Below are 144,179 nucleotides of genomic sequence, written 5' to 3' on the forward strand. Positions count from 1 at the left end.
GTTCTGGAGACTGTCAAGAATGTCAATAGTTAAACTAATGAAGTCTTGTGAGCTTGAAAGAGAGCTGTTTCCATAATATTGGATGCTAAAGAAAATTGAAATGAACTGGCAAAAATAAACCATCAGCTTCCATCCGTTGCATTTATAGATACATAAAACAGTGAAATGCTGCTTTTCATGACTGTATTATGTGGATGTTCTGAACAAAAACACTTTAAAATGTCTTTGAAAATACTTGTGTTATGGAAGACTCTGAGCTGAAAACAGGTGTTTCATCATTCATTTATCTAGTACCAGAATTAGAGAGCATCTGATTCCTTTGATCTTGTGGCAGAGCTGTTAACTGGTGAATTAGGAAGCACAGGAAAAGGGTGTGCAACTAATTAGAGCAGGATTGCTGTGCTGTCTGCGATGACCTGCTTGTGTTGAGCAACTTGTAGGGGAACACAAAGCTTAATGTGATTAAAGTGTTAGCTGATGGAGTGGAAATGGTGAGTCACAGCCTGAAGAAGTGATGGAGCACCTGGTGGGAAGGCAGGGCCAGCCCAGGGGAACTCAGGTGCATGCACTGAGTGATGGAAGGGCTGGAGCCAGCATCCACCCCTTCCAGACCTCATTTAAGGGCTGGCAGTGGAGGTGAAAGGATTCTGTTGGAGATCCCTGCATACCTGTGGCTTTCTCAGGGTAAGCAGGTTTTTTTTTCCTTTGTTTCTGTGTCCATGGCTGCTGTGTTTGGGCTTCTCCTCCCTTGCTGTAGCCTGGGACTTTGCTACCCTGCTCTTGTTGCAGTGCTTTCCATCATGTACTGATCATTTAAAAAGACAAAACAAAAGTTTGTGGTATTTTTTGCCAAACTCATGATATGTTCAGTTAGTAACTGAAGCAGATTATTGATCTTGGAAGTTAAGCCTACACTGGGTAAGAGCAGTGCCCTTTTTAACCCAGGAGTTGGCCAGGTCAAGTAGCTTAACCTGAACTTAGAAGACTTGCTGATCCCATTTTTGAAGCTAGCTACAATGAATCCATTCACTTGCTATGGCAGTAGGACAGTTGTAAGGCAATCGAAGCAAATACTTCCCCATCTCTCTCCATTTAAGGTTTTTCTTTTCCTTTTTTCCCTCTTTACAAAAACGTTTTCTATTTAAGCTGCTGTTTTGCTTTTTGAATGCCTAGGAACTGTGTAATGGAGCTACGAGTTAATCATGCTGAGTACATCAATTCTGACTGCAGTTAATAAGGTATTTGTGTAACCCCAGTGACTCCAACAAGGCCCATTGGGAGCTCTACCATGCCTGCTACAATTTGCACACACAAAAAAGTACTCAAAGGAAAAACAGGTATTGGCAGGAAGCTAATTAGCATGAAGTTAAGCCTAATAGGCTTTATTCAATGAGATGGTGAACTTTAATGGCCAGGTTCTGACCCACTGCAGAGAATATTTATCTGGAAATCACAGGCTCAGCTCCGAGCTTTGACTGCACTGAGGTCTGAAATTCTTACATGGGGTGCAGGAAGGAGGGGAGGAGTATCAATCTGGTGATTTTAATGTGGGCACTGGGAACTTGTGAAAGTTTAATATGAGATTTCTTCCATTAAATATACGTTCATAAATTATCTTGACATGAAAAGCCTGCTTTTGTTCCTTTGAGATTTTGTTCTGAACAGTATTTCTATGGTTATTAAAAGTTAGCAGCTCAGACAGCTGTCTTCCACCCAGCATGCTTTAAGCCTGCGGATACCTGACTTGATATCATTTCTCTTCTATTTCTGAAAAATTAAAAAGTACCTGAGTGGTTCTGACTGTTACAGAATTCACAATGGTTCAGTTCTGCACTGACTTCTTAACTTAACAACAGCTTAAGAACACCGACAAAACTTTGAATAGAAGAAAATACTCTTTCTCAGGAAAAAACCATTGTGGGGTTATTCTGAAATCCCATGGTAATTATGTTTGTAATCCAGGTTTTGTAAGCCCTGAACAGAAACAAGTTCCAATTACAGAAGGATTGAAAAACATTGTATGGCAAATAAATTAAAAGGAGGATCCTCATGTAGTTCATCTATTTGTTTTTCTGAGGAGTAAAGCAAGAGTCATTAGAATTGTGCAGACACAGCCGATGCAGCTACCTGCAGAATGAAATAAAGATACAGCTAGCAGATAGGCATACAGCTGTCTTACGAATCTGCTTAATACAAGTAACAGTAACAGCAGAAAGGCATGAGATCAGAAGGCTCTTGAGGGAGCCCTTTCTAATCCAAAGTGTTGTGAATCAGAGGGGCAAAGATTCATGTCAAGGGAAGCTTAAAAAGTCATGAAAGTAACCCACTGAGATGAGAAGAGCTACACTCAGAAAAACACAAATAATTAGTTAATTAACGAGCTTTTGAAAAGCTTGTTTGGCCGCCAAAATATCAAGGACCATAATCTATACACTTTCTATTCTTTTTGTTGCTAGAATTAATTCAGCAGACGTGCAAGTCAGCAGTGCTAGACACGTGGTGCATCAGCCAGCTCCCACATAGTTATCATCACATACTGTGCGAGCTGAAAACGCAAGGTTTCTTTTATAAGCAGCCTTATTAATAAATAAATACAGAACAGTCTATCCAGCTCGGGTTTTAATTAAAGTAGTACTGAATTCTAGGACCCCCTCTGCTCAGATCCTGCTCATTTCACGAGGTGCTCCTTGCTGCAAGGCTGACTCCAACCTCAGACAATCAGAAAAGTTTCAGAATGGCTCCATCCCCTCCTCTAAATACCAGCTCAAAGGTCTTCACCTGACGAGTAAATAGGAAAACTTCTCTGACCACCTCCAGATCCCCCTCGTGCCTTTTTGTCAGGGTGCTCCTCTCGAAAACAGATTTCTCTGTACCACACAAAGAAGGTAACTTGAGGATACTGAGTGGGCCTGAGACACTCACAAAATGGATTTGCTCTTTCTGGTAGCGTTTCTGTGCTTAGTTTTGTCCTAATGGTCTTGAGTTCTCTGAGTTGCACCTTGGATTTATCCTTTGCTTTCACCCTCTGAATGCACTCTGCTGCTAGGTCCCTTATGTTCACTGCCATGGTTCCAGTGATTTGTTTGAATGGGTCTTATGGGCAAGTAATTCATCTGGAAGGTAACAGGTGACAGTTGTTTTGAGTGGGGCTGTTTCTCACTTAGTTAAGCATTTCAAACTTACTAATGACCACTGGGATTCATCCTGATAATGCACATACACATACATTAATGCCTTGAAACCTCGACTAAAGCTGTCTAATCCTCCCAATGGAGGCAGCTGCACTTTGAGGGGCATGGGGGATATCTTACTGAGATGTTGGAAGGTGTCTCTTTGTTGATGGATGGCAAAAGACTTAATATTTCTAGTTTGGTTTGTACATCTGGTTTCCTACTGACATGATGCTGGCATCACTTCACAGTTTTCTTGATATTTAGTATTGAATATATGGATTTTGGTTGACTCAACCAATCTAAAAAAGATTCTTCATAATCTGAAGTGAAAATTGGCTGATATCTCAATTTTGCTTGTGATGCTAGCTGTCTCATTGAATTTCTCTGTCATAGCTGCAACTCTTTGCCTATGAGCTGTGTATAGGATAAAAATCTGTTTACTTCTGAACTTAGAGATTTAAAAACAAAACTTGACAGGCAGAGAAGATGTGATAGGGATTGTGGATAAAAAGGTGCTTGTGTCACAGAGCAGGTCGAAGTAGAGCCAGTAAGAGGACTTATGTCCTCTTGGAGATGTTCAGTACCTGGTTGGATGGGACCCTGGGCAGCCTGATCTGGTGGGTGACCCCCTGACCCATTGTAAAGGATCTGGAAGTGGGTGACATTCAGGGTCCCTTCTGCCCCAGGCCATTCTGTGATTCTAAGTCTCCTTAGTTAAGTTACTTACTGAATGTACTGATATTTGGAATTACTTTCTGCTCCATGGAAGAGGCCTAATTACTTTAGCCTCCATCACTAGTGAATTATGAAGCCTTGTGAACATAACTAAGCTGCAGAGAATGGAATTTATACATAGTTCTATAATAAGGGGATGGCACATCCCATACACAGCGGAGGATGGAGAGACATTCCTCTCTTTAAAAAGCAAACAAACAAAACAAACAACAGTTTTCTGGCAACACAAATGATCGCGTGTTCAGAAAGATGTTACTCCTGCTGATGTGCAATATGTCAATTAGAACATCAACAGATTGATGCAGATGACTTTTCACTTTGCCTTATTTTTTAATAATTCCTCTTTGCTGCCTGAAAGAAATGTGGTGTATTTATTTATCCCCTGAGCCAAACTGGTGACCACTGAATGAAATGTTTGCTCCTAGCCTTTGCTCTTTTGTCCCCCAGACTAACAGTGCTATAAGCTCTCACTCTCAGGAGACAGGAAGGAAACATTGCAGAAAAAGGAGATTTTATGTGTTCTATAATGTTACAGCTTCCAGTGTGTCCAATAGCTGGTGTATGTAGGGTATCTGATGCTTCATTCTAGTTTTTGCTGTTGAGAGACCTGCACTATCTTTTGAAAAATATCCTGAAGAAAGGGCTGCTTTTATGCAGGCTTTTATGTGAGGAAGAGGTTAATGACACTAGAAGTTTCCAGGCATTAGAGTAGGAGGCAAGGAGATTGGATTCCTAGCTGAAATGGCCCAATTTGGGGCAAGTGGGGAGCTTGCTTTGGACCTTTGTGTTGTGAGAGGATGCAGATTTATCACTTCATAGAACATGAGAAGAAAAGTCTGTTTCTGCTCCTGTCTGCAGTCCCTTAGAGTGCCTGTGCTACTTGCAAGCCTTTAAATTTGTTTATCACTGACTCACTAAGACCAGTACTGGGCTGACATTTTCCAGGACAGATTTCTGAAGCTGTGCAGTGAGTTGCACTGAAATAATTGCCCTAATTTTTCAGAAGTGACGAAGATCCCACTGACATCTTCATTACATCCTGAGACATTTAAGAAGATAACAGTGGGCTCCAACATCTGAAGAATCCTTTTACCTCACGAGAGATTTTACCTCAGGAGGAGCTTGTGAAGATTACTGTGTTACTAATGCCTTTTAAAATCCTTCTTTAAAAGGTTTTGCAGGTGAGGAGTAAGAACAGCAGCAGTGTTACAATATCATCTTCAATGATTCTATTTACTTCCCAGGCCAGAACCAATGCTGGGCAACCAGTGATACCATAGATGAGAAGTTCTGGGGGATTAGAATATAGAGAATGAACCACCCATAGCATTTATGTACAAAAACCTGTATTTTCTGTGATGTGCTATTTTGTACTAAATGTTGCAGTGATAATGCTAAATGTAAATCTGATTTCAAAGGGATAATTGTGCCCTCTTTCTAGATCTAGAAGCCGAAGGCAAGTGACTTGCTTCAAGTGTGAAGAGTGGATGCTAAACTTCCTTCATACGGAAGATGATGTGAACTGAGAATATCACAATGAAATGAATAATATCATCCATGATTTTCCAGCCAGCTCTATGTGTTATCTATGTAGGGTTTATTTTATTTTGGTGAATGTGGAACAGTTTCTTTCCATTGCTTGGTTTGCACAACCAAGTAGAAGCTTCAGAATTTGCATGATCTAAGCTGGGGAACTCTTGGTTCCTGCTTATAGTTTTTTGAAACCAAGCTATTGTTTCCAATCAATTACTATTTATATTCAAATAACATTAATTAAACTAATGGACATCTATGCCCATCACTTTTCTCAAGTAGTTTGCATTACAAGCAAATCACCCTTCCAGAAACTTGAAAAACCAAGCACACATTTCTTAGCAACTGGCTAGCAATTTTGGTCTGACCATAGTTCACTTTTAAAGGCAATTATAAGGATTCCTGACAGAAGTAATATTGTAGTTGTGATCTCATTACTAGAAGCAGCAATGGTAAGACGAGTTGCAGCCTGGATAAACTTACTGCCAAGGCTAAACTATTTATTTTCAGCAATATCCATCTTTCAAAGAGCAGATGGTTTAATTTGTGAAACAGCTGCTAATAAATAGGAGAAGGAAAATCAGAGTTGGAGAATGAACTGTTATTCACCCTTCAAAATTCAGCAAGATTTAAAGGTATGCAAGTATTTCAACCTCAAGTAATAGATTTTTCTTTCCCTCAGACTAAAGTACTTACAGCCTCAAGTGGTATAACATAATGAAGTCTGTCAAATGGCAGTGTTAGTTGAAAACATTGAGCTTAGATGTGCAGAGTGCCAGAATTTTGGATCTTGATTTTCGTGGTTAAAACTTGAAGCTCAGCAGGTGCATTAGTTAAACAATTGTATGGCATTTTCCTGTGTCACCACATCTCATAAAGACCATTTTCCCCTGTCAACACACATTTTCATAGCTGGTACCGAAGAGTTATGAAAGCTGTTCCCAGCAGTAGTGAAGATGAGACCTCTGCTGCTTTCTGCTTCGTGTCCTGTCACTCATGATTCAGTGGCTGATCAGGAGGTATTTGCTGGTGCCTATTAGGATGGGGACATTTTTCTTATCCTGTATACAGAATTACTTGGTAATTTTTGGTAGTTCTGGCCTTGGTGAATATGCTCCTCCATGGAGCAGAACTGAACAGTACACATCTGTACATCAAAGTCAGCTTGCAGCTGTAAATGATGTTCTCATGATTTAGAACAAATCATGGACTCTGAACTGCCCTTCTGAAGAACTGACAGTACTGAACAGGGCATCTTGGAAAGAGCTGCAGACCATAGCTGTACCAGGGCACTGGAAACTTCAGGCTTTCCAGCAGTTATGACACAGAGTTGTTGGTGCTAATCTCCATGGGAATGGACTCCACTCTTGACATTTTCTGGTAGCTGTGCATTTAATAACCAGTTGCTACTGAAACACCTCTCTAACGTAGGGGGACTGACCTCCTTCATCCCTTTATTAATCAGGTAATGGACTGGAAAGGAAATGGATGTATCTATTAAAACTTTCCTGAAGCAGAAACAATTACAATATTCTGGCTCAGGAACAAAAACTAGCTTGCTGTGAGTCTTTGGCAGTGTTGAAAACCCACTAAAAGTAATGAATAGCACCGCCTGGGTTTTAACACCCATGTGCTATTGTGATTCCTTGAGGACTGGACAGAATGTGGCCTAAACAATTCGTTGACTGTCTCATCAGAGTAACCAAACAAGTTACACAGCTTCAGGTGCTCTCAGAGCAGTATATTACCTCATGCACTTATAGTTCATTTATTTTTTGTGTTCTTATTCTGGTTGGAGATTTGAATGTTCAGGAGCATGGCGTGTTTTGTTTCTACTTCATTTTGTTGCTGTAGAGAAATATGTAGGAAACAAGAAGATAGGTTCCTCCTTCTCACTCTGTTTGATAAAATGTCATTACTCAAGAGAAATCTGTACATGTTGAATCATTGCCTCAATGGAGCTGAAATGTGTTTATGCAGTTATTTGAATCAAGGTTTAGGCTATTTGTACTTCAAATATCAGCTGTAGATGAAGATTCAAGGTTTCCTTCCTTACAAACAATGCGTTTTTGAGACCATACAGATTTTTAGTTATGTTGATCTTTTGTAATTAATACTTACCATGAGTTGCTATCAGTGAGTTGAGTCTGTATCCAGTGCACAGATTTAGATCTAATGTGCTAAGTGTCCTCTTCTTCAGAGCGGAGATGGTGATGCCAAATATAAATTCTCTTTCAGCAAGGAAACAGCAAACACAGACTGCATGATTTCTGCTGCTCCTTTTTGCCAGTAAGCCATATGGGAAATTGAGCAGCAATCCTATCTAGATACTACTTGCCTTCCCTATCATTTAATTTTGTGAATTGCATTTGCTGTGTTTTTAAACAAATTGTATCTAAGACCATAATGCTAGTTATGAAATCTGGATGCCTTTCTTCTGTTTAATTTAATAACAATCTACCAGGGAAGAGTACTTGAACCTAAATAACATCTTTCCCTATCAAATGTTTATCTGTGTTCCTTGACAATAAGCAAGCCTGGTACAAATGAAGATGCTTTATTGTCCATTAATCTGAGTAGGACACAGCATCAACCAATGTTTTAATAATTTAGTCAAGCAGCACATTAAGGCTGCTCAAGATTACTTTTTCATACTTACCTGAATTGATTAGGGCTGTTTAGGAAAGCGAAACTGGGATTTTCAGTTGTGAATAGTTCTGTAAAGGCACTCCTTTCTTCAGAGAGAGTCAATAACTGTGATTTCCACTGGGTTGGTTAATTGCATCTCTGTATCCTGCCCACTTCTGGATGGCTAACCTTGTTATGCGTGGAATAGAGCAGTGACACACCCAGGTTTTAATAGCATCACAGGAAGCAGGGCAGGAGAAGATTTCAACCAAATTACATGACATGGGTTATTTGATTCATTATTCTCAGTTTTAGGGCCTTCATAGTTGGGTGCCTGTTATAAAAAGAAAAGGAAATTGGAAAGGGTAAGATTGGCTCGAAATGAGTATTGCAGTAAATTACATTGGGACTTTCTCTGCTTCGCTATTCTCAAACGCTGTTTTGAAGCTCTGTGGTTAAGTTGACAGCATTTCTTCCTCTTCTTACTGAGAATGAGAAAGAAAAATGGCCTTTAAATTGAGTAAGCCTAATTGCCACAAGGCAGGAGAACACGGACCCAGCAGTAATTTACACTAACTGACCAGTAGTGAGAAGCACAGCTTAGAGTGAGTTCTGTGCAAAGCTGCACAGACAGACTTCATTAGGAGGGAAGTTCCTGCTGGGCGAAGCCATGTGTGTTCATTCCTTCTCTAACTCACTGTCTCTCTGTTAGCACCACATTTCCATTGCTCACACCGTTTGTGCAGTTCTGCACAGAGGTGGCTGATGTGCTGTTAACCCTCCCCCAGCTTCTCTGTCCCTGACTCTTGTTCCTCGTCACAGAAATGGCTGAGAAATGGTCTGTGTAAATGTGAAGACTACACAGTCGAGAAGTAGCCATGCATCAAGCCTTTGGGTGCAAACTCATCGATTCATTCTAGGGCATTTCAGCTTATTCAAGCATTTGGGCCATTTGCCCCACTGGCATATGGATCAGTTTTTTCATCCTTTAAATTAATAGGATGGAAACTGTAACAGGGGCTCTGGTTTTGTTCTTCATAAATCTTCCAAGAGAAAAATGCTTTCTTGTCAGAATGGAACACTTTGTGGTTTGTCAGTTTTGGCAATGTTTTTTAATAAGAATATGTGAAACTGCCATTTAGTCTCATTTTGTTCTGATAATCCTTGATTCTGTGTTGTTTACTTTCAGGTTTTAAATGCAATGATTATTAATCCTTATATATTGAATAAGACATCGTTTTAATTTTGAGTTTGGTTGAAGCACTTCTTACCTGAAACAATACGGAATTTTTAGTCTGTGAAGGATGTTTAAATTCCTTGTTCTGAAACAATGAAAATAGATGTCCAAATATACAAGGCTACATAGAATGCAGGATTCATTTTCTCAAGATGCAGTTTGTCATATTCCAAAGTGACCTGACTTTGAAAAATAAACAGCTTCAGTTTGTCTTAAAGGCATTAAATAGTATCAGTTGGATTTGTTACTCACATGCAGGTTTCAGATTTTGTTCCTGTTTATTCTTCTGTGATTTAAGGATGTTCAAAGGTTAAATCTAGACAACAAAACTAGAGGAACATATAATGTAAAACGATGCATCATGAAGATGTTGGCAGAGTGAAGTAATGATCCTAATGTAATGTTCATTTTAAAAGTAAAAATGTAGGGCTTGCATTTGGCTCTGGGGACCCTACCAGTGCATGTGGAAGTGTCAGGTAACAGCATATGTAGTCAACCAGGATTTGCAAATTCTTGTTCATTATAAGAAGTTCAGCTTCTGTGGCCAATTTTTTTCACAACTGCAGTCATATTCGGATATGTCTAAATCTATTTATAATCATTCTGTCTATCTGCATTCTGAAACACAAGAGTAGTCCTGATAATGCAGATATGCTGAATATTTTACAGTATCTAAATTTCTGTGAGTGCAGGAGACCACTGCTGCTCGAGGGCATATCAGAAGCAAGGTGGGGAAGCTGAGTGGAAGGAGGCAGATGGATGACAGAAGAACTAATATACCAAAGTTTGTTCTCTTTTGGTGCTGTTTGCTTGGCATGCAGTAGTGTTTGATTATTATTCCAATGAGACACAGGCTTTTTCCTCCTGAATGTCATTGCGGGATGTCTTGGTCTATTTTGGAAGCTATTTTCTTTTGGTATTTGTTTTGCAGATTCTTCTCCGTATCTGTGCATATTAATGTTTTTTATATCACTTTGAATATACATCATTTGGTGCCACAGTGAGAAAGTGAATACAATTACAAGCAACGTGTTTCTCTAAGGAAAAGGTAGTAACCATCATGGTAGACAACGATTTGGATGCCAGCAAACGATGAGTGATGCTTGCCAGCTTCACTTCTCACAGTGACTGAAGAGGAGTAAGCTGAACACAGGCATGCTGGAGGTTGCACACCACCATTGCTGCTACAGCTCAGTTGGTAGAAGAGGATTCTTGGTGCCCAATCCGCATTTCAGGCTCATCTCAGCCTAAGCAACCATAAATGAATCCTTTTGTAGAGTACTTGATGTCATGGTTAAATGTGGTTCTGTTTATGTTGTGGCTTGAACAAAGCGCTAGCAAAATGTAGAAGATTATGCAGGTGAATCTCTTAAAGCTGGCCAGCATGCTGCTATGAAGAGATGCAGCATCCAGCCTGAGTGGTACCTTTAGCATGAGGAATTGTTTGCAGCCCTGGAAATGTTGCTGTTTGTCACCAGTGCTTGGCATTCGAGATGGCCTTTTCTACCAGTGCTCAAAAACGAGACAGGTGGAGAGTAAAATGCCTTGGCTCTAACATCAGAGGACAGATCGTATGGCAGCTTGCACAATTAAGAGCTAATATACCCCATTAGAGGAGACTGGGAGGAAAAGAGAAGTCTGTGAAGCTATAGATCTAAAAAGTGAGGAAAGTGTGGAGAGAGAAAGGAACATCCATCTACAACTAGTTAGTATTTCATTTCAATTATTTATTTTTTTTTTTCTTTGGCAATATCTGCAAAACCTGGGATGCAATTCTGAAGCATCCTGGTTTGATCCCTTTGTGCTTCTGGAGTTGCAGCTTTGATAGCATTTACCTAGATTTAGCATTAAGTAAATGAAAACTTTTCAATTTATTATTCTATTTCTCCTTGGCATATTTCAGGCTGTTTACAGAATGCTGTGTGGTTAGAAAAACAGTAACAGCATTCTATAGTAATTTCTCTAACTTGTAGGTCCAATCTGATCAGCTTACAAGTCAAAAACTGCCTTCTGCTGTAACTGAAAACGCAGCTGAAATTGAGAGTCAAGCTGTGGGGGGCAAAGAAGCTCTAGCCTCTTTGTCTGTGCTTCATGCAGCTATACTGCCTGCTAAATTACTCTTTCAGGCTCTTTATAACTGCCTTTTTCCTCCTGGAATAACAACTTCTTAATTTCTGAAGTCCAGATTGTCTGAGCTCCACAATAGGATGTGGCTTCTCTCATACATCATCCTCAAATCATAGCTCCGAGTGCTGAGGGAAAAATGTATTTTTTCTAGTGAAGCCAAAAGATATGAATAAAAAACCTAAAGGAAACAGACTGTATTTTATGAGGTGCTATGTTTTTTGTCACAGTCCATTTTTTTGACAATAATCAAACTTGTCTGCAATACTGCAGATTGTAATACCTCTTAGAGAGTCAGCGGTAAGTTGCCCATTTGTCATCAGTTTATCAAATTCCTCTCTTTGTGCACACAGTCCTTTTGTCTGGAAAACAAGAGAATAGGAAAAAGATGCTGCCCCATCTTACTGAGAAAGTCATTTGGGGTTGGAAATAGTTCCAGGGTTAGGGTGACAGCTCCATGCACTGAGTTGTGAAGGTTTTTAACAGTCCTTCTATGTTAGGCTCCTCCATCTGATGAGGAGCACCTAAGACACGTGTATCATGATATTGGCTGTGTATTGTTTTGCTCCTTCAGAAACTTTGAATGTCAATGAGTAATGTAATCAGCACTTAAAAGAAAGAGGGAAATAAGGCGGTATACAGCAGAAAGGAAACAAGGTTCATTTGCTTAGGGCCCTAGAGAATTTGTGCACTGCTCGTGCATCATATACACCTGAGCTTTCCCACAACAGAAATAAAGGGAAGGAGATCCTTCTGTCAAGGATTGACTAAGAAAATGGAATGATCCCATACAGCAGTGTCATCATTCATAGAGCTTTTTAAAACCTGATAATTTCAACACATATTCTGTGAAATAATCTGTTTTTGTCTTCTAAAAAGGTGATCACATTTTACAGGAGATATTTGATACTGAGGCAGTTTGCTTTTTTCTGAATGTTCCATTATGGTTTTAGACATTTACATTTCTGATAGTGTAATGTAGACTTTTTGCTTCTGAAATGAATGCCTTGATGACTTTCATTAAAATGATTCAATGCAGTTACCATTTATCTTCTATGTAGTTATATACTTTTTTAGTTGCTCTTTCAAGACCAAAACCCAACAACTTTGCTCATTCTCTTTCTTATGATTCCCCAGCCATAAGCAATTTCTGCATCTGTAACCTCTGGCCTGTGCAGCAGAACAGCTCTGGAGGTTCCCAGTTTTGGCACAAGCTGTGTCAGATTCTCTCAGAACTCTGGAAATAGGCAAACCAGAAGAAGAAACAAAAAGATGCATTTGGTTTAAGCATGCTTACATCTCCATATCTTGGCTTCCCAGGAAGCAGGGGATGGCATATGGGAAATGCAGCCCTCTTATTTTTTCTGTCGATAGAAGGCTAGAGAATGTAGAGAAGGTAGTGTATCAGAATGAATGAAAGCTACTTAGAAATGAAATGGCAGTGCCAGAAACTGAAGTAAACAGCCTTGTTAAATTCTTGCCACCTAGCAAAGTGGGATCACTTCCATCTTCAGTTTAAAAAGCTAAATAAATAATAAAATTAGAAATTTGACTCTTTGACACCTGTGCAGAGCCAGCCTGCAAAATAACCACTGCTGCTTTTCCCTATGTATTCTTTTGGCAGGATTGCCTCATCATTAAAAAATGAAGGCTCATTTCATCCTATGGGCTGCCAACAGCCAAAGCAACAAGACAGCCCCTCTGTAGGCTTATCCAAAATGAATCAAACACCACATTATTTAGTTTCAGTATTTCTAAAGCTGTCACAGCATGAATTGACATGAATTGCATCTAAAGGACATTATACCGAGTAAAGAGTAGGAAGAGATTAAAAATCTCCTTAAAAAAGTTAGGCCTTATTTTCCCTCTCTTTTTCAGGCCAAGCAGCAGTGTAGAATTGCAGATGGAGAGGCTTCCTGCTGCTCACACCGCTGCTCACACCTCTGCTCTGCCTGGGAGCAGCAGGAGTGCTCACCCACACTGGCAGCTGCACGCTTGTATTCAGTGCATGGCTTTTGTCAGGTTTGTTGTAGAGCTGCCCAGATTGTGTTCTCCCTTCTTGGTGTGGAGAACTAAAGACCTTTCCCACTAGTGTTTACTCCCTGTGGTGTCCCAGGATGCACGACCACTGCTCCTAAAGCAATTCCTGCTGTGAGCCTGCACTGATGCCTGTCAGTGCTGCAAACCTTCTGCCATCATCTTAGGTGAAGTTCTCTGGATAGCTGCCACCTGAAGGGAGAAAGCAGAGCAGCTGAACAGATGTTCTGTGGTGTGACTGGTCCATGAAAGTCAAGCCAACAAAGGCTCCTCAAAACTCTTCTCAGGCTTCTGGCTTCCCTTGCAGTCGGTTCTTTCTAGGCAGAGGTGAAATGAGGCTGTTAGATTTCTGCAGCTTGGACAATAGTTCAAAGTAACCACTTAGGTGTGGTAGTACCAAATAACTGATTCATTATTGGTAACGCACAAAGCCTGGTTACATCTGCAAACAGCTGCACTGGCGTGTTTCTGAAATGCAGAAGTCAGGCAATGCTGCTAGAGAGCTCATCAATCATCCAGAGGGCGGCAGTGGTGCTGCTGCAGGAGCTGCCCATCCTTTGGCTATCCCTGTCCTCCAGTGCTTTCTGCTGGCTTTGGCATTGTATCATTGAAATCCCACCTCCTCCAAAACCTTAACCTGATTTATTTGGTCAGACACTGAGCAAAGCTGTAGTGCAATGAAATAAAGAAAAAGTGTAGGTTTTAAAAATGCTCAGAAATGGGTTTTTTTTCCATGACAATGCTTCCATAGCTTTGGTAAAACAAAGCAAATGGTTCATATGGTGCTGCAGTACTGGAAGTCACTTCAGTTACTAAATGTTGTAAGCAGCAGAGTGAGTGCAAATCTCATAACTTCACAACTTGTGAATAACTTCACAACAACAACAACAAAAAAGTGAGTTCCATTGTTCTGATATAATTATTGCAAACTTCTGTTACTGGCCTAAATTAATTAAAACAAAGTATACTTTTGATTGTACTATTTTTACAACATTTCTAATAAAAGCTAAATTGTGCAATGCATTCTGAATATTAGCAAGTGCTTTCTCACCTGGTCAGAAGCTAGTAACAAGAAAGTATGACAAGCTAATTTCGATTCTAAATAAACTCATTCCAAAATTAACATTCCTTGCAGTTCTGGCTCATGTCATCCTCTGGCCAGTTTTCCAGACTTCTAATCCATTCAGAGAGCTTTTAAAAAGCATAAAGAACAGACACAAACCCATGAGTATTATTTCTTTTATTGCATATAAAGTGCAACCAGGTTGTAAGAGATTGGGAAAGTGGTATTCTGCTCCTGTGGGTGTGAGAGGTTCATGCTTTCTCTGTTGGGATAAATCAAGAGACCACGAAAGCAACCACTTTGAACATGTGTGGGTTTAGCTGATGTCTGTATCTGAGTCATATCTGCAGTGTTAGGAAGAGGGCAATAGACATAATTAAACTCTGTATAGTGTACCTTCCTCTAGCATTTCATTTTGGGTACTGATGGCTGATCCTTTCTGCACTGCAATCTCTCTGAGCAATCTTTTATGGCTGTGAACCCACCAAAGTGGATTCACCATTTTACAGGTGCTTTTTTTTTAAAGGGCAAACTGCCTGGACCTCCCCTCTAACCCACTTTGAAGCTTCCCATTTCAGATTGCCTAATGATGTGTCCTTAGAGGGGAATAGAATAGTTTGTGATATCCCTCGCTTTCTCCAGGGAAGGTTTTCCTAGTGCAATGCATGTGATTATCTTTCTCAGTCATAACACCTCCATGACCTCAGTGTGACAAATGAGTCCAGCTGCAATCCATTGCTATACCTGCTGCCATAGGGGAAAAATCCACCCAGATGAGACTACTAAACAGCTTTGCTAAAAGCTGCCCTCAAATGTGAACCAGTCCATAAAACTGCCTTCTATAAAGAAAGCCTCATTTCTTCATGAAAAACTCAAAATGCCTCCATGCTTTGTCATTAAATTGTCAAGTTTGGGGAATTTTTTTTTACTATGCTCCCTTCTGTCTCTGTTCCTGAACTGTTTTGGAGGAATTTAGTGCTGCAACGTGACCTGAGTTCTTAAACAATGGATTTCCTTGGTTTTAGCTTCAGAAGTCTTGTGGCAATTATGAAAGAAATGGGTATAATAATCTATGGCATCATAGTCTACTGAAATGTTAGCAAGGTTGCAGAGCATGGGAGAAAAGATAACTAGGGTTGGTAGAGTTGGGCTGCAATTTCAGTCAGTAGCCAAATCATAAAAACACTCGACACGTTTCTAAGCTAGAAAGCCTACACCAGCATTTTCTTCTTTCTTCCATGTGCCCCAGGCAATATTTTCCATTGTCCCTATTTTCTTATCTTTCCACTTCTGACTGCTTTTTGGATGCTAAGTAGTTAATTTTTCTAGAGCATTTGAAATTACAATTCAATATTCCTAACAGCCTCAGATTTTTTCAGGCTGAAGATGGGAGAAAACTGATTATTTTTCGCTAAGCCAGAAATTGGAAAAGTGATTACCTGTTAGCAGCTCCAGTTTACTTTGCTCAAGAAGAGGAAAACATTGACCTTTCTACCTGTCACCACGAAGTGAGTCACGGCTGACAAATGCTCGAAGCTGATGTGAGCTATTTGCAAGATAAATCAGTATTGCAAGTCACCCTGCTTTATTTTTGTCTCAATTCTTCCGACGGGCCCACAGAAGCCTCAGGCTTCTCCTGTCTCTTCCAATTACTCACTGGGTGCAGCCACGCTGCCTCAAAATAACTTGTCAGACCATTTTTTGCTCTTAAGGCAAACTGAGCTCCCACGACCGTGACCTGTGTCTCCCAGCCAGCACTTGGGAGAAGGCACTGACTGGGAACCAGGGAAAACTGCCGAGATGCAGCAGGCAAACCCTCCTCAGGCTGGCTGTGCTGCTAACCTCCAGGTGATGAAGCCACACCGTGTCCTACAAGCAGCTGATCTGAGTGGAATGCCCTGCTTGGTTTGGGGCAGGAACCTGGTTCTGAATGGGGAACTTCCCTGTGTGCTGATCTGCTCAGCTTTTTCTTTTTTTTCTTTTCCCTTCCCCACTTCCAGTCTGTAATAGATAATGCACCAAGGCTCAAGACCTCATTTTCCAGCCAAGGTGAAGGATTCCTTGCTTATTTTCTTAATATAAAACTTAATAGCAAAGTATTGGCTATGACATTAAGTTTGGTTTGGAACTGATGGTTCGGTAATGGTTTTAATTTTAACTCTCTGCTTGAGAAGATTGACTCGTAAACACTGGCTGACGGGCATATCTTTCATCTCACTGACAGTAAACCCATCTGTCAAAAATTCCAATTAATGCTCAGAGAGGGAGAAAAGTAATGCAATTCAAATTAGGTTAAATCATTTGAGTTAGAATTTGGAAGTTTTCCCTTTGAATATCTAAGATCTTTAAGATATTATTCTTTGCAGGTAATGCCCAGTTGCAGTGAAGTGATGTCTGTCTGATTGCTGCCTTTGTGCCTCTTAGGAAAGAGTGACCAGTTCAGGACTTTTGTTTTTAATGTCCTTTTCATGATCCTGTCTTACCAGTCAGCAGCAATGCCACAGGCTGGGAAGCTTCTTGTTTCTATGGGTACATCATTCACTGGCCTTCTTGCATTTTCCTCAGCGAGGATATGTATATTCCTTCTGCATGTTCCATTAGCTATAGATACTTGAGAGCTTCTTAATTACATTTAAAAAGACATGAAGTAGAATGCACAGCAGGCCAGCAACCACTCTGCACATTCTGAAAAGTGTTTTCAACGTTCACAAATGAATCTGTAGAGTCCCCACAGAAGTGCCTGAATAACCACACTGCAATGCTATTTGTACACGTGACTTTGATATGCACAACAAAAGCTAGGCATTTTGCCCATGCAGATATACTAAAACCTGTATTTGTGATGATATTCAGTTGAGAATCTTTCCTATCCGTATTCTCACTTGATGCTTTTCAAAATCAATAGATGAATCTGTTTGGCAGCTTGAGAAATCAATAGGCAAACATCTTTGTCTTCTGTTCACTTTCCTTTTGCACCAGCCATTGCTCACGTGGATGTAGGAAACACCACTGATGACAGCATGAATGTGAATGGGTACATTTGTAGCTGGACGTACCTGGTCTCAAAATGCAGATAACTCCTTTCCTTCCTCTTCTCAATGCTCTGAGAGAAACACAACTGCCTGATTTTTGTCAGCCCTAATTCAAGTGTTTCTGATAAGTCAACTCTTTGTGACAGGGTGTCATACCTTTAACTGTATCCATTTCAATGCCAAACATGAACTACTCTGTTAAAAAAGCTGATATTAATAGCCAGTATTTCTCCAGTATTAGCCAGCTAATGATACAAGCCATGTCTTGTTAGGTGAGAAATGACAAGTGGGTGCCCTTACATTTGGTTGTCTGCTATCTGCACAGCTGGGGCTTGCTTGAACAAAGTCACCATAATGGAAGAAAACAAAATGAAGTGTTTATTCTTAAGTGCATTTTACTGCCATAGGAAAATGCCATAAAGTTTTCAAGTATTCAAAGAAATAGTAATTTGTTTCTTTTCTTGAGATTTGGAGGCGTCAGGCTTAATGTAAGAAAAAAATTGTACAGCATACACAGCACATGTGATTCTTATATTAATACAAAATTCTTATATTAATGATAGGGGAGGATGACGTGCTCAGCACCTCCATTTGACCTGCTTCAGACTTCAAGGAGACCAAAGGAAGGCTTCTTGGTGCTTTGGGAGAGGTTAAGTACTTAACAACAAAGCCAGCCCTTGTGCAAGGTGTCCATATTTATTGCAGGCTTTCTAGGTAAGACTTTTAGAAGCTCAGCTTCATTTTTGCTGCTTTTCCTCTTGTAATTTTGATTACCAGAGTTCGGCACCCCATTGCCTCCAGTCCATACCCTGCATTACATCCTCGAATGTCGCGTTCACTGTGATCAGAAGTTGGCCATCCCAGCCCATGAGCATTCAACCCTACCTGTGCCGTGGTGTGGAGTTGTTCACATCTGGGTGTGACACTGCAGCGCTACTGTTTGTCAGGGATGCAGCCAATGCAGCCACTTTGCCTGCTTCAGTTTTACTTTTTTTTTATTATTATTTTTTCTGGGCATGCTTTCCAGGCTGTCTCTCACGGGTGAATCTCTCTCCTGTGACCTGTGGATACCATTGGGCTGGTGCCAGGCAAGTCAGCCCCAAGGGTTATGCCCCAGTGGCTGCCCCCTCATTCCAAGCATGGGCCCATTCTGGCGCTGTGTAAAAGCCTTTTGCTCTGCAGGCTTTTATAACAATAATTCTCTAGATGGCTTTTTTCTTACCTTCTTATTTCCATTTGATAGTGCAGCCCTGCTTCAATGCTCCCAATCAAGTGAACTCAAATTTGTTACATAATTCTTTTTGCAAAATCAGAAAAAAATATACCTGGCAATGCAAGGGGAGAAGTAACAGAAATACACTGTCCTTAGAAATACACTGGCGTGATTTTCTTCATAACTGTAGCTACTGCTGGTACAAAATGTGAATAATAATTAAAACAACAACAAAACAGAAAATACAAAACCATTCCATTCCAAATTTTAAAACCTGAGTCAGCCATACATGAAAAAGTGAAAATGGGAGCAATAAAAATCTGTCCTGAATAATATAGCTTTGGTAAATTCACAGAATGACTTACAGAGAGCTTTTCTGTGAATGGATCTGAAATTCTGTATCTCAGAATAGATTCAGTACACAGGTAAACTGGAAGATAAGCCAGGCTCCACTCAAAGAGAACTCTAATTTGCATGCAAATTTATTGATGAAAAACAAACACAGAATCCAGTAATTCCAGGTGTGAGATGAAAAGCATTTATACCTACACTGAGCATTAATCATGTCCAAGGTCTCCTGGAGTTAGAGGAAAAAACAGGTGTGCTTCCTCTCTGTAAGGATGAACTGTATTATTAATAATAATGGCTTTATACAAATGAAAATAGTAATTGATCTGATTTACATTATTAGTAAGTAAATTATTCCTTAGTGAACGGCATAGAATGCAATTAGACTAGCCACTTCAAAGCCTTGTTGTTTGTCTGTGTGTTCCTGCCCTTGGTGTGAGATACTTGCTGCACAGCTGGCAAATTCTTCACTGGTATTTAATTTCAGCAAAGAGCAGCGCTCTGCAGATGACGCACATGAAAACAGCTATCCAGAGTGTTGCAGTTTGTTATAGTTTTCATATATTTCACAGCACAAAGTTCTTTGCTTTTAGCTTTCTTGCACTTTATTTCTTGCTATTTTTGATTCTGACATGAAAGCTGGCAATTAACTTGTATTGAATCCTATTGCTCCTCTCATTTAGTAAGCACGTGTCTTTGCTCTTCTGTGCAAAGGCAATAAAACTGGACTGGCATTTAGGCATAAGACATTTGCCCTCTCAGGAAAAGTGCTGTTCAACAGACCACATTTCTCACTTGTTCTCACAGTCAAACATTCATCAAGGTATTCTGAGTGCATGCCTTAATAACTCTCCATTTCTCATTTATACATCAGCTTTGCTGATGACTCAGTTCCATGGGACGATGGTTCAGATCAGTGGGAACTGAATGCCATTAGCAACCCTTCCATAGCAGTCTGCGTCCACGTGGATCAGCCCTTCTGCTCACCAGGGCTGCAGTTTCCTGTAGCTCCTTACTTGAGATATGGAGCACTGAAAACCAGTGGAATGCTTTTGGGTGAGAGCTCCTCAAGGACATTAGCATATGAGGTATATTTTAAAATGGTGTTTTCTCCAGCTCACCAAACTGCCCACAAGAAAAACCACCACAACAGGAGTCAGGAAAACCAAGTGGGCCAAATTCAAACATAAAATCCTTTCCATTGCAATAAATTGTTTTACATTCAGGAGTTGCAACGGGCCAAATGCTGCTCCCAGAATAACTTTTCTGTTCTTGTGGAACAACTGAAGGCAACGTCTGATCCTTGTTGTTAATCACTGAAATGGTAAAGAGAACCCAAAGTTAGGAATGCATTAACAGTAAATGAAAAATGGAAATGAAAAACTGCTTTGCAAAACAAAGTGGCGGGTGGATGCATTTGCTCATTATGCAGTAAATAACCCAAGCAGTTAACGCCTTTGCTGGTTAATTGCTTTGCCTTCTGTTTTAGACCAGAAGTCAGATTTGAATGTAAATTGAGGTGCCGTGTTCATCATGTAGCATTTTTTATGACTTATTAACTTGCTTCTACACTTAAACCACCAAAGCCATCTGAATTTCGGGCTTGCAAACACCATTCTCACCATTCAAAATTTCAGCAAGGGATCACAGATGATCTGAAATTCATTACTGGCCATTAAACCAATACTTCAGATCACTGAAGAACAAAGTGCCACTGCAAAGATTATTTGGTGTGCGAGTGCTTGTGGAGCTCTGCTATTTGCAGAGCAGGCTAATGAGGTATGGACATGTTTATGAAGGACTGTTCGTAAGAGATCGTTTCAGTCACTCAAATCTTTCTGTTTGGAACGTTAATTGCACTTTTACAATAACAGTGGGGGTCTTAAAAGAATAATTTTATTACTGAAGATTCATTTTCAAATCAGAGGGATTTTTTTCTTTCTTTTTTTTTTTTTCCTCCTGTGAGTATCCACAAAGGTAGCTTGAATTACTGCACATGCTTTAGCCTGGAGGAAAGCATGCATTTTTAACAAATTGTAATTGCAGAACACATTTCCACGACAGAGAGAGCTTTAGCACCGCTCATCCCTTGAACCTAGTTTCTTATTTAATATTTTGATGACATTTTTTTCTGCTACAAATCCATAATGCTCAAAATCCTTTCAGATGTGCCAACAGCATGCACCCTGCCACTCATGGTGCCCGATTTTGGTTGGCAGTGAGTTGCAATACCTGCCAACATAGGGGGAACCTAAAGCACCGCAGCACAGTGGTGTTTGGAGGGAGGCAGCAGTCAGCCTGGTCAAGCTTCCTTCTGTTCTCTCATTCTGTACTGTTTGCACTTACAAATCCAGCCCAAAATAGAAGTGGCCTTAACCCAATGTTTTTATTTTTCTGTTTTTCCTGGGGAAGTTGAAGGCATAAGGAGAAGGCAAACCTTTTATTTGATCTGCCAAGCCTGGTGCTAGCTCGATTCCATCACAGTCTGTGCCAGGCATTTCCAGGTGCTTACACAGGACTCACCAACCTGCCCTGGTGTGCAGATGTTCTGGTGACTGGATGCCAACTTTCCAGAATGCTTTCCTTCTTCTAGGGGGTTACTAAGACAACAGTTCCACTCAATTCTTTCATGCAAATTCTTTTTCTGAATGATCTTAACCAGTCCTTCTGCCACTCCTTGCATTTCTCCAGTCATTTTTAGCTGCTGCATTGCCTCAGGGTAGTTGCAGGGTACTGACTTGTTAATTATACAGTCTTTCTATTCTCCGAAATGTCTAAGAATATGCAGGCAGATGCTGCTGTACTCAGTCTCATTTAGAACTGGTATAGGATACTGGTGAAGAATGACTGCTCAACGGCCGTCTCGTGGCTTAAAAGGCAAGTACTGTGCTTCTGGTACATACTTATGTACATATTCATCACAAAATGTAGCATCACATTGTGGTTTCAAAGCATGATGATTCAGTTCACTGATACGCCATTCCTCATAACGTGAAGGGGACTGAAAACCAAAGTGTGGGCTGAGAAGAATTTAATGTGAGGAGAATTTCAGCTTACTAAAAAACCTGTATAATAAAGATCCTTAAAGAATCCGTGAATGTAGCTCTGGTGTAGCATTGCTGAAATTAAGCATTCATGTGGAATATTACCTTCCTGGGGATTAGACTATTGCTATAAATTTTGCATTGAGGGTGTTCCATGATAACGAAGATGGTTGGCAGTACAAAATCTTAAGACAGGAAGAGAGATTAGATCAAGAAAACACCCTAATCGCATAAATCATTACTCCAGGGCAAAATGTAATGAGTACTTTTTTAAACACGAGCTGTCTGCACTGTGGCATCCATTTAACACCATACCATCACGTCACACCAATAATTTGTTAACTTTAATGAAATCCTTCTCCCCGCTCACATCACCCATGCTTTTGATTAGTCTGAAGGCATTCACAACCCCACTCAGTATTGATTTCCCTATAAAGACTGATTCTTGGGCCCTAAGGAAAACATGGGAGCAAGCGACACTTACTGTGACCTAACAGATTTCAGATTGATGGGCTGCTCTGCTATGACTAAAAGAAATGATGGGCACCTGGTGGTATTAATCACTTCATGACAGTCCGTCTTAATTGCACTATTTTAAAATCTGTATAGAAAATTCAGCTTTCAGGGTTAAGCCATCCTATTGCATATCAATCATCCATCCTAACAATGACATCTATGTTTTCAGGACAGAATGTTGAATAAAAATGGTGCAAAAGAGCAGATGTTCTACTGAGGCATTTTCCAACTGTTGTGGCACCTTTGACTTTTGAGCTGACACAAACAAACTCCCACACAGATCACGACAGAAATGTCTCTGCAGACACAGGTGAAAATCTGGAGCAAATGAAATAGCCTCATCTGAAAGAATAATTGTGAGAGGGATCTGTCTGAGATGCCATATTTATCCACCTGATGCATATGTGTTTACATGTATCTACACAGGACTTCCTGTAATCAAACATGTTCTGAAGCATAAGTTAGGCATGTAGTGTCTCCTCTGGCCCCTCACAGTGTGCTGGAGAATAGAAATGCACATTCTTCCCTTGAGCAAACTCTCAGACACCAAGAAGTTTGTTTGCAGTGTGTCTTTGAGGTAGAAAATCCCAAATGTTGACTCTGCTTCTGGCTCTCACTTTCAAACAAAGTACTGCACTGAGGCATCAAAAGGCTGTAAACTTTATAAGACCACAAAAGCAAAAACCCTCTTGCTAGTATTTGCACCAGTTTTAAGTTGGGAAGTTCAGGGCAAGAACCAGGATTCCTCAGTATCATAATGATAAAAATAATGATACAAGGGTGGCTGTGTCTTAAGGAAAGGCAGTGGGGTCGATCAATCTGGATGCACACCATGGGGAGAGCAATCACATCTGGGTGGCACTGGGCAGCCTGGTATAGCATTAAGTGGGGAGTTTGGTGGCCCTGCCTGTGGCTGGGGGCTGGAGATTCGTGATCCTTGAGGTCCCTTCCCACCCTGTGATTCTGTGAGATGCAGGGTGAATTTCAGAGCTGCTGAAAAAGAAAGCCACGATAGCTGCTGATTTGCTGTTGCCACAGACTGTTAGTCTCATTAGCACACCACTTCATTAAGTTTTTCTCTTAATTGCTTCTTTGGGTTAAGCTTCAGCAAGCAACTATTTTTCTCCATGCAGCAATAGAGAAAATGGGAAATGTATAATATGCAATATTTATGTGTTGTCAACAGAATAGAGCTGGGAACACAGCAGATTTTGGTTTTTTTCTTGCTTTTTATTATTAAAGTGCAACATCAAGGGCTGTGGCCACAGTGAATGAGAATTACAGGGAATTAATGTGAGGCAGAAATATGATTTCTGAGCGTTTCTTTTTCTCTTTAATTTCACCACGGGCCGTGAAGGTTGATCACATCTGCGATACCAGGGGGAATCAAACTGAAGTTCGATTGAAGTTACAGTGGCTACATCTTAATACTCCTTTTGTCTAACTGATTCTAAAATTCCTCCTATGGAAACCATTAAGACTAAGCAGTAGAGTAATATTTGCTCTTACCTGACTCTAATATACATTCTCACTTGCTTTGAGTTCATTTGTCACATATATAGTAATTGCTGTTAACTGTCAGAAGTTTTCTGCAAGTGAAAGGCACCGTCATTGTGGTTGTTTGCAGTTATTCAGTTTCACTGAAGCAATGAGCCTAAAACTCTCCTTAAATCTCATTATTTGTTTCAGGAGCCTTCTTCAGCTTCATCGTACTGCATTGTAGTTCCTTAGCTTTGAGCAATTTTTTTTGGCCAAATACCCTTAGGAATAAATAATAATAATAGAAATAGGTTTTTCCCTCTCCTGTATTTATTGGTAAAAATATTCCCCATCTCAATCCATTCCTGACAACACTTACAAGGTGCATACACTCACAAGTTACCATTTGATGTTTATATGGAAAATGGCTTTGTTGGTCAAAAAGCTTTTTGTGCATGGTATGGCTGCTTAGCTTTGGAAAATGAAAGACAGCAAGTTTTCTTGGCTTGATGGATTTCTGTGATCTGGATGTCTGTACCTGAGGACATTCCAATGGCTTTTCACCATCCTAAGCAGGTTAAAATTGCTGTCCTTGTAGCTGAGGTCTCGGACAGTATTGCTCCCTGCTCTGCCCTTCTGTCCATTATGTTTTATATATGACGGTATTTTATAGTTGCTAATGGTGCTTCTGCTGAAGTCTGGCATTGCTAAGTACACATCAGCTCAGTTTTTCATTCTGCTTAGCTGGTAGCATTAGCCGAATGTCCTTAAACACTGTCAGAAGTGAAGTCAACATAAATACATATAATAATTTTTCCGCCTGTTAAATTATTACTTTTTTCTTCTGGAACGCAAGGTTAAAGTAAAACACATTCAGAAATTACAGAAAGATAGTTGGGAAATGTGGTCCGGAATTATTAAACTTGTCTGGGGCTGAGTTATCCATTAAGAGATGTGCAGACCTGGATGAAAACCAAAATCAAAGCTCCGGTCGTAAATCGTCTGACTCTAATCAGTAAGAGGTGGTGCAGGACGAGCCCTGCTCTGGGTCACGTTATTCCTCTGAAACCAAAAGGCCTAGAAAGGTAATTTACAAAACAAAAAAATATTCAGTGGTGATACTAAGAGGGAGCTGGGGCATTAAGAACCTGCAGGTTCTCCCAGCTGTTGCAGTCCAGGCTTGAGAGGTGGCACCAATACCTGGACGTATTTAAATGGACTTACAGATTCCACCTGGTGTGTTTTAGTGTGTTTTATTCCACCAGTGTTTTCAAGCAGCTGTTAGCACTGCCATACTGTCAACTTGCTTAATTTAAGACCGATACATACAGAAAAAAGCTCATGGGGGAAAAATGCTGAAAAATTGTAGTCAACAAATTAGCAACTGACAACACTTTTAAAGCTAGAAATCTCACAACTGGACCTTTAAAAACAAGTAATTGGACATATGTGTTTTTCTCATGAAAATAACCAGTTGGCAAGCATATTTATGAAAACAATATGAGCAATTAGATTTACAATTATACGTTTTATTTTATTGGCAAACATTCCTTCTGCAGTTTGAAACGAAGAAAATGTGATGAGTAGCTTTAAGATGACACTAAATATTACACACAAATGCTCCTTAGCAAATCCAGCTCAAGCAAACCTAATGGAAATCACTGATTTTCATAAAAGGAAATAACATTCGGTTAAAGTTTAATGTTAAGGAAATGAACTGTCACAAAGTATAAGGCTTGAACAGACTGAGAAGGGATGACAGCAACGCCTGTTTCAGGCCCAAATGCTGCTAAAATGCCATGGTAACACTCATGCATTATTTATTTCCATGACTAAATATAAACACTTTTGTTATCCTGAACTGAACCACAATTGGGAATTAGAGGTTTTGGGGTTTTTTTTCCCCATAAAGCTCTTCAGTTTTACCAATCTATCAGTGGTACCAGGCAGGCTTAAAGTTCACCAAGAGCTCTGACCCTCTCATTCCACATCACCAGCACTGTGCCAGGCCAGGCGATGGGGACAGAAATCAGTGCCTGTGTTTCCACCAGGTGACAGATGCACTGCTGGTCCTATGAGCAGTGGCAAGAGCTCCCAAAAAGAGGCAGTAAACTGCCACAGAGAATTATTCACCTATCCAGATCTTTCTGAGGAACCTCCTTACAGTGAAGCTGGCAGAAAATAAGTTGTTGGCCATGTGGTCTGCCCTGGCAGCTTGCAAGTTGTTGCTTGGGAACCTTCTGAATTAAAGTTTTAGATCTCATGTGAATTCCTGCAGTAAAAGGTTAGTTGTGGACAATCTCTTGATGTCCTTAGTTTGCAGCAAGAGTCAGGCTTCACAAAGGATGGCGTTCAAGGCAAAAGCTAAAGGCTAACTTGTCCACTGGTGCAATATCATTCAGTGGAAGGGAATGGAAATCTGCTGGTTTAGATTCACTGAGACTCTAAAGAAAAGCCTGTAATAAAATTACAGTAAGCTGACACTGTTTTCTCCATGAAAAACTCAGAACAAATGCTATTGATCAGGAATGAAATAGGCCTCAGAATTATTCAACTGTCATCCACAGAATTTAGGACCTGAAACAGCCACGGCCCCAGCACAGCAAGCACCACGATGTGAGTCAGGCCATTAATTCATACATTAATTCATACATTAATTCAGTGCAAAGCAACTGCTTTACATTGGGTTCACAGATACGGCTCTTGGTGAGTCAGGGCTGCAGCATCTTAATGGTCAGGGTCAAAGGTCACCAAGAGGAGATTTGGAGATGTGCAGGAGGAACATGACTCCTTCCCATGAGTAACCTGCAAGGAGGGATAGAGTGCAGTGCCTCCTTCCAGGGAAAGTATGCTGCCTGGTCAGGCAGGTGCTTCCTTACTGCCATGCCTCAGAGCCAGGCACATTTCTGGAGCAAGGTTGTCCCTCGTTCTGCTGATGGCACCTTGCAGCCTTGCCTGAAACCTTCCGTGTCTGCAGCAGAATGGAGAAATTCTGAATTCTCACCCTGAATGTCGCAAAAGCCTCCTTCAAACACTTTTAAAGCTAGAAATCTCACAACTGGACCTTTAAAAACAAGTAATTGGACAAAATGTAATAAATGGGCTCTCGGAGGAACCTGACAGTTAGGTACACAGATCTCACTGGAAATTCATTAAGAGCTGGCTTACTTAAGTTATTCTGGAAAGCCCAATACATACCAACTCTTTCTGAAGCATGAAAGTGATGCCCAGAAGTCCTGCAACAGTGTCCAGAGCAGACCATGCTGCCAGGATTTCACTCCTGCTTCAAGCTTTGGCAATCCAAAAGGGACAGGTACTGTTGTTACAGCAAGATCAGACACCATTTAAAAATGACTTTTTCTCCCCCATTCTTTTGACCCTAGCTTTTTTTGAATGAAAAAAGATTGAGGTTGAGTGCAAAGATTCCTAAGGACTCGCTCTGAAAGACAACAATTTGCATTTCAATACAGTAAGACAGATGGCATGTTTAGTTTGATCATAAATTGTACATGAAATCCTTCCATCCAATTTCCTGTTGTTTACTGAAATGTATGGAAAAAGATCAATTAGGAACTGAGTAGGTAATTATCAGGATGGTTGGTTATTGGCTAAAGCATAAAGTAGAGGAAGAGAGCTATACCTGCCCAAAGCACCCACATTGTACAGGAACTGAGTTAATTCAGTAGTTAAGCTTTCAAAGGAGAAGTGAATATAATCTATTTAAAGGGAAATTGAATTTGGTCAAAGAATGTACAATGCTGAAGCATAGCAAAAGTGCACAGAGGATGTACTTTTCTTTAGCTTTCAGATACTTTGCAAAGCATTGGTTGGACGCAGCCTGGCCTGCTCTGCTCGCTCTGATCCTCTGTATATATGTAATTGTATATTTTGTATATTGTTTTTTAATAACTTACAACCTCCTACCCTAGTCCTTTTCTCTACTCAAATTCACGTATTATTAATATCCACTGAACATTTTAAATGTTTTGTGAACTACTTATTGGAAGAGTGTTGAAATAAAGTGATAGATGAGTCCAGCCACAGATGCCAGAGTTAAATTTGAATTAATCTAACATTTAAATGTCAGTAAGGAAATAAATACACTGCTGACAAGACATGTTAATGTTGTGCAGTGCGTGTCTCTCAAGTTGTCTCTGTTTTTGTTTATGAATGAGTGCTCTTTGTATGCTTCTGCCTGGGCTTTTCTCCCCCTTCCTGCTCCTGTTAGTCACTGTGTATATCCCCATTTAGGACAACGGATGAGTCCCCAGAGCCAGCTGAGGCTTGGCAAGAAAAGTCACCTGTGTTAATGAATACTCATTTGAAATAATTTACATGAGAGATGCAATTTACAATGTTTTCTGTGTAAATTGCATGAAAATCAGGGATAATTGGGCACTGAGTCATTCCTCTCTGTTCCTCAGGGAAGTAACTGCATGAGGAAGGTCTGTGTAGCCCACCCAGTTCAGTCAGATGTTCAGTTTATGGCAGCTGTGTTAGAAAACCTCATAAACTTTGGGCAGTGGTAAACAAATATTTGTACTGACAGTCGAAAGACCTGACTTATTCACATTGGTTTGGAGGGAGCTGACACATAATTGAAATTGAACTCTTTGGCAACCTTTTATTTTAGGTTAAAATCTAGAAAATCTAAATCTAAAATAAAATAAATTAGTTAAAATCTATACCAGTGCTGGAATCTCCTCCTCAAAATCTCAAACTACGGCCCCTGGGCAGCGTAAGGAGTGTGATGAGTTCCTGCTATTGCTGACCCAGAGCATGGAAACCTGCCAAGCCCTGTAGCTTTGGGAAGCCTTTCTCTTTTCTATACCAGGCTGTGGGTGCACTTTAGAAAGAGAGACTAGGAAGCCCTGTGGCTGATACTGCCACCGTATTAGGAACTGAACCCAACCAAGTTGCTTTAAATCTTCAGTAAGACTTCAGCTTCTCTGTCAGTGCAAATGCAATTAATACATTGTGGCTCACAGAGAAAGGTCAGTAGCAATTCAGTTTGAAGCACTTGCAGTTGCTGGATAGTTAGCAGAAATTTGCAAAACCTGTGTTCCAAAGAGAACCTCTCACCATGCGGTTGTGGAGCTATGAATAGTCTGATCACCACTGCTGTAGTGAAATAGAAATTCTAGATTAGTTCCTGTGTAATAAAAAGAACAACGTGCTGCCCTGGTGTCTGCCTCATTTGAGCTGGTCTTTGCTCTGTAATGGCCGTTTTGAATTTCCATCTTCAAAGTTCACAAGGAGACGCATCAATGTGGCTGCCCTTTCAAAGAAGTGGGGAGCAGGTTCTCTCATGTGAACTGAGGTTTCCCAATTGTATGTGCAAGAGGAGGTGATGCAGCCTTTTGTCTCAGCTCTCTGCAGCTAGCTGTCTTCTCCAGTACTGCAGCATAGAGCTCCTGTGATACAGACATCAATCTTTCTTAGTAGTTTGTCTTTCTCATAAAGGGGATGAGCTTGCTTTGGCTTTTCAGCACATCACAAAGCACAACTTTTCTTTCACCTTCCATGCAAAGAGATTGACATACTGGGAGGATGCCGTGGCGAATAGAATCCATCCTCCATATCTTCCCCTTTCAATAGCTCCAACATGCATGGCTCAGCAAGAGCCCTGGCTTCTCCTACCTGCAAGTCATGCTGCAGTGCTGAATGATACTTCCTTTTGTGTTCATTCATTTTATTCAGGTGCCCAGTTCTGGGAAATGCTCACACAAATTTCACTGCATAACTACACGAAGAAACATTACAATCCAGCCCCAAATCTACTGATTATAGGAGGCAGCACACAAAATATCAAACTCTGCTTTGCAAACTGGCACTATTTGATATCTTTTCCAAATGCCATCTGCAAATGCTATAATTAGAATATATAGTTATTTCTACTTCATTTAACAGCAACAAAAAGATCAAAAAAACTTTCAGGCATAAATTTTCAGTAGATGTGCAGCAATAAATACGCACTGAGACAAGATAAGAGTTTGCCTTGTAGACATGTTGTTAACATAGACATCAAATTATCTTGACATTAGCTCAGTAATTAGTATTTAGGGCAAAACAATGGGAAATAAATTTCACTGGAATCAATCACTATTGGAATATCCACAAATATGTGCACTGAAGTCAAATTCAGAAACGTTTAAAAATGTGATATGATGTAAAGAAGCTTCCATCTGAATTTTGAAGTATAAGTCTTAATATCTGGGTTTAATCTGAAACGTGGGGGATTGCTTTCTGGCAGCAGTTTGAGTCTTGAGGAAGCCTTTCACTGTCTTGGAAGAGGTTGCCTTGTTCCAGGGGTGTCAGTTGATTATCAGTGCCAGTTGGGCCATTCAGGGCTTTTAGAGCAGCATTTCACCCCTTGACTGCAGAATTGACCAAGAAATGGACCTAAGAGATCCGAGCAGCCCAAGTCCAAGCTTATAGATGTGAATAAGTCCTCCCCATTGCACTGCTATGCCCAGTTGTGTTTTTTGGGACCTATGATGGAAGCAGCATTTCTGTGCTGCCTGGTACAGGAAATATCAAACATGCAGCCAGGAAGGCTGCAATTACACAGGCTCCATCACTCCAGCTCCTCCACAGCCAAAGATCAGAGCGAGCTGTCAATCCCAGAGCTGTGCTTTGATACACTGCAGGCTCTGATAAATTACGTATAGGAACAGGAAGGATGGATGGTGACCTCATGACCTGCCACTGCGTCCTGCTTAATCCCCACAGCCGTGTTCTGCAGAAGCAGGAAGGCCCTTGATGTATGTCTGCAGGAAAATGAGAATGAAAAAGTTGCTTAAACGTATCAGTCACTGAAACACAAAGCAAGCAAAATGAATGTTGGTTGTTCAGTATCTAACGTTGCCCTGCATTCACTTGGCCTGCAGATTCACTCACTATATATTTATTTCTATCTTAACATGCATTGCGTTGACAGTAATTTTGTTAGGGACAAAATATTACAGTCAGAACCAGGGTTTCATTAAACAGATGCATTTCATTTGCTGTTTCCCTCCTCCCTCTCCCTTTTCTGCCTCTCCCTGCCTTGCTCTGCACGAAGCAAAATCACTGGAGTGAGTAGCACAGAGGTAAGGTACTGCCAGATACTGCACTGCTGCTATGCAAAATTACACACTGGCCTGCTTAATGGCTTATTTATTGTCATTAAATATTGATTATTGGCTGCTCACACTGATGGGCATTTATGGTGTGAGTAACTCTGTGCCCATGCTATGTAATGGGGGTGGGATGCTCAGTCTCATGAATCTCAGCAAGGGGACGAGCCACAGAGAGGTGACAAAACCAATCCCTGCACTGCAAAGTAGGGTAAATTCCAAGTAGACTCATTTCCATTTTTCAGAATTAAACAGGCCGAGGTTTGCTTAATCATCCAAGGCAACCCTACAGATTTTGCTTTGCACAAAGAGGATTTCAGGGTTTGCAACAGATTAGTAAAGCAAACAACAAAACCAAGGCAGCACTTTTTTATAAGCAATGATCCCTTTTTATTTTTGCTCATTATCAGCTGCATTTCCTTGCAGGTAGAATTAGTCCAAATTCACAATTTCCACAAAAATAAAAATGAAATGTCAAAAATTTGTCTCACACCAAAGCAGAAATAGGAAAAGGAATGTCAAAGGCTCTTCAGGGAGGTACTGCATGTGAGATATTGCATTCTGCTAACCTCCGAGCACTTGATAAGGTCAGAGCACTTCACTGTGATGTTATCATTTCTGAAAATACTCTGAAAAATCAAAAGAATAGTGGGAAAATGTTGGCATCCTGACCTTATGGAAACAAAATGCTATGGGTCCTTTTAATAAAAAAACCCAACAAACTATTGATGCATGTTATACATTTCCAGAAAATAATTTCAGGGTGATCACATCAGGACCTTTCTTAGTCAGGTTTGTAGCAGCTCCATCTGTGTGCACGAGTACCAGAAAATGCTGCTTCCTTCCAGTGGGCTCTGCAGCTCCTCTACCTGCAGTACAACCCAGCCATCTTTGCCACACGTCACCTTTAGGCTGATGAAACCACACTGCAAACACAGAGGATGACATGCTTCAAATACAGAGAGGTGAACATGGCTTCTTTTGCAAATGTCAGTATGGCATTTGGAAAAAAAATGGATCCCTTCATTTTCAGTGAAAATGCATACCAGCCATTTCTAGTTTTGGAGCCTCCAAAGTGAGGCAGCTCATTGCAGGGCAGTATGGTGACATGGCACTGTGAGATGAGAAAGCAATAACAATCCACTTAAGCTATTAGCAGCAGTCTGGTACTTCAAAGTGACCCCTGAAATAAGAAGTGTAAGTAAATAACATTGCCATTAAAAAGAGAAGAATTTACATATCAAGGAAAGCTTATTGAAAAGGTTTTGTACAGTTTGGGATAAAGATAATGGGGCAGCATTTCCTTACAGGGAGTGCTGATGGTCCATAGGCCCCAGGGAACGGGAAGCACTGCTGTCAAAACAACAAGAGAACTCATTTGTATCAGTATTGAAAACCTGGTCAGCAGTTCTGTTTCACAGTGATGGCAGCGGGCTGAAAACCCAAGCAATGAGATTTTCTGGCACGTTCTTGAAGTGTTGCATGCATGGAAATTAAAATGCATTTTCTCTTTGAACTATGGCACGCTGAGGGATTTGGGTTGTTCAAAGGCGAATCATAAATGGACACTAATATCCTAATTCATCAAAGAATGAGCACAGGATTAATTCTGCCTTTAATTAGCAGAGCTCTTAGGGATGTGCGTACCTGCAGGAGCGCACTGCTGCTGACCAACTCGGTGGGATGTGTCTATGGGCACTGGGGGGGATTAGAAGCAGAGCCCAAAATTGCTGAAAAGACACCTGAAGTGGTTCTGTAATTTGTTTCCTGTCACAGATATCTGTGAAATCAAAGTAAATGCTCTCTCATTTCAGACTACACTTGATTCTTCCAGCATTGCTGTTTTCATAGTGCTTGAGATTGTGAAATACGTTTACACACTGAATGCACACTGCTCTGCAAGGAGCAGCAGGGTGGGAATCTCAACTCCTCGAGCTTTCAGCCAGGACTGACATCCAACCTGTCAGGGGACTGATGTTATCCATGTTCTTGGATACAACATGCTTTAGAAGATTACACTGTTTGGCAGGTCTGAACTGAGGTGCATATGCTTTGTAATATGCAACTTCTGAGGACATTTTTTCTTGAGTGCAAGGACTCGTCTTAGAATAATCTGATTTCTGGAGTGTTTTGGTTCATGAGTGTTGCTGCTTTTGTTGCTTCTAACTGTGTTATTTTATGTGTTCTGTGAATTAGTGAAAAGGAGAGGGAAATGTAAAATGGTAATGTAGAATCTGAAACAAGACTGCAGAGTTGTCTCATTCATCCTAAGTGAATTAGCCCTTCAGCTAGAAAGCCTTATGCTCTATCTCCATAACCACTTGTCAATTAATATCTTTGTAAATCCTTGCAAAGCACAGTCACCTCAAGCAAGAGCAGAAAGCACCAAGCTGCTCCCACAACAGAGCAACCAGCACTGTTGTGACTGTTTCCAATCTGAAGGAGCTATGGATTTAGAAAAGGGCCAGTCTTATTACAAGTGAGTTTCGTAGTAACTGAATGACCAAATCAACATAGGCATCATTCCCACCTTGCCTGGTGCTCGGCTCAACTGCGAGATGCCCTCCTTGCTGAGCTCTGCTCTGCTCTGCCTGCCTTCTCTCTACTCACTTTGTCATTTGCAGGACATGATAATTGTCAAAGTCATCTGGCTGACCTCCTCCTCAGACTGCCTATAATTGGGATGCTATTAAAAGATGTGATAAGGAGATGAACGGTTCCTCTTTCCAGGACACAGTATTTATAGCGTACCACTAACAGGTAACCTACAGAGAGCAAGCAGGGTCCTTGGAGCCCCAGTGCTTGACAGTGTCTGCACGTTCCTGGAAAAGGAGATGTGAGGCTGCAGGAGGGAAACCCCGGGCCCAGCGCCAGGCGCTCATCCCTTACTGCAAGCAGCACACAGTGCTGGAAAATGCAGCGCGTGCTCGTGTGACATTTCCAAGACTGGAAGTGTGCCATGGGACCCCGTCCTGAGCGCAGGGCGCAGCTCCGGTTACCGGCCGTCAGGAGATGCTGGGGCTGAGCCACCTGGCAGGCTTTCAGGCATCTGAAAGACTTTCTGGGAAACACACTTTCCTGAGAAAAACCGCAGGTGGGAGCGGTTTCCTCGGCACAGAAGGGCAGGGCTGACCGCTGCCAGCCCACCTTCCTGCAGCCGGGCTAACAGGGGCACGGCGGAGCAGCGCGCACCGAGCGGGCAGTTCAACGCAACTCCCCAGAAACGGACAACCCTCAGTATTCTGCTCCTTAGAAACGAATTGGACAGCTGGGCTCAGAAGAGGAGCGATGGAGGACGCGGGGCGGGCATTAGCGCAGCCCTGCCCACAGCCCTGCCCGTCGCGGGGCCGGGGCGCTCGGTGGGGCGGAGCGGAGGGGAGCGGGCGCGGTTCTCCCGGAGGCTGCTGCTGTGCCGGTAGGGGTGCCTGAGCCGCCCCGACGGCTGCCTCTAACTTTCCCGGAGAAGGATGGCCTCCAATTTCAACGACATCGTGAAGCAGGGCTACGTGCGCATCCGGAGCAGGCGGCTGGGGGTGAGTGTTGGTCCCCTCCCGGCGGCACCTGCCCTGGGGATTTGTTTTCTTCTTATTTTTTTTCCTTTTCGTGTAATTGCCTTTGTCTTGTTTTTTGCAAACTGTGCTCTCCGAGCGTCTCCGCAGGCGAGGTGAAAATCTAGGGGGAGATGAATCAAAGCATCTTAAATGCATGAATCTGCGCGTCTCATACGTGCTCGTATACGTATCTGTATGCATATATGTGTATTTTTTACTATTCCTCTCCCGGTGGGTGTGCTGATGCCGAGGTGCCGCTACCCGGAGCCGGGCATCCGTCCGCCGCCAACTTTGGGCCGGGGCCGCCGGTGGTGGAGCGCTGAGAGCCGGGGAGAAGGAGGAGAAGGAGGAGGTGGAGGAGGATGGCCGGAGGAGCGGGGCTGCAGGTGCCCTCTGGAACGGGGCGTGCTGGGGAACTTTGGGCAGGGAGGGCCGGGGCTTTGCCTTGCGGTGCGGTTTGCAGCTGCCTCGGTGTTCCTGGGATGGGGTTGTAACGCATCGGGGTTTTGAGCTCCGTGTGGGACAGGTGTAGATCTTGTCGGTACCTTTTAGGGCTTTAAAGACTATCGCGTGAGAGTTTGACAAAACAAAAAATCCCCAGATCCCCATTCCTCCTTTAGTTCCTTATTTCATTTTAAACTTAAGTCTGTTCTTGTGCTTTCACGACAAGCTCCTGGTTTCGGCAGTAGCAGCAGGTGCCCCTCGGGCATCCGCTCTGACCCTCCAGAGCCGCTGCTCCTCCTGCTCCTTCCTGCGGTGCGGGAGCTCAGCCCGGAGGGAGGTTTTGTGTCTGTCGAGTGCCTTCATAAACGAACCTGCACCTCAGGACAGGCAGGCAACTTATTTCTTGTGTTTACTGACAGCTGATGGGTTATTAATTGGGCAGTTCTGAATTGTTTGTAGCATGAGTTTTACATCCAGATTTATTGTGGGGTGTGTTTGGTCATCGGGAAGTGTTTGCTGATGACATGCATGCCCATGTTCAATAGAACCTATAGTGTTCATCTCCCTGACTTGTTTGGGTTTTTAATATGTTCCTGCACCAAAGGGAAGATGCTGTTTTTCTTGTACCTGTACTTCTGAGTATTGTTCACTCTTTAAGAACCATCTGATTCAGTGACAGATGGAGATAACATCATTTGGAGAGAGCCTGTAGTAAGTCTGGCAGGATCAGTGTACCATGGCCATCGTTCCAGCACTGAGTATGTATTGGTATTCAGTTTGTTCCTGTGTGAATAAAAAGTAAGATTAAACTTTGACACATCTTTCCATTTTGTGGCAGTGAAACCTAGCAGGAATGTGAACAAAGCGCATCTGCTCTGAGATGAGTGGAAGCCCTATTAATGGAGAAAGTGCTTTAGTGAAGATGTCCCAGAGTGACTGTGCTTTAGAGAGTTGTTAAAGTGAAGAGCCCAGAACTGGTCATTCCAGGCTTCCCTTTGCTCTGGGAATGCTGTCCCATTGACTGGCCAAAGGGAGGAAGCCAGTAGCTGCTACCTGGTGACAGAGGCTGGAGCTGTGGGCATGAGGTGCCCTGTTCATGCCCTGGTGCCCCCTCTTACCTGGGAGTAAGTAGTTTTGTTAACAGTAGAGCTTTTTCTCCTTAAAGTTTTCAGTTTAAAATATTGCTCAGACGTTTGAAATACAATTGCAGGCTTCCTCCTGTAACCTGTGTTCCCTATAAGCTGCTTAAGAGCCCAGTGTCCTGATTTATGAAATCCAAGTGAAAGTGGGTACTTGGGTTAATTACGATTAACCTGAGATCTTCAGATACAGGACAAGCATGTTTGCCCGAAGCAGCACTGCAGCTGCCAGCACCCACTTCACAGCACAGCCCCAGTAACTCTCCTCACCCCTGCTGGCTTTTCCTCCTCAATCAGCTGTGGATGTGCCCAGCCAGTGCAGAAGAGGCCTGAGCTGCAGCTTGATATTAGACAGAGCTTGAGTTCAATATTATTCGATGGCAAATGGGAAGTTGGCTCCTTGAGAGGAGCTGTGGGACAGCTTGGTTTTTTGGGTAGCTGCATTGGGAAGGGCTCTCCTACACTCAGGAGCTGGAGATGGGAAGTGAAAAATAGTCTAAACCTTAATCCACAGAGTGGGAAACTTTGCAACTTTGGTGTGCTCTGACAGCATCAGGAAGGACAAGGCTGCTCCAGCCCTGTGTGCAGCTCCTGCTGGTTGGGAAGGGCTTGGATGCTGTGTGTGGTGAGGTGTGAAGGGAGCTACTCAAATATGCTCACTGCTATGGTGGCACAGCTGCAATCAGTGCGTTGTCCTTTCAAATGGAACTCAGCTCCTGGGTTTTTCCTCTGTAATGCCATGGTAATTTCATCACCAAGGGAACCAGAGCAGCGCTTGTGTCTACAAATTACTTCAAAAAATGACTTTTTGGAATAACAGGGGTGCAAATGCTACATGTGTGAAGAAAGGGGTGCAGAGAAGCAGCTTGCTCAAAACCGAGCTTCTTTTGAAGGAAAACTGACGATTCTGAGAGGCTCTACTTTGTAATTTCAAGTCCAGTGTAGGCTAATTAGGTTTCTACCTGGACCATTTGTGTGCACTTTAAATATGTAAATTTAATATTATTTAATAGAATAGTTTCCATAGTAACATTTGCATCACGTGTGTCTTCCATAGAGCCAAATATATTCAAGAGAAAGAGCACTCTTCCCAATTCTTTCCATCCTTATAGGGAAAAAATAATTCCCTCAGCCAATGATCTCTCTCAGTTCCGTTATTAGCGCTGACATGGAGGAGATTGTGTTCTAAGGAACTGCTGACAGTGCAAATGCACGACCTCACGGAGTTCTGTGCAACATAACAGATCAGCTTTGTTCTGTGGGCAGCGCTTCCACCAGTGACCAGCAGACCTGTGTTTGGGGAGAGGAGATAAGAGGAGACGCCGTGCCGCACTGAGTGCTTTTGCCAGCGATTACCTTTCACCTGATAAAGCACTTTGTGTCTATTTACATGAAACACAAGTTGTTTCGTGGCTTCTAAACCTAAAAAGACTTTTTTTTTTGTTTTTTTTTTTTCCATTGTGACCATCAATTAAGGTTTCCTTCTGTGACACAGGTCTGATTTTTTGGGAGTGGAGGATTCATTATGGGGATGTCTGCTCTCTACACCGAAAAAGCAGTCCCTGTGCATTCACTGTAAGGACAGGTGTGTGTGGTGCTGGTGAATACACCTGGGCTTTCATTTTGGTTGAACTGTGTCAACTGAGTGTTCAGTTGACAAATAGGACTCAGAATAAGAACAAATCTTAGAAATAAAGGACCTTTGTTACACTGATAAGCCTGGCTTGTAGCTGCTGCTGTTCTCACATCTAACTGCTAGCCTGGCTTCAACCTATGTGCTTTCTGGCAAAGTTTTCCTCACCCTGAGGAAGCAGGTTGCAAGGAAGTAGTGGTGTTAGGAAGCACAGAATATGGCAGGTATTGTACTGAGACGGTATGTTGCTGAGATGAAAGCTTGCCCAAAGAGCTTTAAAAGCAAAAGGGCACTTGTTGCTCATGGGAGTTGCTCGCCTCTCTCGCTGAGCTGGGAGACTCCTGGCAGTGCTTTTGTTTCAGTCTGACACTTTTATTGAGCCCTCTGTTGTTGCAGCTTGGCTTGCCCTTGCCGTACCCCCAATTACATTTGGGGTTCTGGAAGCAACATTTCAATTTGTGTGAAGGCTGCAGAGTGAAGCTGCCCTAGGGTTATCCCCCGCTGCTGCTGTCAGGGTGCAGGCAGATGGGAGTGCTGGGGCTCCCAGGGAAGCAGTGATGTCCCTGAAGCAGCATTGGGCATGCTGATGGCATGGTACCCGAAAATGCCCTCCTCCTGCATGGAGTGTTGGAGATGATGCTGTTCCCCCTGGGAGACCCTGCAGAACCCTCAGGGCTGTCCCAGCCTCGTGATGTATGGCAGACTGCTGGAGTGAGATGCCGTGGGGTCAGCTGTCAGCCCCTGGATCTCGGTGTGCCAGGAGTGCACGTGGCGTGTCCTATTGCATGAAGTGTCTGAGCTGTCTGCAGCTAAAAGTGCAATAGTGCTGATTAAACAAAAGCACCCCAAAGAACCAGCTGAGATGTTCTGGTCAGGCACAGAGATGCTGCTGATAATGACTTGTCCATGGCCAAACTGCACAGCATCCAGCTTGGCTCCAGTCCCTTGGCTGGAAGGCACTGGCTTTTGGAAGCCTTCCATCCTCTGGCTTTCTTGGAAAATGCACAGCTTCCTAATGAGGGTTTTGCTGCTCTGTGTGGCTGCTCCCCAGGAGGGCAGCATACCTTTCTAAGCAGTGTGTGCACCTGAAGCTGATACATACAGGTCTATACCTTTTTCTCCCAAGTTTTGTCTCCTAGGAATGCATGTGACTTGTGGTTTTTTATTTTATTACAGCTTTGACTCCCAGGTTCCAGAGAACACTGAAGATCGTGTGTATCTAAAATCACAATGGAAAATACTGAAATGATTTCGATATAAACATTAAGATGATCCATATTCTGAAAAGTGGATGACATTTTCTCCCTCACGAAATAGGGTTAATAAAATTAGGGCAGGCTAGGACAGCACGTGCTGCTGAATGCTGCACATACATTACTGCTGCATGACAGAAGTATTTAAAACAGTCCTCACAATTTGTGGCTTGTTGGAAAAGCCTTACGAAGTGTTTCTCTTTCTAGAACATATACAGCTGCTAACCAGCTACGTTGGAGGTTTACCACGCGGAACAATCTGCACACTAACTTTCTGAATTGCCATTACTGGAGGTATTCTGATATATTTTATGGCTGCCATGATGTTGTGATGGTATTTCCTGTGTATGGAGATCGGGGAGCCAGCTCTGCAGTTTGTATTACTATCACATTATTACAGACTGCTAAAAATGCTCATTTGGGAGGATCCATTGCCTTTAATGGAGCTGTGCATACAGCTGAGTATCTGTTCCTAAAAGATGCATGTCTCCAGAGAGGCATCCTGTATTTTTATCAGTGAATAAAGCTCCCGGAGAGGAGTAAAGGGGATTTTTTTTTAACCTAGCAATGTGTTTCTTGTACCTCAGCCTGGCAGAGGAGCGCTGTGCAGTGTCCTCTCTCAGAGGTATCCTCACTTTGCATCATCCAGGCATGGCTCAGAACTCTCCTTGCAGCCATATCTGCTGAACAACACTTGTAATTCAATCCTCAGCCTGCTCTCGGGGTGTGTGTAATCCCATCTGCTGGAGGCACCTCTTGGTCATGCATGGCATGGTCAGCTTCCAGCGTCCTGCTGTGGGACCCCCATGGAAACCTGGGCCAGAGCCAGGACAGAGATCTGAGCAGGTTCGCCAAGTTTCAGCAGCTCAAGTCCAAAAGTGCAGTTCTGACAAACTACTCTATCTGTAGAGGTTTCCCAAGGATGCTGAGAACAGCTCGCATCTCGCAGGGTTTCAGTCGTGACAAGTGTGGGTTGTCCACATCTGGTGTGCTCCTGCTGCCCTGTCCAGGGCTGTTCTCTTGCTGTCCTGCCATGGGAACAGATGTGTGGCCTTTCCTCCCCAGTGTCCTTAACCTTGCTGATGGGAATGCATGACTGGATTTGCACCTTTCCAATCCATTTTGGTGTGGGTAAATGATTTCTCGTTATGAGGGTGACCTTGGGCAACTGGTGAACCTTACCAGTGGTTGCTGGGTAGGACCTGCCTTCTAGGAATGGAGGGGAGGAGGAAAATCAGAAGTTGTCCTTCTGAAGGCAGCGGTGTTGAAGGCACTGCTCTCAGTGGTACGAGGACCTCGTTAACGCAGGAGAAAGCATTTCTGTGGGTGCTCCTCTTTAATGCTGATCTAAAACAGTTTAATAAATTTAATGAAGTCCTAATGGTAGAGAATTTGAGGAAGTAAAACACAGTGAAACTGTAATGGGCTTTAATGAAATATTTGGCTACTGGAACTAGTGTTAGGCTTGTCCAGAGAGAAACAAGACCTGTGTGCCACTGCTTTGCTTGATGGGTCTGACTTGTCCAAAAACTCTCAACCACATCAGTGCAAAGGAATGTGATTCAAGCGAGTTTGCCAATGCAGAACTAGGGCTCTCCTGGCCAGCCCTATAATAGGAACTAGTAATAATGTAGTCTTTAGAAGGGCAAAGAAGGGAGATGGCTTCTTCACAGCTTTGTGGTTAGTTTCCTGCTTCTAGAACATAGTTGCTTAATAGCAAGTAATCTGTACTGTGGTGTTCCTGGACTGGTTTGAAAACTCAGTGTAAAATGGTTCTTAGGTTTCTGGACTGCTTCTCACCTTGATTAATGCTTTACTTTAACATTTAACATTTGACATTAACAGAAGTATTCAATATTTTAAAAAAAGAAATCAGCAAAAATTCACCTAAAATCAGGAGGGCTTTTCTTTCTCATACAGTTGAGGAATTAGATGGTCTATACAGGCTGTATGTTAGAGGGGAAATGCAACAATTTTGTGCTGCAGCACAAAAAACCCACACACCAAACAGCCTGCAGACTGCAGTCTTCATCTGGTACGGCATTCGTGCTTACAGCACACACTTTAGGACTGCAATGGGAAAACTTCTGATTGGTAGTCAGAAGTTTGGAAAAACTTTATACAGAAGTTTAGTGCTTTGTGTTTTTTAAAGAATTTTATACACAGTTGAAACTTTTGACTTTCAAAAGCTGGGAAGAATTAAGCTTTCGGTGTTCTCACATCTTGATTTTAATTATGCTCATTTCTGTAGGAAATTCAGTGAGAAGAGAATGGTGTTGAGCATGGAAAATGACATGTTGTTTTTGCAAGTTCTGCATAGCGGTGTTTCTGTGAAACACTGGGAGGAGAGGTGGGACAGGGAGAGACAACCTGCAGGACTAGAACCATATGGTTCACAGATTGGTGCTTGGGTGAGTGTGCTGGAGAGTCAGCATGGGGGTTCAGAACAAGAGCTGTGAAAACTGGAAACCACAGTGATAGGGGATGTAATAAGGGGCAGGAGAAGGAAAAGTTGTCTGCCTATATCTATGTTTGAAGCAGCTTCAGTGATCAAACTCCAGCTTTCACCTTTATAGCTCCTTCCAGTCTGGAAGTATTTGAGACAGAATAAAATGAGCAGATTTTGTATGCACCAACTTCAGCGTGCAAGATATTAAGCTTGTTGGATTTGTATTTTTAGAAAACTCTTAAATAAGGTGTTGGAACATTTTCACAGATACGATTTCTTGCTGCTTGGATCTTGGTGGTGGTGGCAGGGATAGGATCCAGGACGCTGCTTGGAAAGCATGAGCTTGGACAGGTGTCAAGTGGATGGAGCCAGGCTCCTCCTGAGGTGTGCAGTGACAGGGCAAGGGGCAGTGGGCACACACTGAAACACAGCAACATGAGGAAAAGCTTTTTCACTATGAGAATGACAGAGCACCAAAACAGCTGCCCAGAGATTGTAGAGTTTCCTTCTCTAGAGGTACTCAAAACACACCTGGATGCTTTCTTGTTCAATCTACTGTAAGGAACTGCTTTAGCAGGGGGTTGGACTCGATGTCCAGAGGTTCCTTCCAGTACATCTGATAATATGAAGAAGCTTTCTTGTGCTTTTCAGCATTCATTTTCCACTTGGTAACCTTCCCTGTCATTCTTTGGAAGACAACCTTAGGTATTTAGCAAAACAAAGAGACTTCAAATTTGTCATTTCCCAAAACTGAGATAACTGGTGAGCAATGGGCTCTCACCTGTTTGCTGTCTTGTTCTGAAGATGAAGTCTTCGCTTTACCAAGTCTAATTCAGACTTGAGTGCAGTGCTCTTGTTCTTCTGCTTTTATCTCAGATAATTCCCCCAGTTTTTGCCAGCTGTTTCCCCAGCTCTGTATCCTCACCGTTTGCTCTTTTGTTGCTAGACTGTATGTTTTCTGGAGGCTTTTGCATTAATTGTTACTGCACACAAAGGATATGCCAACAACAATTGTGAACACAGTGACAGGAAAGTAAAACCCCGTTACAAACAGGGGAAGCTCAGTCTGTCCTCATTTCATTGCCTTTTCATCATCAGTCCATTACAGCACGAGAGCTCCTCTGCTGTGGGTGTTACTCTGAAGTTGCACCCGCCATAAATTAATGTTTTGCAGTGTTTATGGAGACACTTGAAAGAAAGCAACAGATGTAAGGTCTGCACCTGGGTTGACATCTTAATGTGATGTTTCAGGTATGCTGTGGAAGTTGATGGAGTATTTCTATTATCTTCTTGTCTGACTTCATCAAGTGCTGTCACAAAATACCAATGGAAGTTCAAGCGAGTAGAACAGGGTGGGGTTTTATCTCCCTTTCTTCTGCTGAGAATAATGTAACTCTTTTCAGTTCAGAATGCCACTGCAGTGAAATCCGTGGTATTTCTTCCCAGCAGTATTAATGTAGAAGATAAAGCGGTTCCTTTCCTTTCCAAGGAACTTGTGATGTCCTATGGTCAGCAAAGGAGAACTACTCTTAATGCCCTCCCTAGTGGCTGTGCCCCAGTGAGGACAAATGTTAGCTGATGGTGCCAGACATATAGATACAGCTAGATGGCACAGGGCTTATGGGAATGAATTTTTAGAGCTGATCTGACCTCTGGAAAGGTTGGGGGAATGAACCCCCACTGCACAGTGTTGATGTTAGGAGAAAAAGAGAACTGTGGAACTCTATCTCATCTTGGGGCTGTGTGAGGGAGGAACCTTGAGGCTGAGTTGAGGTATGAGGCAGATGGAGGTGATGCACATGGTTTGTTGAAGCAAACCTGTGATGCTTCCTGGAGCTTGCAGAGAAATTAATTGGCTAATGGCAAAGAATGACAGCAGGCCAAAAATGGCCAGTTGTTGCTAGTTAGGAGCTTGCAGGGCATTTGTCATCCTTGGGTGTCCAAGCAGCACACAGCAAGCCTCATTAACTCCATTTCCAGGTGGGCAGATGGCAACAGGTACAGCTGAATTGCTCAAAGTCACTCACTGGTGTCTGGAAAATTAAAATACTTCTCTTGTGTCTGGCTTTGGGTGATGGCAGCTCACTGTTGAAGAACGTATTCTTCTGAGATAAAGGCTGGATTTGTGTGCACCTTCTGCATTTCTTCTCTCATTTTGTGCAGTCTTCAGATTGCAAGTCCAGCCGTGAAATGCAGCTCCCACAAATGGCTGAGTGATATGGGAGGCTACAGCAAAGCCTGGGAGTTTGTGAGCAAATACAGTTCATCTCCAAACATGGAACGAGTCCCCTGTGCCTTCTGGATAGTGCAGTCCAGGAGAGCATCCCCTTAGTACTGCTTTTTAGCATGTGTACTGATTACAGCTCTGGGTACTTTGTAGCCTCCTTGCATCTGATGTACTAATTAGTGAGCTTCATGATCTGTTAATGAGCTATATCAATGCTATTTCCCTCTCTATTCCATGTAATTAAAGTATCCAAGCTGGATAGCAGAGGTGGGGAGGTATTCCAAACCAGAATTCACTGCAGCAATTTCAAGTTATTAAGCAGTTGTCTAATCCTGAGGCCATACTAAATGGTGTTAATTCACTGGGCTGCACTGATGACCTGACCCTCTAGGGTGGCTCCTTCAGCTTTTTCTCCCTTCAGCAGTTACAGTCCTAGGCTGATTTTTCACCTGTCCAGTTTCATGCCTAGAATTAACTGTGCTTATATATAACGCTTAGCAGATGTTAAAGGAATGAAATCAGATACTTAGCTCCAATCTGACATTTTTAAGCTGTCACTGGCAAGAAGCTTTCTGCTGTAAACGCTTCTTGGCACATGGAGGCACTCTCCTCAAATGGCCCAGTGGCACAAAGCTGACCCTTTTTTGTGAGCTGGTGGATGAGTGGGGAAAGTGGTTTCAAAACCCAGACCACTCCATGGCAGAATTTCTAAGTCCATGAAGGAGGGCCTGGAAGGGGGAGGATGCTTTGGGTAATGCTCTCATTCTAAAGATACTGCCTCTAACTCTTGACTTCTGCAGAGAGGGCAAACTGGAAGTTGAAGTCTTGCTGTTAATATTTTTAGGCCGTGAAATTCTCAACAGTCCTTAGAGAAACTCTTAAAAAAAAAAAAAAAAAAAAAAGGAATTGATTTCTCTATGAAACAGCCTCATTTCTAATTTCTTCTGCAAATTCAAGCCATCGTGCTGTGAGTAGAAATGAGAAAGAAGTGAATGCTTTGCAGAACTCTTAGGATACCTGTGTGGGATGGGCGCATCCTGAATCGCAGTCCTGACATCTTAAAATGGACATTTTAAATAAGGACAGATATCACTCTTCTGTGTTGTTTTGTGAACAGATCTTACAGGCAGTTCTGGCCAGTGCCAGAGTTGGATTTTGTAACTTTAAGGGAAAAATGTAGCAATATTGAGCGATTTTGTGCAGGGGGATAATATTACTATTTCAATCCCTATTAGCAACTGTGAATTTCTACTGTAAAATATTGTTTTGAAGATGTATACTCAGTGTGAAGGAGGGAAATTTATCTCTAGAAATGTGTTTCTCGAGGGAAGGAGAAATCTAGATTGTTTTCTTTCATCTCCCAGAGAAGATTGCTTGATGTAAGCCAACTTTGATTTATGCAGTCATTATAACCTGATCACAATGAATAATGCAATATAGCTTACTCATAACGCACTAACATTAAATAGGTATTCTGGGAATGGGAAGTTGTCCCATTGCCAAGTACAGCTATATCTTTACAGACAATGTAATCAATTTTGCTGCTTATTTCACAAAGCCAGTGAACCAGTCTGCGTCTCCCTGCAGTATTTAGGTCATGCTAAGCACGCGTCAGCACAAGTTAGGTGTGTTTACAGCTCTGTGGTTCTTTCTAGTAATCCATCTGTTTAAATACAGGAATTAGGATTCAGATTCTTCATGCTACCTGGCTAATTTTGTGTGATCAACTCCCCTCTGGAAGGATCTTTTATCCAGAACTCAGTCTTCTGGACACTGCTTGATAGAATTGATCCAAGATGCTCAGATGGTTTTTCCATTTGCGGATGGAGGTGCTTCAGTGGGTGAGCTATCTACTGCTCTTGGGTAACATGGCAGCATTTTTTGTCCTATGAGAACATTCAGGAAATGCGGTGATAAACTTGCTTGGTTTTGTGCTGTGCCTTTGTCAGATTCTCTGTTTCTGCAGGCTGTTGGTCATAAAAGATAAGTTCCTAGCAATTGCTCATGCTTTCTGGTAGTCATCTCAAGCTGTATGATAGTACTTTCATCTACTGCTTGTAAAAAAGCTGTTTGTGTTTATCTGACAGCAAGTTCAATGTTCCTATAAACGCAGCTCGTTGGAATTCTTTGGTTTGGGGAAGAGCAGAAAAACAGCACAGGAATAAAACAGGGTAGCTTTCCCCAGAGGCTCGTTTCTTGTTTGCAAAAGAGAAATTTGCCAGATGCGACTTTGTACTACTGACTCCCTCTTAAATAACAAAAAAGAGGTGGGATCGTCTGCTCCAAAGGAAAATACTCATGCTTTGCCAGAGTGTATTGGATGACAAAAGTGTAGGAATCTTAAATTTTTTTAGTTTTAAACTCCCCAGCCCCAAGGTAAGAGAAATATCCAAATATTTAGAAATTCAGGGGAAGGCTTTTTCCAGAGACTTTTTAAAATCTGTTGCTGAGCAAAGCACTGAGGAGTGGCATAAAGTTACTACAGACCCAAATGTAAATTTTAGTTGCTAAATTCAGAGGCTTGTTTCCTGTAGTAGTGTTTTCTCCACGATGAAAAAGTGACATTTTAGGAACTCAAAACCTGGCTCCATTCCTGGCTTTTCTGCTCGCTTTGGAGGCAGTGAGGTGATGCTCCTGCCTTCTCACAGCCATTCCCAGGGCAGAGCAAGCTTCGGGCTGTCACGTAGCACAGAGAGCCTCTGGTTTCAGTTTCCATCTCTGCATGATCATTCTCAAACCACATCTGAACCCTGAAATTAAGTAAGTCAAGAAATTTTTCCACCCTGCTTGGCCAGATGCTGACCCCTCCCAGCTGAGATTACTGGTGCCTGTGCTTCACGGTGCACTTCCCCACTGGGAGGTGGGGATGGCTGGGCAGTCCTGCCTGGGTCATAGGGAACGGCTCTGAGAGGCAGGAATGCAGATACTCAGATTGCATCGTTCCTTTGAAGTCACTCCTTGACTTCGGTTGTGGCTGTGATTTATGTCAGCTGATCCTTGGAGCCAGGAATAGCAGTGATTTGCCTTGACCTTGGACGTGCATGTTAGATCACCTGCCTGGGGTTCAGATGATCCACTTCGTGGACAGCCATGTTATTTCCCTCCAGTTTCATGTTCTTGACTTTTGGAAGCTGTAATTTTTAGAGACTGTAAGAAGTAGATGCTAGTTTTTCTACTTGAATTAAACTTCAGGTCAGGCATCTTGTAGGATCCTGCAGGGAGAGCTTTGGGAGTTTTAGGTGTTACACAAATGACACCTCTCACTGTTCTCTCTTATCTCATCAGTTCCTGATTTGCTGCTTGGATTATCTAATCACTGTCAGTGCAAGTGTTTGGGGTGAAAGTAATTAGAGCAGTGCTTCCAACTAATTCCTATTCATGTAGTAGTAGTGTAAATGTTGATTTGAGGGATAAGTGAGCTAAGTGTTCGTGCTGAATAGGCACCTGGGAGCGTCTGGGGCTGCTGCTGGTAGCTGCTGTCAGAACAGCTTCAACAGTGTAAACAGTTCAGGTACTGTTGTCAGTGTGAGGAAGTGCTGACAAGCCTCAGACACATACTCCATCATGATGGATCAAAAGCCTAATTATTTGCTCTGTATGCGCTCCTAATGGGGTCTGTGATTAGCTCTCTGTCTTGGGCTCATCACCAGCTCTTCTGTGCATTGACTGCATTGAAGGGCTTTCCGTGTTCTTGCATAGAAGTTGGGTTTGTGCAGCTTCTGCTCAGTCAAGGTGGTGCTGGGTGTTCTTCTGCAATGTTGTGGGATCACTGAAATGATACTGTGATAATGGATACCCACTGCTGATGGCAGCTATCTCAGGATTTCGTTTTTGAAAGTGCTAAGCAGGTTTTAAGAGAGAGCTTGAGTCTTCTTTATGAGTTTGTTCCCATAAGCTGTCAGGCAAGAGTTAACAACCACAGCACTGATGTTAATGGGATTCTAACAAAAACAAAATACTTGATAATACTTCAACTATTGCAGCCCAGTATGTAAATCTTATTTTCGTGCTGTGTCTAAACACTTGTCCTCCTGTTTCCCACACCACCCAGTAACGGTGGCTGTTTTGTTGCTGGCAGCGCTGAACAAAGCTGCAGTGAGGGATGAATTGCATCAAAGTCACTGGCGCAGAGAAGGCCTAACTGGCTGTTGATGTTTCTAGAGTTTGTGTAGCTGTATGGGTTTAGAGAACTCAAAACTCTTCTTTTAAGACTTTAAACATCTTTCTATTAATTTAACATCCAGGAACTCTGATGGTGCAACCAGATTGCACAGTCAGGTGGTATGCAAACATACAAATAAATTGTGCAGTCTGGAAGGAGGCAGTTGTACAACAGATGAGTAATGGCATTTCATTAGACCAAGTGACTGCCTAGATAACATGCAGGACAACTGAGGATTCCTGGTTACAGTCAATACCTTGAGAAATGCAGGCAACCTTCCAGCTGCTGTTGAGCTCACTATGTAAGCAATACTTCATTGTTCACAAGCATTTGTATTACAAGTGGATTACAAGTGTATCTTGGGATAAGACCCAGTAGTAACGGTATTAACGGGGTGATGGAGCCTGTGCAATTACACAGGTGGTTTGTTAATCTACTGGTGCAACTAAGTAATTGGAGTTCAGTACTTATGAGATTAAATCTTGTCTGTGAGCTAAAAACTGCTTCCCTGTTCTTTGGAGAATAACTATTCTGATGAGAATGCTACCATTAGATGCAAAAAGAGTTGTGTGGGTTTTTTTTGTTTGTTTGTTTGTTTTTTCCCTGTGGGCTACCATATGAATAGTAGAGCATAAATTGGAGGGAGGTGGGTCTCAGCCATGTTTATGTACTCAAGCACAGCTTAAGTGCTTTTCCTAATTCAGGACAAAAACAAGCAGCGTGGTGCCTTAACCTGGCGGGTCAGAACACAAATACCTTGGTCTTGCTTCAGCTCAGAGATGCCAAAGGAAGGAGAGAGCTGATGCAGGAAGAGGAGGAAGTTCAGAGGGGGGACCCTTGTGTCCTGATTTTCCTCCATTTCACTCAAATTAGCATCATGAATGCCATTTGTTCTTCATAGGCGTAGTTACTTGGGTTGGCATGACTTTGTCCTGAAGACAGTGATGTATTGTATTGTGTTAGAGAATTGCTGTACTGTGGGAGCAGAACCAAACCACAAAAGCTGAGTATTTATATTTGATGCTGATTTGGCTCCTTTGCTTGCATTTAACATGTGGTTGTGTTTTTTTTTTTTTTTTCCCCAGCTTTTTTTTACCTTGATTCTGTTCTAAATCCAAAAATTAGTCTGGATTAGTTGTTGTTGTGCTACAGAACCCATTCCAGTAACATCAACTTATAACCACCTCCCATGCTTGTATGGAGTTGATTGCTAGTGGTACTTATGGTCCCAACAGCATTTGGAAGGTTGTGCTCCCCGCCAGAGGTGGAAAGAAGCTTTCTTTCCTTGGACGAGGAATGGGTGTCCACAAGCTGGGAGGAATAATATGACTCCCTGAACAGCTAAAAGACAGTGGAAGAACAGACAGCTGGTCAACTCAATCATTTTCATGCACAGAAAGAGTTACAGCTACTTAGTTGTAGCTACTTTTCATGGGCATTATTTTGTGCTGGATAAGTTGGTTTAGAAAACTATCAATGGATCCGAGGTTGGAGCTCTCTTGTCTGGTTGCTTTTTGGGCACTGGCTTGGTGGGAGGCAATGAGAAGTTCTGAGGGGTCCCATCACTGATCAGTCCATTTGTGCTACCCTGGAGCCCTGCCAGAGCTGTTCAGTACTTGATAACGGCTGATAGGGACTTTTCTTTGAAATCACACTATTTTTAGTGGCAGTCTTGTTTTATTTCTATCTTACCAGGTGTCACTTTCGAATTACTGATTAAATGTAGGCTGTGAACAGTTGGTAAGGCTTAAATTTTTTTTATCCTCTATGCAGACAGTATGTTATCTAAGTTTTGAATGTAATAAGATGATAGGAAGTGCTGTACAGTTGAGGACTAGGTGGGAAGATTGCAAGAAAGGGGACAGAAGTTTGATAAATGAATTGGCAGGATGCTACAAGTGTGGAAAGGTGTTTCTTCAGTCACTCTGTGCAGAAAGAATCTCATTCAAGTGACTCAAATTTAAGTATTTGGACTTTGAAAGCAAAAGGACACTTGTTGGAATCCTGTATTCTACTGTGAAATGGTCTGTCCAGTCATTCAGTTACCCAGTAATTGAGCTCCTTTTCACTGTGTATTCACACTTATTCTTTTACGTATTATACACATATTCTGCTTTGCCAATTCACACACCTGATGGAATTTCATTCCTTGTCTGCTCAAGCTTTGTGTCTGTCTTAAGCATACGAGACTGGAACAAATAATGAATTAACATTGAAAAGTGTATCCCTTTATTTTGAAAAAGCTGTTTCCTAGAAAGTCCTGCATGTACAAGCAGGGTGGCTGCAGCTTCTTTCATTAGCACCCTTCATGCAAGCATCCTCTGTCTTTATTTATGACTTAATTTATGACTGCAATGTAATTCAAAAGAAATACGATGTAAGTGTCCATTAGCTTGATCTTCATTTTGTCTGAGCTACTGAGAGCCATTAATTGTAACTCCAGAGCAGAATCTGATTTATAAGTCTAACTTCTATGCAAATGTTAGTGATACTGAAGTCATTGGAGATGCCAAGTTTATTCTCTTGTGTTTCTAGATTTACCAGAGATGCTGGTTAGTATTCAAAAAAGCTTCAAGCAAAGGGCCAAAGAGGCTGGAGAAATTCTCAGATGAACGAGCTGCTTACTTCAGATGCTATCACAAGGTAAGGCCTGATTATATTCTTGTTTATCAAACTTGTTTTACATGCAGTTGGGAATAAAATCTGAAGTTGTCACGTATTAATTGGCCTGAAAACTGGAACTTTCATTTTCTACAGTCGGGGTCCAAAACCCATTTGTATGTTCCTTCAGTAAAGGAAGGAGAGATCAGAAAGTTGGGTACCTAACAGCTTGGGTCTTGTATGTGTGGGAGGCACTAGACAGCTACAGAAATGATGGGCAATGTGCAGATCTTTCTTGCAGCAGTGATGTGAAAACCTTTTCTGAATTCACTGATATTAAAAGAACGTTGCTTTCCCTCTAATCGCTTCTCTGCAGTTCTGTGTGCATTTCATACTCATCTGAGAATTTACATGTGTAATTCTCCTGGGCATGGAGATGAAAATGAGAAACCCTTTAATTTATGATCATTGTTGGCAAAAGCTTAATATATTAGAAGATTAGGATTTATGTGCATAAATTGCTGGGAGTCAGCGAGCACAGCTCAGCTCGAGGCTGATCTGCATTTATTCTCTTTGACGTACGTTTAGGAGGAAATCTGGAGGGAATACTGAGTCTGAATTCAGACTTGTCGGTCTGCATGCTGTATAATTTGTAACTGATTGATCATAAAACCTGTGGCAATTTGTAGTAAGTCGTGCCCATAAATACTCCATCTACATTTTGATTAAGAAACTTTCAGAAGTAATGAACGGTGTGTTTGAGGGTAGCACGGTGTGTGTAAGACAACATCTAGCTTTCAGTGAGACGCTGCATTTGTATCAGCGTGGCTCTGTCAGTCTCATGCAAGTGTTTATTTCTTCCACTTTACAAATGTAACGCATCATCGGGTTCAGATTAGTTAACAGATGTGAAATCTAAAAGGAATCTGAATGAAGCTGGATTTCTTTTTCAAGAGAAACTGAGGCTGCCCTCTAGTTCTAAAGCCATCAGCTATACAAGCTGATTGGCTCTGCTTGCTTATAACCAACCTTACTTGAAAGGAAGCTAATGAATGTTAAGTAGTGTTCTTGTGTTCTTTGGCTAAAATGTGTTGACTTACGAAGAGCACATGTGGCTTAAAATGGCTTTATCCTTTTTAAAAAAGCTTTGTAAATGTGTGAAATTCAAAGGTGGGCAATGATGCAACTTCCAGCATGATTATCTGGGAGGTGTTCGAAGGGAACATGCCACTGCTGCTCTGTGTTGCACTGCAGTTGAATTGATTCTTGTAAAAACAAAAAAAACAAAAAAAACAAAAAAAAAACCACCAAAAACATAATAATTAAATGAAAATAAAAAAGAAAAAAAATCTTAATATGGCAGTCATCAACCACACTACTTCTCAACTGTTTTTATCTATCTTATTAATGGGCTTTGATGGTCATCATATGATCCAGTGCCTGCAATAGTCATTGCTATTGTTATACACATCTGGTCAGCACAAGCTGTTGAAGGCAGCATCAAATCTAGACACTGGAGGGGCCCTTGCTCACCCCATCAGTCTTTGTGGAGATTTAATCTATCATAAGACTGTGAAAATGAAAAATGATGAATGCAGCAAATGTTTTAATAGCACCTGCCTCCTTCACTGGAGTGTTAAATTGTTTCTTTATTGTGCGTGTGTGATGAATTAAAGCACAAACATTACTTCAGTTTATTAGTGGAGGGAGCCTGGGAGCCTTCTTGTGCTGGTCCTGCAGTGGTGCCTCTCAGTCTGAGCTGGAATGGACTGAGGCGTAAGTCATCCTCACCCAGGCACGATTCCTTCTCCCTTTGGAGTCTGGGTTGGAAGTTCAGTATTTCTGTCACACTGGGGGATCCAGTTTGTTTGAGTTTGGGAACACGAGGGCTGTGTCCTACTCTGCAGCCCTGTGCCAAAGGTGGAATCTTGACATCTGTGCTGCTCCCATCTTGCTGATGCGACACCACCTCTTCTCCCTGCCCCATGCCTGGGGCTTTCCCACATCATTTTGATGGAGGAAGATTTTCTTGTGTTGCTGCCATCATCCATTGTGATACCAGTAGTCTGTGGGCTCCTGCAGGAGATGATAACTGCTAGCTTGGCTTGGTGGCTGTGTTTTAGAATGAAGAACATTCATTTGTTGGTTCAGGTGGTTTGGATGTTCAGCTCTTAGACTGCTTTACTTTGTGCTTGCCTGGATCTCCTATGTGTACTTCTGAAATAAATGACGCAAGATGGAATGAGTATTTTTATGTAAAACATTCAAATACTTATAATTTAAGTGCATCTCTGCCTGAATTTCTTATTAAACATGATCTAAAGGATCCAGACTTGCAGTTAGTTGGCAAAGTCAGTGACTGGGGAAGTTTAAAACAACAGAAGAAATAATACTTCTGTGTAATATTGACTTTAAATACTTTTTAATCTCCTTTTTTTTTTTTTTTTAACACAAAAAGGTTGAAGTGCACTAAAATACAGGTCATCTGAAAATGGTCATGTATAACTTAAGTGAACTGAAATTCTGCATACTCCAAATTACTTAATTTGGGTCTACAAGGATGAGAAAATAATCTGGATCTGGGATGCAAAATCTGGGCAGAGAATTGCCTTTCAGGTAACTGTATGGATTTCATTTGGTAAATAAAAATAATCATCCACAAATGACCATATGCTTTAGCATGGTGATGTTGGAAGAATGAAGGAATTTGTGTTTCTCCAGGTGATTTTGAACTCTGCAGGGTACCAGAATAATCCTTAATATTCCAACACAAAGCCAACTAATTCCATACTGCTGACAGGACTATGCTGATTCCTTGAGGGGATCTAAGTTTTCATCCCATTGTATTAATCTTGCTTTGAAACAGCAGAAGCAATTTAAACAGTCTGTCTAGTTATGGAATAATCCAGTTGGAAAATTGAATTGTCATTTGTAATTGTTTTCCAGCCTTGTTCATGCAAAACTGTACCAGTGGCAAATTAAATGTTGAAAGTATGACCACTCTGCTTATAACTGACTGTTAAACATTTATTTTAATGAGTGCTATCACTTAACTCCAAATAAAATGTCTGCTTTGAGGTTTTAAAAGAATTAAAGCAACTCATTGGGGACGTTTTGGTGCTTTTGCCATGCAAGTATATGTGTTTACCAGCAGATCTTGTGCCATGAATGGAGCTGGGCTGGGATGACTGTGCTGTATTTACCAATGAATTTCCCCTGGTGGGACTGGGAAGTTTTGCCTACAGCTCTCTGCTGGGTGAGTTTCCAAGCAGCTGAGAAGCATAAAGTCCTTAATTAAGATTGAAACCAAAGATGCATCCAAACCAAGGAGCGTGGCAGTTGTGTAGGCAATAAATATGATCCCTTGTGTTCTGTTCTGAAAGGCTCCCCGTATTTGAGAATTATGTCCTAATTCAAAGGGTTGTTTGAGTTCACGAGGCTGCTAGGGCTGTTTTCAGTCAACTGTGTTTTTGGCATGTTAGAGGAGGGGATGGAAGAGGGAAAATATTTTCCAGAGTGTTTCTGGCCATGATGAAGCTCTGTCTGCTTGTGCTGTCGGTCGGGCAGTGAACGCTTAATCCCTTATCCTGGTCCAGGATTCCTACCACACACCTCTGCAAGTTATTTTGGTCTTTAATCAGGTGTACTTCAGTTGTATGGGTTGTCACCTTTGATGTAAAGGAGCCCTGAAAGCAAAAGGGAGGAAAGGAGTGTGCCGGGGCTGCAACCCTTCTCAATAGAATAACAGTCCTCCTATTCTTTCACTGTTAAATATTGTTGTGGGCCTGAGATTCGTAGCTCATCCAACTTCTTAGAATTAAGCTTATAGATGTACACTAATTTTGGCAAAAAAAAAAAAAAAAAAAAAAAAAAACCAAAAAAAACCCCAGAACTTACTAAACTATGACAACACTTTTACATGTCTAGCAGGAAGAGAATAGCAGCCTGGAATACTGGCAGGTGTCTGCTCCTGACTCCTTTCCAAAGCCCGGGGAGGGGAAATTAGCTGTCTGCCACTTCTTAGTGTGAATTTGGTGCCAGACAATTTGAACCATCTGTTGCATTCGTGAGAGCAATGGTGAGGCTCTTCAGGCTGCCTGGGTAATGAGGGTGCTCTGTAGCACCTTGCAGGGCGATGCAGCAGGTTGGGTGCTGGGTGGTTTTTGACGAGCTCTCCCTTGGGAGCACAGGTGTGCTGTGGATGTGGAGGCTCTGCAGTAGGATCTGCTCCTTGGCCAAAGCTGGGCTTTGCAGGAAGGGGCTGTGTTGTGCCACAGTTCTTCTGAAAGGTAAGGACAGCTCTAGCAGTGCAGCCCCAAAAGGAAGAGAGGGCAGTTGCTGCGTTTTTGCCAGCTGTAAAAATCAGGTGCTATGAAGTTGTATTTGGGACCTAAAGCATGTGTGAGCTGAAAGACTGAATTTCTGAAGGGGAACATGGTTGTGCGTTATGCTGCCTTCAGGTCAGGACACCCAGCCATGCACTTCTGTTCCCTTTGGGTTTTGCTTAACTCCCTTATGGCCCAATGAAGTCACTGTAGCATAGAGTGACTGTCCTCACTGAGGAGAAATTACTACTGTCATGGGCTGCAGGGTGAGGGAAGAGATGCTGTGTAATTTCTAGTAACCTTTTATTGACCGGGAGAACAAAAAAGAAAGGAAAAATGTTGGTTTACAAGTATGGCTGTAGCTTCTGTCCTACTCTATGTAATGACCAAATTGGGGTAACCAGCTGGTTCTGGTGTAAAGCCTTAGACCAGAAAGGGTCACGGGTGTGTTATATTTGGCAGGAGGAGATCTGAATTCCAGTGTCTGGGCTCAGAGATGATGCAGCCTAGAGCTGCAATGTGGATGTGGCACTGAGACACAAAGCAAGAGTGCAGGAGGCTTTGGGTTGGTTGAGGTGAGCTGGGGTTGGAGTCTAGGTAAAGGAAGGTGTGATCACAATTTGCTTCTTTTATGTACAAACACAGCAGATGCTTTAATCTCATCCTTCTCATCTTCCCAGCAGTGCTTTGAACATTCTCACCTGTCTGGCCCAGAGGTACATGACTCAGTTTGAACACAAGTCATTAGTGGTACTGCTGGTTGGTTTGTTTGCTCCCTTTCGAGAGCCAGCAGCCTCCTGTGCTGCCCAGTGCTCCGTTCCCTGGTGGGGCTGCCCTGCAGAGCTGCATGCCCTGTGTGCTCTGGGAGCTGGCAGGGGGCTGGGGCAGTGGCTGAGCCCCCAGCTGCCACTGGATCCCACAGTAGCAAGGGGAAGCAGTTTTCTGTATAAACCTTCTCTGATCATGCTGCTGAGCATCTTGGGATTCATTACACTAGACACCAATTAGTGTGCTACCCAGCAGCAGGAGTGTTAGACGCCAGATTTTTGGAAATGAGCTTTCAATTAGAATAAATCCTGGATAACTAAATGATTCAGTACCAAAATATACGGCCCAATTCTACTTCTGCTGGCTTCTGAACTCACAGGTACTTGCTCACTCACTGGTGCCAATTTCATTAGCACATCCACTTGCAGAAAATGTGCTCTCTGTAAATGTCAGAATAGTTACTGCCCTGAACAAAAAGTCTAACTTTAGTTTTTTTCCTTATTGCATTTGAATATTTACAGGCAAATGAGAGCTGAACCTGGCAGCTGGCAACTCAAGCTTGACCTGTCATGTACTGAGTACGATGGGAATGAGCCACGACAGATTTGTCATATTTAACAATGAGTTTGTCAGTGTCTTGTTAGCACTGGGGGATGTACTTCCATCACAGGATTTCCTAGAAGAGAGAAAAATCCTCATGCAAAATTAAGCACAATCAGGAAGTCTCGGTTTTGACACTTCTCAAAATCTTGAGCCCAGAGGCTATAAAAACCTGACTCCTAGATTTGGCAGCTCAGCAGAAGACTTGATGTGTTCCCTATGGATGTTTCTTTCATTTTGTTATTCCTGTTGCTAGCAGCTGCAGAGTGAATTTCCAGATCTTAGGTGTGTGGATTATCTGGGGGATAGGCTGCCCACTGGCTGCTGTCCCTTCCAGTCATTGATCTCCAGGCTCTTGCCTGAAAGTTTGACTTTAACTGTCCATATTCCCTTGCTAAAAGAGAAGAGGCAATAAATTGACTCTAAGGAGAAGGTGATTTAGGGTTTAAGGCCGGAGGGATGCAGTAGGTGTGTTGGGGAATCCAAGGAGCTGTGGGGGATCAGCTCCTTTCTGGACCCTACAGTGAGAAGTTGTGGCAGTTCCCAAATCCTCCAGGTAAGATGGAGTGCTGCGTTTCTTCCTTTACAACTGCAACCATAAAAGAGCGTTCCGCAGCCCTAATGAGACTGAAGTAATTAAGCACTTTGGTTGCAAAGTACAGCTTTGGGGATGTTTTTCTTAAACTCCTTTCTGTCTCTGCAGTCCTTGGCATGTAAAACAATCAGTGAAGCTATTTCTGATATTTCAGTAGAGCTTCCTGATGCCTTATCTGGGTATTAATCTTTACACTAAAAAGAATTTAAAAAGTGAAAAATTTCTCTTCAGTCAAATTTATGAACATTATTGATGAGGGTGAGCGTGAAAAGTGGATGCTAGAGCCACATGAGGGAACCATAGCATGCATTTCCTAAAACTCTGTGAGGTAACAGATACATGTTCATTTTTGTTGGATTGAAAGAGATTCCAGTCGGTTTTTGGCAACCAAGCAACAGAAATCTGCATCTACAAATCTGAGAATTCATTCTGTGAATCTTTAAAGGGAACAAGCTTTCCAACTACTAAAACTGTGATCTTTTAAAAAAAAATTATTTCAATTTTTCATAGTTATTTTCTCTATGGGCCGTTATAACAAACCACCAACTTTCCTTAAATGCAGTTTCAGACACTGACTTTACACCATTCTCAGTTTTGTCCTTACAATGGAAGCCATGCTGGAACCGGATTTGCTCCACCAAATGGGAGACTCTTTCAGCTTTCTCTCTTCACCTCCTTTTATTTCTACTGCAACAGGTTGGTCTTCTAAATGTCCTGCCTGTAAGTATTTCTCGAAGTGAGCTTCGATTCTACCTGCATCTTGGCTTAAATCCTGCTTAGGTCAGTTTGCGCTGAAGTTATGTGGATGAGAGGGAAGTGGAGAATGTCTCCTTCACCATCCAGGCTCTCCAAGTAGATTGCACAAGGTGATTCATGTCAAGGCTGCGTTTCCTTGAGGGCAATCAAATATTCTCTCTTTGTCTGTCCTTTGCAGCTCAACATCAACAATTCTTTTTTCAGCTTCTCTGGTCAATAGTGGATATATATCTTTTTAGGTCTTTATTACATCCCCAAATTGTTGGTTTTTTTGGTGTGTTTTTCTTTTTTTCTTCCAGGTCACAGAGCTCAATAATGTGAAGAATATATCACGGATGCCAAAAAGCACAAAGAAGCATGCTGTTGGGATCTACTTTAACGATGACACCTCTAAAACTTTTGCTTGTGAGTCAGGTGGGTAAAATGGCAATGCCCATGAGAGCATCAATTGTGAAATCATAAATGTATTATACCTACACACAGACTTTCTGGGCATTTATACAGAACTTGAGGCAGATGAGTGGTGCAAGGTATTGCAGATGGAGTGTCTTGGGACAAGGATTAATGACATTAGCCTTGGAGAGCCTGACTTGTTGGCATCAGGAGTGGAGAGGGAGCAGAATGGTATGTACATAATGTATTGACTTCTTAAGTCTTTTGTTACTTTATTTTAAAATCATTTGGACTGCACATAAGAACACAAAAAATAAATTGGTACCAAAAATTGGAACCAAGGAACCAAGTCCCCCATCCTGTTTTGTTTTGTTTTAATTGCCATCAGAAATAACAAGCATGGTAATAAGGTGCTGTAATTCAAGGCTTTAAAATTATTTTGGAATAGCACTTTTCCTCTCATACAATTTAGCTGACCTTGGAGAGGGAAACTGTATTTTCGTTGTGTGTTTTCTTATACTGTGTCTGTACAACAGTTTCAGCCTCTGACTGAAACTATTTATCAACATTGTTAAAGCAAATAATAAATAACAATAATTGCACTCAAAACCTGAGCTCTCAGCTACTTCATTTTCCTATGCAAATTAATTAATTATATGCACAAAAGCACTTGCAGTGTATTTATTCATGCACACAGTTGTATTAATATCAGGATTATGATGGTGCAGTTCTTCTGCATCTCAACACGTTCCCAAGTGTTTGCCCTTTCAGCTCAGTGTTTTGATTGCTCCAAACATTGAGTTAGTTGAGTTGTTGGAAGGAATTGAGTCTTTATTTTTGCAGTAATTGTTTGAAGTTAAATAAGATCTTTTAATAGAGGTGGAAAATAGGAAATTCCTTTAATGACTTCGACAGTTAACGGGCAGGGATTTTAGACTAACCTTTTGTTTTTCTCCCAGAGAGATTCAATGTGTATTTGATGCCATCCCCTAACTTAGATGTGCATGGGGAATGTACCTTGCAGATAACATTTGAGAATATCTGTCTTTGGGACATCCAGAATCCCAGAGTTAAACTCGTCTCTTGGCCATTAAGTGCCCTCCGACGCTACGGACGGGACCCTTCTTGGTTCACCTTTGAAGCAGGGAGGTAGGTGTGTGTTTGTTGCAGTGCATCACCTTCCTCCATCATTCTGAAGTAGTGGAGAAGGGGGTCCTTGTTTTTGTTAATCACACTCCTGCTTTCCATCTGTTATGACAAATGCGTTTATAAGAAACATAAATGCAGTTCCTCCTTCTAGAGTTGTTGTTCCTTATCGCTTCCTGCAGCTTGAACTTAATGAACTGAAGTCTTGGTGTGGCTGAGGCTGGAGCACCTGTTGATTGAACTAAACTCCCAAATCCTTTTTAAAGGCTGTGGTTGCTTTATTTTAGATAAGCACATTAAAGAATTACAATCGTAAAAGAGAAACACATCGTACAATTAACATATCTGGAAAGAGAAGAGGCATTTAAACGTCCATCCTCTGTACTGCTGAAGAATTTAGTTCTCTCAGGAAAAGGGATGTGTTTTTAGTTCTCTGATTGTGCATTAGCTGTGGTAAGACATTACCGTTGGGATGCTGAGGATAACGTGTTTAGGGTTTCAAGTGAAAGACAAAGCTCATTACAGGCAATATTAAAGCCCTGAAAGGGGAAGAAGGAAAATTAATCCCCTCTTTTAAGTCTAAATTTCAAAAATCTGGGTTTTGTGCATCAACTCTCTAGAGCTCATGCACTTTCAAGGGTTGTACTCACCTGAGTCTGTGTTTGGCCAAGGTGTGGGTTAAAACAGTAAGATTGTGCTAGGGCTGTTAAAGCCCGTGCAAATAACTTTCTTCAGTTCTTCAACAACCTTTGTTTCATTCTGCTTGTGCAGCGATGGCTCTAAAGCTGCACGGCGCAGTGCTACAGATCCTTGCGAGCAAGTGAAAAATCTCACATCTGGCTCCTGTCTGCTCTCACTTTGGCAGGATGTGCGACACAGGAGAAGGACTGTTCATCTTTCAGACACGAGATGGGGAAGCAATCTATCAGAAGGTTCACTCAGCTGCTCTGGCCATAGCAGAACAACACGAGCGCCTGCTGCAGAGCGTGAAAAATTCAATGGTATGGCTGTGCGCTCCGCTTGCTATTTCACATAAGTGAGCGATGCCTCAGTGTGACTTCCTTTAGATTCACAGGCAGAAAGCAGTCTGAGTATTGCTCTTAGTAAATTAGTCTCAATTATTATATTTAGGGTAGTGTTTGGATCCTTGAAAAGCAGTCCCAGTTACAAACAACAAGGAAATGTATAGTCTTTGGTATCTGTGGTTGGAAAGCCACAAGTGTGATTTAATACAGAGATGATGAGCTCCCATCAATCCGTAGTTTCCTTTCTCATTAACTTATTCTAATTACTTATTCTAATACTATTAGAATTAGTATTCTAATTAACTTATTCTAATAACTCACCATCATGAGTTTGTTTAGAAACATTTCTCATCCATCTATTTGCAGAATGTGGCTCGTGCTCAGTTTTTTGTTTAATTGATGCCTACGCTTCAAGCATGACTTGGAATGAGCTGTATGGCTCAGGTTAACCTGTGGGAGGGAGGACTACATGTTTGTCTGATCTCTTGGTGGATGCCTGTTTTTCACAAGTGCTTTTTGTGTCTGAAACTCATTTTATGATGCTCATTACCCCTAGAAAGTATAGGAGTATAAGGTGCAAAGTTAACCTACAAACTGAGAACAGATAGTGTGGGATCTCCATATGTGATGTCAAAAGAAGGTAGTTTGATGATACTTGTACGTAGCATGTTTCCAGGTCTTATTTTGTATGTTTTCTCATGAATTCTGTGGGGTCAGAAGGAATCTTCTGTTCATCCTGTGTCCACAGTCAGTCTCTACACTGTAGGACTCTCAGACTTTCTAGAATGCATAAAATGTGCAGAATGGACAACTGTGGAAGAGCCTGGCCATATGCAACTTCTCTACTTCAGGCAGTACTAATTGGTTCATGCAATCTGCAGTGAAAACTGTCTTTTCCTTTCTATGAAAAGTGCTGCTGTTATCCACATCCATGTCTAATCCTTTCAGTAGTTCTACTCATTTCCTGAACTTGAGACAGAAAGGAAGTCAAATCTGTGATAGGAAGCTATTTCTCTTAACAGTATAATGAGGAGGAACAACAGAAAATTATTTTCAAGTGTTCTGACAGACTTTGTGTACTACATAGCTGCTTCAGCCCAACATGCAGCTGGATGGTCATTCTGTCATCGATTGTAGAGCAGGTGAGCAAATGAGTGAGAAAGCACAGAAGACTCGAATCTGTTTAGGGGTAATGCAGGCCACGTATGCCCATTTCCTGCAAGGAACAGACCAGTTAGCATGGCAGTTTCCAGTTGGTGCTACCCAGTTAACTTCTGGCTGGTGTCACCTCAGTGAAGCCGTGTCCATGAGGACAAGTACTGACCCAAAGCCTGTCTTGTTCAAGAATGCCCAAAATTCCTTGATTTGAGACAGATGGGAGATGATGTAAGCATGCATCGGTAACTAACTGAAACAGATTGGAAGTAGCCTAGTCTACGTCAGCGTACATAGCAAACATTTGTAGCAAACCAGCATCAGATGGGACTGAGCAAGCTGTTGAGAGCGTGAATTTTGTTTGTTTGTTTGTTTGTTTGTTTTAAAAAAAGGCAATTCATTAGCTTTTACCTCCTGAAGTGAATAGGTCTTCAGGCTATTTCATATTAGTGGTTTTGCATTCATGTAGTAGCATCTTTAATACACGGTGTCTGACAGCATGCTGTAAAATTTGTTTTACAAGTGCCCATACATTCAACAGATGCACAATTGCTATAGATTTCAGCAGAGAGCAGCTGTACAACCTCAGAAGCTTTTTCATGAACACTGTGTCCAACCACAACCCCTAAATCTAGTTTTATAGACCCAAGAGCACTAAACAGGAAATAAGAACATATTCCCGTCGAACTGAAAGCCGTGTAATTTAAGATCTGAATATAATTGCTTCAGACAGGTCCATATGCCCATGAATATAAGTCTCCCAAGTCTGTCATAGAAATGTCTGGTCCCAATATAGTCAGGCTTAGTTCCTTCTTAAGGTTTCAAGGTTGCTCAGATTTAGGAGTTCAGACAGAAGATCGTTACATTAATGCAGAGATCAGATAGCTGCTTTTGCTGATCACAGGATACCTTGTGAGGGTCATCTTCATTGTTCAGGTTGATTGATTTTCTTGGTACTTTAATTCTGCTTGAACACTTCCAAGGGGAGTCTATATGGAGGCTTGCACTTCACGCCCAGCGGTCTGAGCTGCATTAGGTTGTTTTTGTCTCTAAGAATTAATAACCCCTTGTGATTTATTTTTTTTAATTGTGTTAGTGAAGCTAGAGCTACTATTTACAGAAAAGATAAATAAGAGATGGGAGATACTGGTAGTGAGACATGAAGTCTCCTCTGAGTGGCTTCTGAATCACAGAATCACAAGGTTGGAAACCTCCTGCAAGATCATCCAGTCCAACCACCCTCCCATTCCTATTAGTACCACAAGCTACTAAACCAGATCTCATAGCTCCTCATCCAGGTGCCTCTTGAACACTGCCAGGGATGGTGACTCCACCACCTCCTTGGGCAGGCCATTTTAGTGCCTGACCACCCTTCTCCTTTCCCCTGGCTGCTGCTACATCAGTGAGGTGAGCATGGGAGACAGGGCTGTGGTGCTGAGCACCTGAGAGCGCTTGGGGGCTGAGCAGTAAGGGGGTGTTGGATGTCCCACGTTGGTAAAGCAAATGGAGCTGCCAAGTTCTGCTGAGCGTAGGCTGTGATGTCTGACACCTCCCCAGCAGCCTCGTGCTCCATAGCTGAGTGTGTTGGTGCAGTGTGGCTGTATCTGCCTGTGGATGCTGCAAGGATTGTAGGAATGAGCAAGGTGGGCTTCCTCAGCCAGAGCCTCCTCCTGACAGCCTGCTGTGTGTGATGGCATTGTGGTGAGGTCTGATGTGCTGATCAGGGTCTGACACACATTCACAAGTGGGCTTCGGTTGTTTTGCTTTCCAGTGAATTCAAAGATTTCTTTTTTTAAAGAAGGAAAGAGCAAATTCTGCTTAGCGATGCATGAAGCTGTTCTGGTCAGTGGCAACTCACCTTGTCCAGCTGCTCCTTTTCTGCATTGCCAGACAAAGAAATGAAAATACCTATTCAAATTGCAGGCATATTTTCTTTCCTTTTCGAGCAACCTTCAAAGCTAACTCGGAAGAAAGCTAACTCTTAAGCAGGCAGTAGTTTTGCCTCCTGTGCTAGTTTCACTAATTGCTAAGAAGAGAGTGAGAGGCTGTGGATTAGGTGCACTCCAATTAACAAGTTATTCGTTATATTAATGGTATGTGGAGTTTTATGTCTTGCTTGATCCTCTGCTTGCAGCCACTGCCCATGCATGCTCCAGCACGGAGTTCTGGCTGGCTTTGACCTGCTTATGGTACTCGGTGCCTCTGTGGAATAAAGCCAGGCCATTAGCAAGCAATTCCTGCTTCCTCGGTTGCCACAGAGATACAGTGGGCTAATTGTGAGAATGAAATCCATCATCATTATAGCTGCTTTTGCTCACAGTCTGAGGTGTTTTGATGAAGTGCTATGTATTCAGGACATAACATATTCGTTCTTTTCCCCAGCTGTGGGTTTTCTAATTCTTTCCCATGCTGATTGAGATCAGGTCAGGCATCTCTTCTGCCCCTTCTGTGTCTTTATCTTCTTTCTCAGGCAGTGTCTTTTTCTCCACTGATACCCTCCTGGCTGTTGCTGTCCTCCTGGCAGCTGGGCTGTGGCTCAAACCACCTGAGTTTGCTGCCCGACTCACTTGTGAGTGCACCAGCCTGGAAGTGCCATCAGTGAGGAAGCACATTCTGCTCTGGCCGTGGGTCTCTCGTTTGTTTCCATGGAGCTGTTGTGTGTGGTGACACCACAAGTGATGTTGGGGCTTCAGTGATGGAACTGTGATAAATACTGTGTGGTGGAGGTGGCAGCTCGTGCTGTGCAGTGACTCACCCTTCCAACATGGGGGTGTGTGTTCTAAGAGCAAAGGTTGATCTGGGTTTGCTTTTGTTTTTGTTTTGATTTCCCTTGACGTTGCAGGCACAGCATCCACCATACAGAGGGAGTTTGAGGGTTTTCACCCCTCTAAAGAACCTCAAAATGGCTCTTCAGTAACAGGCAGCTCTCTTGTAAAAGGTTCTGTCACCTCAGGTTTTGTGAAACTATAATGTAAGAGCTTGCTCTTTTCCTGAAAAGCATTTTTATAAATAGAAAAGATCAAGTACAGGTTTGGTATCTTCAAACTAATGTTTTTCTGAGCTTTGGAAAAAAGAGAATTTTAGTTCTACTATGAAGTTTATGATAAAACCCAGATATTATTATCAGCCAGCATATGCATACTACTGAATTCATGTGAAACATGTCTAATCAGGTTCTTGGTGTGCTGAGGTTGTACGTAGCTTTGGGAAGCTGCTTACGTAGTTGCTGCGTAGCTGTCAGAGGAGGAGCATTTTTCTGCCTCCCACTGAACCTCAGTTTCTGTTTCAGCTACTTGAGTTAGACCTCCCTGCAGAGGCAGCAGTGCTGGCGCAGGAGCAGGGCAGCACGAAGGTGAGCTCTGGTGTGCAAAGCAGTGTGACTTCCTAACGTGTGGTGTGTGCCCCCAGCCTAACCCCAAGTCAGTCCCTGCTGGCTGCAGGATGGGCAGATGGACAGAGGGTGACGCCGTGCTGAAATGCCATTAGAAATCTTTTCAGGCAGTGGTTGCGCTCTTCCCTGAGGACCTTCAGTGTGCACAACTGCTTCCTTCATATCTGTTTACTGCTTTACAGCTTCAGATGAAGATGAGCGAGCGAGCCGTGTCCCTCAGCACCATGGTGCCCCTGCCCCGCAGTGCCTACTGGCAGCACATCACACGGCAGCACAGTACCGGCCAGCTCTACGGCCTGCAAGGTAAGGAGGAGTTGGGGAGGGCTGCTGAGGCAGGGCAGTGTCTCTTTATCTCTCTGAACACTGATGCTCAGTCTCAGCCAGTTGCCACTGCTGTCGAATTAATGGAGGGAAGTGCTTGTCCAACCTGAGTTGGAGAGGTTGGCATCAGAAGGATGCTCGTCTTGCTTTTCAGTGGAGGGGTGACTTCATGGCATGGTTTTCTCTCTAGATCTGTGTGACAGGGACAGCAGGTCCCTGGGCCAGAAAAGGGGAAAGGGAATGAAAAGGAAAAAAAGAGAAATGGCAATGATCTGAGGAGGAAAACAAACTTTGTTTACTAATTAGGATTGAAACTAATAAATAGATGACAGTTTCTGAAAAATTGAAGTTCTTACTCTGAGCCATCAGGGAGCAAAGAGAGTCTCTTGGCTTCCACTCAGTTTCATTTTTCCCTCTCCCTGGAAGATGGAAATGAAAAGTGAGGTCTTCTGGGATCTGTAGTTAAACCACGGAAGGCAAGAAGCTGTGGTGAAGCTGGGTCCACTCCTGGTCCTGGACTTGGTCAACAGTTTATGCCTAATATGTCCACAATCAATGTAAGGCAGGACCTTACTGAAGCTAACAAGGCCTAAAACAATGACTTACCGAGGGTCCGTACCGGCAAGGCGTCTTGGTGTGGAGACGGGAGGGATCTCCGTGCAGGCACAACTCCAGGAGGGCTGCGGGGTTTTTCCGGGGGGCTTCTGTCCCGGCTGCGCTCCGCGGTCCCCGGGGGCCATCTAGTGGCACCGCGCTCCCCGGGCTGTGGGATGGGCTGCAACTGGTGCTGATGGGCTAGGAAGGAAGGAAGGATCGGGGTATGCAGAAGAGACCGCGGAGAACAGACGGGACGCGTGGTGCAGGTGGGGCAGCCGGATGCTGAGGGGCAGAGCTGTGGCTGGCTGCGGTTTCTTCTCGCAGCGTGTAGACGGATGGAATAAAGCTGTGCTTGGGAAATCTTACAGCGGTGGTGATTTGATTTATTTATTTATAGCTTTTTTTTTTTTTTTTTTTTTTTTTTTTTTTTTTTTTTTTAGTCCTTCAGGTAGGAGGAGAAGTAATGATTCTTAGATACTCATTTTACACGTTTAAATTAAGCAGGAGGCTCTGACTTCTGCAGAGCACGGAGTGTCAGCGGTTGTAGTTAAAAATCCAGGGCTGACACCCGACACAGGCGGCTGCGCTTCATTCTCATCCCTCTGGCAGTAACAGCTCGTCGTTTTGTCCCGTTCCTTTTTTCGAACGCTAGAGGGGGCATGCAGCGCGTGGAAAGCCCCAGCGAAGCCTCTGCCGTGTTTCGGACGGAGGGAAGAATAACGCAATAGAAGCAGCACGCGAACGCCTGTTGGCGCTGGTTCGTACCGGGATGCGGGCAGGCGATGCTGTGATACACGGGAGCGGCTTGAGCCCTTCAGGCACTGCTATGGCTGTGCATTGGTGTATTTTTAGTTATTAGTGCAGTCATTCAGCACTGTGTTGACTCAGCGTAAATAGGCCGTATGGGGACAGACCACTCGTTTTGAATTTAGAACAGCTTGTTAAACTGGAAAGGGGATCCTTGGAGGTTGTGGTCATGAGAAAGCAGTAGAAGTCTTTGAAAAGTCCTGGTCTTTGAGAAGGAAAAAATAAAGCCGTGCAGGCAGTGTTGTAATCAGGATAGATAGTGAAGTCGTCTCTTTCGGCTGTTGGGGACTGTCCCAGTGCCACCCTGAGCATCTCCAGTTAAAGCACATTGCCCAAAGCTTCAAATGCTTCAATTCATATTGAAAATCTGAGTGGAGCTGTTTCTGAGATGAAGCAGCAGGTTAATTATACCTATCCCTACTTTAAGGACGTAAGCTGTAGTTTACATAGTGATCTACAGGGCGCTGAGTACAGTTGCTGTGCCTCACTGAGCGCTGTTCTGTTTTTCATCCCGGCACACACCAGATGTCTCAAGCCCTGTGAAGCTCCATCGGACAGACACGTTTCCAGTCTACAGATCAGATCATCGATAAAGGGCTGCCAGGAACTTTACAAACTCTTTGTCTTCTGATGTGCTGCCCTGGTACCGGGATGACACGGATGATGCAAAGCGAGGATAGAAACACTGAGAAGTGTGAGCTGGATGGGAAGTTACTGCAATACGAAGGTGGCGTGTCGTCTTTTGTTCTGTTTTTCTTTCCAACTTTGCCAAAAGTTAAAATGATTCTGTAGAGACTGGGGGTGTGAACAAAACCATCTCACTCTGCAGTGGTTCTTTTCTATCCTACAGCTGGACAGACAAGTTGCTCCCTAAATATTTCCAAATGTTTTTGTATGATACCTATGTTGTAAATAGAAGACTTTCCTGTTGTAGTGTGGTTTTATCCTGTCCGTTACAGCTGTCATCCTTGTTTGTAATGCTTATTTCAGTTTTTAACGTGACTGTTCAGCATAACCCCCGACCTTTGAAATAGTGGCCAGTTTTAAGCAGCTGTTGGATTTCAATCTTTTCCTGTTTGAAACCCCAATGGAGACTTGGTTTGTTTCTATTAAAAGCTCACTCTCTGTCGTCTGTTTCCTGTATTTATTTCCATCCCTGTAAATGTTTGAAATAAAAGCAATTCCCAGTTAATTGGTGGCGCAGTGCTTCGTGTTGTCACCACCAGCACAGTGAGCAGAGCTGCTGCAAAGCCGAAGGGACAGCGGGGGGGGGGGGGTCAGCTCCTCTCATTGAAGTGTGAGGGAGCAGACAGAGCAGGACTCTCACAATGCAGAAGATTTTCCTGTTTTGTGACCATAACCACAGCATCTACCACTGCCATACAGGCACCTTAATTCAAGAGAAGAAAAAGACTTCCAAATTAGCTTGGTTGGTTTTTGCACAGTGGCCAGAAGAAAAGAGGATAGAAGGCTGTGATTATCCTGATTACAAGTGAAGCCCTGCATTTAACTGAATGTGTTTAAGTCATTAAGTTTTGCTTGCTTGATGGGGGGGGCATAAGTAAATTGTTTCATTATTTCAGTGGAACAGCTGTATTTCTGTGGGTTGTTTTTTTTTTTTAAATGTTTGGACTGTTGTTGATATTCAGAATTAAAATAGTTAGCATTTAATTCCGCTTTCCTTCTCACACCTTACAGCAGAAAAGCACAATTAATATTTAAACAGGTGAACAACTCTTGAAGCTTGTGACTCGCAGCCAGAATGTCGTTAATTTAAATAATCACTCAGATAAATGAATGCAGTAAGAGTTGTATCCCAGTCCTGCTGCTGAGCAGATCTGGAAAATGCATGATAATAACAGCGCTGCCTCAGGCGCTGGGGTCGGGGTCACGGTGTGGTGTTTCTGTGTATTCATTAACTTTCACAAGGGCAGATTGATCTTCTGTTTTTCAGGAGCAGTAATGAACCATTTTCTTATTTTTAGGGAATATTCTATCACTGCTTCTAGCCACGTAGCACTTAAAGACAAGCTGTTTGCAAACAGGAGGTTCTAATTAGAACTTGGGTCTCAGCTGCATTGATTGCACTGTGCTTCTTGGGTATTTGGGATTTACAAGTGCCAGGAAATCAACTTGCCAGGGAGAAGGTTTGCGTTGTGGTGGTTTTCTCTCCAGCATGTAGCCCACACACCCTTCTGTTTTCTGACAAGCCTGTAGAAGGGCCTTAGCTGCAGACATGCAGGCTGGGTGGTTCTGTGCTCGGGTATCTCCCCAGCTCTCTGCCTTCTAAATGCTCTGGAAACATTAGAAATAGAAGATGTGAGGGGTTTGGTTTGTCCTAGGCTGACTAAAATAAATGCACAGCCTCTCTGTGAGGTGAATGCCTGCCATTTCTCTCATTTCTCTGGTTGCCATTCCTTACTATCGTGTCCTCTGCTTTTACATTCTGCTGAGAGCTTAAAGCTAGCATATAGTCTGCAGAACTGGACAGGCTGCTTCAGTGTAGTGTGTGAAATCGTGCTTACATGAGATTACAGCTTTCAAGAAGATATAGTCCACATTTTGAGATCACTGGATAAAAGTCAGTACGAAATAGAAGAGCACTGGCAATGAGAAATTCACTTGTTAATTTAATTTATCCTATCTCACTTACTGACTGAGCAGAGGGCTTAGTTTTACAGAGTGAGATGAAATATCTGCAGACCAAATATAGAAAACCTTTTGTGCTGAAGGCATTGCATGCTCTCAGAATATATGGTCCATAAAACTGAAGTACATAGTTGCATAAATATTTATTTCTCCATAAACGTATAATGATGCACCTGAAAGCCACACAGTATTAATGGTGCATGATCTCTATTTTTGGCACATTTAGTCAAATTAAAGCATACCTACATTTAGCATGAATGAAGCACATGACTATAGCTCTTCAATGCAGGAGGGGAAAAGATAGCAATGTCAGATTGATAGCTGCTCTGCCAGCTGTGAAGGATGCGGAGCTGCAGCTGCTGGAGGGCTCTGCTGTCCCTTTGGTGCCATTGAAATCTGACCTACTGAAAACCACACTTGAGTTTGGGAACTATGTCACTTGGGTAGAGTTCTGTGGTGGGTTTAGCTGGAGTTAATTCCCAGCTCATCTTCTTTCTGGGGCTGCTGGCACAGGCCATCCAAAAGCAGAAGCACCAAGCAAGGGCAGCGATCTCTTTCAGTGTTGGTGCTGAGCTGTGGTGGCTTATGAAGATCACTGAGTCGTGGTGTGAAGCTCTGCCTGAGTCAGAAGTGAAACAAAGGGAAGGTAGGTGATAACGTTCAGGGGTGAATTCTGAAATTAAACCTTTGCATGAATCATTATCAAGAGCACTTTTGGTTTTGTGTGTTGTTCAAGTTTATTTTGTTTCACTTTATTGTTGCCAAACAAGGGTAGGACTGCCCATTAACTTCAAACCAATTAGGCTTGTGTTGTTTTATCACTGACAAAGGCTTTTTCATGCCAGGTGGGGAGAATTGGGCTGGAAAACACTTGTCTGTAAGATAACTGGAATTAAGAACCCTTGGGTAGAGGCACTTGTGGAAGATTGTTTTGTGCTTTTGTTTGTATTCTTTCCCTGGGGATTCTCGTCCTGCTGCAGTGTGTTGTTTTACTGAGGAGCAGGCGTTTAAATCAGAGCACCAAGCAGATGACATCAGGAAGGATTGGTTGTTTCTGGTGTCAGAGCTCCTCCAGGCTCTCTCCTGGAGCTGCGCAGCCCCAAATAAAAGCTGACATTTGAGCAAACCCAGGTGATGTTTGTGTTATTTGCAATAGTCATCTCCTGATTCAGCTTTACACTGGGAAATTGAACAACTGAGCTGCTGAAGGCAGCAGGAATCCTTTCCTCTGGAATAGCTGGGCTGTGGTCAGGCAAGCTTCTGTTAACACCCTTGGGGCTCATCACCAAACAGCAATGGCATTATTACCAGCTGTCACTGCTGATGTCCATGTGAACATTAGGTCTGAAACACACAACACAAATCAAGAAATCCAAGTCCAGTGAAACAAGAAAAGAAAATCCTGGGAATGGAAGGTTCACATTGCAATTTTGAATCTATTTGAATCTACTGATAGGTCGGTGGTACTTCTTTATGTATTATTTGGTGATATCACTGCTACTTAATTTGTTTGGTCAAGATTAGGGGATTCTGAAGAATAATGCTATCTTTTTATTAACAGTATTTATGTAATGCAGGTTGGGATGCCAGAGAATGAGCCATGCTACATTTGCATGCAGTCTGGAAGCCCCAGAAACAAGAATGTTGAGTTACTCATGTTATTTTACTAGCATCAAACCCAGCAACATGCTGATAACTTAAATATCCATTTCCTCCCTTCGCAGCGTAGATCGAAGATAGAATTCATTCCATCAGGGAAGCACCCTCAGGAAATCCAGAGCTGTTGGCTGCAGCAGAGCTGAGCATAGAACACCTTTGGATCTATCAGTATGTGTATCATTCCTGATGAGTCTTTAATCACCTCCACCCGATCTGGGGAGACAGGAATCTCCTGTTTTTTCTTTGCAGAATGAGTGGTGCAGATTTTTATTATTTTATTCAATTTTTTTACTTTATTATTTTTAATAAATAGAATCAGCACTCAGTATATCCTGTATACTGTATACCAATATGACCAGTAACTAACTGCCCTTGCAGTAGACATAGAATGCAGTTTGGTTTTGTGCGTGGTCAGATGTGGCAATTGAGTCAGGGGGAATGATGAGCCACGAAAGCCGTTGCTACCTTGTGGAAACCTGCAGATTGCCAATAATTTAATAAAACATGTGCTGCCTTAGATCAAATACTCCTCCTTTTGCTCTGCAATGAAACTGTGAGATCTGAGCAGGAGGAGTGCTGAGACATTGTGCTTTCTGAATCAGGAAATTGCTGAGTACCTACAATCATCAGCTGCTTCGCTTATTCTTGGTAGCGGGGCGTATCTGTGTTTAAATAGATGTTATGGTTCTGGCTGTAAGCAGGAAATGAAAAATAAAGTAGAAAGAAAAAAAAAACCCAACAACTCCATTGGAACAGAAAAATAAAAGCAGATGATTTCCAACCAACTGTTAAAAAGTGAGGCACTGAATTTTAGAATATAAAACGCAAAGCCAATACCAAGAGCTGCTCTTGCTGGTGGCACTGCTGGGGCTGGCAGGGGAGCTGGGCAGTGGGCTGATGGCTGCAGCATGGCACACACGCAGCTGTCCTGTGTATTATGAGCACCTGCAGGGTGAGTTCACATAGGGAGCGAATGATGCAGTGCATCACTATGTGGTACTGACAACTTTCAAATTATACATGCCCAATATTTATATCGATTGGTTGCGGAACGAATGCTTCAAAACTAAATTCCCATTTTGGTTGCTTTGTAAGGCGCACAATTGATGGCCCAGTGATTCTTCCTGTTCCCTTTCCTCCCGGCTCCAACCAAGCACAGCAGATGGTTACATTTACTGCTTCACCTCAGAGCACAGAGGAAGGCGCTGACTCTGCCATTATGCACTGAAATCCACATCTGACCCAAAGGACTGCAGCAGGAGCAGAGCCAAAAAAGAGCCCCATTCATTAACATGATCTCATTCCCACAGGTGTGATTTTGCTGTTTCTTCCCTGGAATCTGCAGAATTTGGGTTGGTGGTAACCAGTCAGTTTCCTTGTGGGAATGGGCTGAGTGGAGAGACTTGTGGGCTGTGAATTCATGAAGATTTTTCTTGGATTTATTACAGATAACATTCATGCTTATTTGCTATTAAGTATGAGGGAGGTTGTTTTGTGTTGTGGTGTGCTTTCCATTCCTTGAAGGATGCACATTACATAATTCTTTTCATGCTGCACTCAAAGTTAATAGGCTAATTAATTTGGTGCCAACGCCTAGCAAGAATACTTAAATCTCATAGCATAATCATGCTGGGGTCAGGTAAGGTGGTGGTTGTGGCTTTGCTTCTGTATCTCCTATAGGACTTAATGGTATGAATTACACAGAGTGATGCCATCAGAGGGGCTGCTCAGTGCAGAGCCCAGCAGTAGAAAGGCACAGCCCTGGGTCACACAGTGTGCACATGGCAGGAGCGTGGTGCTGTGTGTGCAGGCAGTGGCTCCAGGTGACTCTCCATGCACTGAAATGTCTGCCTTTGGACAGCAGAGATTGAATCCCTGGAGTAACGAAAGTGCCAAATGCAAAATAATATCAAATGCCTCCTTTATTTTGATAACAAATGTGCTCAAGAAGGTCATAATGCAGCTGAACAACTGGCACACCTTCACAATGACAGTGGTAGGAGCAAAGGACCAGCATGGCTCTTGCAGTGACTCTCTAGCAGCAAGTGGGGACTTGTTGCACTGTACAGACTCAGCTCCAATGACCTGGTGGGGTAAAGTGGCTGAAATCCACTCCCCAGGAAACTTCACATCTATGGGTGGAAAGCTGCCGTTGCTGCTTATCTGCCAGCTGGAGTCTCTGTGAGCTGTATTTCTTTCTTGAGCTTGTTATCTGATTTCAGTTCTGTCAGTGAGATGATTCCCAAATACCCTGAGGGATGTTCTTCATTCGGGGTGTTCATTGTCTGTAAATGCCCCCAGCCCCATATATTTGTTTTCTGCAGACTCGAGTCTGAAAATGAAGCAATAAACTCTGCAGTTTGTTGTAGCTGTGCAAAATCTGCAATCTGATTTATTAATTCACCTATTCTGAGGGTTTTGTTTTCAGTGCTGTCTGCTGCAGTTCAAAGGGTCCTCTGTGTTTCCTTTTCAGTATTTTCCCCCTAAAGCTACAACTGTTTTTTCCCAAATGCACTGTTCATGCCATTCACCTGTCATCAGCTCTTCCACAACCCTAAATAACCCAGCAACAAACAACTCCCAAACAAAAGCAAAGATCTTGATAGGTGTAAATTATTACCACTTTTCAAAAGTCATCTTGGTCTGCTCGTGATTTCTAACCTCATTAACAATAGTACTGAATAGTATGAAAGGACTTCTTTGCACATTTGACATAAAGGACTTCTATAATAGAAGCAGTAGTAAAGGAAATGTCATTTTAACTGTTTGGGGTTGTCCTTAGGATTTATCTTTGCTGTGGGCTTAAAGTAGTCTTGCCCTCATTTCCCTCAAACTCCTCTACCCTCTCTGCCTGTGCTCCAGGGTCCTTTTACAGGACTGGAGCACAGGCAGAGGAAGAACAAACATCAGAGGCAAATCATGCAACCAATTGCATCCTACTTGGCCTTCATACAGATCGTGGTACTGTTACCTGTGAAAGGTACTGACTTCAGATAAGGAGCATTTCCATCACAGAAGTCACAGAATCACAGAATCACAGAATTGTAGGGGTTGGAAGGGACCTCCAGAGATCATCGAGTCCAACCCCCAACCAGTGTGGAAGAGAATAATTTTTGGTCCCAGAACCCTCCTTTGATGACACTTAAGTGCACCATGCTCGTCTCCTAACTACCAAATGTCTCTCCAGGAAACTCATGTTGAGTTCTCCCATTAGAACTCAGTGTTACTCAGAAATAAGTGTTCTGCTACTGGGTTCTCAGGGATCACTGTGGATAGCTACCATACAGAGATGCTATCAGCTTCAGATAAATGCATTACAGTCCAAGAAGCACGCTGTATACTTTGGCTTTTTGGTAAATATTGATGTTCCTTATTCAGTAGAACACAAAAAATCAGGTTTCTTAACTGAGCTCTATCAGTCTCCCATAAATATTTCTCGTTCCTTTGGACTGTTTAAGTATACACAGTAAAAGAACATTTTTTAAGTGCCTGAAATGCCTGTGTTATACACTGGATAATAAAGAACAACAGAATTTTGTCTCTTTTGAAACAGAACAGTGAATTTTGCCTGGAATACTGCTGACCCTTTTGAGGCATCTGATTGCCAACATAATGGGTCTCGATGGGGATTCATAGCTATTATTTTTCAAGCTACAGTTTAAAATTTGGAAGTCATACAACAAAATGTTTTCCCAGGCTCAGACACCTCAATAGTCTTAAAAGTGATCAGGTGGAAGCCACACAAAGACCAAAATTAACTGCAAATCCCACCAACTCACAACCTTCAAGTAAAGTAATCCTGAAGCAGTTTTTGCTTTATTTCCTGAAAGTGAAGACTTTAACTCTTCTCTCCTTCTGTGCTGCAAGGTCCCAGGTAGGTTTGGGAGTAAGAAAAATCAGGCTGAGGGTTTCAGGCAAATCTGAGGGAAATGAGAGGTGGAATGTAGCGTGTGGCACACTGCCATCCTCTGGGATTATATTGGACAGTACTGTTTGGGTGCATAAACAAAACTGTCTGCAAGCAGTGGCTGCTTGTTGGCTAGTCTGTCTGTCCCTGCTGAGACATCTGAGAGGGAGGGAAAAGGATTTCTTTGGGATCCTATGGCTCCTCACTGGAATTTCTTATGTGTTCCCTATAGCACTGCATTTTACTGTGTATCTCTTAAGGTGTCTTTTACCAAGAGCTTCTGTCTTGTTGAGTTCAACATGGATGGGAGGAGGTGTCACAGTCATGTTGGACATCAGTGTGGTCTGAAAGAACAAATCTGATGTTCAGATAAAGCTATGTAAATTATTAATGGAAAGCTTGTCAGATCTGTTCAAGATAGTACAGATTGACATAAAAATAAGGTATTTGGAGCTGGCAAGTAAGGAAGTAACTGAAGGGTTTTGTTTCATTTATTGCTATCTTTGCCTCAGAAATATTAAAAAGATGAATAATGGTGAATTTCACTGGTTTCGGAGAAATCAGAGCTAGAAGGTTGCAGAGTGCAGAAGGGGAGACCTGGACTCACCCAACTTTCAATAATTTCTATTGCTATCTGTACTCAACTGCATGAACTGTTCAGTGCATCAGCCCAATGCAGTGAAAACAATGCTCCTTAATTTCATGGCAGCTCAGATACAGGAAATTTGGGCAGCAATGTGCCTGGGTGTTCAAGCCTGATGTAATGCAGTGATTCTCAACAAGTTCTAAGGTGAAGTCATCACTACTGCTGAAACACAGCCTCCGTTCCTTCTAAACACGGTGTGTGGCACAGAAAGGGCAGGTGATTACTGTTTCACCACAAAGTCAAATATATTTGCCCTTTTTATTAAGTACTCTGGCAGCAACCAAGAGAAAATGACTCAATTTGCGATTCAATTAGGTCCTTAAAGACGGTGATACCACACAGCCATTTCATTAAGCTTTTGGTTTTTAACTTAATTAAATGTTAATGTTCCAAGCTAATTCCTCATACACAAGAGAGAACCGATCAGAGAAAGACTCGTATCTCATCATCAGCCAGTGCTGGAAATCAGCAGGGGACAGTTGGATCCATGACATAACTTAGTGCAGCAATAAGGCTGTTTTACTTCGGCCAGAGCGCTTCGCTCAAAGCCAATTTGTCAGCTTCAGACCTCAAAGTTCAGCTTACCAACTCAATGCCCTCTCACTTTGATCCTGCCTTGATGTAGAATTGCTTGTTCTAGCTAACAGGAGGAGACTTCGTGCACAACTAGGCGTGTGGAATCGCCAAGTCACGGCCTGATCCAGCAATTGAGCACCTGGTGAAAGAACGCAGCCAGCCCTGGGAGCACAGGTGAAAGCAATTCAAATACTGGAAGGGGTGGAATGTGGTCCCACCCCTCCCTAAGCCTCATTTAAGGGCTGGCTGCCACAGGGGTTGGCTCTCTACCTGGAGATCCTTCCTTTTGGAGTATTCTGTGAGCCCTACCTTGGGGCAGGTAAGTCAGTCTTTTTTTTCTTTAATTTGGTTGTGCCTATCACTGTTTTTTTGGGTAGTTTAGAACTGGTTATCAGCTGTCACCTTTCCCTGTGTTGGGAAAGGAGATTTTTTTCAATATATGAGTGTGAAGTACTGTGATACCTACTGACTTCTACTTTTTTTTGTTTTTAGTTAACCAGATTTAATTTGAAAGCGTATAGAACTTGCTCTCCCACGTTGCAATCCTTGCCTATTATGAGATTCCTCCTTCCCTGAGAGTGTAACCCCTGCCTAAGCCTAATGGCTCAGCGTCTGATTACCCATTATGAATAGAGGCTATCTGGAAGGGAGTAGTCCTCCCATAGGAGCTCAGTGGAGAGCTGCTTTTCAGCTCATCTGCCACATGCTGTTTGCTTCTTGCTGCAGCTGTGCCGACAGTATTAACCACGCTGCTACCACAGGTGGAAATCACCTCTGATGGATTGGATTTTTTTTACTGCTGTGGTCAAAGAACGAGACATTAGTGAGTTCGGGGGGTGAAGCAGAGCCTGCTGCTAGGACCGGTGAATACTAGAAACAAAGCTCTCAGAGATTGGTGGCTGTTGTTGTGTGATTGGAGACTGTCTCCAGTGGTGTTACTGATAAAATGTATCTCCCTGCGTTTTTTTTTTAACTTAAAAAAGAAGCTATTTTGGATCTTTAGGAGTGAATTCACATAAAGGTAGTTGGTGCTATAGCAACCGTTCATCTGAATGAATGTTCTGCTGGGAATATTCAGGCTCTGACTTTTGTCGTTGATTTTACCTGTAGCCCTTCAGCTCTATCTCCTGCAGCTTTTGCTTTCAGAAGAAATCGGTGTTTGTCTTCAGGGAACTGCTTTATTTGCTGTTTCAGCCCTCCTGGTTTTCGGTTTTCCCAGAAAACCCTCTGTTTTTAGGGATGATGTAACATCATCAGAATCTCGTTAGCCTGATTGGTTCACACGTGGTCCTCCAGAGGAGGATGTGGGGAAAGCAATAATCAAAGTATCCTGCACCTAAACCACTCTGGTTGGTGGTTGCTGAAGTACAGGTTTCATTTCAATCCCCATCAGCTCCTTCCAGTAATTCATCGGCAGTTTAGTGGTGATTTGACCCCAGATAATCATATCAGCTGTGTTAAAGTGGCTGGGGACATTTGTATACATGAAATAGCAAGCCAAGAGGATGGCTGCTCTCTTCATTACTTAGATCAGATGCTCGTGGCTCTCTCAGAGCTTTTGGAACAAATATTCTAATTTTCTAATACCCTTTGTGAATGTTGGGAGTGTAAAATACCCCCATAAAACAAGGCTAAGGTAAAAATGCTGGTGGTAGGCTGTCTTTAACAGCACAAACAGGCTTCATGCTGCTCTCTTGAAGCAGAGTTAGCTGAGCTATCAGTGTAGTGACAACCAGGAAACTTGATTGGTTGTAAATTTAAAGATTAATCATTCTTGATTGATCAAAAAAGTGTTAGTTGAAAAGATGACCAAAATGCATTGCTTTGACAGAAGTGAGTCTTCTAATGAAACTGAAGCACTTTATTTGCTGCACCTGTGGCTGTCTTGGCCTCTCAGGCTGAAAGTTGCTTAATGAGGTGGCCTATTGTACAGGCTTTGATATGCAGGCACAGTATTTCCTTTTAATCATTTTTCTTCAGTTTTCTAGTGGAGAGTTGGGCCGACCAAAGGCAGAATGACGCCTCTAATTGAAAAATAGTACAATGCTTTCCTGAACACAGCTACCTTCGTTAGAAGCACATACATGTGCACTTCTATGTGCTTAGCGTGCCCTTTCAGCTTTGGCTGCTTGTGTTAATTACTGCACAGGCTGGTGGTTACACACCTGGCATATGTGAACTGTGAGGGGTTGAAGAGGGATAGGCAGTGAAGCCCTGAAAGGAGTGAAGTACAACCTTTTATCTCCTCTGATCTCACATCAGGAGTTGCTCATGCTTTGAAAAGGGCCATCATTCTTTCATGACAACTTGTGAACTCTTAGATTATCATTGTGTTTCAGCGTGCTGCCATGCCTTGCTGTTGCAAAGACAATGGAGAATTGATGGTGCAGCCCAACTGCCCTGTTCTGAACTGGCTTTCATTTAAAAACTTTAAGGGTAAAAAAAAAATAATATTCCCTCTTCCAGTATTTGTTAATAGTTGGCTCTGAGGTGCAAAAGTAATGAAGAAATAAGCTTTCATATGCAGCTGCATCTCAGAGGTCAAGGCTGAAGCTGAGTGCTCAGCAGTAGGCTCAAGGGGTTCACTGGGAGTGAAACAGCCGTGGTCTGTGCCTGGAGGGATGAGCACTGCATGCTTATCATTGGTGAATGATACAGGTTCCTAGAATGCAAAATATTTGCTAAATCTTCATAGGGAAACTGAGTGTCATGCTGCACCTCTTTGGGTTCAGTGGCTAAAGTGATCAGAATTAATTTTAGAACACTATGAAACAGCCTATGCAAGAAAGGATAAAAGAAAAGATCAGCTGGCTTCCCTGTAGATGAGAAGCACTGCATAGCAAGTCCCTAGCTATTGTTCTTGTTGCTTCTGTGACCTCAATAGTTATTTATTGTTCCTCACAGTTGAAATGCTGCTTTCTCCATTAACTTCTGTCACTTCAGCTGTCACGTTTGAATTCATTCATTCAGTGAAAAAAATGTTTATTCTCCTTTCTTTTGAAGTGGGAATGCAGTGATTAGTCAGGAGATGTTGATCTTACTAGAAACCCTATACTTTGACATGAATGGAGTTATGCACCCTCAAACTGTGTTAGTTACCCTCCTTGTACAGGTACAGAGTCAGTATTTAGCTGCCTAATCTGAAGTCAGAGGAAAGGCTTGTACTAATTTCAGTTGCTCTGAATCAGGCTAGAAGTCTGAAGTAATTATATCTGCAGGATTACAGCAGTGAAAGAGTAAAGGAAGACTCTTTAGAACTCTCTTCAGTTTCATCCACTCTGATGATGCTCTGGGGTGGCACTCCTCAAAGCACACCAACTAACAGCTGGTTCTACCTTTTGGAAAACAGATTAAAATGAAGGATCTGCTTCATTCCTCATCTCATCACTGAATACCATCATTACTGAAGATGGGACTGTTCCTTGAGCTCTCAAAGGATGCTGTGTTACTTCATCTATATTTCTTACTATCAGTGTGCTTCACTTTGTGGTTGTTGCTATTCCTGTGCTGAAGAAAAGCCATTTGGACTAAGAAATCATCTTAACAAAATGTAAATTATTCCAAAGGGTCCATCTACATAAGTACACATTAATCTACTTCTTAAATATGTAGCAGAATCTTTCCCCTGAGGAGATCATGGAGCTGTGAAAATATGTAATGGTAATTAATTACTGCCCAAGAATAGATTAATATTACATGGTAGGAATAATAGTAAAATGTATATAACTAAGTTGTGTCTGTAGGGTAATGCAAACTGAGAAGAGGTATCAGACTGTGGCAGTGTTATAGTTAATATCCCATCAAAAGGAAAGTGTGATTTTCTATTTGAATGGCATTTGTTGCGTAGCACAGCCATTTATTGTCACTGTTTGTATTTGGAGCAATGAAAATATTTTATTTCTGATTGCCCAAGAGAGCTGGCTTTGCTGTTGCTGCAGAAAAAGCCATTTCTTCTTTGAGGAGTTGCTATTGGGTGTATTGTCTGTACTGTTGGTCTGTGCTGTGGCTCTAAATAGCATTGCCCTGACTGTGTTTGTGTGTAAGCTGGGGATGAGAACATGTTCCTGAAACCCCTGCCATGCACTGTACTTTGCCTTTTATCATCTAAAGCTTTTGTCGCAGTCTTACAACATCTCAGCCATCCTCTGATATTGTCTGTCTTAAAGTTGATGCAGTGCAGATCTTTAAGTGGTGTACAGCTGGAAAAGCTGTAGGTTTAACTCAATTATGAAACCCCATTAACAATTTTTAACTGTCTTGTTGTGTAGTAAGTTGAATTCAGGAGGTTTGGCTGAAATTTGATCCTTCAGTAACAGATTTTGTAGTTGTATTTTAAATGAAGATGGTAACACAGGACTTGAGCTGAAGGTACTTAACATGAGAATACAAAGTGGAAATCCTCTCTGGGTGACTGGATCTGATTTTTGCAGTTGCAGATGTACATGTTACATGCCCAGAGTATCCCTCTGAATGAGGATGCTTCCTTGCTTTTCTGTCTCTGCAGGACTCTATACTGAAGCAGTGTTTCATGCCTTGCAGCAAATGCAGCAGTGTAACTACTAACATGAAAGTGAACCTGTAGCGTGCCTCCAGAAGAGAGCAATGTTGCTATGGATGTCAAGGAGCCCAAAGATATCCCAGCTCTGTAGTGTGTGTCCCAATGGATCTCTTCCTGCATGGAGCAGTGGAAGCAGCCAGGGAAATTGGGGCAGCATTGCTCACTTCTCCTGCTCAGGGTGGGAGGGAGGAAGCAGAGTTTGGGTTGTGTTGAGACGCACTGTTATCATCACTTCTGTGGGACTGAGAGGTTCGTGCTGCCCAAGGAGATGAGGAGCTTGCCTACAACTGTAATTCCTGTTCCTGTAGTGGCTGTGTGGCCAAATATTATTCTATAATAGATGCAAATCCCAGCTCATTAAATACCTGATTGAAGTTCTGTTATGTTCTATGGTAGCTCATAATGATGGGTATAAGAAAAGAGTGCACAGCTTAGCATGTGCTTCAGGAGGGGTTTGTCAGCTCTTATTGTAGGGTGTGTGGATTTGCAGTGTAGATGAAAAGCAGGCTTCATTTCCCATCAGGGTAAATTTGACATCTGTTCATTCTGTTCATTTCTTAAAAACAAATTATGTCTTGTAAAATGATATCTCTCTCAAAATCAGTGATGAAGTTATGTAGGTTCCCCACTGTAGCAGGGGAATATATTGTGAGGTTTAAAGCATCCTGCATGTTTTTCTTTGAGAGCATCTGTGGTACTTTGCCAGAGGAGATGCTCCTAAAAATCTTCTCCTTTAAGAAGAAATTGAAACCTGCTGCTTCCCCCAACACTTCTCTAGAAGTGATGCATCAGAAAACAGCAAATGCAGCACTAGGCTGGGGCTGCTGGGAAGTACAAGCATTTTGCTGTGTCCTATGCAGTATCTCATGAAGGTCATTCAGAGAAGGAAAATCCTTTGACACAGTTTCCCTCCTGCTGTATGAGCTGTCAGCACTTAGTTAGCAGATGGCTGTGCTCATCTGCCTCTGTAAGGCAGAGGGGGCATGGGGTAGGGAAAGAGTAGCTGGTGCATCACCTGTGGAGTTTTTAACAAATATTCTCTAAAGTAGAATATTTTTTCAATATTTTGTTTTTCCTTTAGCCATTAGCAGCTCAAGATGCTGACTTCTGTTTTGTTATGCGTCTATGAGCTCTTGGGAGAATGGAATGAATATCTTTACTTGATTATGCAGCATCCTATTTGTGCTACGAAGTCGCCCATTTATAATAAGGACTGGTCCTAGCATGCACTAAATACACATTTGTGTGATTGAGTATATTACTGTGCTTCCAAATGCCTCTCCATGCCTGCAGTTATTCACAATCATATGATGTAGTGGCTGCAGAAGGAGGCTGTAGGTCTGCAGACAGTAATTCTTGTCCCAGCTCCACTCTTCTTCATCATGTTAGGAAATCGTTGAGGGGGGCAGAGTTGACAGTATTTTGGCAGAGAGAACATAGTTCTGGCTATTAGGAATAACCTGAATGCTTGCACAAACATGAGTACTTACCAGCACTTTGCTTTGGGGCCTGTACCAGTGTTTTAGTCACTTTTTCTGGGAGTGAAATTTTGAAACAAGCTGTTCTGTGGCTGAAGTACTTGAAAGGAGTCATGGTAATGGCCACTTGGAATCAAAAGGGATGGCATCTTTTAACTCCTCTTCAGAAAACAGTGCTGCATCCTGCAGAGCTCCGTTCGTGGCCAATGAGGCTGCACTCACCTACAAGCTCACACACTGAGGCATTTGCTGCCTTGCCAATTTTCCTTTGAAAAATAGATGGGAATTAATGCAAAATAGTCACTTTGGCCTTTTTTTCTAAAGAAAGAATAAGAGTATGCAGAGAATAGTCTGAAAGTGTGGGGCTTTGTTTGTCTGTTAGCTTGTTTTGTTTTACCACTGGTCAGTATTGGCTGTTGCCAGATGAAGCACTAGATAAGTGGATTTGAGCTATGACAGTCTTTTTCATTATGGCCTTATTCTCCTCTACTGGAAAAGTTTCATGCACAACAAAGTGGAAAAAGATCTTTTTTCTTTCATCTTAACTTTGTGATTTCCTGTTCCTTCTTCAGCTTTTGTAATAACATGTCACTGTGTCACGGCTTGATTAATTCAATAAGTTAAAGCGAAACTGGAGCTGCCGAGAGGCTGCCGGTATGTTTAGATTGATATTCAATTACTTTTCATGTAAACACCAATGATTCTGCTGTCATTACTTTCTAAGGTTATTTATGAAAGAAATTTCCTGGCGCCCATCAATGAAAGTGACCGAGCCACCCCTGGTGGGTTGCTCACATGCGTGGTGCTGTGCTGATCAGAATGAAATGTGAAACACTTCAAAACTTGTTCACTAAAAGAACACAAAACTTCCTACTGTAAAGAATGCCTTAGACTTCAGAACATCAGAAACTTGTGTTAAGTAATCTATAGGATGAATGAAAAGCAACTGCAGTGTCTCCATTGTAGTCTAGCAGTAAATTTCCTAGATGTCCATCTGATCCTATGGGTTGATTTCTGTGTTGGTCTCTAGGTTACAAAGCAATGCAGATCTGACCCCATTCACATCACTGAGCAATTCTCTGAACTGTTCCAATATCAGTAATGATTCCACAGTGACCCTTCAGGGATTGAATTCTTCATGTACCAGTAGTGACCAATATGGTCCAACCAACCCTTTCTCCTCTTGTAAATCCAATCTAAGGCAGATCTTTACAAATGTCAATTTAGCACTTGAGAATAAAGCTGAAAATGATCGAATCTGGTAATGTTTTTTAGGATGCCATCAAAATGTAAATTGTAATAAAAATAAAGTGTTTGACAGATTTATTCTGCTTATGCAGAGGAAGCAAAAATGATCAAAAATGCACACTGTATTCTGCAGTTTGGAAGGGTAACTGCTGTATGTTTTGCACTTGTTTTTCTCAAAATGAGAACAGTGTACAGTGCTAATGAAACTGAGTGTTGCCAGCTCTCCCACAAGTCAGTGACAGAGGTTTATTTGCTGTGAAATAACAAACCATCTGCAACAGGGCTAAAAGTTCAAGAAATCTTGGTTACTCTGCAGGCAGAATCTTCAGTCTTTGGCAATTCCAGCATTAGGTGTGAATGTCTGTAAACCTTTTGCTAAGTCTTTGGCGAAGTTGATTCCACCATCTCCTTGGCTACTCTTAAATCTTCCTAAAGCGGACTTGAAAACTTTTTCTGCACTTTATTTCCTAAGCTCACCGCAGTCTTCATATTTCTTACGCAAAAGATTGAGTGCTTCAGTCTGGAAATAGAGCTTAAACACCTTTGCAACTTCAGAATTAACCCTCTAGTGCATTATGTGTATGTGCTGAATGTTCTGAAATTCTTTGACACGACTCACAGAGGTTTGCTCTTGGAATTGTTTTGGGGGCAAAACAATGAAACACAGTTTCATTTTCAGGTAGATTATAGTTTTCATTAAAACCTGTTTTCCCAAAACTATGAGCATGTGATGCTTAGGAGATGTAGAGTTCCTCCTGAGCGAGGCAGATAGCCAGAAGTATCTCATATCCAGAAATATCTTTTCATCAGAAGTTATCATCTGCCCAATCAAATGGTTTCATTTAATTACCATATTTTATGAATTAAAAATCTCTGTATAATGTGGAGTTTAATGGAAGCTGAAAAGCATACACAATGAAATGCAAATGATTTCTCAAGCACAGCATTGCACTTCTGATTTTCCACTCAAGTAATTTAGAAACCATTAGTTTAAGTGAGATTCTAAGGTAAAGCACATCCATGTGGTTACAATGGTTCCTCTGAAGACTGCACTTGTAATTTTCTGAGAGACATAAATCCCTAATTGTGTTTCTCTGCACTTTGTTCCCGCTGGTGTAAGTGCATTTTGTAGGTACCTGCCTGCCAGATGGGTTTCAGTGGTGCAGGGCTGCGTTTCCACCCTGGAGCTGTCTTCTCTGTGACTTGACTTGCTGCTGAGTTCTAACAATGCTGAAGCAGAAGCGAGCACATTGAGCACATTGGGCAGATTATGGCTTGCGATGAAGCAATTCATTTTTAAAGTCTGTAGAAAGCAGCAAAACTTTCAGACTGTTGAAAACAAATGCCAGGAGGGCTTCCACAATGCTGCATTGGGCTGTAGGAAAACAGGAAGGGGGGAGAGGATGGCTTGGACTGTTTGAAGATAGCAGCAGGAAGTATTCTGGTCATTGTTTAAACTGCTTTCTCTCCCTGGATTTATTCTCCAGTGCTTTGCTGCTAACAAACTCAGGTGCTTCTCCAGCACTCACGTTCAAAGAATGCTCCCTGGAGGATCTGATTGCTCTCTCTGGGCATGCTGTACCTGTTTTGAAAAGTAGGTTTGGATCTGGATGGACTTCCCTGAAGCTGGTTATAATTTTAGATGCACGTTTTATAGAGGAATATAATTATTTTCTTCCTAAATTCTGTTTAAATGGATCCCAGCTATGTTTCCTAGGGCTATTATCAACAGTCCTGCTGCAGAAGCTGTGTTCTTGTGCTTCTCACTGTCCCTTTCAGGGGCAGCCTTCTCTGCAAATAAACCTATAGCAGAGTGTGAATTAAGACCTGCATTTGAAGGAGTTTTTTCATCTGTCTCGAGCAATAGCAATCATTTGAACAGTGATGTGAATCATATTATGCTGGAGACCCGAGGGTGTTCAGTGTGTTGCAGCACTATAGGCTGTAATTAATCTAACTTTCACAAACTTGTGAATGCTCTGTAAGATGGCTTCTATTGGTGTTTGCAAACTGGGAATAGTTTCAGGATTTTGAGAATTTAACCTTGCAAGACTTTGCCAAGGGTTGATGTTATTTCACTGGTGGTAGTTCCTCCTGCATGTAGTTACACATCTGGGCCCCAGTACAGGTGGAAAAAAAGGCAAAGCAATTTACCATATGAAATTTTAAGGACGATTCCTCCTAAATGAGAGAGAGAACAGGAAAGAAATGTGAGATTTTTTTTTTTATTAGACAGTAGCAGCTGATGGGATCATGAAATACATAATTTCCTGGGTAATAGGATTCACGTGAAATGATTATCAGCGACTGAATGAGCACATTTGTAGGCAAGAAGGTGGGCTTAAGTCTGATTCTTATTTGCTACAGCAGAGGAACAGTGCAAGTAATGTCACCTTTGTATATCAATTCTACTTATGTTTTGTTGGCAACTTATAGCACAGGTTTCAAGGAAAATTGCTCCCCAAGGGAGCAAGAGAGGAGAGGACAACACAGTGCATAATAAGGTGGTGAGACATTTATGAAAGGAAATGTTACTGCTGTAGAGAAACGTCCTTCCTGATGAGCTTTATATGGTGCATGGCATCTATTTGTGGAGACAGAACTGATGGTGAGTAAATATGAGGGATGATGAGGAGCTTTGTAAGTTAGAACAATAGGAATGTGCTGGGGAGTAAACTTGTTGCAGCTTCACCTCTTGGGTAGAGGTCCATTTAGCTTCAAGGCTGAATTGACAACTGCAGTGTCTTTAAGACTGCTTTCTTGGAGTATGACCTCCATTTGGAAAGAGCTGTTACCTTAAAGTACACGTTATGTTGATAAGGTGTAAGCAGTGGTATGTGTATCTTGTTTTTCAAATGGTTGTATTTCTTTCACAAATCTAGTTAAGCCATGATAACTGAGCAAAAGAAAAGTCTTCTGCAGTTTCTGTATGGCACAGGTAAATAGACTGCAAAGCAGCATGTTTAAAAAAAAAAAAAAGCTAAGGAGAGCAAGTTGTTCTAGCAACTTGAAAGTCTTTTCCAACTAAAGATGTGATACATAGTGCCAAAATGGATTAAAGGTTTCTGTACAAACCATTAAACTACTGTGGAAAACTGTCAATTTCATAATATCTTAAAATTTTCTCCTCTGTGCCTTGCAGTTCACTCTGAGAAACAATATAATTGCTGCTTGTAAACCACAGAGTAATTTACTCATTGTCAGTTAAGGTCATAACAGAAATCTAAGTTGTTCAACAGCTCAAATCTACTTTTTTTTTCTTCCTGTTGTTGTGTTTTCAAGGTAAGTGTTATGTGCTGAGCCTAGAGGAGAAGAAACTAGCAACTAACCCCGTGCTGCTCCATGTAGTTATTTTAAATTAATGCACAGTCTACAATATATATTCCAAGTGCTAAAAGAAACTTGCAGGAGTCTGGCCACCAATTTTTAAATGTCAGTTATATATGTTCTGTATATACACACAAACACCCAAATACTACATTTATACTAAAATCTGGTCAGTTTTCAGCTGTGAATGTAACATTAGGCATTGTCAGTGGAAAACTGGAATGCACTGATTTTAATATTTATTCTACCAGACTATCTGCCCTGGTAATGTTTATTTTCTATTGATTTTATTTAAGATTAAATTATTGTGCATAGTTAACTGGTAAAACTTGAGCATCTGAGTGGATTAAAAAAAGTTACGATTTCAAATCTAATTTTTCATTAATTTCAGTTTCCAAACCTATCAATTCCATGTGTGTAGTTTATTATATTCCCAGAGACAAATGCACTTAACGTGCTGACAAGTTCAATTTCCTCACAGCTTTGTAAAAACAAATTACTTATTACAAGGAAAAAATGTCAAATGCCATCCCCTCTATGGGCAAAGCCAGAAGCTATTAGTAGGAAAATCTTGCAGTTTGGTTTTGATGCTGGCACTAATAATGCTATTGCTACTCTTTTTCCTCCCCAGTTTGTGTTGCTCCTCCAGTCACTCGGTGCAATCGCCCTTTCCTCTTTGCCTGTTCAGAATTTATTGTGACAGTTCTCTTCTATTCTGGATTTTTCTTTGCCCATCAATATCCTTCAGAAATTTGCCTTAATAGCCATCTGTCAAATATAACAAGCAAAATTCACTAAGGCATGCCAGAGTTGGAAGAAATATGTATTGTCACAGACAGTTGACATGACTTGCAAACTTCTCTGGTCACCCAACCTAAGACAAGAAAACATCAAATATTTTTTTCAAGGGTAAATGTCTCAGGGTGGTTTATACAGGTGCATTGCTTTGGAATGATGATTTGCTGGAGTTGTTTGGGTTTGTTTTGTTGCTGTAAATTGATTTTTCACTTTATTGAGTGGAAGTAGTGTGAATCAGGTATTTGGATGCTTCTGGCCTGGGCTTATCCTGTCTGAACTGTACCTGAAAGTGCATCAGCAGGTACTTTCCATCAGTAGATTTCACACTTAATCATCTCCTTGTTCTTTTTGGTTAGCTACTCTAATATGACAGGAAAAAAGCCACACCTACATGGAACGATAGAATGGCTTGGGTTGGAAAGGACCCCAGGGATCATCAAGTGTCAGCCTCCTTGCTGCAGGCAGGACTGCCAGCCTTCAGATCTGGTAGAAGTCCAAGGTTGCCCAGGGCCCCTTCCAAAAAAAAAAAAGACAGAATCAAAAACAGTACTTGTGCAAGTTCATTGAGAAGGAGCTCTGAATTCATTAAAAGGTCCAATTTGGATTTCTTCTCTTGTTTTGCCTTATTTACGTATGCATAGCCTAGCATTTTGGTACATTGGTTCTACCATCTAAAGAGGGCAAGTCTATTTAATGATGTTCTTGTTAAAATAAACAAGATCCCAGGTATCAGATCTGGGAGCAGGTTTTCATGAGGGCTTCTTAATGACACCACAGTTACTCAAAATGGAAGCTCCTTGATTTGTAACATTTCTGCCTGATGTTTCTAAAGAAATCATCTGTCTTCAGAAAAGGTGATTTAACTTTCTGATGCTACAGTGGGAATTCAGTCCCAACAACTCATTCATAATCACTTTGGAAAGAAAACAGCAGAAACAAGAGTAGAACTTGATTAGAACTAGCAAAGGGTGATTAATGTTTCAGATAATGACTCTAGTATAAAACTAGAATACTGCTGATGGGAAAATCATTAATAACTAAAGGAATATTTTATTTTTTTGATCTGTTTCAATCAAGGCTTGTAGCTGGACAAGGTTCAGACATTCATTGAGTTGAAACATAACCTTTGTGCTGCAATCAGCTGGCCTTTCATTAGCAGTAACAGATTTGTTCTGTGGGCTTTCAAAGTAGGAGAGTCTGTTTCATTTTAGATCTGCTCTGTTTAGTCATACCACTGTTGTGTTTAACTGGATGGTTACAGCAATATCCAAACATACTTATTTTATTTCTATTTAATTGCATTTGGATTTTTTACTTTTTTTAGACCTTAGTTCCTAGTTTATAATATGGATGAATATATGGTAAGCAACTGAAATGTTGCACTTCTGGTATGCATGATTTAGAAGGTATTAGAAGTTCAAATTAGAGGATTATTTGCCCTGTGATTCTAACGCTGATTCCCTCAAGTAAGTCGCCTTCAGAAATGTGCTTTTGTTGTTCAGATTGCCAGCAGCAAGAGCAGCCAGCACATAAGCTTAAATACGTTGTAATTGTCATAATTATTCTCTCCTGATTTAGGAAACTCTCATTCCCAGTTCTGTTCTGTTTAATGTGGCAGGGAAACATCTTATGAGGGCTTTAAGGCATGAAAGCAATGCTACTGCTGGACTACATATCTGTAGGTTGGGCCTTTCATGACTGCTTGACAGTGGAGGCTACTCAAGGCACTATGTTAAAATGTACACTTGCTGCTACAAGTGTGTACAGAACTTGCTTGTCTTTGAGCAGATATGAGACAGAAGATGGCAGCCTTGCTTGAGATGCTGGCTGCCTGCATGTGATCAAGGGAGTTTCAGCATAGAGTGTAACTGCTCTGAACCTCCAGCCTCCCCTTTGAACACCTATCATTGTGCAGAAATGGCTGAAAATGTTAGCATCGTGGGTCCCTTAAAATGTCACTGTTTAAACCTCCAGAGAGGTGCCTTTGCTCTCATGGAGCTTTTGAGACCTATTCTAGATGCAAAGATTTTACTGATGGTGATTTTCAGACAAACTCCTGGTTCTTGTCTCACTTTCTGTTTCTTTAAATTCAACTTGCAGAAGAAAGTATGTTCAAACTCTGCTGTTAGGTCTTTTGGTGTTGCAGGCTCAGAGCTGGTGGCATTCAATGAAGATGAATGGAACCAATTCCATGCTCTTCAAACAGGTGCATTCAGGGGGTGACTGATGAATACGGGAAGGTCAGAAGTGGCTGAGATTGAAGTGAACTGGCACTTACTCCTAGTGCTTGCATAGATTTCCTAGGTCAGAATTGTCCTTTCCATGTTCTCTATTTGTTTTGTGTTTATGAAGCAGTTCTCACTTTTTTACCTTTTTCTTTCTGTTGCTTTTCTTATACTGGTTTCACTTCTCTACTTCACAGTTCATACCAAAGGCATTCAATCACCATACACTGAAGTTTATATGAAGTTTGAAATTTGGGCAATACGACTTAAGAACTGTTAAGGCTCATCATTGCTTGGTATACAAAAAGTAAAAATTACACAATCATGAAGCTCTATTTATAATCCATCATTGTTATGTTTGTCATTCGTGTTTCCTGGGGAATCTGGTTTTCTTCTGTTTCTATCTAATGCCACCCTTTAAAAATGTGGTTGCTTTGATATTTGACTTCTTCTTTGGAAAAAATTATGATGTGATGCTGTCAAACATTTCTTCTTTCTATTTTTTTTTCCTATTTGTATTGAATGTTTCCTTATCATGTATTTCAGAAAGGATCTTGAAACATTTCCCTGTAAGTCTGACCTTTCTGAGCAGTGGCTGGCAAATAGTGTTCTTTGATATCCTCTAACCTAATAATCCAGCTGCCCAAGGTGGGTTTAAAATGAAATCCTGGTTCCAATAATAGAACTATTACTTTAAAATATACATGAGCAGGCCATAGAATCGGCCTGGAATACCACAGAAACGTAAAGCACAGTTTCTTCCTGTCCCCTGCATTACAGTACTCCTCCCACCTTTTCCTTTCATGTTTGACTGTGCTCTAATAGAACCTGAACACTGGTAGTAATACAGTGCCATGGTGAATAAGTTTCTATAAAAATTCATGTGCCATCTGTGGACACCTTGGTTTGTTGCTGGTAGGAGTTTGAGGTTTTATTTGAGGGGCTTGATGGTATTGTTTCCTTACAGAAACTGATGAACAAGGTCTTTTAGGGAGTGGTAACTGGAATTGGATGATGTGGCAGGATATAGGCGAAAAAAGGACTCTTGCTTCCCTTATTCCATGGATAAAGGGAGTGAAAACTTTTAAATTTCAGATGGCTTTTCCAGGGATGATATCTGTTCCCAACCTTTTCTAGCAAAATACATGGGCACTGGGGAATTCTATAAATACAGATCCACTGCAATATGCTTATTCTACAGTCACTGACACAAGTAAGGGTTTGCGTCTGTTTCAAGGAAGAGGGGCCAGACACCTACTCAGCTAATTGGCAACTTGCTTAATGTTCTGCCTGCTTAACTTCATTATTAGGAAAAGGATCCCTTGCAGTGAATATTGATGTGTCTAAAAAGTCAATAAATGAAACGTTTAATTTTTTAAAAATCCATTTGTACAGCACACAGTAATTTAATTAATTGTACTTAGGAACTGATTGGGATTGATTAGTGCTCATTGTACTTAATGCAATTTTCTCTTATTATTACTCAGTAACATAGATGGAAAAAGGGTAAAACTTCTGTTCTAGAAGTCGTTCCAATAAGTAACAACACATGTCAGAACTTTGAAGAGGTTAACAATTCCCTGTACAGATTTCTATAAAATGTTCAAAAGTGCTGTTTGTGAGAGTTCAGCATACAAAATATGGTTCAGCATACAAAGAGTATGCATACAAAGAGTTCAGCATACAAAAACACATGCTATTTCCCCTGCATGTGTTGGGCTGCGGTCCTTCTGCTCCCTGTTCCTGGCTGGGAGCTGATCTTTAATTCCTTTCTGTTCTTCCCCTGTTTCTGTGGCAGTTAGTTTTTATTATAATCTGGATCCTACTGACACTGAATTCATCAGCAAATCTGACTTCAGAGGCTTCAGGATACAGCCTTGTGCTCTTCCGTTAGGAAAGTGCTTGCTCACTTATTGCCTTCAAAACGCTGTGGTGGAAGGAGGCTGCTCAGCATTTCCCTACCTCCCAAAATGATGTTTTTACTTTCCATTAGCCTGCTGCTTTCCCCCCAGCCTGGGAGACATGCTTAAATGATGATTTTTCAGTTTGAAATATCAGTTTGATATTTGCCAGAAGAGGGTTTTTCCCTACGTCACTTACTGAGCAGGAGCTGGTTCTGTGCCAGCTGCTCAGCAACGCTGTACAGCAAGTAATAGTAAAAAGTATAGAATGGATAAATACACTTCCAAGTGTAAAATTATCAGTTCTGGAGTATAAACATTCAATAGGGCCTGAAAACTGGTAAGAAAATGCTTCCACAAGTGTTGCATCCATTAGGAGTTTTGGAGGCTTTTTTATATACCTTCCACTTTTTCCACTCAGCTGCTGACTTTTTTTTTTTTTTTTTTTTTTTTTACAAGCTAGCTTTCAGTGTCTTTAACAGGTATTAAAAGACATCGTGAGCTGTGCTTTCTGGGGGAAGCAAAGTTCAGTGGAGTTGCAGCTCTTGTTACAAAGAGGACAGCATTACAATGTATCAGAAGTCTAGACTAGACAAAAGTGAGGAAAAGTGTAGGCTTGAAGCACAGCTTGCTCTAATTTTCTCATTCGTCCTGGGGCAGGGCTCAGTCAACAGCTTTTCATTTTATATCTCATTTCTGCTCTGTGTACCAGATAGAAACAACTCAAAGCGAGTGTGTTCTGTTGTGCACTAAAATCCACCCACTTTGGGAGTGAAAATACAGCGGATGTTCCTCCCTGCTATTGCTATGGGATTGTTTTGGAGCATAGGCAGGCTTGGGGCTTCTACTGTAGCGTTCATGTAGCTCTTCACACTCTATCCCCGCATAAAAAGGGGTTAATTCTTGTTTAGAATTAGTAGTGTTTCAGTGAATGCATTTTTATTGCCACATTTCAGATTATGCAAGTGTAACATCACATTTTACAAAGCACTTATTTTCTTTATGGAAATCTTGACATCACATTTCAAACAGACATCTTTTTATTGAAGCACAGCAGATGTATCACGTGTATATCTCAGGTCATCCATTTTACTTGATATTCTGAGTATGCCCGATTCTTCCTTTAGCAACTTGCTTCACTGCAGCCCTGACCCTTCTAGAAGAGCAACTGGTTTGGCAATATAGCACTGCCATCTTTGTTTCTTAAACCATCTATGAGTACTTTCCCCTTTCCCTTCACACAAATGGCTTGTGTACAGCATGGGAGCAATATCTTTGAGCTGAGTAAGTAGAAGAATGATTGTATTTAAGAGAGAATGTTTTATTGAAGATGAGATGAGGAAAAAGGTTGATAACCTCAAGTAAGGAAGACTGTAGAGAACACTTGCTTGGAGAGAAAGCAGGATAGGCAGTGTTAAACTTGGCAGGAAGCCTTGGCCTCAAATGACAGACCAAATGTGATTGTGGAAGTGTTTGAGAAACCCAACTATCAGCTGTCAGGTCTGGATATCCTACTGAGCTTCTTTCAAGCCCAAATGATTGCCATGGATGTTGGGCTCATTTTACACAGTAAAAGATGAGGCAGTTAATGCTACCATTTGTCGAGAGTTCCCAGTTCCTCTTAGGCTTTCCTGAATTGTTTGTTTTTCAGAGTGTTGTATTCTGCTTCTGTTGAATACAATAGAAGTTTTACTTCGTTTCTTTAAAGCTTCAGGACTGCAGACCACACATTTTCTGATTCTGTCCTTTGCAGGCAGAAGTTTATTTTGCTATTGAGAGGAAAGTAGGTTTTTTTTCCATGTCCAGATTAGTGGTAGGTGGGGCAGAGCACACTACTGTCATGCAGTCTGACATATATTAATAATTTTAAACAATTTTAATTCCATTATTTTGCCTTGTCAAATAAGATGCCATGACCATTAGGACTTACTGCCTGTGGAAGAAGCACCTAAACCCCACCAATATCCTCCATCTTACCATTGCTTGAAGAGCTTATCCACTGAATATTTTGCGGAGCTCCTATGCATGTGCATCACATTACTTTAAGGAAATACCTGTGCAAGAAGTTTGTTATGGCTGTCAAATATTACACTGCTAATTCAGTTCTCACAATGACACTGTGTTGGGAAACCTGCCAAAGAAATGACTGAACGTAGTGCAGATAAAGCTATGGGAAGAACAGTTTGTGCTCTGAGCGGAGAGATAATGACTTTTTTGAGATGTAATTACAAATGCAATTTTTAAATCATAGGATATTGTTTTGTATGGTACACAAAGCTAGGAGGAAGGCTTCTGAATGTCGAGTTTGTTTCTTAAATGTTTAATTAAATATTAACAGTCTAATGATCAGCTCGCTCCCACAGAAGTTTCCCTGGATGGCTGTTTTACAGAAGGCAAACAGTATTTAAGAGAGAAATCAAAGTGTAGCTGTTACTGTGGTTCCCTGATGGATCGGTATGTAGATGAACCCTAAGTACACATATGATAACTGAGTCGCCAGGGGCACATGCTTGGAAGGCAATGAGGGGTGCTGTGTGCACAATCAGAATTGCAGATGAGTTAACTGAGTGCTGCTGGCTACAGGCAGAGAATAGATGAGAACTTAAATAGAGTAATGCAGTCTGCAACCCTGAGAGCATAAAGGTAGGGAAGTAAATCACTGAGGAGCACACAGCTCTTGCTCATCCCTCTGCATGCAGGAAGTAAAGATGTAACCCAAAGCTGAGTGATGGCATGTAGTTGATTTTTCAAAGCGTGATTCCAAATTGTACGAATGGTTTCTTACCCCTTTTGTTTTACCTATTTTCTTATTGCTTGTGACGACTCTGAGCTTAGTTTATCTTGCACTGAAGACAAATTGCAACAGATGTGGAATTTTTTTTAATAAAGATTCATAAGTTGGAATACTGCTTTAGGCCATTGTTCATTCACAGGTTTTTCCTCTGCCTCACAAGTTAAAGTTCCTGCTGTTTAGTCAGTGTTGCAGATGCATTCCTGCCTATAGGAAAGTCAGATCTGGTCCTCTGCAGTCGCTTTTTGGCAGCTTTGTATGGAATCCCTTCCACTGGTAGCTGTAGGACAGAGCCTGAGCCTACACTGCTTCCAACTCTTTGAGCACTATTTCAGTGTTCAAAGGCAACTGCAGTTGCATTGAATTAACTTCACATTCAAACCTAATAATAAGAATATATATTAAAAAAAAAAGTTAAGATACATATACAATCAAATTATTCATCATTTAAAAGTAATGGTGGGTACAGTTATGCTCTGGCAAAGTGGTCTGAAAGGCAATGTGCATGTGTGCAGTTATCAATAGGGGTTTTGTAAAGATCCAGTGCTTCAGATGAGTGTGAAATTGAGATAATCCAGCTGTACTTCGGGTAGCTGCTGTTCCAAACAGCTGTGCATTAGCAGTAGGGTGAAACCAGGTTTATAGATCTCTACCTGTGGCTTTTCCTCAGCAGCACTGAGTAGAAGGAAGTTTATGGCAGCAGTGGTGAAGCTGACAGCTGTTCAGGGTTTTCATGCTCTGCTTAGCAGTGGGACACAATATTTAGTACTGCTAACTTGTTTAAATATTAGGGATTGTGTTCACTTAGTAGCAAGTCTCTCCTGGGACTGATAAAGAGATGATAATATGAGCAAATGTCCCAGTTAGAGGTCCCTTGCCACCTGTGTCATAAGAATCATGCTGAATAGATGCTCTGAGAGTGGATGTTTTTGTAATGAGCCAATAGTTACGTAAAAAAATGTTGTATGTTTAATAACGCATCTGATTATGAGGTGAAATTGTCAGGACAAATGGCACCCAGGCAGCATCTGCGTAACTGTGAGGTTCTCTCCAGTGTCCCAGAAGACTCAGAAGCCTTTTGAAGGTTTGAATGCAATCAAGTTTGTGGAGAAACAGCTCTGTGACAGCTCTGAGGTCACAGAGTCATGTTTTTGCACACTCATAACAAAACAGAAGTTTGAAATGCAGCAAGTTGTAAATGGCCAAGCAGGCATGTAAAATAGTTTATTATCAGAACTAAGAAAGATTTTTCTTTCTGGAGTCAACTTTTTCTGATGCCGTTTACACGTCATGGGTTTGTGTATGTGCACTTCCATTGGCAACTGCTGCTCTTATGAAAACTTCACCCTTGGGAATATTGATCACAGCATTTTCTTTTTTCATATACAGAAGTAATTTGATTTGAGCCTTGCTGTCAAGGCAGCTTTGGCACTTCTTGTCCCTGTCTTGTGTGTACCCACACAAACTCAGAGTGCTTCTGATCACAGTCTGTCCCGAGGACCCTGGTTTAGATGGGCACTGTGGGGTGTTTCAAGCTCTGGTTTTCAGTAGCCTATATCTGCTGTAACAATACATGCTGCAGGCCCTGAATGAAAGAGAAACCAGGAGCAGGAATCTGTTGTATTTATGTGCTCCATTGCAATGGTCATTTTTCTTCTTTTAACATGCAGGAGTGCTGTAGCCAGAAGCCACTGTGTGCAAGATATTTCCTTATTGGAAGGAGGCCTTTTCTTACAATACTATCCCCAGTGTCTTCAGAATCAATATAGACTCTAATTTTTTCTTTTGCCCAAGTGAAAAAGAAAAGAAAGTGAAAAGTGAAAGTGAAAAATGAAAAGAGCTGTAGCTCATACCTCATAGCCTGAACTCTCCTATGATCAGCAATTGCTCCAACAAGATGTTAGAAATGTGATGTGCAAATCCCAGTATTTGCTCATCTTCACTTGAGTGAACTGTAGTGTTGCAGAGGTAAAGTGATTCCTAGAGAAAATGGATTGGATTTCCATCTCAAATTTCAACCATTTAATAGCATATAATATAAACTCCCTTTTAAGATTCTCGACTGGTTGCTAACCTGCTTCTGGATATTTGCTAGCACTGGCACCTGCATTACTTCCCTGCTAATATATCAGTGTCAGCTCAAGTGGCCTGAGAACTGCCTGTGGAAGTGGTGTAGCCACTGAGATGTGCAAGTCCAACTGTGACAATAAAACACAGGGATGGACTGGGTGAGGGAGAGAAAAGATAACAGCTGGGATTTACGCTTCCAGGTTTTAAAACAAAGCTTCTTCATAAGTTTGAAGATAGAGTGGTAGTTGGTACCACCAAAAAGAGGAGTTGATCTGAAGGGAATGAAAACATAGGAGTGCATCTGCGCAGTAGGGCTGCACACTGGGCTTCTGCAGGAGCCTTGGAGAGGTTACCTTCCCTTAGCTGTATCCTGGCAAAATATCTATCTTCCTTTTCTCAGGATCCAAGGGCAAGTAAAGATGTTTTTACCCTCAAATCTGCACTGTTTTCTTTAAGAATTGCAGACTCTTATTCTAGATATTCAGCATCAAAACGATGGATCAGAGTGCTGCAGGAACTAGCTTTATGTTGATCCCTCAAAGAAGAGCATGAAATGAAATCTGGTGAGATGCAGAAGTGGAAAAGCAAGGTTACACCTCCAAAGAACAAACAGACCATAAATTGAGAGGAAAATGCATATTCTCTTATCAGTGATAAGCCTGTTAGCTCTCCTATTGGCTGTTCGTATTAACTGGACTTCTATTTAATGATACAATACATGGCTGTTTGTTTCTCCAGAGCATTTGTACTCTTGTAAATTCAAATAGTGAGATGCACTGGTGTACTTTCTTGAGCATGCTTTTTTAAGCATGTCTGGCAACTCGGCTGTGTGACAGATCAGCAAGTTTAAAGCAATCAGTTGTAGAACATGGGTTAGGAGTGAGGCTTCCTCTGTCGCTTTGATTTCTCAATGAAATCCCACTGAAGAAAACTGCTCATCAGCTCATTTAAAATCTCACTGCTGTGTATCTGCACAGGAAAAATTTATAGTGTTTTAAGTTGGTTTTTAAAAAAAAATTCCATAGCCTCATTTATCCTTTGTGTAAGGACTGAAAAATATGGGATGCTGGGCAGAGGTGGCTGTGAATACCCTTTCTGCAGCCTCAATCAGCTTTCCAAGCTCCCAGAAGGATGAGGGACACCAGCAACTTTCCCCCCTCTGTGTGTCCCATTGCAGACAGCATGGTGTGAAAGCAGCCGTGTTCTGTCTTGCAATTTGCTTTGCTGACTGATGCTCCTGAAGCAGCTTTTGCTGTTTTCCCTCCTTATGATGTGCAGGGCTGTTTTACTCGAGAAGCAGAAGTAATCTGCACTATTTGCCTGGGTTTAGATTGCTGCCAGGAATACAACACAACATTTAATATTTCTGATGCGAGGAGCTCATAAAAACTTACTTTATGAAAGAGAGCTTTCTGTGATTATTAATAATTGTAAGTCATTGTTTATGGGCAGAGGTTTTTCAGCAGAGGATCTGTCAGATATCAGCATCTGCCTAGCAAAGCCACAAAGCAGGTGATGAATTAAGTATGAGAAAACTATCGTAAAACAGAGCATCTCTAAGTAAATCTTGGACAATCTGTGTAGTATCTTTATCTTTAAAAACTTGAAATACACCAAACTTTACCATGTAGGCAAATGAAATTGAGTCTAATTTACATCAGTCATTTGGTTACAGGTGTTTAGGAGATTGAATGCATCTTAAAACTGTCCGAGTGCCTTTAGAAGTGATTCACCAGCTGCAGCTTTATTTGTTTCTAACATCAGACCACGTCCTAAATCATTGTAGCAGCAAAGATGAACTTAATTTTAGGCATATGAGTAGTTTATTTTTTTTCTCAGAATGTCTAAGGCTTGAAGACAAATTTTTCTTTGTCCCCCCACCCAGAGAAATGAATATCTGTGCTATTGATGGCATGTTGTTAACAGAATGAGAAGATGGCATTGCAAAGCATCTGGAAATACTTAATGTTTCTATTAAACAGTATGTTGCTTTCCAAGGGTCACAATTCATCTGTATCTCTTTTTTTTTTTTCCTGTGTTATATCCTCTAAGAAAATAAATAGCTCTCCCAGATGCTTTGCCAAAGGGAGGATAGATGGGCCATATATACCTTGAATCCTTAAATATGAATTACATAAATCAGTGGTTTTCTTACTTTCTATTTTCACTGTGTACAGGAGATAAGGAAATTTTAAGAATGAAACAGAAGTTCTGGGAGCTTTTTTCTGTTTCATAGATGAGCACATAATTATATCTGCGGAGCTCATGGTGATGGCAGGCAATGGGTTGAAGGAGATTTCTCTATTTAAAAATAGACTCTACAGACTCTTGCTAAACTGTTGGTAGTGATTAAAAAACCAAGGTTGAGGTCCATGATCCAGCTAGGTGCTCCTTAAAGGGAGGGTGAAAATAAAGTATATTAAAGTATCCATATTTGTTCTCCATCTGATGTGCATATATCAGAGAAATGTGTGAACACAGTTAACTCTGAACTCTTTCAAGCTCATTCCATTACACAGCACAAAGTTTCTCAGGTTATGATATTTACTAGGTCATTCATTCATTACTACAATTCACTCATTACTACAATTAGAGAAGTGTGGATTTCTTATCAGCTGGGTTTGAAATGCTCTGCTTCTGCATAGGATGTTTTCTCCTGACCTTGTTCAGTTCTGGAAAATAAGGAAAACAAAAGTCAATGGCAACAAAAAGTTTTGCATCTTCAAGTGAATTATTCATCCACTTAGTTTAATAATCATAAAAATAAATCGCATATGATCTTTCTTGCCTTGTCAGCCTCTTTATGACAGTGTGCCCTTTATTATGACAGATATTATGATATTAAGTGATAACCAATCATGAAGGGGGGAAAAACACTTAATGCATTGGCATCAAATTTTATTATCTGATACTTATTCATTTTCTCAAAGCATTTCTTTGACTTGGTGCCAGTCAAGGCTATTGTATTTTGAAAGCTGAGCTGTGACACGACCAAGAATGAATCTAGTAAATTAATAAGGGACTCAAAAGACCAGTCAGGAAGACAACTGCATAATTCTGTGCTGACAGTAGCAACATGCAGAGCCTAGCCAGACTATTTGTATCTCTTAATTTTATTTCTTTAAATAAAATGATTCTCCAGATTCCCCAAACGTGTATGTTCCAACTGATCCTGAAAACCACCCTTGCCTTCTTTACCTCCTCACCTTTTTTTTTTTTTTTTCTGACATTCCCTGCTCATTTGAGTGCAGTCAAGTGGCCGTGTTTGCCTATTCTTGTCCTGTGCTTGATACTACATGATACATGAAGAGCTTATTTAAGTGAAGAGTATTTATTAAGCATGGTGGGTCCTGTTTTGAGAGTGAATGAAACTGTATTTCAACTTCTGTCACAAAACCAAGTGCAGCACATTTCAGTAGCTGCCCCTGTTCTAAAGAAATACGTAGCACAGAGACGGAGATGTTTCCTATCAGCACCTCAAGGTTAAGGAAAGGAGCCCTGTGCTGTGAAAATTGCCATTCACAGTTACGTTGCTGCCTTATCACGGATATTATCTGTAGGAGTTCAGAGAGAAAGAAGTTGAATAGATGAGTTTTGTGTGCAGAAAAACCCATTCTTCAGCCTCTCCAGATTTTGTCTCCAGTCAGTGGGCTTTCTTCTTTTTTCTTTGTGTTGATATCCTTTACAAATTCTGCCGATTCTTGACTTTCATCGAAGTATAACCATGAATGAAAAAGATTTCCTTTTTTTATACTTTTTCATCAAGAACTTTACTCTGGCCAGAAGTTTGAGCTAAGGTGTATATATATGTAGGTATAAAACTCATAAAATGGGGATTTACTAAATAAATGCCACTCAGTTCCTCTAATAAATTTATGCACTGCGTATGTGCAGCCAAATTAATTAGAGAACAAAGCATTTATTTACAAACAAACACTTCAGTAGCCAGGGGAGAAAGCTGAGGATTAAGGTGGCCAGTTCTCTTAATTATCTTCCCAGGAATAAATCTGTTCCTTCTCAGCAGCTTAATTTTCTGAGCTACAGGTGTGTTTTCAAGCCGATGAGAAGAACTTTGGCAGTTTGTTAATTTTCCCTGATCTGTTCGAGTTGAGAGCAACCCAAATTCTTTCAGTGCTCTATTTCCCACGGCTGAGCATCCTTCACTCCATGTTAACCTGTGGTTTTATTCTACCTCGATACTTCAGTGTATTTTCAAGAACCAAGGAGGCAGGTTTATTTCGTAAGCCTTTTCAGGGCAACCTTAAAATGGGAAGTTGTAAACATTCCTTTTCTCTCTTGAAAACAGCTCCTTGCTGAGCGTTGCCATCAAAATGGACTAGCACAGTAGATGCTAGCAACTATGACGGTGTATTCTCTTCAGATGCTGTGGTATTAATTATTTTGGTATTTTCTTTCAGACTGGCCTCATCAAGATGCAAAGCATTGAAATACTGTGCTGGATAACTTAACAAAAATTTCTCTTCTGCTATGTTAGCACAGTGGGAGTCTTCTTTAAGTCTAACAACACCATTCTTGATGAGGTGTTGCTCTTAATTTAAACTTTACCCATATATGTAAATACGATTGGTTGTGGTTCTGCTATGAGACTGTGCCAAAAGCATAGTTACAAGTGAGTGGTGCTAAGGGTCTGGAGGTGATTCTGTGATGCTCCTGAGGCTAAAACAACTTTTGCTGTAGATAAGAGCAGCCCCAGCAGCTTTCTGATATAAAGCATCCAGATTTACAGCAGCTTCCTGGAGGCTGCCCTGTTGTCTCTGTTGTCTGGAATATACCTGCATTTCCATCATATTTTAACAAAAAAGACAAAGGCATCTGGTGGAGGCCAGCAAGATGCTGTTCACTGTGCCGTTGTGCTGTCTGTGATGGAATACCAGACCTGTTCTCTTCTGCACACAGATCACCAGCACTTTCCCAGTCCTGCACCACCACAGGTATAATAAAGGTGAAGTTAAAGAATGTTTATTTTAAAAGCACATCATTCTGCCCTGTATCTTTCACCAAAAAAAAAAAATCATAACTTGTTAACATCGAAGTGCTGTCTTGGACCTCTTAAAAGCCAAGCAGAAGAGACCTTAGCTAAATAATGAGTGACATTTTGTGATGGGTTGGAATACTCAGTGGCAGGCTGATTGGAACTTAAAAAAAAAAAAATAAAAAAAAAAAAGCCAGGTGTACGTATTATTTTTCTCATTGGTAGCCAATGCTTTTGTATTTTGAAAGATGCTTAGAAATTTTCCTTTTTCAACCCAAATGGGAATCAAGACTGCATGAGGCTGAAGAAAGATTGATGCTTATTTGTGTGGAAGAATGGCTAAAGGCAGAAGTTAAAGGTTTCTCTCATTACTGTTCCCCAGCAGCAAGGATCCAGGAGTGCATATGCTAACAAGGAACCTGCCAGGTCTAGGAATTCCCTTATGCAATATTTTGCAGGCTTATTATAGATTGAATAGTTAGTACTAGATGACTGAGGTTCATGGAGTTGTGCTTTGCCAGGATCACTGACGGAAGGGCTCCTGGCTGCTTTTGCAGTCACTGTTTTGTAACCCTTCACGCTGATTCACAGCTTCCTTACTAAACAACCATATGCTCCAAAAAGGCTTAATGTAATAGATAATATCTCTCTTTCAGTCTTCATCATTTCTCTTGACTTCATGTATGTGCGTAACACTCCAAGTCTGCTGGAATCCACATCCTACTGTAATTAACCCAGTGCCAAACAAATTAAGGTCAGTTGTTACAGTACTCAAGCACGAATTTTCCCTCAGCCTTTTATTTCTGAGAGGTGCCTTCATGGTGGACAAGTCTTGTTTTGAGGAAGGGCATTTATGTCAGTGGGAGTTGTTCTTATGAATCGTTTTGCATTCATGTGGCATCTTTTATTGACTGATAATTGAGAATTATAATTGAGAATTAATTATACCTGGGAATCCTGAATGTTGTACTAAAGTATGGCTTCTGGTGAGTGCAGAGCTGAAAGCAGTCTCTAGCTGCAGGCCTCAGAGTGCATCGCTTCCCAGTGTGAAGTGTGAAGTGTGGGATGCCAGTCTGAGAGCTGGTGACTTTCAGCCACTATGGTTAAATTTAAATCTTTGTGCCTAAGGACAACCATTTTAAAACTGCATTTCAGAATCAAGCCCCTCAATAATATGCCGTAAGATATACAGAAAATCACCAGGGGATTGTAAACAGATAAAATCATGAGTCAGTGACTGAGATTTTTCATGATGGCTCTGCAGCTGTTCAGGATATACTTTGAATTAAATGAAGCTTGGCATTTACATCATAGAAATATCTGTTTTGTGCACAGAACAAGGAAAGCTGAAACATTCCAATCTTCTGTGAACCAACAATTTGGAATTATTTATGAGAAGAAAAAAAAAATGCAATATTTCACTTTCATCCTTTCAATTAAAGCAGATTGAAAACAAAGTTGTCCAGATCAATTCAGTAAAAAGAAATATTTGGACTTGAATTAGAATAGCCTTGAAATAAAATCTTCCATTTATTCTATTTCTTTTTGTATGCCATTGATATTTGTTTCTTTAGTAGAATATATAAACTAGGCATAAAAATCAGTGTTTTCAGTGCTTTTTTTTCCCCTCAGAAGTCAAATTCTTAGTAAAACTGCTACACTGAAGGTATTTACCATCTCTAGCTCCATCCCTCGCTCAGTCCATTTAAAGATAATGATTCTCTGTGGGATTTGGGGTGTAAAAGAGAGTGTTCTGCAGTTATCTGCTGCCTGCCTGATGCTGCCCATGTGGAAGAGAAGCAGCTCAGAAGACCTGTGTCCAACCACAGCTATCTTTGACTTATCAGTAGGCTTTTCTTCCTGCTTTGGTTACACTTTTTAATGAAAAAATATATGTGGTATTTGAACAACACATTATTTGCTTGACTTGAGAAATTCTGGACATGCTCTCAAATGTCAGGGAGCTAATATCAGTGTTTGAGTTTCATATTCCTTTGCATATGCCAAGTCCCCTTATGGCTCCCTTGCTTCAGATATATTCTTCACGTACCACTTTCACAAAGAAACTATTTTCCCTTGTTCCCACCGATAAAAACTCCTGGCGTAGTTTCATCTCCTCTAACAGGAGCTGCTAATGCTGGATTTAAATTCTTTCTTGCTGTGAGTTGCCAGGCAACTGCCACACGAATTCACCTGCAGACAGCTGGCTGTGTCCATTGTCCCATTCCAGGGCAAATAAGTGAAAATTCCATCCACACGTCTTGGATTGTTATGAGCTGAGGGGATTGAGGCTGGGAAGTGTCAGTCTGGCCACCCCACAGGTGGGCGATGCTCACTACTACTCATCTGGCCTAGCTCAGTTGGGTGGTTTGTGTTCAGGTTTTCTTGCTTTTGGTGTAGTATGTCTCTTGGTGTGCTCCAGCAGGTATACAAGTCCTTGAGAAAGTGTAGGACGCCTGTCTACTGTCACTGTAAATCAGCCTAGGGATGTATGCTAGTATGTTTTCTGAAGGTTATAGCTTGCTTTAACCAGAGCTGTTCCTATTCACTTCTAGTGGAACTCAGATACTTTACTACAAGTCATGAAAATCTGCCCTTCATTGTAGGGAGTTAAAATCTTCAAGAAGACAGTCACCTGACTGAATAATCAGTAGCTTGCTTCACTGCATTGTTATTAGCTGATGAATCCTTTTCATAATTATTGTTTCTTAGGAGTATTCGTTGTCTTTCAAAGGTGTGCCTATGGTTGTACATGCACTTATCAAGCAAGTTCCTGCTGAATTGCACTTAGCATTTTATTATCATCAGTTCCATATAGTTCATGGTTGCCTATAAATTCTTGCTGCTAAAGCATAAAATATTACGAATATATATATTTCATAGATTATGAAATGCTTATTCTTCCACGAAGTGAGCAGGAAAACTCACAAAAAAAAAAAAAAAAACCAACCCAAAAACAACACAAACACAAAAGGGCAAAGCTTACAGAAACTTTCTAGGAGATGAATGTCTTATCTTGTGTCTGCTCCAAGTTGCTTTTCCTGAGCTCTATTACTTGTCATCAGTTGCAAAGGGCAGCCCAGTGTGAGCAGAACACTGTGCCTTTAGGGGTGAAAGCACCAATGAACTGCTATGTATTCTAGACAGAAAAAATGAGGCAGATGTAGGTGATAGAACTTGTGTGTGTGTTTGGAGAATATTAGCTTTATCAGCATAAACTATTAACGGCCAAATATTTTAAAGTGCTTGAAGTTAATTGTATGGAAAAATATAGGAGCCATTCCATGAAGATGTCTGGGCTGGAACTTGTAATTAAGCCGAAAAGAGGTCACAGGCAATGATAATGTGCTTCGTTCTAATTAGGCTTTGATTCTGCTTCTGCTTAGCCAATAATTAGCACTGTGAGCTTGTACGTCCATTTAGCATCAAGTCCAGGACAGAAGGACTGAAAATGCATGCTAAGAAAATGGTTATTACACCCTTGACTTGTAATATAAATAAAAACTGCAATCTCAGTGGAATTAATGGCTTAATCTCAGTTAATTTCAGGCTTCTCTTTTTTTTTTTTTCTTCTTTTTTTTCCTACATAACCTCAGGATCTCTTCCTATTGCAGTTCCCCCACTTTCACCTGAATGCTGCAATAAAACTAAATGGCAGCTGCACTGCCTGAACAGCTTAAACTTAGGCCTGATCCTCACCTGTTCTTTCAGCTCTGTTATAGGGTTATCTCCCTATCACCAAATGTACTAATTTGTTGGTTTGGGCAAAAATTCACAATATTGTTTTTGCTAATTAACTATAGCAAGTTATACAATTTAAAGAAATCTCTGTGGGATTTTGGAGATTTTATTTCAGTTGCAGTAATTAGTTACATTAATTATATTAGTTACAGTTCCAGCCAGTATCACTTTAGGTTTATCCACCTTCAAAACACTGATCTTAAAAAGGAAAAGAAAAAAAAAATGATTGGTTAATTTTTCTCATCAAGGATACAGAAAATATACAGGTTAATGCCTAAGAATCTTCATAAACACCTTTGTCTGAGAACTGCCAAAGTGTAGAAATGTTCTGGCAGAGAAAAATTCAGTTTGTGGAAGACTGCAACTTGCAAAAAGAAAACGCTTTATACCCACCTCCCTTTTTTTCTAAAGTAGACTCAGACATGAGGAATTTTTGAGTTATGAACTCAAGTATTTCACTAGTAGGTGGTGTGAGTCCAATGATGTAATAATTATTGAGGCTAAAGGTGCTTATATGTAAGTGAGCAGCTCTGATGGCAGCTGAAGTTCTTTGCCAGGGAGTGAAAAAAGATGAAAGAAGTCCATTTAATCCCTTTGCCATCTTCTCACCAGGCTATTCTGCAGTGCAGCAGGTGCAATAGCAGTTACTTTGCTTTCCCAGATGGCCACCCAGCTCCAAGAATATTGGCCATGAACTTTGCTTCTAGGCTGTTGAAAAAAAACAACGTTCTTTGTCATCAGCAGATATTTCTTCTGTGCTTTGAAGGAGGAAAAAAGATTTGCTCCTGATGTTCTCACATCCCTTAGAAAATGGTGTGTGCATGAGGAAGGGGTGAGATGGGAAAGCAGTGGGTAAACTCTGCAAAGACAGAAAGGAGGGGGTGAGGGGCAGGACTGCCATAGGCAAACTTGTTTAAATGCACAATTCATCTTCCAGAAGTCTCCACCTTTATTGAGTTTGTTTTGTCCTTCATTAAGGTGCAGCAGAGAGGCACATGGGTCAGACACTTTCTCTACCAAAGGGGTATTTATGAGCTTTTAAGTAAAAAGAGAGAAAAAAATATTTTATTAGAGGAGGCTGTCAGAAGAAAAATTGATTCTCTGGCTCTGTGTGAGAAAGCAAATATGTCCCTTTCACCTTAAATTGCTGCATCGGGCTCTGAAAAGTCCAATTATTTGACAGAAATGATTTAACAAATAACTGAACAATAGCAATGAAAGGGAGAAGGTGAGAGGCTCTGGAGGTGGACAAAGTTACTGCAGGGACGGGGCCTGAGGCAGCAAGTGATGAAAAACACGGAGGTGGAGTAGGAGATGGTCCTGGAGGACTTTGTACTTCTGGAGATTTATTTGACAGTAGAATTCCTGCTTTTCACATTTAATAATAAGATGTATTATTACAGTCTCTGGCTTCGAAACGAATTCTAAGGCAGCTCTGAAGCATAGCTGAAGGCTTTATCTATACATTTTTAAAAAGAAAGTGTTATTTTTCTTAAGCTTTATTGAAGTTATAGCCTTGCCAAATTGTCCTTAAACTCTCCAACCTGAAATGGTGGGTAATGGGTGGAGAGCAACTGAGTTTCTAAGTGTTGCCAATGCTAACTGCTGCTCTGCTTTTATTTACCATTCTCTGGCTTGAAAGCTAGGCATGCAGTTGTCCTAATCAGACTGGTGATCTAATGATGTCTGCTTAATGAAGTCACACAGAAGAACAGTGGATGGGCTGAGAACTGTAAGAGCGAGGGCAAGCTTGTGGTGCTTGTCAAGATGAACTGTGCTGCATCAAGGTGGCTGGGGACACAGGGTGGCTTGGCCAGAGCCCAGGTGGGACCAGGTGCTGCTGCCTGGCTGCATTGCCTGCTGGAGGAAAACGTGAGTTTGAGAAAGGAGGAGGAGGCACGTAGTGTTATCCTGGATTTTTGGTGGAGCTGCTCAAATTCAGGTTGTTTGCAGGGGGTTTCAGTACTTCTGACAACAAAGCTGCTGTTTCAGAAGTATGGGGAGCTTCTGGGCTGAAGTGCCTGCAGGTGGAGGCACCCAGAGCTGCCATGTTCCTTTTTGTGTTCTGTAATGTGATGTGCTAGGATAAATTAATAAAATGGGCATGATAAGCTTTTGCAGAGCTTAGCATAGAGGTGAAAAATACCTCGGCACATTTTACCAAAAGAAACCTTCTAGATGATGAATTCTTTCCCTGCTGCCAGTGGTAGCTGCATAAAATAATCTTGTTCATAAAAATACTGTGATCACTCTTAAAAGCTCAGTTAGGTTTCCCATCCCCACTCCTCCTACCAGTGAGCTGCTCCACAACTCTGCTACTCTGATGAGAAATCAATTTGTTCACTGGCTATTTGTAAGTAATGTAATAAAAGAGAAATGCTGAAATGGCCAATACTAATGATGTTTTTCTAAGGCTGTGCAATTGTAAAAGCCATCCTGAGGTTCAATTCTCTTACTTTATTTCTAATGTCTCTTTTTTCCATGACTACAAAGGAGTAAACTCTTTCCTTATCAAAACCTGTTCTTTCCTACTTTCTGTTGAAGCTCCTTGGAAAAAAATTAGCTCTTATGCAAAATAACGTATATTCTAAAATCTGAAAGTTATTGCTAGAATGAAGGTCTTCCCTTCCTAATTAATTTTTTATGTTAATACAGTTTTCTGAACTTTTACCCAGCCTCTGTGGACTTTGTTACAAATCTAGCTGCAAGCCCATTTTATTGCTCCCTATCCTCCTATGCAATTCAAATAGCTCAGCCATATTTTACCATATTTTAGAATAGCAGAGAACTCCTACTGTGCTTTTTCATAATTCTGTAACTGTCAACATGCAAGTGCCTGAAAATTAGTACTTTGCTTTTAGTAACATAGCCAACTTGTCCATAGAATAACTGCATGTTACACACTACGTGTTGATCCCTTAATACCAGCAGGGCATAAATATTGATGTTTCTCCCCTTAGATCTGTTTCATGACAGTTTGCTTTTCACTTGCATTTTAAATAAAATTTTTAATGCTTTTGCCTTACATTTTCATTGTAGTAAACTACCAGCCTCTGCCAAAATTGCCCAAGCATTTAGGCAGTGTTTGTGTCAGGGCAGTCTGACTGAGGAGCTGATGAAATTCACCAGTGAATCTAGTGTGCCCAGCTCTCAGGAAGGTTGAAAAAGCATAAATTTGGAGTATAGTCAATCATGCCTAGTCATATGGCAAAACAGCAAACCCAGGCTTGGACTTGAAGTAGAGATACAAAGTCCCTGAGAGTAATATCGCTTATCTAATAGTCAAATAAGTCATTAATTGGGAGCTTTTTTGACATTAATTTCTTTTTCTTGATTTACATGTGCTTTATCTTGCTTGTTTCTGCTAGGTGCAGTCTGTGCGTATGTTCTGAGATGGGGAAACCAAACTATCAGTTTTGTTTTATTCTTCAGAATTCTTCTATGTTTACAAAGCTCCATAAACTGTAAATAGAAACTAGAGGTTTTGATATTCATCATAATTGGATGGGAAAACTCTCTGAAACACGGGCTGTAAATACTGCAAGTTAATTTTGTTGTTCTCATGGTGGCAGTTGCAGAATCAAATATTCTTAAGTGCTTTCTTGCTGTTTTGTGTTGCTTGTCTGACGTGAAACTGGTTTACAAGGGTGAAAATATTTGGACAGTGAATTTCCATTGGTGAAGGCAGAACTACATGCACTCAGTTCTAGTCTCTGTGGTTTTTGAAAGCCTGACTGAAGATGTAATTTTTTTGTGTTTCAAAGTATGGCCTGTATGCCTTGCAGCATTTCTGTGCCTTCCTCTGGTCTTACACTAATATTTAATTGTGATGTTCCACACTCTTTCCAAATAGGTCACTGTATCTCCCACCACATTCACTGGGTTGTTTCTTCTAAGCAAAGCAGTACTGTGCTGCTATATCAGAGTGGCTTTGTCAAGTAAAACTAAATATGAATGTGCCACTGAGCAAGTGCTAGTAAAACAAATGGCTCTTCCCTTATATTTTTAGATGTGAGCTTGTGTGCTCATGGAGAATGGGGAATAAAATTTATTAGAATGGAAGATACCTTGGTCCTGATTTCCAGTAGCTGCTTTGCCAAAATGAGCAGCCGTTGAGTGAGGAGATTCCCTTGTCCCACGTGTGCCCACAGTCAGCCTGCAACATGGCAGAGAGAGTGGAAAGAGAGCAAAGAGATTAAAAACAGCCAGGAAAAAGCGTGAGAACAGGGAAAGTAATTTGCTTTGACCTAAGCTATAAATCTGCAAGGCAGTAATGACCATCTCTTGACACTCACTGCGGCATTGATCAAGTGCTCTGTCCCAAGGTTTTTTCCCCTCTGAACCCTGAAGTGTTCCTTGGGTGTCTGTGCCAGGACTCAGCCACGTTGTCAAATACCAGCTGTGAATAGGTAACCAGAAGAAATCTTCTATCTTAATGTGATTGCTTGTCATGCTAAATAGGAGCGCCATCCTTATTTCTGTAGCAAATTATGCAGTCCTTTGATCACAAACAACGTGAGGCTCAGCTAACCTCAGCGATTTGATCTGAGCAGATAAGCAAGGAGGGACACAGGGATTCAGTGAATGAAACTCTGACCTCAGCTCACGTGTTCAGGGCTGAGTTTGGCAGCAAATATTGATCACCATAAGGAGAACTTAAAGCAAAGGAAAAGCCCTGGAGAATTGGCACCTGGCCTACGGGAGTGCTGGGAACTTTTCTTCTCTCTGCATAATGCAATGAAACGTTTTGCTTTCGTGAAGAAACAGAGTGGGTTTCTTTTTACGGCCACAATGATATTCTAAGCTAAGAGACTATTTGGGAGGGAAAAAAATTATTCAACAAGCTGAAACATCAGACTGTTAGTTCCAACTCCCGCAGTCTTGAACAAGGAAGATTTCAAGATTTGTTAACAGCTGAAGTATTTGGGAACACAACTAACTGAAGCTTTTGAATGTTTGTAAAAGTAAATAAAAATTAGCTTTATTATTTCAATTTTGACATATACCACCTGGAGCCCAGATGCAAACCTTTCCAGAAATGGCTGGCCATGGCAGAGGGAGCTGCCTGGTGCGTTTTGGCTGCACTGACGGCTCAGTGCCCACCTCTGTCTACTCTCTACATAGGAGGTGGGTTTTCCTGAGCTTCCCCCAGGTCTAGAAGGTATTTTCTCCTCTTTATAAGGCCCTAGAAATAAATCAGAGTTCAGACTTTCAGGTCAGCCTGGTTGGCAAGTCCACAGCCTGTGTGTACACAGTGAGTCCTGGACTTCTTGCTCTTCTTTTATACTTATTTTTTATTTCCACTTGAATGAGATTCTGGCTGGACATCCAGCTTAAACATATAGCATGGAACTGTAGAGCTAGAGGAATTGTTTCTCAAGTCAAGCTGCAGACCAAATGTTGAGCAATGCTTTTGGTATTCCTGTCTCTCTTTGAAAGATATTCAGATAAACAGGCTTGTTTTTTTTAATATCTATTGAATGATTCTCTCCCAGCTCTGCCCTGTCCCTCTTCCTATCGCAGCGCTTTCAGAGCATGCTGTAGCCCTGTGCAGATAATGTTTTATCACAAAATGCTGACAGATCCTTCATGCTGGCTGTGCTCATCTCTGCTGCTGCACTCCGAACTGCTGCCATTATTAAAGCTGCAGCAGGAATGCATAATTAGCCTCTAAACCAACCCTACCCTGCAATGATATTTCCTTCCTGGAAAACATGAAGTAGAAAGAACTTGTCCCTCTGTAGATGGTGTTTCAGAAACACCCAAAAGCAGCCCTTTATTGGCATTCTGGTGAAAAACAAGATGAGTCTGAATCAAAGAACTCAAACCTAATGCAAGTTTTCCTTTCAAGCATGTTAGACTGAGGCACTGGGAAGCAAAATTAAAGCTTGTCTGCTGGTCCCCAGTGTGCATGGGGACATGCAGGCAGGGTCCCTCCTCAGATGTGGAAACAGAAACTTGTTTGCTGAAGAGCTAGCAAGGGAAAATCCTTGCTGTGGGGATCAGAAGTCTGACCACTTGGGCTGCAGAGCTCAGAACCTCTTTTGTGATGGGCTGCAAGCTCAGATTTGTCTGTCCCAGCTTGTTTTCAGTGCAAGTGTGGTGCATTTTCCTGTTAGAGCCTGGACTGTTGGAGGGAGACTCAGAGAGCACAGGGTGGCTGTACTTTCTAGCAATAATAAAGAGGTCACATACACACATTATTTAATCATGCTATTTAATGCTGGTTTGCTGTGTTGCCTTGGCACGACGAGAAAGTGTTGTGAAAAGCTGTGCAGTTTGATTCATAACCAGCGTGGCCGTGATGTAGGAGTGTATGCAGGGGGATGGCATTGCTGTGTGTCTTTATTTTGTACTGAAATTAAAATAATGCTGCTGTGAAATGCTGAGCAACTTCCCTAAAACTGCTGAAGCGGGTTTCAAAGAGCTGTAATGGGCATATCCTGATAGCCTTCGTTGTCATCAACACAGGACAAACCTGTCCTGAAGTAAGGCTTTGAAATAAAAGACTTGTCCTTTAGAAGCATGTTAATAGCCAGACATTGCTCTGCAAGCTTGATTACAAGACTTTTTAAGATGCTCATACAGTTCAAGCAATAACTTGTCAAAGTGAATTTCTCTCTGTGGGTATTACAGGTAAAAGCTTATTGTTTCTGTATGGAAATGTTATTTTCTTCATCTCCACTATTGTTTCTGTTTTGGAGGGATGAAACTTGGGAAGTGGAGCTGCGTTCTGTGGACTAGGCAGAGTGATAATGAAGAATTCAGAATGATGGATGAATAAAATGATGGATGGAGAGAGCTGAAATCATTCTGATGTTTTCCCTGCCTTTGCCACATATTAAGAACAGATGTTTCTGATCCTAAGTGGGATAGAAAATGCTGGCTAACGCTGCAGTTTCATTGATTAGAACTCAAAGCTACACTGGGCTTTGCTTTTCAATTTTCCTCTCTGTGGTGTTCAGTCTTTTCCCATTCCTTTGCATTTGACGCAAAGGGGGGACATTTGGTTACAGGACACCAGCCTGTGTCCCTGAATTCTGACACTTTTTTGGCTCCGTGGCAACAAGCAAAAATAGATGCACACCCATCACAAAACCTGCAGAGATATTTCTCAAGTTTTTTAAGGGGGAAGGGAGTTGCATCCAGTGAAGGCATCCAATGGCTCAGGCCTTGCTAGCAATGTGCTTGTGGTAGCTGAGGTGCAGTTTTAGGGGGACTTCATTGCCACAGAATCTCTAAACTTCCATAAATGAAGAGAGTGTTTATTACAGTTAAGAACTTCCCACACATCAGAACTAAGAGTGTGGCACGGCAGGCTTCGCTCCAGCTCTGTTTTGCTGTCAGTGGTACCTCGCCATTGTGATGTTGAAAGCTTCCTCGCTGACTAAAAAGGATTAGGGGAATTTATTTAATCTTACATACAGGTCCCATTCTCCACCTGTAAGAACTGATATCGAAAAGGAGCAGTGGGAAGATAGATTTCCTCATTTGATATCTCTGAGTCAGCCAGCATATGAGTTTCCTTGTTTATTTCAGTTATCACTCGGTTGACTGATCGCTGTTTGCTACTTGGTTTTCATCAATAGGAACGACAGATTTTTCTTCAGATAATCTCTAAGCCATTTTATTTTTCTGCTATGTGCAATCTCATGGCTTTTTTCACACATAACTCTTTTCACCGTATAAATTTCAAGCATGTAATTTATAAAACAATTTTTAGCTGTCTGAGGTCAAACCCCCCCCCCTTTCAAACATTTCCAACCTGATGCTCGTTCAGATGGAGAATAGCAGATGGAGAAAAGCAGAATATGACCAGAAAATAAAAGAAAAATCTGAATATTTGCAGCCTGTTCTTCAAAAAAGAAGCATCAACATCACTTTCAGGCATTGCTCCACAATAAATCATTTTGAAAGGAGCATTATTGAGGAAACTGTGATCAGTCACAACAGGAAGAAGCAGAGATTCTCCATGTAAATATTTGTCTTGTGTTATTTATTTCCCTACACCCTTATTTCTGTGATTCATGGATGCTCTTAATAGGATTTCTGAACATTTAGTAGAAGATACTTTTATAGTTCTGCACTGAGTAGTGCCTAATCTGTGCTCATCCCCAGTGAGATTATAGAATAAAACTGTATTCACGGTGCCACAGCAAAACAAATTTTTTCCCAATAAACCTACCAGTACCTCACCAAGGGAAATCATTTTATTATGGCTTTTACTTCAGAAGAATAAAGTACATCTTTTTAATTAAGCTTATCCTCAGTTTAACAGCAGAAAGTAATCTCGACAGCAGCATTATTGCCACTGAACCAATGAAATAAATATTTTGCGTGCCGCAGGCAGCAAGGCTGGCTGGCTTTGCCTTTCCAGGAGTGCTGGCTCTCTCCCCAGGTGCAGCTGCAATGCTGAAGATCGAACGACCTGAAGCATTCCAGCAAAGCAGCATTCCCAGAAAGCATTCCTGGAGCTCCTTGGTATGGCTCTGGAGAGAAGCTTAGCAAGTTGTGAACTCAAGGTGAGAATCATTTAGGGGTTCAACTTATAGTTGGAACCTAAAAGGCTTCTCAGACTTCTGAGCACAACTTCAGGTTATATTTGAAACCTGGAACTCGCATGTAACGTCACTGTCTTTGAGTTATGATATGAAGCTTCCTGGAAACAGTCAGGTGATGCCCCTGTTGCATTAGGATCATCAAAGATCAGCATTAATAGCATTATTCTGAAGCCATAAAAAACACAACTAAAAGCAAAGAAATGATAGATTTTATGGCATTCATGAAGTTCTGAAGAAATAAAGCAAGCTGGCTAGCATTACTTCTGCAGTAGCAGTTGAACAAATATCATCTGAGGCGCATGCAGAACAGAAAGCATGTCTCCCTCAGATGCATTGTGAAATTAATGGTCAAGCATACTTAGTTATTTTTAACTCATTTAAAATGGCAAAGTCTGATACTTCTTCCTGGTTGGAATAGCTGCCTATGTTTGCATATGCTCAGGTATCCTGAGCAACAAATAAATAAGAATAAAGCCTGCTAAAAAATCAAATTCAGCTCAGCAAACGCATCACTAAATGATGACCTGTCATAACGCTGTTGTTGTTGTCTCAGCCCAAGATAAGATGCTCACTTCTTCCTTTGATCATCAGATGTTTTCTGCAAAACCTGCACAGGGAAATATTGAGGGAAAACAAGCTATGTTTGTATTCTCTAATGAAACATGAAAGGAAGAAACAAGCTCCTAACCACATCTGCTTTGAAAAGCTGCGTACGCTCTGTGTTGGATGACTTAATGTTTCTTAGAAGAATGTTGCAGAGGGAATGTTGGTTATGCTTATGGTTGCTTATGTCTGAGGTGGGAAGGCACACAGTAACCCCACTGAAATATCATCTGGTTCCAACTGAAGACACACGATGCCACTTGTTGCTGCTTATTGCCTTTCCCCAGCTACATCCAGATCTTGCTCCCATTTCTTCCTGGTAACTGTAGGGAATTACTTGGCAGGACAGTTGTTTCATTCTAATGTGCTGCTGCTGATCAAAACCACTTGCATTTTACTAATCAAAGCCACACAAACCATCAAATAGATTGCATCTGATCCATCTGAAATGTTTGGAGGATCTGTGGTGGCAGTTATTCAACCTGCTGAGGATTAATTCAACAGCTAATGAAAACAAACAAAAAGAGAAATATTAGCTTGGGGCTCCCATACGCCCACCTGCATTAATAAACAATACAAGTTCTTCATGTCAGTGGGAAAGTGTTTGTTAATATTAGATGTGTGTATGGATGGTGAGGTGCTGTGATGCTGAACTTCCTCTGAAGGGCTGCATTCCTCTTCTAAAGCACTGACACCCAGCTGAGTGTGGCGTGAAGTGAGAGGATGCATGGTGCTCTCCGCCAGGCAGAAGAATTTGCATTCCTTAACAGACCTCCTATGGATGATGCCCTAACTTGATTCTGAGGGGTTGAATTTTCTTATTTTCATTTTTTTCAATGAACAGTGGGAGCTGAGTGAAGCAATGTCCTGCTGTACTTTTGCAGAATGAAATGTGAAAGGATGGCCAGAAGCAAGAGGAGCAGAGAGAGAAGAGGGGGTGGGGCCAGGAACATCAGAGCAGAGAGAGGGAGAGGTTCCTGGAGGCAACAGCAGGGGAGGAAGGATGTGGATTGTCAGTGTGACTTGACCAAAGGATTTGGAGAGAATGCAGGAAAATAGAAAAAAAAACAAAAACAACACCTCTAATAGCAAGATGCTAAGGATTATGCTGGGTTGGAAAAGAAGTGAGAGATTTCACAGAGCCTGGTGAATGTTTGAGATGCAGCTGGGATAGTGAGCTCAGGGACAGGAAGGCCACGAGGTGACATAGGGCAGGCAGGGAGATGCCTCTTCTGGTGCTTGGTGCAATGAGCTGGAGCCAGCATAGGGCAGAAATTATCTAGACACCAAGGGCTGTGTGGGGACAGCTTGTGAAGGGAAGTGAGTCCTGCTCAGAAAGAGCAGCAGGTGAGGGGTAGATGCTGCATGGCCTGGGGCAAGGCAGGGCTTGAAAAATGGAAGCATTAAAAATCAGAGACCAAAGCAGGAGGCACAATAAACTTCCATAGGATGCTTCTTTCTAAGATATTTGCAGGTCACTTCATCACCTTTGCACTGATGTAGATATTTGGGGTGTTCTCTTGTTTTCCTGTTTGTTCAGCCCCGTGTGCAGGAGCAGCCACAGAAGAAAGTGCTGCAAGTAGGGTTAATCTGTAGTAAAAAGAAAGAGGCTTCTAAAGCCATTGATAAGGGAAAGTGAATGGTTTTGGTTTTCCCTCATGCTAAAAAACATTAAAAAAAAAAAAAAGAAAAAAAAAGCACTTGAGCAATTCTTTCACTTTCTGAGGTCATCTGGGGAGAAATAACAGACATGAATGTGCAATGGTGAAGTTTTTATTTGCCCAGCTTGCATAGATAGAACTCACTGTGGTTTATAAGTCCTTTGATAGCCACTCAGATATTGTTAAGCTGTGTAATTTCAGGGTAAATGGTCAGTAATGAAGAACAGTGCTTAGAGTTCTGTACAATGCAGACCTAACTTCACTGCTCAGTAGGAGCAGGATCCAGTCTGCCTGAACAATAAGGACAGGATGGCTCTCACAGAAATGCAACTTTAGCCTCAGACGCTGCACCTGTCCTGTCAGAAAATGTCTTTATTTTTAAAAGAAACACCCAGAAATCTGGAAGAGGGAATTACAGGTTTATACGTGTTTCTTTTTTCAGCTAAATGCTTCCTTTGATTCCTTGGATAAATTTTCCAAACTCCCTCTGAACTGCCTAATATTTTAACAAAGGCCTGGATGTACTCTCTACCCTTTGTAAGAGTGCTCCTTATCTCCCTCAGTTCATTTTTGTAACTCATCCCCAATTAGTAAGCTGTGCTCAAATGGCATTGATCTTCCCCTGGCCTTCATGCTGCCACTAGACAAGGAATGCTGAAAAGAGCCTTTGTGAACATTTTCTCTGCAAATATTGCTTCCCATATCTGCAAGTTACCAAAGAAGTTGCAGTCTGCTCTGGGGAGATGAGTGTGGGACTTGTCTGATGAAATACAGAGACTGCACATTAATGGATTCCTCAGGACAGAACGCTTTGCAGTCAGGGCCCTTTTATCCTGCTGTGGTGACAGAGGAAATGAGATCGTGGGATTTTCAGTTCTAAGTAAAATATGAAACAGTAACATTTTTATTTCCAACCCACACAGGAGATTCTGAAAGCATCTCCCATGCATTTTGAAGAGGGTACAAAATCAAAGTGTTCCACAAATAAATTCTTCTCTCAGGATACAATAATTGGCACATCACAATCTGAAATCTTTAATTATCCCTGCCTTGAACATATGCATATGAAAATTCTGGAGAGAGTTGCTCAGGAAGAAAAGGAAAAGTTTCCAGCCTCTGTGGTTCAGTGTGAAAACCAACTTGTCTGGCATTCTCCTGAGCTAGATCTAGAGAGGTGTAGTTACTGTGGGTTGTGCGTCTCAGTTCTAATTAATCATGGCTTCTGACAGTGCACAGTAGTGTAAAATCCTGAACAACACTGTTCAATGTATTTGCAGTTCTGGTGCAGCACCATTTTCTATTCACCTTCTTTTTCTCATGCCTCTGATTCTTTTAAAGAGTTTCTTTGCTTGCCAGACCTCCCCTTTTGTTGAGCCTCCCCTGCTGCTGCTTAATGCCTTTTGCTCAGGTTTGCTTTAGTTTGCCCAAGAAACCAAATAAATATTTTATTTATTCTGAATTTTTCCTCTGGGGCTTCTTTTGCTTTTGAACAAAGCGCAACAAATTATTACAAAGGGACCCTGAGAAGATCAGCAGCCAAGAGTGCTGCATATTTTATGTGAATTTTAGACAATATCCCTGTTCTGCACAGGGAGAATGGCTCAATCATTTGTATAACTTGGCTGGAGCGTGTCACGTCTGTATCTAATGGGTAGATAACTTACACACAGTGAAGAGTAAAAACTGCTTTTTTGCCTGATGGTGTGCTCACGTTTACGTTATTGGCAATTCCTACTTTACACTAATGGGCAAATGTTAAGAGCAGAGCAAATTCAGATTTATCTTTGCTTGCTTGAAACTCATTGTAAAACCTCAATGAGCATTTATGGTAAGTCATTCCAGGCTTTTCTTCCCAGCATCGCTGAGAACATGAGCAGTGAGTAAATGTCCTGTTACTAGATAGTGTACTGAGCTGAAATACTGTCTTATCAAATCCTCACTGCCTTTTCTATAATGTCAATCAAAGATTTATTTAAATTAGCAGTCTCAGATCAGAGAGGAAAAGAAAATGGAATCAAAGTAACCAGATCTGGCAATGAGAATGTGGCAATCCTATGAATGCCCTGCGATGCTTTGGAAACAAACACATTTTCTTTTTCTTGGGAATGTTCCTTTAGTAGTAAGTTTGGCAAGTAAGAGGAAGCATCTGATGTTTATTACTTTTATATAAGCACACTAAATTAGGTTTAAACTTACATACCTTATGTTTATTATTTTCAATATAATGCACAATGTGCTGCGTAGTAAATATAAAGTTTCAGAGCTTTCCATTCCACTTGCATAATCCACGCAGTTGTGGGAATGCGTGGTGCTAGAAGCTCCGATTTCCCTTTTCTTCATGTCAGCAGTAGACTTTCTACAGTTGGTTTGTCTTCTCTGCTGTTATTTGTGTGTTGTTCTTCTGCCAGTTATGTCATTCACACATACAATACTGGATAGCCTTTTCAGTCTCCTCCAGTCAGGAGAAGGTAAATATTTCACTGTTATCTATAATACAGTCACCAGATCTCAAGAGAGGGAAATGAGGAAGGAGGAAGTCAGCTCAGGACCCCAAGGAGGTTTTCCTCTACCATGTAGATATTCTCTCTATTCTATATTCTGCCCTGTACTCATCCTGTACGGTGAGGCCCCAACTCAAGAATTGTGTTCAGTTTTGGGTACCTCAGTACAGAAAGGATGCTGAGGTACTGGAGCAGGTCCAAAGGAAGGCAACAAGGCTTATGAAGGGCTTGGAGAGTATGCCCTACAAGGAGCATCTGAAGGAACTGGTGCTGTTTAGTCTGGGGAAGAGGACGCTGAGGGGAGACCTTACTGCTCTCTTCAAATACCTGAAAGGTGATTGCAGCAGGGCAGGGCTGGTCTCTTCTCACTGGTGACAGGTGGAAATGGATGAGGATGAGGGGAAATGGCCTCAAGTTGTGCCAGGGGAGGTTTAGGTTGGATATCAGGAAAAACTTCTTTACAGAAAGGATTGTTAAGCACTGGAATAGGCTCTCCAGGGAGGTGGTTGAGTCACCATCCCTGCATGTGTTTAAAAACCGTTTGGATGTGGTGCTCAGGGACGTGATTTAGCAGAAGGTTGTTAGAGTTAGGGTAGGATGGTTAGGTTGCAGTTGGACGCGGGGGGTCAACCTTTTTCTGGTAAATAGAGTTAGAGCCAAGTTTTGTGTGTCAGTTTCTGTGAACTAAGAAAAATGTAATTGAGTAATCCATCTGGATTCAGATTTTCTCACCGGTTTGGGTCTTAAACCTTTTAAGTGAAACTGGAACAGGTTGGTGGTTTTGCAGAAAACCAAAATGGAACACGTTGATCCAGTCTGACTTAAGCATGAAATTGTATCTTGAGAGTTGTAAATAAAATCTCAGGCCCATAGAAAAAGAAGGAAAATCTCATATAGGTTAGTGCAAAGGAAAAGCAAATTTTTCCTGTTTCAAAACTTGGATTAGTGAAATTAAAGTTATTTACCCATGTCAAAAGGAGACAATCTTCCAATTATTTAATTTCAAAAGCAGTGAACAAGAAGAGTGCTAAAATTGCAAAGGTTTGACAAATTAAGGTTGCATTACCCAGTTAGAGATATTTAGCATGCTGTGCAGGTTGGTGCCGTCTTTTATCTGCGCAAGATTCGATTCACATTCAGTCTCCATCTGGAGAAATTCTGGTTTTCCATTTCCTCCCCCTGTTAATGTGAGTGGCTGGTGCTCCTACAGATCACTCAAGGACTCACTGTCCTTGGCAGTATTGAATGTCTCCTTTCTTGATATAAATGAACTTTTTTTTTTTTTGCGGTGTATCAAATGAAAGCAGTCTTTGCTCCAACATTAGGTTTCCCTCCCAAGTTTTATCTACCTTTTCTTAAGACTTCTGTGGTTGTCAGTCACCATTTTAAGAAACTCCAGGGGAAGATGACCTAGAGAATTTGTTTATTGTTTCACCATCCTCAAAGTTGTGCTTCTCTATAGAGGCTGTGAGGAACATAACATGGGGTAACTGGGGGATTACTGAATTGATGGGATTACCATTTTTCACTTGCTGAACTTCTTTACTTCTTCAAGAGCAAATGAATATGATATCTAGGAACTAGACACATTCAAATAGTAATATCTTTAAAAAAAAAATAGTAAAGAAGAAACCCATGGCTCTCCCATAGACATTTTTCATTATTTTTTTTTTTTTGACCCACTTTTCCCAGTCCTCCCATGGTTAGATCCCATCAGAAACTTCTCAAGCAGGGAATGCCCTCCTTAATTTTGTTATAGGTTAGATTTTAACCTTTTGAAAAAGGCTTCCTGCTAGTCTCAAGATTCCTTTTGAGGAGCCCAGGATTTGCACTGTTTTATAGCAGTATCTATTTGTTATCTAGAATCTTTTGTTACTGCTGCCTCCTTTGTCTTCTTTTGTACTCTGATAGTAACTTCTATGCAGAACCAGGTTTGTAATCTTCTGTTAACTTCAGCTCAAGTCTTTACTCTCTGGCTTGATGTGCTTGCTCTTATTTTAATGAAAAATACTTCCTTTTGGTCTAACATCTGTCTGTATTGATTTTAGCAATCGTTTATTTCCTGAGGTTTTATCCATTCTTGTGTGAGAGTGCATCTCACACTGTGCAGGATTTGCCAGAAGAGCTGCTAACCACCAACCAAGGGAATTTCATAAAACAGCCCTAAAGCAGCAGGCTGTGGTTGTATGCAAAGCTCTGCTGTTCACTTCACCTTCTGGAAGAGGCCTGGCCCCTTTTGTTGTCTTTCCTTGACAATGAGAGGGCTCTGGGCACACACCAGTTGGGCTGAAATTAGTGGCTGTCATGACATTGCTGAGCAGTTTTAACATTCATTGCAAGAGGGGGAAAAGAGAAGTGACCATTCTCTGCTGTTGAATCCTGTCCTGTGCAAAAGCAATCTTCACAGTATCAATTTCCTGCATATAAAACTAATTTTCTGTGTAGAAAACAGAAGCTGAAGGAGCTGGTAAAACCTGGCAGTTTGAAATTCTCCAATGGATGCTGAGCACTAACCTTGAATCTGATAGTCTACTAACAGCACACGCAAAGATCTGCTTCTGGGCACTGCAGTCTGCAATACTCACCGAGTTGCTGCAGCTACAAAAATAATATGTAGAGTACTTTAGGTTTTGTTGTTGTTGACTTAGGTTTATTTCTTCCTGGATGTCGTGTGGGCTCAGCATTTTGCAGTATTAAACAAATAAAATCTGTGTAAATCCCAACACAGTCTCCCTTTTTTTGTGGTCATTTGGTACTTAATATTTGTGCTTTGCTTTCCAGCTTTAAAACAGGGACCATAGCTGTTTTCTCCCTCACAGGGATAATGTGGGAAAGCTGTGTTAAAAGCACTGCCTATTCATAGCCTATAGCAATATAGTGCACAAAAGAACTCCATTAGTTGAATGCACACAGAGATGCTTGCTGTTACCAGATATCTCGGCTTTACTAAGCCAGAAAATAGCAAAGGCCAAAACAGAAAATCTATCCCAAAGAGCAGAGGGGTTTCCTGGCAGAACCAGAGCACAAGCAAGCCAACATCCCTACAAAATAAGTGAAGATTTATAGTGTCTTCCCCAGCAGCTCTCTCCATGCAGCAGAGTGAAGGGCTCCTCCGCATCACCAAAGGCATGATTAATGCCTCGTTGGGAGAGAAATGTGGTGTGCCCAGCATTGGAGGGGGAGAGCTGCATCGGACCGTGGGCTTCTGGTGCCTCCCATTGGTTCCATGTTTCAGCACGTTTTGCTCCTGCCCTTCGTCACTTGGGAGCTGCAGTGAGGTGGTTGCTCTTGTTGGCAGATGGCAGTCTGGGTGGAACTTTGCAATGTGCATCAGTCTCCAACTTTGACAAGCAGTTGGTTTGTGCTGGTGCAGCACTGCCGTCTCTGCAAGCCAGGGCAAGTCCCTCTATTGTTTCCTGCTGTTTCAATGAAGAAAGATTTTTGCTGTTGTTATTGGGTGATACAATTGTTTTGTTATAAATAGCAGTAGATAGTGGATTTATGTGACTTAATTCCACCTGTAAGATATCTGGCAGTGATGTGAAATGTGCAGAAACAATCAAGATCTGGGCTTCCTGATGGCTGCAGGTTAGCATAGGCTCCGTGTATTCTTCAAACTCACACTACCAATTTTCTCTAGCACGCTGAAGACAAATTGTGACATGGTAACCTAGAAGCAGAAGGCTTTTCTACACAATTTCATGAGTAATTCTTTGTAATTGTTCAGAGCAAACCAGCTGAAGCTGGCAGACACAAATAACTGCATCAGTGTTTGCCAGCAGGGAGAAGTAGCCTTATTTTACAGACTGCTGGTAAATCTCTTGGAGGTTTCCTCTGCACCTGACTGCTAGATGGAAGACATAATTGGTGCTTGTGATGGGCAGGCCCCTGAAAGGCCAGGGGTTTGCAAAACTGCTGTAAAATCAATAGGTAGTACAGAATTATGTGAGCACTGAATCTCTCTTTGCTTATATGATGGAGGCCAAATGCTTTCCAAACTAAAATGAAGAAAGTCATAATGTAAAAGAAATTTTGCTGGACTAAGTTGTGAACCCAAATCATACAAATAAAGGAGCTTGAAGTAGAGCTAGAAATAGTGAAGAACAAAGCCAAAGAATTAGCTATAATGCAAATAACCCTTGACTTTAGAGGATTAGCCCAACTGATTACTGAAACTCATTTAAACCTCAGAAGGAACAAGAGTCCTTCTGGCCTCAAGTTACCCAGAGGCAGAGGGAGTCGGTGCTTCTTCGAAAGACAAACCCAAGGGCTCTGATGGAGGGGAGGATGGCCAGGCTGCAGTCAATGGGGATTGGAAGGCGTTTTCTTCCCAGCTCACCTCTGGTCTTTTCCTTTCTGCATCATGTCTTACAGCAGCAGCAGCTGGGTTACTCACCTGTGAGGACTCAAACCTGGGAAGATTTGGGTAGATAGCACAAAAATGCTGCATTTCTTTGGCCTCCTAAAGTAGACACAGGCTGACAGCTTGACAGCCTTCAGCTCAGGGAAGAGAACACACATTATTAAACATTCGCTGTTGGTGAAAGTGAAATTTTGGTGTGTGAGGAGAGTGGGACCCTTGGTTTGTGTCTGCGCATTGTCATCACCAAACATGCCAGTGTTTTCCCCAAGTACCTGAACTGTGGGAGAATTGTTTGCTTGGCTTTGTTTGACCTCCCAGCACCCTGTAGCTGTGTGTCCATACCATAGGTGGTGCTCGAAGGCACTTTCTTGTTCACTGTTTCTGGTACATATTCATGATGCTCTTCTGCTGAGCAGCCTCCTTCACTTGATGAAGATGGCATGGCTGGGTGCCTTGCTGCCATGCTCCACAAGGCCAAAACCTCCACCTTCTCACTGTCCTGCTGCTATGAAGTGGCATGGATTTAATCAAATAAGCCGAATTTCGCCTTTCCCCACAATGGGGATCTGCCATTTGTTTGCACTGACTACAGGGGGGAGAAAAAGCTGTTGATTTTTGTTTCCATAAAGAGTCTGGAAGGAAGCTCAAACTATACAGTCACAGTCTTCTGAGGAGGCTTAGGCATTATGCACAGCTTGAAACGTCTGTAGCCAATGTAGCATTTAAATCTCCAAGACGATTAAGTGTAATTATTGAATGAAAGGTAATGCTTTTCTTCAACTTATTACTGTTAAATTTAACTTGGGTTTTAGATTACAAAGTGACACCTACTAACTGTCAGTCAATTAGATGTTTAAAGACCACTGGTACGAGATTTCTTCTTTTTAAAGTATATATATGTATACATATAGCCCATGTACCTCACTGGAGAGGTTTCTACATTTTGTGCAAAGTGGGCAAATACCCAGAGCACACAGGAATAAATGAAAAATGAAGCAACAGATTTGCTTTCCAGAACATTTCTGGTTCTATTAATAAGTATTGGTAAAATCTTTCTATTTATTCTGCTTTATCAACTATGAAAATTAAACTTTTAGAATAGTATTTCTAAAAAGCGTTTAATGAAATAATTCATACACTTCCTATCCACTTACGGGCATGGGTTATTCCATCCATAACAGAAATCCTCAGCTTCATGTCACCATTTCTACCCTATGATACCCACTAAAACTTGGAGAGCTTTAGGCTGATCTTTTGGGCTCAGGGGCACAAAGGATCATCGGATCATTCAGGTTGGAAAAGACTTTTACAGCCACATCACTTGGCTGAAGGCACAGTTTGACTCCTGCCAAGGTATTGCTTTTTGTTCAAACAATACAATTTTCCATGGAAATCTTCCTCTAGCATCTGTAATACATGCATTGCTTAAAGCACAGTTGCTGGATAATAAAACACAGAAGTTTCATTAGATTAAAAAGCAATTTGAGGTGATGAATTTTGTACTGCAAGCTACATGATTGGGTCTTCTGTTGGAGGTACAAACTGTTATTACTTCTAAAAATTAAGCATTTTTTCTCATTTCTTCCTGTGGGGAAATTCATTTGAAGTCTTTGTGTTTGTGACTGCTAAAGTAGCATAAATTAAGAGTTTCAGGAGAGTTCTTTTTATAAGCAGCTGCTGATAACTTTTATTTTTACGTTTATAGTAGAGAAGGGAAGAACACGATGATATTGAAAGACATGTCAACTCTGGTAATAAGCATCTTTTCTGAGAGCAATTGACAATATTAAGGTTTTATTTATATGATGAAAAACATCAGGTAGTGGGGGGCTATGTGGGCTTTGAAAGGTGCTTTTTTCTCAACTTTAAGCACTGTCCATTTCATTCTGTGATAGGAAGCCATGGTGAATAGAAACAGGACATGTTTTCTTCTGTTATAACAGCAGGTAATTATTAATATTATCTGCAACTAGAGACAGAGAGAGTAGCTGCTCCCTACCCCAGAATGGCTTTCCCAAGGCTTTTATCGTGGTGCTGTATCTGTGAGATGCAGTCGTGTTCATCCAGAGCAGCTCCCACCCATCGCAGCAGCTCTGCTTTGTTGCTCAGCGCTGGGGTTGCTCACTTTGCACCGCACTGCACAGGGATGTGCTGCCCTGCAGGAAACGTGCTGCCCTGAGGCGTCTCAGGCAAAAGGATCAGAAATGGAGGTCTGTGCTTAGCCAAACGATTCCACTTATTAACACAATAAAGCAGAACTTGTGGTCAGAGTGCTGAAACGAGCAAAGCAATGCAGAGCACACAAAGAACCTTTACTGTTAATACATCACATGTGAAATTGTTTACTTGTGCATGCAATGCCTCCAAACTGTAGGATTTTCTGGGAAATCCTCAGAGGAGGTAATGTTGCTGATCCCCCACTCCAAACCTTCTCGTGTCCCTCTAGGAAGCAGTGGGGGAAAGTTTAAGATTTCTTTTGTAGGTTTGAGGGCTCTCCTGGAAGGGTATTGGGCCAAAAGCCCAGCTGAGGTTCCTTTGACTAATGCATGCAGCGTGGGAAAGAAGCAGGAGGAGTTTGTCCAGTGCAGCTGCACTTCTGTTGGAGGTATTGACTTGATAAAATATTTTATTGTAGTATTCCTATAGCATGAAATGTCACTGACCCGGATACTGAGCACCTATGCCCTAGTTTTAACAGACAGATGGTATTGCTATTGATTTTGTAATCACAGCAAAATTACAAAATCTCTGAAGCATTCTGAACTTGATTAACGTGAGTATCTCTAGACCTGAATTAGTACAAAAGGTTAATCTTCAGAGCTCTGAATTACTGAAACTACCTTGAATCCTTGCGATAGATCATGGGAACTACCAGTGCTGCTTTAAAATTGCATTTAACGATTCATAGAGAAATTGTGTAGTTGTCTGTGAAGTGCAGTAATAATCCTTTAATTACATTTCTGGTATATTGCATTTGGAATTATTTCTCAGCCTCTTTCTGAATGTGTCCTATTGCAATAGTAATACAAACGCTTTGCTTTGTTCTGTTACAAGCTGCTGTCAGAGATCTGTTGGTGTTCCTCCCAGAGGCAGCAAATTAAACTACCAAAGCACAAAAGGTGCACTTCAGTTATACCTTCAATAGCTGACTTAATTTTCCAGATATTAAACTGCGAAATTTTCTATGCTGAAAGTGCAAAGTAGTGGAAATGCAGACATTGAAAACAACATGATTTCTGCAGTAGGATGTTCTGACTGGTGTTCAGAATTTTTTTGCCCAAGAATTAGTGTGCCTGTATAAAGAAAAAAGAAGATGTAAGGGAAACCAGTGACGTTTCCAAACAGGGCTTTCTCAAGTTATCAGTGCAGGATATTTAAAAGGACTGGCTCAAGCTTAGTGTGAGTGATGTATTGCTTGCTATTCATGATTAGAATCCTTCACTCAAGGATGTGTCAGAGCAATGGCCGTTTCATCTGATAGAGGGTGAAAATGGCATTAACTGAAGTAAAAATTGTTTTGAAAGTTCCAAGCTGCTGCACATTAGCATTTGGCTTTGAAGTTGGCCTTCCTTTGTACAGAGGTTGGACCAGATGCCCTCCAGAAATTCCCTCCAAACTAAATTACTCACATTCTGTATATTCCACTGAGGGAAAATCTTACAAGTGGCATTTCTAAGAGTTGTATTTCTTTCTCTAGATTGTTTGTGAGAGGCTGTCCTAAGATAAATTAATTTGGAGACTAACAAAGTAGTAGGAAATTGACTAATAGAAAAGAAAAACAGCCCTGTGGGTTTTCCTTCCTTCCATTGGGCATTGTAGTGTGTATCTTCTTCAGTCTGGCTACCTTGAAAACTGGCAGCTTTATGGAGAAGAATCTGGTTTTGTCTTTTGCAGTACTGCAACACGCAATGCTGCACTCTGGCCTGAGGTCCTCTGCTTCAGCTCAGGTCTCTCAGATACCTAAAATATGCTTTTCCTCAAATGCCATTCTATCCCTGTTACACACCAGCCCAACTCCTAATCATTAGGAATGCTGTCTCTCTCTAGTCATGCTGACTATGTATTTGATCCTAACAAGTCCTAAAGTCTTAAAAATAAATATTTGTAACATATGCCTATTTTTTCCCTCTTTCTTTTTCTCTACAAAGGAATTCATAGAACTTCTAGTGCCAAATAAGTTTTTTCAAAAATAATACCTAAATAAATGACTTTTGTCAGGTAAGAAGAAATGAAGATAGGAAGGAAAATGGCGATCTGAAGAAAAAAATCCAGTGTATTCATAAAGTTCATTCTTTCAAAGTTGGTTGACCCGCATCGTGAACTCTTTTAAAACCAAAATGCCTGGGTAACACAGAGTGGAACACCAGCATGTGATGAATGCTCTTTGTAAACGCTGCTGAAATGCTAGGAGAGTGATTTTTCAGAGCTCATAAAGAAGGGATATAAAAAGCAAACAACAATCTGTTAGCAGAGACACGACAGATCTCAGGTATCCACTTCTGGAGATCAAACCAAACAAATGCACAGACCTGCTGCTCTCCCATCCTCTGTCTACAACATTGCTGCCCGGTTAGTTGTCCTCATCTGACCTTTCTTATTTAAGCTACTCAATGTGATTCTCAACTTCCTCATTTCAAACCAGGTTGAAAATAGATTTACTGAGTTATTGAATTTGAAAACAATTTCAGCAGGCTGCAGTTCCCAGATTAAAAACCATTGAAAGGATGAGGAAATGGGTGATGTAAAAGAGGTCAAGTAGTGAGTGCTGAGGATGTGGATAGAGTTGAGCCTTTCTGTTGGTTCTCCCGTTAGACTTAGACAGTTCTGGAGGTTCCTGCTGTTTTTTTCTTGTGCCTTTCCTGGAGTGTCCTCTAGCATTGAGCATTCCAACAAATTCTGGAACTGTTTCTGAGAGTAGCATGACCTCCTCCAGGAAACACTGCTTGCTTTATCTTTGGAGCCATTTCTATGACCACCACGGGGCCACAGAACAGCACATGAATCAACTTCTAGGCCCAATTCCAGAGCTGTGTGTAGTGCCACCATTCTCATAGAAGACAGAAGAGGCTTTAGAATTACCTTTAGATTTCTGTTTAGAGCCATTCTCCAAACATTGTTAAAAGTCTTACTATTTAGACTTCCCATTTCTGAAATACAGCTCTTCTGCAGAAACGTGGTGTACAAATTACTTGTACTACTTTACACATTCAGACTTGTGTCATTTCTGTTATTTCATACAGCTTTAAACTCAGGCATAAAAGACCAAAGAATTGATGGTGGAAATAAAAGAACTGGCAGCAAGCTGCTAACATGGACAGTAACCTCTGTGCTCAAATTTAGGAACATCCAAGTGCATTTTATTTATTTCTATCCTAAGTGAAATGTATGGATAATTAGAATAAAATCTTTTTCAGAAAATTTGGGAGTTGTTGTGTAGTTGAATGACCATTATGTGCACCTTTATAAAGATCAGATCTAATTGAAAGCCTGAAGCTTGGTGCTGTCTGTATGTTGGGTGGAGCATTCCATGGCTTGCATTCTGCTGCTGTAACTGAACCTTATGGTGTGAATTCCATCCATTTTACAAAACTCCTATTGTCAAAACAGTTCAGACTCCAGTTATCAGATAAATGAGACAATGGTAAACTGGCAGCAATTGCTAAACTAATTTGTGAAGCAGTCTTAGATTACAAGTGGATGGTAGAAAATCACAATCTGATTACAGCTATTGCAGAAGTAAGAAACCAGATTAAATTCATTGGATAATTATTCAAAAGTGAATCACTTTTTCAGTACAACAACTTACACCCCAGGGGAAAACATGTTGTAGAACTTTGCAGAGGAGCTAGTGCCTTCTCTCGAGTTGTAATAAGAGGTTTTAGATGACTGTAGGTGCCTTGGAAACCTCCTTGAAACGATTGCAATCTCACATCCAGGGCAGCAGAATGGAGAGTTATGGAACAATATAGAAAGATTCCTGTGGGAATCAGATCCCTCGATTCCTCTGCTGCTCTACCAGTTCTTGTGCTTGTGATGTTGGGCAAATCTGCAAATCCTATTGCTTTTTTATTATTGTTTTTAATGATCTGGAAGATTACAGAACGAAATGAATAGGAAATGTTATTAAACTTCTTATGAAGTTAAGCTGTGAAAATCGAGGAAATATATTATGGAAAAGATATGAGAAGTGTCACTGTTATGCACTTCCAAACTCCAATTCTGAAATCAAGTAATATATATATATATATATATTTTTTTTTTTTTTAAATTTGCTCCATTTATTCACTGCAGAGGCTGCCCTTAACACTGGTTTCCTTCTGTCTTGTGTTGGTTTCATCCAAACAAAACAAACGTAGTCTGAGACCAAAACGCAGCATGATTAATAAATGCATGTATTTTTTAATTAGTCTCATCTGACAAAAAATCGATGATGAATGCAACGATTTCCCTAATGAGAAAATTAAATCAATATTTTCTGATCCAAAGTACAAATTCACTTTAAAATCTACCCTAGGATTTTTAATATTCTGTGATAGAGACAGCTATTGGGTTGTTTTTTCTCGATAGCTGGTTGATTAGAATTGTTTGTTAAACAGAAATGTTGAACAGAATAAGAATTAACATTGTGCTTTCCCTTTAGTATTGTAGAGCACTGGATCAAGGATGATACTCAGACAAGAGCATTAAGCTGTTATAGGAATGTTTTCCTTCTTTTGTGACTTCCATCTAGAGCCAATAGAATGACTGTCATCAAATAATGGGTTAAGTGGACTTTTGTGGTATCTGTAAATATGTAGCTGAGCAATTATTTTAAGTCTATTCATTTTTATTACAGAGATGAATTGGTGATTTAACAGGCTTGCATCTGAAAGAGGTATTTACTAAGGAAATGAGATCTATCTATAGATATATCTTTTTTTTTTTTTCCTGAGAGTATAGGGATGGTTCATCCCAATATCATAGACATGCTACCATGTGAGAGAGGGCAGAACAGTAAATGTTGCAGCGCAATAGCTGCTTGCACAGCTTGTGCAAGGAACACTATAATTACATGTGACAATTTTGAGTTATGTGTGCAGAAGCATAAATCTTCCCTTCCTTTTGTTGAAGTATCAGCTGCCAAAGGTAAGCTCTGATTTAATGCTGTGAAAAGTCTTTTCCACCGCCTTTTCTATCGCATTCTGTCTGTGTGCATAGCTGCACATGGAGGACTTGAGCTTCCTCAGTGTGCCAACCATGTGCCATCCCTGCAGCTCTGTGATGCGTGCTGCTCCCAGCCCTGCTGCCCGTGTCACCCTCTGTGTGAGCATTGGCTGCAGCTCTCAGTGTTGGAGCAGTGCCGTGCTTAAGCTTAGATTTCTGTTTGTTCCCTAGGCAGATGTATGGCGTTTCTAAATGTTTTAGTAGTAGTTTATCTTAAAAGCAACAACAAAAAATACAACCAACAGAAGTCTGGTGCGATTATGAAGGATATGAGGGTTCTTGCTTCTAGGATTTAAGGAACAATTCTCACACTTGTCAGGCTTTCAGGAAGGCTGCTCTCAGTTGAAGGATTGTGTGAAAACAAATTGCTTATGACTGCTGTTCTGGACCCAAGGTTAACTACTGTAACGTAGAGCAGACTGAGGAGGATGCTGTGTCCAGGTCTCCTCAATTAACCTCTTTGTCTAGAAAGGAAGCATTTTGAAAGAAGCAGACAGCCATTTAAGCAGCAGGTGCTTTGTGGCGGCAGAGTATCAGGGGGAGTGTGAAATAACCCTCCAAGGAAAACCATAAATACGCAGAGAAGGTGTTGGAATAGAGGGTTAACCAGAATTCTGTAGTATAAGACAGATGGGTAATGGAAAATAGCACAGACCAGATATTCATGGGACAGCCTTTGATTTTCTATGTACACTTCTGTGTACTCAATCACTGTCCCTTGTGTGTGATTGATTGTCTGGGAGTGTATAGAGTCACCTGCCAGCAAGAGTGGCCTGAAATGCATCTAGGAGTGCCTTAGAGGACTGCCCTGTCGTACAAAGGGTAATTAAAATCTGGAACTGATTGGCAGATAAATTAATTAACACCAAAACTTGAGGCGAGTAAATGGAAAACAGGTCTGTCAGGAGTTACAACTGATGATAAAGAAAGACTTTAGCAGGAATATTAAACATCCCAGGCTGGGGATTAAACCTTCCCCTGTCACCTGGAGGTGTGACACACGGGGCTCTTCCCAAAGCCTCCTGAGCACTCCAGGAGCAGCCAAAGGCTTCTCATGGCTGCCCAGCAGAACGGCTGCTGTGCATGACCACACACCCACCTGAGAAACAGCATTTACGAAGGGCTCTGTACAAAGTCCCTTCCCTTTTCCCCCATCATAGCAGGAGATGTACCTTTCTGTATTTTCACGTGACTGTAAACTCTTCTCATTTTGCAGCATTGCAGAAACTCAGACTGAGGGCAGCGCTGCCAGAGTTGCCTGCAGCAGAGGATACAAGGGGAGAAGGAGTTATTGTATCTGTTGTTGTCAATGTGACTCAACTGGCAACAATATTGCTTCCAAATTGGTAGATGTTTGAGTTACTGTGTTGCATCCAGACGATGCTGAGCTGCAGAGCTGGGGATGGTTTCTCCAAAGAGAGGGAGGCAGAAAGAGAGTTCACGATGATGAAAAATGCTTGTGATTTCCTTTGTAAGTAGCACATGTCTTCTTCCTTAATGAGGACAGCATTGCTATTCCAGACATGTGTTCTTCTTCACTCATCTGTTAAGTGTTTTACATGGAAAATTCCCTCATTTTTCATATCACCCATATGATTCCCTTCTCCATCAATACTGAAGTTCAGGAGCAAATGCAAATCTTAAAGCATAGGCCTTCAGCACGGCTTTTCAGACCTTCACAAGTGAAATAACAGGGCCAATTTTCAATTGCATTTAGAAATTGGATGGTAATTGTGTCAGCTGAGTGAGTGCAAATTATGAAAACCAGACGTTCTTTAGAAGCTTGAATGTTGACCTGATGTTGGCAGTTCTGGGTGGATTATTTCAACAGCTCATCTTTAGGATATTAATTTATTGTGGCACAGGCAATATAACCAAAGGAAAAGTAAGACATTAAAAAATATATCCATATGCTAATCTACATTTAACATTTTCCTATAGTTAGGACTCTATATAAATCCCAGAAATTCTTCTTTCAGAATCTCACTTTTTTGTGTGTGCAAACGAGAGGCACTTATCAAGACATTTCATTGCACACCAGAATTACTGCTCTGCAACAACTTTACCTGAACAGAGATCAGTTTAGTTACTATGCCATATATATGCCATAACCTGGCTGCAGTGGGACCTCAGCACCTGTGTGCTGCTGTGGGTTGTTGTGTTCATGGGCTGAAGAAAGTCAGGATTTTATTTATTTATTTATTAGCCTTGCCTGTCCAAAAATAACAAAATGTGGGGTGGGAAATGTTAGATTTGATTGAGTTTCTCAGAAAATTCTGCAGAGCTCAGTAGCTTCATACAAGCCACCGAACGCTGCAGTTCTGCTATTTGCTGCTGAACAAGGCTCCAGCTGCCAGTCCCTGGCTAATTTATGGTACAACACTTTCCTGCTCCAAGAAAGGTGCATGTTTCTTTGAAAGAAGTGATTTGTATTTCACACTTTTCTGGTTTCTCTCCTTGTTTCTTACATTTGCCTGGTACTTTTTCTTGCTCTCTTTTTTTTTTTTTTTTTTTTTTTTTTTTTTTTTAATTTCAGTGAGGCACAATAAGAAAGGTCTTGGTAGGCAGAGATCTGCAGACTCCCAAGAAGTGTACCACAGAAAACAAAGATTCATTGCCCATGACTTTGCCCAAACTGATCTGCTGGCTGGTGGGACCAAGCCCCACAGGTGAAAATGGGAATCCTTTCCTTCATGAAAGAATAGGAGGTTCATTCTGTTGCTCAACTTCAGAAAACAAATAGATGGGCAGAAATAGCAAGCAGGAGACACGTCAGGTCCTTGCTTCCACAGGATAGGCATGTAGGGGCTTTGTAGGGAGCCATCCTTCTGTTAGGACTCATCCCCTGCCATTCTCCAGCAGTGCCTTCCTGCCTCTGCTGCCTAAATACATCCACAAATCTGCAGGGAATCACAGAGCTCCCATTTCTGCAGAATGATTTCTAGCTTTGCCAAGTGCACAAGTCAGAGACAAACCTAATTAACGTCAGTGTGCTGCAGACTCTTCCCTAATGGATCCCCTTCCTCCTCAGATTAACCTTAAATGAAGTGAATAACATATTTTGCACATGGGTCATTAGTAGTGCTATCTGGCACATGAGAGTCTGATGTTGTGTTTCCTCCCCACTTCAATTGGAATTACTCAAAACTGTAGCACAGAAAGAAAAATGAAGCCATTGATACTAACAGCTTCTCCATAAAGCAGCCAGCAGTTGAACCACTGCCATTGTTGCTGTTTTGCTTCACAGTTGTGTCACTGAAACACCTCCTGCCCAGTTCCATTTGCAGAAGCTCTCCAACAGCAAAGGAGTGGCAGAGAGAGTTGAAGAGGTTTTAGCATCAGCTCCACCTTTTCTTCCTTACTGAATGCACAGGACAAACCCTTGCAGCACTTGGAGGAAATATTTGAGGCCGGTAATGATGGTGCACCTTGAACACCAAGGAGCATGAAGCCAGCAGCCTGCTTTCAGCAAGTGTTTGCTGCCCAGACACAGAACCAGAGGTTGGTTTGGCTTGTAAATTGTGCAGGGTTTGACATTCTAATTTATGTTCTGTATGTCAGAATTGGAGTAGCACTAAGATATGTAATGTCTTTCAAAGTGAAAAAGGGGCAGACCTCCAGAATTCCTCCAGGGTTGTGTTTATGCTCATGCAATCCCTAGCTCTGATAAGAACACGATGCCAAAAAAAACCACACTTGTGCAGATAGGGCTATTCAGTAAGATTCTCATCTTTGGTACATTTCTGTGTGATTTATGCCTTGATAAAAGTAGAGAACTGCACACAGTGCTTTGGAAGCTACTTTTGTAAGCATATTCCATTGAGATTCCAATTCACTTTCCTTCTTAACTCAGTGCAGTTTCATGGATGATCTAGTCCCCTAATTCCTCTTCTACCTCAGGGCTGTGGTTCTGAGCTCACACTCAGCAGATGAGCTCCCACCCCAGTGGACGGATATGAACTGGATGCCACCATGCTACATGAGAAGTGTCATAGCAACACATTGCAGGTGCTGTGATTTCTAGGTTGCAGATGGTGGAGACAAGAAACAGGCAGTTTTAATTAGCAGCGTAGCTGTGGCAGTGCAGAGCTCAGGGCTTTGGGCTACATGGGACTACACTCCCCATAAACATTGTTTCTGCTGTGGTTGTCAGCCCTTCACTGGTGCTCATTTCAAGCAACCTCAGGTACAACTGCCCAAGCTGCAGTTGTAGAGCTGGTACATTGCAGACACGTTTAGCCCAAAGCTACAGAGAGCTTTTTCGTTGAAAATGACTACTGATTAAACAAAATCTTCACATGGCAATGATCCAGCAGCACACATCCACAGGGTCTGGAACACAGGCCTTGTGAGGAGAGGCTGAAGGAGCTGGGAATGTTCAGCCTGGAGAAGAGGATGCTCAGGGGAGACCGTTGCTCTCTATAACTTCCTGAAGGAAGGTAGTAGTGAGCTGGGGGTCGGCCTCTGCTCTCGTGTCATCAGGGATAGGACCAGAGGGAATGGTTTCAAGCTACGGCAGGGGAGATTCAGGCTGGACATGAGGAAGTATTACTTTTCAGAAAGGGTGGTCAGGCACTGGAATGGATGCCCAGGGAGGTGGTGGAGTCACCGACCCTGGGGGTGTTCAAGGAAAGGCTGGATGTTGTGTTGAGGGACATGGTTTAGTGGGAGCTATTGGGAATAGGTGAACGGTTGGACTGGGTGATCTTTTAGGTCTTTTCCAACCTTGGTGATTCTATGATTCTATGATCCTTCCTCCTCAGCCTTGAAAGTCGCAGTGCCACTGCACAACCCAAAGCGTTGCTGCATCCTGCTGCAGGCTCACACACAGAGTGAAGCCTGAAAGCTGGGACTCCTCTGTGTTTCCTGATCCTCCTGGTGCTTCATTTGATCTGGGATAATTCACTGCAGCTTGTTGTCTCTAAATACTAAAATATACAGTAATATTTACTTCTGATGCAGATTTTAAGGCCTGATTAAGTATTTATCAGCCATATGTAATCTTGCAAAGATAGTCATGTAGACCTTACTTATAAATCTGGTTGTGACAAACACTTAATTAACACTCCTCCCATTTAATTTTATTTAGAATTGTCATCAATTTTCATTATTTTGGATATTCTCCCAGTGTTGGATGTTTGCAGTGAGTTTTGAACAGCTTCAACAAGCTGACTCCTACCCTGTTTGTATATTCATACTTTTGTAGAACCAATTCTCAGCACAGCTTAAACTCCTTCCACCCGCAAGAGAATGGCCCCAGTAATCCACACAATCCAGATCTATTTAATAATCACAAAAAATAACTCATGAATATTTCACAACACATCATTGTCACTGAGAATACGTACATGCTGCATGTCTGTATCATCAGATTATGCAGCGAGCAATGGAAAAAACCTCATTCTGTGTATTTTTCTTAACAACTTGCTGAAATGAGAACAACTGGTATGGTTAAAAATCTGATGCAAGGGAATTGTTTTCTTTTATTATTTGCACTTTTGGAATTTTAACTTGCATTCCAACTGTGTTCATGTTTTTTAGCGCTGAGAAGATATGTCATAAAAGGTTTGACGTTCTTTGTTTTGTTTCAAGACTTTTGAGTTGTCTAAGCCAGGGATGAGGCACTGGCAACACCTTGAAAGAAATATTCCATTAACTGGGGGACAGGAAACTACTGGGAAGCATTATCCCTTTTCCTTGGGAAGTGTGACTCAGTGTTCCTCAGTGGTGAGGGGCTGAGATGTGGAGGTTCAGGAGTTCCTCCTTTCCTGTTGTATTTCTCTCCACATCTCATTTAAATCAGCCAACATGAGCCTCATCAGTGCTGTCCTCTAAATTATTCTCTATCACAATCTAAACAGAAGTGGGAAGGGAGATCAAGAAGAAAATTAGTTACAGGAATTTAGTTGTGTTATAAGCATTACAGGCTTTAATTGCCATCCTTTTAATATTACAGTATCAGCAGAGTAATACTTGAAATATGAATAAGGGAGAGGTTGCCTGAATATGCTGCATTTATGCTAGAAAGGGCTCTGTATGACATGGATTAATGCTCAAATAAATACTGTGCATTATTTGCTTTTGTAAATATTTCCTTGCTCCTTCTATGTACTGTTTTATGCAACTTTTAATGGAACCATCAAAAATATTTACAAATCTGCTTTGGAAATGGCAACTTTTGATGTCTTAATTTTCCCATGAAGTATGGTTGGCCTTCATTAGAATTCAGGATTTTAAGACTCTTGGATATAATCCCTCTATAATTCACATGAACCTTAAAGCTAATAGAAACTGCAATATATCTGAGAGTCTCTCTGAGAGCACAGTGTTTTGTTCACTGTTTGCTGTGTTTTTTGAAATCCCAGTATGTCTGCTCAGCACAGGGGCTGTTCTGCAGTAGAACTGCATGATGAGGAGTCAGTTTGATTGTGTGCTGCAGACGTGCAGAACAGTTTGAAAGAAACTGGAGAAGAAACAATCAAGATTTCATAGGCTGCTGAAGCCTGGAGCTAAACTTTTACTTCACGCTTTCATGAAGGGGATTTGGTTTTGGAATAGTGAAGACTGCAGTGTTACCAAATAACTGCAAAGGAGACTTCCAGCTCTGGCTCAGCAACTGAAGTGAAGCCATCCCTATGGGGGCTGGTAGTCGCCCCCCTGGGGAGCTGCAGCTCCTTGTCAAAGGCTTTGAGAAACCATTTGTCCCAGAGCTGTGAAATTGTCACTTCCATGGGGATTCTACCTGATGGAGGTAAAAAAAATCCCATTGCAGTTTTCTTGGGTAATTAGTATTTTAGTTAATGCAGTGTTAATTATTTCAGTTATACCATGTCTTGGTCCTGAAAATTGTTAATAATTTTTGTGGAGTACCAATTACCTCAGGTCATAACTAGTGCATAAGTAGTTTGGAGTACTTGGCACTGCAGAATATTAGAGATGAGCTGTGTTATCTCCTAATTTTAAACACAAAATGTAGAAGGTGGAGGCATGAAAAACATCTCACTTAACCACCAAGCACAGCAACATTTCCAGCTGATAAACAAGGTTTTACCTAGACAACTCTCATTAATACTGAATCAGGAGTTTTTGTTACACTGGGTGTCCTCCTGCAGAACTACAGCTCTAATGAGCACAGGAGGTCTCAAGCTTATCGTTTGGCAGTCCCCACAGGCTGCACACGTATTCTGACCTAAATTTAAAGGCCAGAGAGGACTGGCAAGTCCTGTATCTTTAACTTCCGTCTAGTACCTGTCATAAATAATAATAATACTAAAAAGATTAAATTGTTTGGTTCAGAAAGGTCATTATCAGGTCATTCTGAAAGTAATGCCTCCTGTTTATTTTATTGGAAACTGCAACAGCTACAAAGAGCACTCTAACACTATTTGATAGAGCAAATTCTCAGCTGTAAAATATAATTTTTCAGCACAGTCATCACCATTAATTGTGTATTTTTGACAGTGATGGACAAGAGCTTGCGTGTTATGTTCATCAGCATCTGCACCTGTGGAGGTGACCCACTGTTTCACAGCTGCTATAATGGCATCATTGCTAGGGAAATATTGCCCACACTGTCCATCTTTCACTGGCCTGAACAGGTGGAAGTCAGATGGCGCCAAATTTGGACTATACAGGGGGTGCTGTAGTCCAATCAAGATGGGCAGTGTGCTCCATGGTATTCAGGCATGCTGCCGGGCATTATCATGTTGCAAAAGAAAGGTTGCCTCCTCTGGCCCAACTCTGGAAGTTTGAGCCTCCTGCTTAGTGAGCATCACAACGTAGCGGTCAGAGGTGGTGATTTATCTGGGTTCTGGGCAATCCAGAAGGATCTCCCCTTTGTTATGCCGACAGACAGTGCACTCCAATTTGCTTTTGGAACAGCCCTCATATAACGTGTCACATTTTTGGATATGTGGTGTGGCAAGGAGAGAAGGGAAGAGCTATCTTCTGACTGAACTGTAGGATAATTTTTCCCATACTTCTGGCAAAATAATAACAAAAATGTTATTCCAGGGTAATGACATAAGTTATATCAGCACAAAACATTTGCTGTTCTGTTACTCCTGAAAAATTTATGAATTCACAGAAAAACACCTATAATTTTGAAATGAGAAGTCAAAACACTTCTGTCAGATGACAAAATGAAACATCCCCCTGAAAATTCACTTTCCTGTCAAGATGATTTTTGCTGTATTCAAACAAGTGAGTGATTTTGATTGCACTAAGCCTGTGTTTTGTAAATATTTATTATTGCTATTTATATCTTTTTTAATGTTGAGTCAGCCCATCTCCTCCAACAAAATGCTTCAGTGCAGAGTTACCTTCAAGGGTGTTTTTTAAAGTGCACTCCGTATTTCTGAGTATCTCTTCATTTAAATTAAAATGCTTTGTTTTAGTAGTTATTGCCCTGGCATGTTCCTTTGTTATCGATTTTCAGCATTGCACTGTAAATAATCCTGGTTCCAAGCCTTACTCCATATTTAAAATAGATGGTTATGAATGCATTCTCTTCCATTCCACTTAGTTCTTCCCTTCTCAAGGCAGGGTCCTTTCAGAACATGCTTATGTCTGCTGTGCTTGTGGTGGTGACTGATGGCAGACAAGAGGTCATGCTGGACAGCAAGTTACATGGATGCAGCTGTGACAAAACAAAAATCTATAGACCGGCTGGCACTTCTAGACACTTCATGGCAAAAGAAAGGGGAAAAAAGTCTTTGTAGGGAAAGAATTTTAGAGATTTTCCCTGCGAGAAAGGGATTTGTACTCTGGACCTGTTGTATTTCTCACTGCTCAGCCAAGGGCTGTTGATCCTCATCCAGTCCTGTGGCATGCACTGGTTTATCCCAAATGATGTGACTTTGATTAAAGGTAGAAGAAAGGAGGAATAGGCAGATATATGCAAGCCTGCTGAGAGCCAGGAATGGCCAGGAGCTGCTCCCTGCAACCAGCTGAGGATCCACCCTAGGGCTCTCCCTGGCGCCTGTCTGATGTCCTGGCTGTCACATACCCTTCCTTAAACCAGACAGCCAGCACACAAGGGCTACATTCTTGGTCCTGAGTCAGGGCAGCTGCTGCTCCTGTAGGGAGCAAATTTCTTTCTCCTCCCCTTCCTTGGCCAGTAGTCTTGATATAAGTTCAGTGTTGACAAAAGCAAACTGCAGCAGATCCATATTTTGCATGCAAATAAATTTCATGTGTACTTGAGCCTTCTCAAGAGAATGATCTCAGACTCAATCTTTCATGCAGTTTTCCCATTCTGTGAGATGCAGAATTACATAATGTGTCACTCCCTGACCAGGCCCAGGGAATTATGACATAAATAATTACAAATATCAGCTATGTCTTGAGACAGTGAACACCATCCATTCCCGTGCAGGTGAACAGAAAATGCAGAATTCAGCATCTCCCAGAACCAGCCTTGACCCTGCAATGAATAATTGCTGTGAGCTCCAAAGAGGCCTTATTTCACCCAGCTGCTGAATACTGCCAGCCTGCAACATGCTGTCTGCCTTCTTTGAGGGGTAGGTATGGCAAGAGGTTAATTGCATCATATTTCATTGTCAGAAAATATTTCAGCACGGCCTTTTCATAAGTAGAGTGCCAGTTAAAAGCAGATTATCGGGCCGTGAATTTTAAACAGTGAGACTCATGGCAGGGTCAGGCTGTGTTCCACTCTCCAAACCATGCAATTAAGATCCTTTTTCCAATTAGTTTAGAAAATGGCTGCCTCTGAGCAAAAGAGATGTAAAGTAACACTGAAACTTGGCTTTTTTGTGTGTGTGTATGCAAGTTCAGATGCTTTTCTTATCAAGTGTTCCTCCCTTGGTACTGTGTGTTTGTTTCCTAACGTGCATGAATAACAAATACATGCTATACATACACATGCTTGTGTGTCTTGTACAGCAAGTGATAGAAGGCTTCCACCCTTTTAGATACTGATTCTGCGTTAAGTTATGAACCAAGATGTTCTTGCAGGGGGGAGAACGAGGAAGAAAAGGACTTTTTAAATGGTGAATTTGAAATATGGCATTTTTATGTAAGTACGAAAGTACGAATCAATAATCAATGGAGAAATAAGGTTATTATGAGCTTTGTTTTGGACTTTTTATTTATTTTGAAGATAAAGTCTGACATCGTTGCAACCAGCAAGCAGGCAGATTTAATGGAAAATGAGCTTGAATGAGATAACAGCAGATATTTTATCCCACACTAGTGCATATTTTAATCATTTTTATACTATCAGTTAAGGTGTTTCACTATGTATGTGACCATGAACAGTTTTATCATCCCCCATACACCCTCAATCACAACTCTTCTATGCACTGCCATGCTGTCAGTAGCCTTCTGCACATACCAGCAGAGCTGACTACCCATGTCAAGATCTTCAGTATAGTTTTAAGAACAACATTTTGCCCTCAGGCTCCTAACAGCACATCGATTATACAGAAGCTGTTTCCCTTGGCAAGCCTATATGAGCACTTGGTTTCATGCTGTAACTGGGAAATGCTTGCCTTCTACCAGCAGGCAGAAAGGGATGTAGGTATTACCTCGCCATCTGCCTCAAGCCCTAAAGGAAAGGTGCAGTTCTTGGAGCAGCCCGGTTTGGGAAGTTTTTCGTATGGGTGTGAGCTCCATTCTGTGTGAGTTCTATTCTCTGGGCTATGAAAATGATGAAAACCTTTTAACTGCAGTGATAGAGGAAAGGAAATCTCTCATTCACCAACCTCCCACTGAAATCTGTGGGACAAAATGCCTTCAAGGCTGCTCACAGATATAGCTAATTAATTGTACTGATTGGTGCCTGTCAAATGATTGTAATACACTGAGAGCTAATAGACTAAAGGGGTTAGAAGGTCATGTATCTCACCTGTGTTTAAGAAACCAAAGTACAAATAGAAGCTCTCTTGGAGGGAATCCTTTCACACTGCTTGTCTTGGCTTTGCCAGTACAGTGTGGGGTTTGTTAATTCTGTATGTTCAGCAAATACCATCTCCAAGCAAGAAAGGAGTTTCAGCATGCTCTTCAAGTTAGGTACCTGTCTAAAGTAATTTTTTGAATCGTGGGCTTATGTTGATGAACGAGGAATCACTGAAAAATTGTGCAGGGATTTTTCTTTAGTTGTTTTTCTTGTTTCTTTATTTTATTTTCTTATGTTTTTATATTAACTTTGTTGTGACTGAGCTTTATTTCTTGGATTTTCTACTAGTTTCAAGGATCTTGCTTTTCATATTGGGCAAAGCAATGGTTCTATAAACAAATTCCATTGGTACAATAATTATACTTAAATATATTCTGTTATGATTATTTTTTCATTCACGTTAAAGCTCTACAAGGGGAGTTTTCTGATCAAGTGTATTTTATTCTTCATTGAACAATTTAAGGAGAAATGCATTCATACTATTCAGGAAGAAATTATAGACATGCTTTATAGCTGATATCAAATACTGATATCAAATGAATTCCATGATACACTGAATGTGGTAGCCTTTAATCATAGGAATCTGCCAGGTACTGCAGCTGCATAAATTAGGGACAATTAACTGGAAAAAAAAAAAAGTCACACACATGCAGCTCGTTATTTATAATTTGAAGTTTTATTTATTCTGGCACCGGTTTCTATCCCACACACCAGATGCCAGGTAAGAAAAGGAAGGAATGAAATATTAGCTCTGGAGTCATGGCAGTGTTCTGCAAACAAGCAGGATAGGAACAAGTATATGTTTTGATGCTGGCATCAAAGACACGGAACGCCAGGTTTCCTCTGTAGATTTGTCCCCAGTGTCTCCCAATAAATGCACAAGCGTGCAGCCTGAAGCCAGCAGGTGATGCTTTTGGTGCACGTCATAAAATCACTCTCTCTTTCTCTCCCACTTCCCCTCACTTTGTGATCATCTATTCCGATGGCTTCTCCGCAGTACTTCTGCTGGGAAAGGCTCTGCAGCCATCTTGCACTCCAACACAGAAGCAAGGTTTGGCTCAGCAGCTGTGCAGTGCTCGTGGCTGTGCCTGGACTGTGCCCATGATGCAGACCTGGCCCTGTGGACCCAAAGGGGACACCTCGTGCTTCCCAGGGACCCACGCAGCTCTGCATTCAGCAACGTGTTACATCCATACGCTGTTCTACTCTGAAAAGCACAGAATACGAAAACATTTTGTGCATTACTTGGTAGAGCTAGGTCTGCTTGCTTTAGAATCTCAACAGTGTGGCTGAGGACATGGCCTGCAAGAACCAAGAAAATAAAATAGGGCCAGACTGAGTAAAAATGTCCCATTGGCTTTCAGCAAGCCTGTGGTGATCTCTCTCTCTTCTTGGTTTTATTTCTGTGAATTTCTTTCTGCAGGTTGCTGGATGGATGCCCTGAGTAAAGGACCTCCAGATCTGCTCTGTGAGTAACCTATAACACTTACCGGGTCAAGCACTGTCTCTAAATAGGTATCAGTTAGAATGTGGTGCCTGATAGGAAAACTAAGAGTGACTTTTAAAGCTGCTTAAACTGTTTTTTGTGCTTGGTACCTAGAAGTAAGGTCATTTCCATCCCCTTCCCCCCCCCCCCAAAAAAAAAAAAGAGAGATACAACGTTCTCCTTTCAACACTCATTGAAGCTATTTGTTAATGCAGGCATGCCCCCCTCTTTCCCTATTCCTTCCCCAGGGACAGCACTTGCAAGAATCTGTAGTTTCCCATGTGCTGATGTAACTTCGTGTCATCTGCCACCCACTCGGCTGCCCTGCTGAGATTTGTTCCATTGCCTCCAATTCTGTGTTTTATCAGCTCTTTAAGCTGAAACTAAAAAACCCACACATAAAGTAGTTATTTTCGGAAGGAGAGACTGATGGCTCTCTTTGTACAGAAACATCTTACTTTCTCCTCAGCTCATTTTATAAATTACTGCCTGCTCCAAACTGGACTGTTTATCACTCTCATCCTCAGCAGGGCTTTCTCAGCCCGTCGGCAGCTATGTTTTGCCTTCCCAATTTGTTTAGCCAAGATTTAAGATAGACAGAGACCGCTGCTCTTATAAATCCTGATTTCATTAGTGATGAAGTGCCTGGCAAAAAGTCCCTGCGATGGATGCTCTGTGCTCCATCTCCTGTGCAGCCTAACTAGGCCTCACACGGCGCGATGAGCGCGGGATGGCCAGAGCCCAGCGACGCGCGATAATAAGAGCTATGGAGAAAGTGGTCCCTGCGAGGCCTCATTATGGGTATTTCTGGGGCTAAGTTACTGCTTCAGAGGGTGGAAAAGGCATTTTTATGGTGACTTCCCCAGAATAAAATGCATCATTTCTATCTGGATCTGTCTTTCGTTTCCATTATGTTAGTACGGGTGTAAGACTTGCTAATTGGTACACAACGCAGTTTGTCATACCTTTTGGAAACACAGCTTAACACTGAGGCATAACTGTCTCCAATTAACTGATGAAAAATGACGTCTGTGTGAATGTGCAGAGTGGAATTTTCCTCATCTGTCTGACTGTGGTATTTTTCCTCGTGGCTTTCTTTCACGGATGAGCTAAAATTGAGAGATGGAGTGAGTTTTAAAAACAAAACAAATCAAACAGACGCTGTTGTTTGCACTATGCAGATAGATGGGTTAGCGTGGCTCGTATTCCAGTCGGAGTGTGGAAGTGGGGAAGATGGATGTTATGTATCCTATTAACTGAAAAGTAACATAAATACTTCACAGAAAAGAGCTCCAACTGGATGAAAGCATCTCTTAGTAAAATGAAACATGCTTATGGCCCTTTCTTAAGCTTTTTTCAGGAGCAGGAATGGTTTTATAACTGACTTCTTACAATTTAAGATTATGTACATGCACTCTTAAGAATGTGTATAGACCAGGTCTATAAAAAATAAGTTACAATGTGGGCAGTTATGTAAGATCAAGTATTTATTGTCAGTGGCTCTGGCTAACCTTAGGTGTCCTTTGCACAAATTCTGAGTAGAATCAGTTGAATTCAGTGGTCAGATACTTTTAATGGCCTTCAATCAAAGTATAAAATCAAACTCTGAAGGCAAAATCTGGCTGCTTGGGAAGAGCCACAAGAGCTGTAGTGTCAAAAACGGTTCTGAAAGTGAAATTAATGCATCTCCAACCACGC

General features: G+C 41.5%; 1 protein-coding gene and 2 long non-coding RNA genes across 7 annotated transcripts; all 3 read left to right on the plus strand.

The window, feature by feature from the left end:
* Positions 1-34,140: 34,140 nt before the first annotated feature.
* Positions 34,141-67,747, plus strand: DOK5 (docking protein 5). Of its 5 annotated transcripts, none has more exons than XM_052683940.1 (9): positions 34,142-34,813; positions 50,674-50,781; positions 58,083-58,197; positions 58,288-58,407; positions 59,136-59,325; positions 60,188-60,323; positions 64,792-64,854; positions 65,076-65,196; positions 66,421-67,137. In XM_052683940.1, exons 1-9 carry the CDS (start codon positions 34,748-34,750, stop codon positions 66,537-66,539), a joined length of 1,038 nt encoding a protein of 345 aa, XP_052539900.1. In that variant the 5' UTR covers positions 34,142-34,747; the 3' UTR covers positions 66,540-67,137. The 5 variants fall into 5 exon arrangements, with proteins under 5 accessions (XP_052539902.1, XP_052539900.1, XP_052539903.1 ...); XM_052683941.1 differs by lacking the exon at positions 66,421-67,137 and adding an exon at positions 67,144-67,747 and having other exon boundaries at positions 34,267-34,813; positions 58,267-58,407; XM_052683942.1 differs by lacking the exon at positions 64,792-64,854 and having other exon boundaries at positions 34,141-34,813.
* Positions 67,748-76,284: 8,537 nt separating this feature from the next.
* LOC128081114 (uncharacterized) lies at positions 76,285-90,033 on the plus strand. The gene is made up of 3 exons (XR_008207004.1): positions 76,285-76,374; positions 89,671-89,768; positions 89,887-90,033. It is a non-coding gene; the product is annotated as an uncharacterized LOC128081114 (long non-coding RNA).
* Positions 90,034-140,993: 50,960 nt separating this feature from the next.
* Positions 140,994-143,367, plus strand: LOC128080979 (uncharacterized). The gene is made up of 3 exons (XR_008206931.1): positions 140,994-141,108; positions 142,419-142,463; positions 142,730-143,367. It is a non-coding gene; the product is annotated as an uncharacterized LOC128080979 (long non-coding RNA).
* The last annotated feature ends 812 nt before the right edge of the window (positions 143,368-144,179 follow it).

This window comes from Tympanuchus pallidicinctus, unplaced genomic scaffold, assembly GCF_026119805.1.
Source record: "Tympanuchus pallidicinctus isolate F22 unplaced genomic scaffold, pur_lepc_1.0 scaffold20, whole genome shotgun sequence".
NCBI lineage: Eukaryota > Metazoa > Chordata > Aves > Galliformes > Phasianidae > Tympanuchus > Tympanuchus pallidicinctus.

Coding starts and splice junctions, on each gene's coding strand:
- DOK5 (XM_052683940.1), top strand. CDS start 34,748: ATGGCCTCCAATTTCAACGACATCGTGAAGCAGGGCTACGTGCGCATC. Junction 58,198..58,287: donor AACTTTTGCTTGTGAGTCAG/GTGGGTAAAATG, acceptor GCATTTATACAG/AACTTGAGGCAGATGAGTGG. Junction 65,197..66,420: donor CCAGCTCTACGGCCTGCAAG/GTAAGGAGGAGT, acceptor TCCCTCTGGCAG/TAACAGCTCGTCGTTTTGTC.